This window comes from Aplidium turbinatum, chromosome 15 (genome assembly GCF_918807975.1).
Source record: "Aplidium turbinatum chromosome 15, kaAplTurb1.1, whole genome shotgun sequence".
Taxonomy (NCBI): Eukaryota; Metazoa; Chordata; class Ascidiacea; order Aplousobranchia; family Polyclinidae; genus Aplidium; species Aplidium turbinatum.
Genome location: NC_137486.1, coordinates 6,412,267 through 6,556,445, shown reverse-complemented (window position 1 = coordinate 6,556,445; position 144,179 = coordinate 6,412,267). Strand labels below are relative to the sequence as shown.

At 38.0% G+C, this 144,179-nt stretch overlaps 5 protein-coding genes, 1 non-coding gene and 1 pseudogene across 7 annotated transcripts in view; 4 read left to right on the top strand and 3 right to left on the bottom strand.

Annotated features, from left to right (window-relative positions):
* Positions 1-7,529, bottom strand: part of LOC145784415 (isoleucine--tRNA ligase, mitochondrial-like) — a 12,097-nt gene extending 4,568 nt beyond the window's left edge. The window contains exons 1-10 of the mRNA XM_082596228.1: positions 7,365-7,529; positions 7,138-7,263; positions 5,606-6,018; positions 5,036-5,173; positions 3,823-4,132; positions 2,841-3,040; positions 1,847-2,023; positions 1,201-1,425; positions 572-797; positions 228-353 (exon numbers count right to left, since the gene is read on the bottom strand). Coding sequence (XP_082452354.1) covers positions 228-353; positions 572-797; positions 1,201-1,425; positions 1,847-2,023; positions 2,841-3,040; positions 3,823-4,132; positions 5,036-5,173; positions 5,606-6,018; positions 7,138-7,263; positions 7,365-7,523 — 2,100 coding nt within the window. The 5' untranslated portion in view covers positions 7,524-7,529. The remainder of the gene's footprint in view (positions 1-227; positions 354-571; positions 798-1,200; positions 1,426-1,846; positions 2,024-2,840; positions 3,041-3,822; positions 4,133-5,035; positions 5,174-5,605; positions 6,019-7,137; positions 7,264-7,364) is intronic.
* A 10,051-nt stretch (positions 7,530-17,580) lies between these two features.
* LOC145784750 (uncharacterized) lies at positions 17,581-21,864 on the bottom strand. The gene has a single exon (XM_082596601.1). It carries the CDS (start codon positions 21,862-21,864, stop codon positions 17,581-17,583), a length of 4,284 nt encoding a protein of 1,427 aa, XP_082452727.1.
* Positions 21,865-77,068: 55,204 nt separating this feature from the next.
* LOC145784288 (carboxylesterase 4A-like) lies at positions 77,069-91,897 on the top strand. Its single transcript, XM_082596079.1, has 9 exons — positions 77,069-77,266; positions 77,799-77,988; positions 78,434-78,630; positions 79,274-79,437; positions 85,240-85,385; positions 86,248-86,469; positions 86,868-87,024; positions 87,770-88,016; positions 89,914-91,897. Exons 1-9 carry the CDS (start codon positions 77,115-77,117, stop codon positions 90,065-90,067), a joined length of 1,629 nt encoding a protein of 542 aa, XP_082452205.1. The 5' UTR covers positions 77,069-77,114; the 3' UTR covers positions 90,068-91,897.
* LOC145784647 (uncharacterized) lies at positions 79,450-84,987 on the top strand. Its single transcript, XM_082596515.1, has 3 exons — positions 79,450-79,474; positions 82,600-83,229; positions 83,710-84,987. Exons 1-3 carry the CDS (start codon positions 79,450-79,452, stop codon positions 84,381-84,383), a joined length of 1,329 nt encoding a protein of 442 aa, XP_082452641.1. The 3' UTR covers positions 84,384-84,987.
* A 6,074-nt stretch (positions 91,898-97,971) lies between the features above and the next one.
* On the top strand, positions 97,972-136,162 carry LOC145784745 (uncharacterized; annotated as a pseudogene). Its single transcript, XR_014291036.1, has 20 exons — positions 97,972-98,376; positions 99,857-100,018; positions 101,664-101,891; positions 102,497-102,666; positions 104,542-104,725; positions 107,415-107,593; positions 108,206-108,322; positions 109,571-109,664; positions 109,957-110,091; positions 120,537-120,704; positions 120,895-120,964; positions 121,365-121,523; positions 126,651-126,768; positions 127,918-128,133; positions 128,713-128,961; positions 130,896-130,982; positions 131,615-131,724; positions 132,217-132,490; positions 134,846-134,949; positions 135,627-136,162. The product of XR_014291036.1 is annotated as an uncharacterized LOC145784745 (transcript).
* Positions 110,229-117,471, bottom strand: LOC145784259 (choline transporter-like protein 1). Its single transcript, XM_082596047.1, has 3 exons — positions 116,805-117,471; positions 113,179-115,204; positions 110,229-112,196 (listed from the first exon to the last, which is right to left on the bottom strand). The coding sequence occupies exons 1-3, from the start codon at positions 117,351-117,353 to the stop codon at positions 111,952-111,954; spliced, it is 2,820 nt and encodes a 939-aa protein (XP_082452173.1). The 5' UTR covers positions 117,354-117,471; the 3' UTR covers positions 110,229-111,951.
* Positions 121,801-121,882, top strand: Trnas-aga (transfer RNA serine (anticodon AGA)). The gene has a single exon. It is a non-coding gene; the product is annotated as a tRNA-Ser (tRNA).
* Positions 136,163-144,179: the final 8,017 nt, after the last annotated feature.

Sequence of the window (144,179 nt, the reverse complement as noted above, 5' to 3'; positions counted from 1 at the left end):
AAAAATAAAAATATTGCTTCACCAAGTAATGAAATATATCGCACTGCTTAGCTAGTCATCAAAACAACACAACAAGTAGGTTAATAAACAACCGCTTAATTAAAAATAACTACAAACCTGACAAAAAGTTTGTAAAAGCTCAAATACTCAGATATATACTGCATCTCTTCCAACATCAGTCTTAAAAAAGTTTATTGTTTTATCATCAACAAGTGATATTGCTGTACCTTTTGAATTGATATTGTAGCGTCATCCATTAACTTTTTGCTCATTTGGACTTCGGTGTAGACGCTGGACTGCGCCACCCACCAGCGCAGAGCATCAGCCCCATAAGCTGGGTTTTTGTGTTTGTTCTGGAAAGAAATTACGTAGTGACAGAGTTAGGCTAATGTATTTCTCAGACAGCATCAACAATGGTACCCATCTTCGAACCCTAACCACATCAAACCCCAAGGATTTAGAAAATAAAATATAGTGAAAGAATGAAACACCCTACTAAACATACCAATGTACAGTCAACATACGATTCACTGTGGTCTTACTTGGTGTTTATTGCTTAGTAGTTACACACCTTCCCACCATCCACAATGACCATTGGGTCAATGACATTTCCAAGAGACTTTGACATTTTCTGTCCATCCCCAGCCACCGTGAAGCCATGGACCAATAAGTTTTTATAGGGCGACTTATCCCTCAAAGCTACACTGGTCAATAGAGATGATTGAAACCATCCATTATATTGGTCCTTCCCTTCAACGTAAAAGTCAGCTACGGTTGATGGGATATGACTGCCGTCTCTGAAAATATATTCCACTTGAAAAATGGACCAGTTAGACTGAAAAGTGCATTTTTGTGAGAAATCCTTAAAGATTTGTTAAGTGTGCAACTGTGCATATCATTATATTTAACATTATTAATATTATACTTATACATACCGCACTATTATTACATTTAAGAAAGTTTTTAGAATTTCTTGCAAAAATGCATTGTGGATGGTCATTAGTCGGTCTCTTCTTGAAATTGGTCGCTCATATTAAAATAACACACAAACAAGCTGAAAAGAACAAAGAAAAGCTTTCACAAATTTAAAAGAGAAAGTGGTAAATAGTTAGCCTTTATGGAATATCTGTCATTAATATCAGTATTTGACAATATATTAATTCAAAAAAGATCAAGTAAAATTGTAGTAAGCGTCTTCACCCAAGCACAGCCGCCCAAGAAATGCCACTGTCAAACCAGATATCAAGTATATCGGCACCCTTTTCAAAGTCACTGGGTGATCCATTGTAACCGGCTTCTTGTAGAGCATCATTCGGAAGAAGTTCCTCTACTGAGGAAGAGAACCATATGTCTGCTCCATGACGCTTAATCAGCGTCTGAAGATGCTTCATGGAAGCATCATTGATCAATGCGGCACCTGTTTGCCTGTAAGCAAAATTAACTTGAAGACGACTTTAAAATATATTTTTAGGCCAAGCGTTCTCATAGTACAAGAACGATGGAAGAATCTTATACCAAACTGAAATTAACGTTAAATAATAATTAGGCTTTCAGAAGACGAGCTGCTCCACTTGGTGATGTACTGTTAAGTAGCCTATAGTATGATATATACAGTATGATATAAGACTGTAAGATTTAGACTATTACTGTTAAGTAATATTACTTTAAAATTTGCCTTCACACCTGGTTCACCGAGACAAAACAAGTACAGAAAATATTGCTTTAGTAGATTGGGTAAGCACCAGAAACAAGACACAAAAATGCTTTGCCACTAGATCAATAGCATAAATATTTGTTACAGAATTTTATCAAACAGTAAACTACAAAAAATGTTTCAATAGTTTACTTGTGAAAGAATACTGGAATCGGCAAACCCCATGCACGCTGTCGAGAGATGCACCAGTACGATCTCTTTTTCAGCATTGCTTTCATACTGTCTTCGCCTGAATGTGGGTATGCCTTCACGTCAGATAATGCATCTAGCGATCTTTTTTGAAGTTCTTGAGTATCAATAAACCATTGTCTAAATAGAGATTTTTTTGGGATGCTGAAGCACACCGTACACAATCATCGCCAGCGTTTTAATTGAAGTTTGTTGCAAATGGTTATGAAATATATTTTATTAAAGTTGCAGAGTGATCTATGTCACCCATTTGAAACATCACCCATTTGCCCACCCCGTCTAACTGAAAGTTGAAAGCACAGAAGACAAATGCCGATGATACAAAAAAAACTATGCAGTCGAGCATGGCCATCTGGAAATGCGGCCTGATTTGTCACATTTTGATTACCGCTACTGCTAGTGTTCGACTGACATTTTCTGAGATGTTTTTACTTTTTGCTGTCTCTTGAGTCTTAATGATATGATATAAAAGCTTTTTGTTGGCTTGAGGAAGCAGTAGCAAATGAGAAAAAATAAGTTGAAGAAACCGATCAATCAGACTGTGATTGAAAAATTAACAGTCTGACTAAAATCTTCGAAATCAAATTGTCTTTGTTCTTCAACATCTGGAGATGTTAAAACCTATTGTGTCACCTGAGGAAAACAGTAATGATGGCGAAAAAATATAATTTTTAGAAAAATTCATTTAAACAGTCGTCCAAAGTTGGCAAAATCTGGAAATTTCTGCAAAATGTGACAAATCAGGCAGTATCTTTAGGTAGCCATGAGTTGAGTAAAGTTAATATGGAGAATGGAGATCTGTGTATAACATCACCAAGATACATGATCAGTACCGGTAACAAAAGTAATGTAAATGCAAAAAAAGAGTAACAGTTTTTATTAACAAATAATCTTCAACTATATATAACTTAAACGAAAGCATTTCTAAATAAGTAACCTGCTTGTTTTAACAAAAATTGCTTGTTTAGTTCTCCAGTCATACGGATATCGGTGAACAAAGTCATGTGAAAAAAGTAAATTTCCTTGTTCCTGAAGCATTGATATGACTGCTTCGTTGCCTTCAGTGAAAATAAATTTTCCTTTCATGTTGAATCCAGTTTGATCAGTAAAGCACCCCTTGTTATCAACGTGACTTTCCTGAAAAAAAAAAAGATTACAACCTTATCGTAATAGTAATGTGCTATTCACCTCAAGACAACAGCACCATATGATTTAGATTCTTTTCTCTTTTCGATACACCGCCATATTTAACTTGCCTACAAGTACAACTTAGTTTATTATAGCCAATGATGTTCAGAATGGTGCAATGGCGGATTAACAGAGCGGACAAGGAAGCAACAAAAAAACGCTAGAACGAAGACAAAACCAGCCAATGAAACACGGTCAATTTTTTTGATTCTACTTCTCTATTTCAAAAAAATTATGCCACCCCATAATAAATATTTTTAATAAGTATGGTTACCCTACCAGAGATCTACTTTCAATATATTTCGTAACTCCAAAATTACAACTTCCAACCCCCACTAGGAGTCATGCACCATAGTTTGAGGAAGGACAAGACATCAGCTATGGTTATACACTACAGTTATACAACTTCAGCCGAACTGGCACAAACGCTGCAGACAAACGCATGAAATAGCGTATATATATACTTGTGTAGATAGTAAAGGTGGTTGTTATGTACGTATTTGTAACATTTTAAAAACGTAAATTCATAGACATAGAATGACGAATTCACTACGCTACATCTAGACCTAATTGTCAGAACTTCGGCGACTCCTCACATCTATTTAAGAGAATCCTCTCCAACTGCATTTTACTTTTTTGTTTTGACTCAGAGATAATTGAGACAACTAGCTATATGGCAAAGCAACGCAGGTCGGATGTACGACTCGGTCTTATTGTGTCTAACAACTTACATTGGGGAGGTTGTGCAACTGAGCAACTTGAAAGTCATCAACCCCATGCGCTGGTGCAGTGTGCACAATGCCACTCCCCTTTTCTGTTGTGGTGTGTGAACCACTTAGCAGCTTGCATGGGCGGTTGGCGTCCATAGGGTGAGTGCAGAGGAGTCCTTCTAAATTAGAAGCAGGAAATGTTTCTATGACATGAAACTTTACACCGAATGTAGATGAAAGGTGAGGAACGGTATCTGTTGCTAACAGATATAGGACATCTTGCTTAAGTTGGGTTGATCCATTTGATTCATTCAACCGAACAAAGCTATACCTGTTTGAAACACAAATAACATTACAATGTGACAAGTTTTAAATAGGCTAAGTAACGTAACCAGTAACCACGAAATAGTAACTGCACAGTTGCAGACTCCCAGCAAAATTTATTGAAATAAAACATCTCTTGCTCCAAACAAGTAATTTTAGTACAATACATACCGTTACAGGGAAAGGTGGTATATAAAGTATTTAAATTAAGGTGTTGCGACCGTGCCATATTTCAAACTGGTTGTTCTGCTGTGGTATCATGCACGTTATAACGTCCGCATTTTGTCGCTTCTACCTTTTTCTAAACCTCTGCTAAGTTTGGCATATTTTGTGTTTTTGTTGTGATGGTCAGAAATAAAACAAAACCTAGAGCAATACATTTCATTTGCTCCTCTTAACTTTTCTGTTAAAGGACGATCAGACACCGAAGTCTACTGTCATATGTGGAAGCATACCAACAAATCACCAGAGTAGTGTCGTCATGATATGAAAGAACTTCTCCACAGAAATGTCAAACGATTCGGAACTCAAAGTTATCACACATATCAAAAATTTTCTTTGAAGTTTGAACAAATAAGCGCTGCCTTTGTTGTTGTATCTAGATTTATACAAAGTGGTTGAAGTTTAAGTGAACGGGAAGATAAAGAAACCCATCTACGTGTTCACACCATGTATATATGTCTTGTGTATGTCCACATTCATGAAATGTCTTGTCAGAACACAGCTGTATACTTTTAACAGGTGTGGAATGGATGTCCTTTCGAACGCCATATAAAGTTTCTCACCGCTCAGAGGCACATCTGAACGTCGTTGTGCTGTATAAGGCTTTACAGTTTTGAAATCCTTTCAGAAAAACATCGATCGGTTCTAAACAGTTAAACTAAAGAAACAACAATTCAAAACAGCTCACAATATGTCAGGATTGTAGCATAATGCTCGGTTAGCAGGCAAAGTCCATGGTTGAGTTGTCCATACAATAGCAGCTTTGTCACCAACCGAGTTTGATTGACATGATGAAGTAACAATAGGAAAAGAAACAAAGGCCGATCTAAATGAAATAGTCATTGTAACAAACGATGCAAGAACTACACACAAATTTTTTTTTAATCTTCATCATCAGAACAAAACGTAAAATACAAAACGTAACTAGCATTCAAAAAACGTTTCAAAACTGAAGTGTTTTGACCCACAGTGCTAGGCTGTTATTGAATGGCATGCTAGGAATGAAGATGGATGGATTATTCAAGCTACATTTTGAAATCTGTTTTTGTCAACATAATCTCATGTTAGTGGTTATGAAAAGAATGCATGGAATACGATTCGAAATCAGTAAAACATTTATAATACTGTATATAAACTTCTTATGGAAACATTTACAACTGCTGTTTCATTTTGCAAAACGTTTTAGCATAAAAAATTGAAGATTCTGAAAGTAACAACAGAACATTGAACACGAAAAAAAAAAATGATTAAGACCTACCTGCTAACATGATTATCGCTGTATTCTAATTCAGATTCTGCTAAAGCAGTTTGACTGCTGGGAGACCAATAAACAGGTTTTAAATCTCGATAGATTAAGTTTTTTTTGTACATGTCATAAAATGCTTTCAATTCCAGAGATTGATATTCTTTGTCAAAAGTAAAATAGCAATTTTCAGAATTATTCCAATCTGCCATGACACCCCATCTTTTAAATGCACGCCTTTGATTAGCTATTGCACTTAAAGCAAATGTTTTTGCCTTTTGCCGTATTTCAAGTGGACTCAAAGATTCCACATTTCTGGATTGAATAGCTTTGATTTCAATGGGCAGCCCATGACAATCCCACCCTGGTTTATAGTTGATTTGGCATCCTTGTAGTAACTGGTAGCGATTTGTAATGTCTTTCAAGATCTGAAACAAGCAAATTCCTTTATCTTGGTACATATCATGAACAGTTATTACTACATGACTGCTACAACCTCATATGCAATAAGAAGAAGCATTAGGCCTAAGTCTTTAGTAATAATCTTAAATGTGTATATGCTGTAAGTTTGACACAATTTGACAAAATTTGTGAATCGCAATAAACAAATGCATTGCCAATCACTAAATTCATCATCATGATCATAATCCATCGTCGGTTTGTTCCCCACTAGTGGGGGTGGCCGATTGTTTCCGCGCAGCAATTGTTTTAATCCTTTTTCTCCATTTCACCCTGTCCCTTGCATCTTCCTCCTTCAGTCAAACTTTTTTAAATTCATCCTTCACTTGTTGTTTCCACGTTCTTCTTGGACGACCGCGTTTCCTCTTCCCATCCACCTTTAGATCTAGTGCCTTTCTAAGAAAACTTCCTTCCTCCCTCCTTATCACATGTCCATACCATCTTACTCCATTTGCCCTTGCCAGTTGGTCTATGGTCTCTCTCATCTCTAGCATATCCAACAATTCTTCAGTCCTTTTTTCCCTTCTCGTTTTCACCCCACACATTGCTCTCACCATTGACCTTTCCGTTCTTCTCAGGATTGCCAGTTCACTCTCTCTCAATACCCATGTCTCGCTACCATATAGCATTGCAGGCCGCACACAGCTCCGATATACTTTTCCTTTCATCCTTAGTGAAAATTTTCTGCCATGCAACATTTCCCCACATTCCCTGAACTTTGCCCAGCCCAATCTTGCCCTTGTTGTCACCGCTGCTTCACATTCACCACTTCCATTTATCCGATCACCCAGATAACAGAAGTCTGTCACTGTTTCAATGCCATGGCAGAACTCATCATCATGGTCTTCCACTTCCAAATTGCCAATGCATTTTTTCCCAAACATAATTACCGAGTCATTTTATTCTAAAAAATGATCTTAATCTCAACTCTTGATGTTCCTATTTGTTGCTTCAAAATGTATAAAATAAATGTAACAAACAAATAGAGTATCCACATTAAGCCAACAAAAATCAATTTGAAAACAAACTGAATGGTTTAAAATTTAAATATTTTCCTTATTCAATGCATCATTGTATCTGTAACTTACTTTATTTAAGGCATGTCCCACATGTACATCACCATTAGCATATGGAGGACCATCATGTAATACAAAAGGTTGGTTTTTTCTGTTTGCATCCCACTGCCACTCATACAAGCCATCAAAAGCACATATCTATAAAATGCATAGAAATCACATGTAAAAACATTTCTAATTTGGATCCACGTCTTGTAGGCACATGAAAAAATCACTCAAATAAAAAAAATGTACTGTACCTCTTGAAGTTCAGTTTCATGATTAGATTTATCTTTAACATTTAATGGAAATGTCGTCTGAGGCAAATGAACAGTTGATTTAAACTGTGAGCTTTTTCTTGAATATAATTGTGAAAAATATTTCTTCTTAAATTGTGAAACAATTTGTCTTTTCAACATTTCTCCATAAATAGTGAGCACCAAATGTAATTAGAAATATCTACACAGTGTACTACAGTATTTATACATATAAAAGTAAACAAAAAATAAGCTACATACAACAAATCTGAAAAAAAGTAATTCTATTCAGTTTTAATACACAGTAGGTGTATAACTGTAGATATTTAAAGTCTAAACGTTTAACAGACACGACTTTGCCAAAATTCTTCAAGCTAGACAGAAGTCATTATCTGATCTAGCCCCTGAAGGAGTCAGTCGTGTCTGATTGATGAAATGTCGGAATAAAAGCACATTATCACCTTGTACATTTTGTGATAGTTCAGCTTAGTCTGCACAAGAACTTAGGCTATCTTGTTATTTATTTGATTTATATGAATCTACTTTAGGACCAGTTATGGCTTAAAAAGGCCAGATGGTATTATATAGAAATATCTACTCCTCAAGAGTCATAATCCTTGGCAAGCGCTTCTCGGAATCAAACAAATGACAAAAATTAAGACAGGAATTGTAGGTGCCAGAGCAACCAAAGATAGTCAACTGTATCTATATAGACATTCTACAACATGTGGTACATACCGTAACTAACTTGCTAACATGAGTGGGCCTAGAAGAATAAACAATAACTTGCAAATTGCAAGACAGAAATGAAACATTTTCTTTCATTATTCTGGTGAATAGCTTTATTTCCGATGTTTTATGTGTCAGCCATCACAACTGACTTTATCAAAGGACTAAAATAATCTGCTTTTTGAAAACATTTAACTACTTTAGACCACAGAACTGGTTAGACCAACATGACAAATTTCCTTAAAGCAGAAAAGGACTACACTAAAAGATTGTTTTGAGAAGTTTGCTCATAAACCAAAAGACATGTGTTCATAAGTGGAGGGATGTTCAAACCTTTCCCTCTGTTTATGAAAAATTGCTTCGTCATCACAACAAACTGATTCTTAATTGCTCACACATTTTCCTACAAATATTTTTTTTGCTTTTAACTTAATGTTGTAAAAAAACTGTTTTGATGTGTTACTGAAAAAGTTAGTGGTGATGACTGACAAAGTATTTAAAATTAAGATAGTTATCATTTTAATTCATGGTAGCTAGAGATGTACTGATACCAATATTTTGGCCAATACCGATATCACTTTTTTAGCCGATACCGATATTTTGGCCGATACTTTTGTGTTACAAAAATAAGTAATTTTGGTATTTGCAAGGAATTATATCAAATGCTAAGTTTTACCTTATTTGCATAAAACTATTAAAAAAAGCTTTCAATTGACATAATTTATTAAAGATTCAAGAATCCAATCTCAACCGCATGTTGTGTCATAATAGTAGGTTTTAGTAATGAAAGGCCACCGTAATTGAGGACTGGGGTATAAGGGAAGAAACATTACATTATAATTGGGGTTTTTGAAAAATTAATAAAGTGTATGCGCAAACTCTCCAAATAGGCTATCATAATTGATAATAAGATGTAAACCAAGTGATTTGTGTAGTCATACAAAAACTATTCGGCAAGTAATGTGCAACCTAAGGGTTTTGTCGTTGGTTGAGAAGCTTTTGCTAGGCCAAGACTACCCAGGTAGCAAAAATGTATAATTTTGCATTGTTTTTACGTTGTTAAACGTTTAAAAAACCCATGTAACTTGGTTGTTTTTAGTAAGCTGGTTCTATCAGTTTGTGATTTAATTTCCACTTTTCGTCGTAATAAACTCATCAAGCTTAAACAATGTCATGGCAGAATAAGTACTCGTAGGCTCAAAATGAAAGCAATGGGACTACGAATCCTCACTAAACTAATCAAAATGGTCTTGTTGCGCCTAAGATGACAACCTCATTGTGAAGAAAGGAGCGTTCTTCCCGTCTATCAGCACAAGGTTGAGCACTCACTAGTACAGCGAGCAGTTGCGATTCGCTAACCACAATGGTGTAGCTTCCACACTAGCCATTTCAATTCTTATCGATGTGAATTCTTGCTACAAAACGGCTGCCGAGAAACATATAGTTGATTGGATGGTCTAAATGGCTAGTGTGGAAGCTACACCATTATGCTTAGCGAATCGCAACAGATCGCTGTACAAGTGAGTGCTCAACCTTGTGCTGATAGATGGGAAGAACGCTCCTTTCTGCACAATGAGGTTGTCATCTTAGGCGCAACAAGACCATTTATTCATTAGTTTAGTAAGGATTCATAGTCCCATTGCTTTCCTTTTGAGCCTACTTACTCTGCCATGACATTGTTTAAGCTTGATGAGTTTATTACAACGAACGGTGGAAATTAAATCACAAACTGATAGAACCAGCTTACTAAAAACAATCAAGTTACATGGGGTTTTTAAACATTTAGCAACGTAAAACGATGCAAAATTATACATTTTTGCTACCTGGGTAGTCTTGGCCTGGTTTTATCCTGTTGAGAGTACAAAAGAAACACAAATAATAAATATTGGGGAAATTGAGTCTCCTGACACAACTTAAGAATCAAACAACGTAAAACTGCTGAAACAAAACGTTTTGTTTGAGTGAAAGAATCACTGTACGCAAACAATGCCAAAAGGTGCGCGGCTGCGCGCATGAAGTCATGGGAGTGTGAGGTATCAAGAATTTGAACAGGTTGTTATTTTTCTACATCAATGTGACGTTAGTTGGGTGCAACCTAGTTTGCACCCTGAACAGTTCGTACCCTCAGTTTGTACCCTGAAAAGATCAAGAGAAAAAAATGGTTATGAGTTAGGGTAAAGTTTAGCGGAAACTGCGGAAAAATGTTTGCGGAAACTGCAATCAGCGAGGGTTAGAGCATAGATTACTCCATGGTTAGAGTTAGGGTAAAGGTTAGCGGAAACTGCAGAAAAATATTTACAGAAACTGCGAGAGTTACGGTTAGCGGAAACTGCGATCAGCGACTTCGTGCTATCTTTCTCTCGATATTTTCAGGAAGAAAATTTTAAAATGTTTGTGGAAACTGCGATCAGCGACTTCCGCCTTTTTTAATTTTTTCTTTCAATCTTCTTAGGGTACGAACTGTTCAGGGTACGAACTTGGTTGTATCCACGTTAGTTTGGTGGCCGTGCTATCAGGTTTGGTGGCCGTGCTCAACTATATTTATTGATGCATATACCGCAATATTAGATCCTTTCATGCACGTCTTAAACCATTAAGGTTTTGCCACCTTTTCCTTTTGTTAGTTTTGTTACTGTATTTCTTTTTCACAATATCATTTCTTTTGCATTCTGACAAAGAAAAATAAATTCAGGGTTCGATCTTAGCGGTAGTCCGCTAGCCAATGGCTAGTGAAAATTTGCGCGGACTAGTAGAAATGTTGCAGTACTAGTCCGATTGGCTAGTGAAAATATTCGCTGGTGAAAAGTGTTGGTTTACAAAATGGCGATTGGCGACGTCACTGAGGTCACTCTCACTCTGAAATACTGCAGAAATTTGCTTGCCAGAGGCGAAATTGCACAAAGAAGGCTGCAAAGTAGGTCAACTGAGCAGTGAGCACGTGACTACTTTTTTCTCGCATTTTCGCTAGACACGACACGTGGTAGTAATGAGCACGCCAGGTCGGCGGTCGCCACATTACAACTGATACTTCCTACAACTGTTTACAATTCTGGTTAAATTTTAAAGAGTTTACTAGTTCTGTGTTACATAGCACTATGCTGTATTTTCCAACCAGCAAAACTGGTCCCTTTTACATTGTTTCAACGTCTGCAGATGATAAATCAATGTAAAAAATACCAGCTTTGCTGACTGGGAGAGCATTTACGATCAAAGCATTTTTCTGCAAACTGTGGCAATCGGACTTCTTTTAATCTCACCGATACCTGTGATGTCACAATGCGAACTTTGACGTTGATGTTTTTGATTCAATCGTGCTATTTTTAGCTCCGTACCAGCTGTGTAGTTTTGAGTATGGAACGTGGCCTACGAAAATAGTCGTATGGTAGAAAAACACGGCTCACACTCATTGTTTGTTTTGAAATTGCAAATTTTTTTTTCCAAGTCTTTTGCGCTGTCTGGTAAAATAATTAATTTGCAATGTTCTTCAACTGAACGAAACTGCACAAATGAAATTATGCACTGCATTTCACAACAGTAGGCTGCTTTTTTTTCAGCAATTAAAAAAAAAATTCTCCAACGTTTTCTGGTTTAAACTTTTGGACATGCTTTGCAACACCTCCCTCTAGCCGAAATAATTTGTCCGTGTCCATTTCTTGGAAAGCCAGTCGCCCACGGATGACATCAAAAGCATTTAAACTTCTTTATTGGGAAGTGTGATTATTCCTTTTGTGTGCTCTTCTGTTTTAATGAAGCCCAGCTGTGCGAAAATTGTTTTTTTTTGTAGTGCGATGTCTATTACCTTATGGCCTGGGATTACAGACACTTGTCTTTGTTTTGATCGCATGCGTATGTCTCCCTCTGCTTCATTTCACCTTTGAACATTGAAGACAATTATGCGAAGCAAAAAAGAGACATTCTCTTTTCGCTAACAGGCACAATTATACGATTAAATGAATGAAGTATGCAAACTAGAAGCAAATCCTGATGCTTTTATCCGATTCAAATAAACGATTGATATGTTTAAGCAGTATACTATTAACCGATTTCGTCTGTATAATATATCGTGATTAAATGCTGATTCAACGTTACTACAAGGTGTCTAACGCTGAGTGTTAGCTGGGTAGTTATTGCTATTGTTAATACGTCATCAGACAAGTAAAAAGTCAGTAAACTGGTCGGACTAGTAAAAAATCGTGCGGGCTAGTGAAAACGGGGAGCAACTAGTCCGGTGGGCTAGTGAAAAAAATAGTTAAGATCGACCCATGAAATTGAATTGAATACTACTTTAAAAATTCTATATCTTTGCTCCTGCAGAAAACCTGCAGCAAACGCCTTTTTTTACATGTTTAATATCGGCTACAGTATCGGCCAAATTTTGCCGATACCGATACTAAAAAAATGGCCGATATCACCAATACCGATATATCGGTACATCTCTAATGATAGCCAAGCCTACAGTCACCGAAAGTATTTTTAATGAGAACCTGGTCAACACTGAGTGTTTTCACAAAGGCAGTGGCTATTTGACCGGCTCCGGTCTTTGAATCTGAAACACTATTTGACCGGTCATGACGTCACTACATAAGCACTTTTTTCTTTCAAAGCAAAAGACGATAAGCGCGTTAAGTTTTAAATTCAACACGTTTACTTCAACTGAGTCCGTGGCGCATACGTAACGTCTCGGGCTGCCATTTTAGAGGGAATGAGTTCGATACGGTACTATCCGGAAATGTTCTTTTTTTTTTTTTTTTTTTTAACTACAAAAGGATACAAACTGATATGAATGAATCAACAAGTGAATAAAAAAGTTTCAAAACGAATTAAAAAAGTTTTTTCTAGTCTTTATTTTTAACAAATTCCTTTCATTTCTTAGCACAAATTCTCTGAAAAAATCACACCTTCTAATAGGCTGTAAGATTACGTTTCGCTAAAGTCCGAAGTTAAAAATTAAATCCAGTCTCATTGTCGCACAACAATCAGTCAAGTTTCAAATCATCATCTCAACCAACCCTTCAAGACAACTTTCCACTTTCAAAAATTTAGTTTAAAAAAAAAAAAAAAGAACGCTTCCGGATAGAATCGAATTCATTCCCTCTAGAATGGCAGCCCGAGACGTTACGTATGCGCCATGGATTCAGTTGAAAAAAACGTGTTGAATTTAAAACTTAAGGCGCTTATCGTCTTTTGCTTTGAAAGAGAAAAAGAAAAAAGTGCTTATGTAGTGACGTCATGACCGGTCAAATAGTGTTTCAGATTCAAAGACCGGAGCCGGTCAAATAGCCACTGCCTTTCACAAATGCAAATGTAAAATTTTCTTAATCTTTGTTAAAAACTCTAAATTCCTTCTGGCTTCATTCCCATTTTAAGTGGAGTTGCCAAATGCAGATTGCCATCCTCCACATAAGGTAACTCTGTCAACAGCATCTTCCTTAGGCTATAATAATATTCATGTTTTTATTTGCGTTCATTGCGATAACATACAGTACATTGCAATATAACAGAACGACAGGAAACAGAAAAGTGACATATAGTCTTCGAGTCAGCTCCTTGCCTGCTCCCCTTATTTTGGCTTGCCATTAAGTGTCTTTGCCGAGACACAGCCACATGCTCTGGAGCGGTGTCGAACTCACGTCCTTTCGAACATCGCGCAGACGTTCTCACCACTCGGCTACGCAGCTGACATATTTTACTCCCATTGTTTTCATATCTTCTACTACACAGTAATAATAATATAATAATAATAACACACGATGATGAATAAAATTAAAACGATTGATTGATTATTAGGGTTATCCACTTACCTGTCTACTATAATAGCAGTATTTTTAATAACTATTATTAAATTACGTATAAAAAATGACCATTTTACCTTAACTTGACTAAAAATCACTAGATTGCACCGAAAACAGCAAAAAGTAACTGGGTCACTAGGTCAGTCTTGAAATCACTAGATCTAGTGAAAAATCACTAGCTGTGGCACCACTGGCAGTGACAACTGACAAATTGTCAAATTCCAAAAATGAAATGAAAACACTGCTGTTTGACTATTCTTGAAAACGGGAAATACCCTAAGAAATGATTTCCTGTCGTCAAAACTATAAGGTCCTTTCCAAATAAAATAAGCAATATCTAACTTTTGAAGAAACTTATACAAAACGTTATATTTTAAATTAAAAAAACCCAATTAATTGGAAGCTAAGCAGGCTACTACATTGCGATACTGTACCGTAGCTAAAAAGATTATTTTAAAACTTTGTAAATGATAAACATTAGAACATGATCATAGATTTAAAAAAAAGGAAGCATAAGCTGTTAGGAATACTGTGGCATACGAAAATGAAAAATAAAATAGGGCTAACATTTTGGAAAGAGAAGAATTGAATTTGCAGCAATGAAAATTTAACACTATTTTTCCTTTCGCACCGTCATTCTGGCAGAATAATTTTGCGCGATCCGCCTAAACAAATGATCCGTAAAAAATTGCGCGGTAAGCAATGCGATGAAAGCAGCAACATTCCGAAGCTGATAAAATCACTTCTCCTTACCACATCAAAGCAAATGTTATATTTTTTCCATAGCCAAATGAACAGTGAACACAGAAATTTAAATAAAAAACTCGCTTTGTCAAAGATAAAGCAACTGCAATTAAGAAAAGTTAGACAAAAAATCGTATCTATTAAGACTGCTATATGTGATACTGACATGGCAAGAAAAGTAAGCATCACAAAAACGACTATAAAAATACTTTCCCGAAATACTTTTCGGAATTTTATTTTTGAATCATGTTCAGAATTAAATTTCCTATCCAGGGGTGCCAATTTTGTGGTGGGGCAGACGAAGAAAACGCGAGCAGAATAGTTTAAAAATGGGGTAAATGTCTTACGTATTTAAAAATAAATAGAGATTTTAACGTTTATAGACGCCTTCAATTAGGCGTCTATAAAAATATTTTTCCGAAATATTTTTCGGAATTTTATTTTTGAATCGTGTTCAGAATTAAATTTCCTTACCAGGGATGGCAAGCTCGTGGTGGGGCAGACGAAGGAAACGCGAGCAGAATGGTTTAAAAATGGGGTAAATGTCTTACGTATTTAAAAATAAATAGAGATTTTAACGTTTATAGACGCCTTCAATTAAGCGTCTATAAAAATATTTTTCGGAATTTTATTTTTGAATTGTGTTCAGAATTAAATTTCCTTTCCAGGGATGGCAAGCTCGGGGTGGGGCAGACGAAGGAAACGCGAGCAGAATGGTAAGGAAATTTAATTCTGAACACGATTCAAAAATAAAATTCCGAAAAATAATTTGCGAAAATATTTTTATAGACGCTTAATTGAAGGCGTCTATAAACGTTAAATTCTCTATTTATTTTTAAAAACGTAAGACATTTACCCCATTTTTAAACCAGTCTGCTCGCGTTTTCTTCGTCTGCCCCACCACGAAATTGACACCCCTGGATAGGAAATTTAATTCTGAACACGATTCAAAAATAAAATTCCGAAAAGTATTTCGGGAAAGTATTTTTATAGTCGCTTTTGTGATGCTTACTTTTCTTGCCATATCAGTATCACATATAACAGTCTTAATAGATACGACTTTTTGTCTAACTTTTCGCAATTGCAGTTGCTTTATCTTTGACAAGGCGAGTTTTTTATTTAAATTTCTGTGTTCACTGTTCATTTGGCTATGGAAAAAATATAACATTTGCTTTGATGTGGTAAGGAGAAGTGATTTTATCAGCTTCGGAATGTTGCTGCTTTCATCGCATTGTTTACCGCGCAATTTTTTACGGATCATTTTTTTAGGCGGATCGCGCAAAATTATTCTGCCAGAATGACGGTGGTCTTATACTTTTAATTCCTCTTTGTTAAATCGATGGTCACGTTGTAATGTTTACCTGAGCATGCTTCAACTTGTTTCATCCCTACCTTCCACCATTGCTTCCACCCTTTTCCAGATTTTTTTTCTGACTTAAAAATTGATAAAAGAGGAGATTTGTGAAGAAATGAAAAAAATCAGTCAAGAAGAAATTTAGAATAGAATTCGCAAACGGCTAAATTCCTGCTCTTTATCAAGCTAGAAACATAGGAATACGCTCCCGTGTCCCGGTGTAGCAGTCCAAGAGTTAATGCATGCCAAAAGTTACAAGAGTTGCCAAATATTTCATTTAAATTTTATTTAATTTTGTTTCAAAAAAATAATTAAATTTTTAACCTCTCAAAAGGTCAGATTAATAATTACAAGTATTTTGTAATGTTAACTGAAAAGCTTGCATTAGTTTGAGAGCAATGAATTCATTACACTTAGTGTTGTGTGCGACGCGAACACAACAGGTGCGGTAGTTAATTGCGCCGGTGACGTCACGATTTTCCTAATCCACCCGGCAGGACTGAGCAACTGTTAAAGCACGCCAACTTGAAGAAATCACTCGGTTTCCAATGACTGCTTCGCAGCAATGAAGTTTATACGGTTTTTCTGTCAAGAAATAACACAACATAAGACACTAGTCACAATTCAGCAAGCACAACAGTCGAACTGATAAACGTACCAAATTTGTTGACAAACAGTTCTCAATCCACTGTACGGTACACAAGTTCCACAGGTTGGCCAATGACGCACTGAATAAATAAATTCGCGATGTTACCTTACACAATTATTACGTAGGCTACCGTACCGTACAACCATAACGCTAGGTCAATAATCATTAAAAAACAAAGAAACGTGGCAATTCACTTGGCCTAGTTAAGATCGGTTTACGAGAATTAATTTCCATTAGGCTGACAAATTATTGGTCAATAATTCAGTAGTAAACATAAATCCACAATTCACGACACAAATCAATCAACCATACAATTCAGAATAATGAACGTACCGGTAGTATGACCGGATCAGTAATGCCAAATGATGCACTTGTACGCGAAGGATTCTATAGTGATTGACTCTGCAATATTTAAGTTTGAAGTATTAGCCTAACAACAATTTACGCACATCAGAGATACGTTACGTTTGTTTACGGTAGACAGTCAACATTCAGCTACAAAAAACATTATTACATCACAAGTACGCTCACCAGTAAGTTGAACTTTGAGATAGCAAGCTGCAAATATGGAATTCAGCCTACACGCAAATAAGTATTACCATAGCAGTTGTCAAACTTAAGTCCTGTAGAAGTACATAACAGAGAAGCAGCTAACAAAGCATAAACATCAATCAATCAACTTTCAGTCACAAACTACAGTAACTAACAAGTTCGGCTAGCTGGCAAACTAGCAGCAAAAACGAAAACGTCTCGAAAGTTCCATAGACAATCTCGTGGTGAGTGTTGCCATTTGCAAAGAGCGATAACATAACAATGAAGGGGAAACGACGCTAGGTGGCGAATACACAAATTAACGGGAGTAATGCGGTAAAACGAAAGGCAGGCCTATCAAGGACCTGTTGAAAATCTAACACTCCCGGGCCAAAGAAGGGCCAAACTGGCTCGTTCTTTTCATGAATAAAAGTTTTTCAACAGTCTATTGTCATGTAACAGTTCAGTCTCTTCCTCATCGCTCTGATCTTCCAGCAAAATCTCAACGGTGTCTATTGGTGTCTCATCTTCATCTGGATCATCTTCTTCTCTTTGGACAATTACACAAAGTTTGGATATTGGTCTCTTCAGAGATCCGGTTGCAGTCTTCACTTCTACGGAACGAACAACGCCGTGACGATCAGGAAATGTTTCAATTACTCTGCCTAGTGGCCATCGTTGTCTGGGAGCAGAGTCATCAATCAAAAGGACGATATCTCCTCTTCGGATATTCTCCTTTCTGTGAAGCCACTTTGCTCTTGACATCACAGATCGTGGGTATTCCTTAACCCACTGCTTCCAAAAGGTGTCTGCCAGAAACTGCACATGGCGGTATCGATCACTTGGTCGGTAGCCATCTCTGTCGCAGCTTAACATTGGCGGTAAATTCGATGAAGAATTCAACTTCAACAAGTGGTTAGGTGTCAGGGGTACGTCGCCATCAACTTCCAGTTTCACATCGGTGAGTGGTCTTGAATTGACGATGTCTTCTACTTCAAGAAGTAATGTGTGCAATGTGTCATCATCGAGTGGTTGTTTTGGTAAGATGTTCATAAGAATTTGACGTACTGTGCGAATCATTCTCTCCCAGGCTCCGCCCATATGGCTGGCTGTTGGGGGGTTGAATGACCATTCTATTCCTTGTTGTCGAAGGCTCTGGTGGATCTGGTTCTGATTCCACTCATCGATGGCTTGCTTCAAGATTCTTTCACAACCCACAAAGTTGGTTCCATTGTCAAAGAAGATTTTCTTGATGGGGCCTCTGCGAGCTATGAAACGCCGTAGGGCATTTATGAATGCGCCAGTTGTCAGGTCTGGTGCCACTTCCAAGTGAATGGCTCTAGTTGTGAGACATGTGAAAAGGCAGCCGTATCTCTTAATGTCACTTCGTCTGTTTCGGACATTCAGCGGCCCAAAAAAGTCAACGCCAGTCTGCGAGAATGGTGGCTGTGACATTTGTAACCTTGCTTCTGGCAGTTCTGCCATGAGCTGTTGTCTAGGTTTTGCGGTCCTTCGCCGGCAAGGCAGGCATCTTGCAAGTACCCTTTTAACCGCAACTTTGGCATTAACTATCCAGTATTTTCGGTTAATATTGTTCAGTGTATGGCTTTCACCCATGTGCTTCGATTCGTTGGTATGACAATGTTCAATTATCAAGTCTGTTAAGTGGCGCTCTGGAGCTATGCTAGCAGGATGTCGCGTTTCGAACGGTAAGTCGGATCTGTCGATTCTTCCGCCAACACGTAGAACATCTTTCATTAGGACAGGGCTGAGTTTTTCGAGTGGGATCCTCTTGGCTTTGGGCATGTTTGGATGTTTTCCTTTGGATAGAGATTTGATCCAGGCTGGAAAACTCTGACGCTGCTCGTATTTGATTAACTCAATTTCTGCCTCATCAAGTTCTGGCACACTGATTGGTCCTTTCAGTGTAATCTGGGTTTCGTTCTTCATGCGCATCAGTAAGTATGATTTGAATCTTAGGAACCAGGCTACTGATAGTTTCAGTCGGCGCAGAGATGAGAAGTAGGAGATTAACCTGTTGGTTCCTTGGCTTTCAGTCGTAGAAGCAGTAAAGGTTTCGATTTTCCTCTTTGGTTTGTAAGCAGCAAAGATATCTTCAGATTGTGGTTGCTGAGCGGTTTGATTGGGCCATTCTTCTGAGGGTTTCCTCAGAAAATCTGGGCCATTGAGCCACATCCCAGAATTCAACAAGGCTTTGGCCGTCATGCCCCTTGAAGCTTGGTCAGCAAGGTTCTGCTTCGTGTCACGGACAAGAAAATTTGAAATGTCGGATTCAGCATCGAAATTGCCTACGCCTGTCTCCTTTGGTCGAGTACCTCTAAGCAACCAGCCTAAAGGTGTCCTGACTGCATCAGGTCCTTGTTTCGGATTAGGTGCAAAGCGGCTTTCAATGCATCGGTGGGCGACAGCATGATCATTTCCGATCAACAGTGTAACTGTACCATGGCCCATTTGCTTCAAGTCAATGCCTTGGAGGTGCTTGTGCGTTTGCAGATACTCCGGAGAAGGCGCTGGAGTTGGCTTGGTAGGTATCTTGTCAACGACGATCACATCCGTCAGTTCTTGCACTTCGCCGCCAACTACTGGTAGAACTTTCAACGCTACAGTTGAAGAACTGAAGGAATATGGTCCACTCGAAGACAGTGTTTGCACCTGGAAGTCACCAGATGGCTCAGGTTTCAGTTCAAGCATCTCTACAAGTTTTTGTTCACAAAAGGTGCGGTTTGAACCAGAATCTAGGAGAGCATAAGTATGTATTACCTTTCCTTCTCCTGTCACACGTACGGGAACGATGTCCAAGTAAGTTGCCGAGTTGCTGGTTCTGGAATGGAAGGTTTCTACAACTTCATTTGTGTTCCTTTCTGATGGTCTTCTTCCGGGATCATCTGGCTGGCTATCATTTCTTCTATTAGCAATGGGGTTGAGGTGTCGTCTCTGGATTTGTTCTCCAGTTGTGACCAAGTACCGATGTAACAGAGAATGATGTGATGAGCTTCCGCATTCAGTGCATTTACCTCGGCTTCTGCAGTCGGCACGTATGTGATCTGGTCCAAGACAGTTTAAGCACAATTTGTTCTTCCTTACAAATTGCTCCCGTTCAGTGACGGATTGGGCTTTGAACTCTTTGCAGTGTTGCAAATAATGTGTATTATCGCACAGGATACATTGTATGAGTCGCTTGTTGCCAATTCGGAGCTGTCCAGATCTTTCAGTAGGTTTTGTCACTACGTTAAACAGTGCAGCTTTTTGTTTCCCTTTGGTGTCAGACTTGTTAAGTTTGTCGACATTTGATGAAAAGAGTTTCACGCCATAGATTGAATTGGCAATCCTAGATTCGTTCGTTATGAAGTCAGCAAAGTGTTGGAATCCAGCCACTTTTCCAGTGTCATCATTGATTTTCAGAGCTTCAATTACCCACTTTTCTTTCAAAGACGCTGGCAACTTATTTGCAAGGCAGGTGATAAACTGCACGGTATCCAAGTTCGAAGCTTCGGTGTTTGAACTCAATGATGAACAACATCTTTTCAACAGGACGGACAACTTCTCCAATTGTTCGGGTTCGTGGTGAGAAATTCTGGTAACAGCTCTCAAGCGTTCCTCGCAAGCTTGCGCAATAACGTGTGGTTGGCCATACCTCCGTTTCAATTCTTCCCACGCTTCATCATAGCAGTTGTGACCTTCGCTGCTATCGGCAAGGTGCCTTATTTGTTCACAGACTGCATCACAGCAGTGCTGCATGAGGTAAGACATCTTCCTGTCGGGTGTCAACCAATCAGAAATATGGGACTTAAAACGGTGCCAGAAAGCCCAGAAATCGAGTGGGTCACCAAAGAATTTCTTAACATCTGGTTTAGGTAGAAGTCGTTCTGAAAGATCAGGTTGTCGGCTAGTATAATAACAAGGGTAATTTACCTTTTGGTCTGGCATTCTTGCAGATGTTGCAGTTGGATCTTGTTTGTGCCGCTCATCACCGTGACGCAGAGGTTCCAGGTGTGTGTCTTTGTGAGTGAAGGTTTGCTGTGGCAATCGTACGGGTGTCATTGATCCAACATTGATAATAATCGAAGAAGAATCATCTTGCCAGAGTGCGGCTTCAGTTTCAGCAGCTTTAATTTGACGCAGGTCTTCAGCTTCGGCTCTCTCACGTTCAAAGCGAGCTTTATCCTGCTCCAACTGAGCGAACAAGCGAGCTTTATCCTGTTCCATACGAACTAGTTCTTCTTCCTCTCGTCGCCTGGCATCATTCTGCTCTTTTGTCAAACGAGCTAGTTCCAATTTGGCATGTGCTTCACGTTGACGCAAACTATACATTGTACTCGATGACCGAATACTTCCGGATTTGGAGCGATGGGAATGGGTACGCGAGGACGAGTGATGTGAGCGTAGTGGAGGAGTTTTAGTGTCTGTCCTCTCGCATTCCGTGAACCACTGTTTGGCTCTATCAGCAAATTCTTCTTTACCTTGAATGTAATCCCGTTTGGTTGAAAGACCTCCTGGAATTTGTTCATTGTCAGGGACATCGACACAAAGCGCCATTAAAGAAGCATAATTTTTATCAATTTCTAACAGGATAATCTGTACTTCTGTGAGGTTTTCACGTTTGCTCATCAGCTGTTCACCACGCTTGTAGCTGTCTCTCAAAGTAACAGCTGCTTGTTGAATAGCTTCGGCTTTGGAATCCATAACTGTGTATGCAAATCCGCTTCGTAACAGCATAAGCTAACTTCAGCAAATGAGAGATGTCACGTGACACTGATGGGAACTTGGTAAGTAAACGCAAATTTGATCGTCAGGTTGGTGAAGATCAGCAGTTCGGTACAATTGACGAAATCAGCTTCAGTTCAAAGATGGTTAAGCTTTGATGTCAACAAATTTGAAAAACGATGTTGTGTGCGACGCGAACACAACAGGTGCGGTAGTTAATTGCGCCGGTGACGTCACGATTTTCCTAATCCACCCGGCAGGACTGAGCAACTGTTAAAGCACGCCAACTTGAAGAAATCACTCGGTTTCCAATGACTGCTTCGCAGCAATGAAGTTTATACGGTTTTTCTGTCAAGAAATAACACAACATAAGACACTAGTCACAATTCAGCAAGCACAACAGTCGAACTGATAAACGTACCAAATTTGTTGACAAACAGTTCTCAATCCACTGTACGCAGTGGCGCCGGCAGGGGGGGGGCAGGCGGGGCAGCTGCCCCCCCAATGTTTTGGGCATCATCTTTTTTTTATTTTTTATTAATACATATTAATTTTTTATTTTTTAATATTTGGGTCCCAACCTCAAGTAAGTCAACTCAAGTTGCAAGAGGGGGGGGGGGGGGGGGTAAAAGCTCTCTCTTTAAAAAAAAAGTATGGAAAACCTTGATGACTAAATTGTACAGTAGATAAAAAGATTTTCTACAGAAGCAAAGATATAAACTTTTTTAAGTTTTAACTAACGTCACATTGATGTAGAAAAATAACAACCTGTTAAATTTTTAATACCTCACACTCTTATGACTTCTTCCGCACTCATTTTGGCATTGGTTGCTTGCAGTGATTCTTTCACTTAAACAAAACGTTTTGTTTCAGCAGTTCTGAGTTGTTCAATTCTTAAGTTGTAAAAGAGACTCAATTTCTCCAATATTTATCATTTATGTTTCTTCTTTAATCTCAGCAGAGTATAAAACTTGTAAAAGTTTTTCATCCATACGACGTCATAAATGAAATTATATTTCAAATCGGCGTAATGACGTGACATCATCTAAACATTTAACCGAATAAAAAATTAACAAACTTGATCGTCGAAAGTGGTTTGGTGGTGGTAAATATTACGTAATAAAAAAAATGTGATAAGGTTGGAAGACATTACGTCATGTATTTTCAATACAAATTGATGTTTAAAATTTATTCTTTTGTTCATAGTCGTAACTCGTAATCCACCTTCAAAGCGGTACTACAAAGAACAATTTTCGATAAGGGGGGCATCAAGAATAAGTCGACATGACTTTTAACCCTTAGAAGGTTGGGCTCCTGGAGTCTTGCTCAGTTTGGGGGGGGGGCTGTCGATTCTTCTTATGCTTTAGGAGTGATATCTCTATTATTTTGGCACGCTTTCAAAATTTGGGATTTACTTTGTAAAATTATTCACGCTGAGCATATCCGAAAATTAAAACTATGTGAATTTTATGCTCATATACGTTGTAATGTTGAGGTCACTTATGAATGTAATTTGTAGCGTGAGTTTACACATTATTTTTTGGTAGAGTAATGAAGAACGTGCATTGTAATGTTGTGATTAATTTCTTTTTACATTATTTTACATACAGCCAATTCCCTTCACGCTGTGAAACAGTTAGGATTAACGAGACATGGACCAAATTAATTACTTTCATCCAGCTTGTGGGAAAATTTTAACAATAGAATATGAAATATTTCAGAGGATGTGCTGAGAAATGCCTTATATCTTTCAATCTATAACCTTTATTCGCTCAAAATTTCAGCTCAATAAAGGTGAATAAAAGTTAGGAAAAGTCAAGAAATGTCGTAGTCGCAGCCTCAGTGGTTTTAGAGATACAACTGTTAATACAAAAAAGTTGAATTGACAGCCCCCCCCCCCAACCTGCAAAGGGTTTGCTTTGAGTCAACAGATCTATGTCTTAAGGTTTACGTCAGCTCTGGAGATCAGTAAAATATAAGGTTGTCATCTTCGGTGCAACAAGACCATTGATTGATTGGTTTAGTGAGGATTCGTAGTCCCATTGCTTTCATTTTGAGTGATCATACTGATTTTCAATTTATTCCTACAAGACGTTACGTAATGAAAAAATATATAACTAAGGTTGGAAGACATTACGTCATGTCTTTTCAATTCAAAATGAAGTTTAAAATTTATTCTTTTGTTCATAGTTGTAACTCGTAATCCTCCTTCAAAGCGGCATTACAAAGAACAATTTTTGATAAGGGGGCATCAAGAATATGTCGACATGACTTTTAAGGTTTACGTCAGCCCCCGAAATCAGTAAAATATAAGGTTCTTATTATCGTGATTGTAAGCCGCGGAAAATTTTTTCTCTAAAAAACAGATTCCCGGGAAGCTAAACATTTTTTCCAGCCCTGGTAGAAAACAAAAGAAATTAAATAATATACCACTGTCTTGCACCAGTGGCCTAGCCAAGGGAGAGGGGTTCGGGGGTTTCAACCTTTCAATGAATTTACGGATGTTAATACATTATTTACAAGAAAAGCTTTAGCCTATGATGTAATTTCTCGTCAAACTGTGCAAGGATGCAAGCCATCTGCAACTGCTGAGATCGCTTGTTCGATCTAGATTAACATCTAAACAGCTATTCGTTATACAAAACTTGATTATATCAGAAATAGCCTAAAGTAACTTCGTTGTCTCAAAGCTTTTTGTTTGACACTCATCAAGATGTATGACCTCTATGACGTCACATTTTCTAAACTTTGGGTTGACTTCAGAGCATAAAAGTTAGTGACTTACCGGAATAAGATCGCTTTTTGAATCAACCAAGGAGAAAATTGATAAATAATAAAATTGTAATAATCTCGCAAAAAAAAGCAATCAACCTATGTCTCTAAAACAAAGTTTGCCTAATTTTAAACGAAACTGCATTAAAAGAGCGAGTTTTGCTAATACCAAACATTCATATATCTCAGTCTGGAATTAGCAACAAAAAAACAGAGACTTAGCTTTATTTCCGAAAAATGCCGAAGAAAACATGATCTTATCCTTTTGCTATGCCACCGGACAGCACCATTTTAATGAAATATTCATACCAACAATTTTGTTGAAAATGCTCTCAGAATGCACCAAACTGAAAGTAATTTTTCAAAAATTTCTGGGAGAGGCCCCCAAGACGCCCCGCCGCTAAGTGTCGCCTGCGGCGAACACGCCGTCGGGCTTCGCCCGCCGGCTGTCAACACCTCCCCTTTCAAAATTTTTGACTACGCTACTGTCTTGCACTGTCAATACTTTGCCCCCCCATTGTTGAAGATCTGGCGGCGCCACTGACTGTACGGTACACAAGTTCCACAGGTTGGCCAATGACGCACTGAATAAATAAATTCGCGATGTTACCTTACACAATTATTACGTAGGCTACCGTACCGTACAACCATAACGCTAGGTCAATAATCATTAAAAAACAAAGAAACGTGGCAATTCACTTGGCCTAGTTAAGATCGGTTTACGAGAATTAATTTCCATTAGGCTGACAAATTATTGGTCAATAATTCAGTAGTAAACATAAATCCACAATTCACGACACAAATCAATCAACCATACAATTCAGAATAATGAACGTACCGGTAGTATGACCGGATCAGTAATGCCAAATGATGCACTTGTACGCGAAGGATTCTATAGTGATTGACTCTGCAATATTTAAGTTTGAAGTATTAGCCTAACAACAATTTACGCACATCAGAGATACGTTACGTTTGTTTACGGTAGACAGTCAACATTCAGCTACAAAAAACATTATTACATCACAAGTACGCTCACCAGTAAGTTGAACTTTGAGATAGCAAGCTGCAAATATGGAATTCAGCCTACACGCAAATAAGTATTACCATAGCAGTTGTCAAACTTAAGTCCTGTAGAAGTACATAACAGAGAAGCAGCTAACAAAGCATAAACATCAATCAATCAACTTTCAGTCACAAACTACAGTAACTAACAAGTTCGGCTAGCTGGCAAACTAGCAGCAAAAACGAAAACGTCTCGAAAGTTCCATAGACAATCTCGTGGTGAGTGTTGCCATTTGCAAAGAGCGATAACATAACAATGAAGGGGAAACGACGCTAGGTGGCGAATACACAAATTAACGGGAGTAATGCGGTAAAACGAAAGGCAGGCCTATCAAGGACCTGTTGAAAATCTAACACTTAGTTAAAACAATTTTCGCTTTTCTATCGATTGTGAAAACGCCTGGCACCGCTGGTAACTTTTGGACTGACAGTAACTTCCAGACTGCAACGCCGCAGAAGCAGTCCAAAAGTTACTGCTATTGTAAGTGGGTGTGCTTTTTCGAAATTCTTTTGGGAAAACTTGTGAATGGACTGAAACTTCACTTGGTCAGTAGATTAAACCCTCTGCAAGTGTGCGAAAGATGAATCCCAAGGATAAATATTCTCACCACGAAACCATAATTCTAGACTTTTAAGTTTCCTGCCACGTGTTTTCGATGGGAGTCCAACGGAAATTCATTGGTATCTCAAAGTGTTCAACACTTTCGTAAAAGCTAAAGCCTTCCCCGTGTGTGAGACTGTGATAGCCTACTCACTGAAGGTTGATGGCGTTTTGACTACTGGTTGGCCTACATGTAGCCTAAGTTACTTTATATTTCTTTAAAACGGTAATTATGAGAAACCAGACCAAAAATAGGCTCAGTGCTTCATTCACTAGAAAACTTTGGTTTTAACTTTCATAAAATATAGTCAAAGACTATGTTCGTCAACTACAACTCAAGACCAGCGGCTAACAAGTCAGCCTTCAAATGCAAACTTTGTACGATATATTAAGGCCTGTTGCTGTATAGCTTATTAAATGCCACCGATTCGCGTATAGCCCGATTTAAACTTTGAAATGTTTGGAGCGATGATCAATTAAATTATTTGTTTCAACAGAGCCATATAGCCTACAATGAGTCAATAAAACACTCATAATACTACATTGTGAATCGTAGGTTGCATTATAGCACAATCAGGATGACAGCAAAAGACTATAAGCTAAGTGGTAATCTAGTCAATCACCTCCCCATGCAAATTTATTTGCCAACGCACGTAAGGCACGGACACAACTTCAAATGGTATGATACAAACAAATCAGGTTAAAATGATAGCCTACGTAAATTGTTAGGTTACAAATTCAAATTTCATTCCAAAACAGCAACAATTTGTGGTACAAAACTCATCTTATTTTCGCTTCATTCCCAATAATACGTTTCTGCTGTAAATCATGTTGTTAAGATGCAATGGTGGATAAGTCTTCAAGTTCAACATGTTTCCAATGTTGAAATCATTTATACAAATCTGCTCCAAGCGTCAAATCTGAAAACCCTGTTTTAGTAACTTCTGGACTGGCAGTAACTTTCAGACTGCGTATACGCGGTCCTGAAGTTACGGTAACTTTCAGACCGCAGTAACTCCTGGACCGTTACACCGGTACTAGCCTAGTTTTAGACAAATATTTCTTTTTTTGCAAACATCATATAAATTTTTTTTACGGATTATCCAATGCAAGCAAGACTGCCTATCAAGTTAGTTTTTAAACTAACAGTAGAACTCGGTTAATCCGGATTCGGTTAATCCGGATCTTCGCCTAATCCGGATGAAGCTGGAAGTACAAATGAGTCAGGTTTGATAGAACCGTCATCGGTTAATCCGGATCTTCGCCTAATCCGGATGGAATCGCCGGTCAAATCGAATCCGGATTAACCGAGTTCTACTGTTAGTTTGTTGCTCAGATGGCTGGAGATTTTAACCAGTATGATAAGCAGAAATAAGTACGGAGAAACCAAGCAAAAAGCATCTATTGTCAGCTCATCCTTTTTTCTATGTAGGCTAATTAAAGGCAGAATTTTTGGAATTTGGAGAGATCTGAACTGTTCGGCTCAATAATCAATTATCTAGGCTGAGTTTATTCTTTATTTACTATTGATTAAATCTTTATCCTCAGACTAGGAAAGCTTCTTGAAGAGCGTAATCCAGGCAGTTTCGCATACCGGTGCTTGTAAAGGCTTTGAATCACTGACACAGGCCCGGTCACTGAGATTGACAGAGTGAAGTTTCCGATTGTTGAAGTCTTGTTACCGGGGAATTATTCTATCCATTTGATGCCTCTGAATGAAGAGCAATCCTTTTTGTGCGTTGCTCAAGCGCACACCCCGAGAGTCGAACCAGCGCCGCTTGATCTTGAAGCTTCTGCAATGCATCCCAGAAGTCACGTGCTAATCAACTGAGCTATCGGGGCGGACTCTAGTTTACTGCACCCTACGTTTGTATGTTTGGTACTTTGAAAGTTTTGTCATTATCATCAACCAGTTTGATTATATACAGACTTCGAATTAATCTTCACGTTTAGGCTATGGCCTGTCTGTCAAAAGTGAAGTCTTCCTCACCACACCTTGCAGTTCATTGGGTTGGTTGAGTTCGTGACCACAAGGTCATGCTTTATGAGTTTTTTCTGGTCCCACAAATTACTCATTAGCACCATCAGTAGCCTATGCCTACCAATAAGCACCTTAAGTAACCAATAAGCACCTTAAGTAACCATTAGCCACGTCGAATTACCCAGAAGTATTCATAAGTGACGTCAAATAACTCATAAGCCCGTAGGATTACTCATCAGTCACGTCGAATTAGGCTACCAATTAGTCCAGCCGAATTATTTATAAGTCACGTTGAATTACCCATTAGCACCTTAAGCCACATCAAATTACCCATAATTAAGTCACAGCAAATTACCCATAAGTTTGTAAATTAAGGCTACCAATAAGTCCGGCCAAATTACCCATAAATCATGTCGGATTACCCATAAGCCAAGTTGGATAATTCAGACGGACTTGTGGTTAATTCGACTCGACTTATCAGTAATTTGACATGACTTATAGGTAATTCGGACGGATTTTTGGTTCATTCGACGCGAATTATGTGTATTTTGATGTAACTTATGTGTAATTTGGACAAACCTATGGGAAATTCGACGGACATTTGGGTAATTTGATGTACTGTATCGTAACTTATGGGTAATTTGGCCGGACTTATGGGTGATTCGACCGTTCAACGTGACTTATTGGTAATTCGGGTGTTCATTCGACGCGACATGTATATTTCAACCCAACTTATAGGTAATTCGGTCGGACTTATGGGTAATTTGACTCGAATTATGGGTAAGTTGAACGGACTTTATATTGTGAATTCAACCCCACTTGTGGTTCGTCTTTGTGTGAGCCTCTGGGGCTGAGGGTCTATCCTTTCATCACCCCAGATTCACGATGTTCCCGGACTACACTGGAAACCGGTGGAAGGCTATTGGAGAGAAGCCAGTCTTTAATTTCATCTTCCATGAAGCGCAGACCTTCCACTCCGTTAGGTGGCTTGAAGATGGTACAGTCGTTGATGAGGTGGTGTGCGGTCGGTTCCTCGGCATTCACAGGAGGGGGAAGAGGCCATTCCCCAATCCCCATTGGCAGGGCCGTTGACATGATTTCTCTGTCCCGGTACCAATTTATTTTCAGGCCCCCTTCATCGACAATGTTATGAATTATAAAGGTTGTGTATTAGGGTGGTACTCAAATGTATGCAAAAATTTAAAACTTAAAAAATTGTAGTGCACACACTTCTATTTGGTTCCTTTTTATATAAAAACATTTCCCTGAAAGTTTGAAAGAATTTGATAAAGGTTTAGAGGTGCCAGATTACAGGTGAAAATTTAATAAAATGAGCAATTTTCGAAACCTTCCCAAGATAACGTAACATTTGCAATTGTACTTTAAAAGGACATAACATATCATGGCAGAACGAACAATAAACATGAGAAAAATGATATGTAAGAATAGTGTACTCTCATCCAACTCTGCAGTAGGTAACACGGATATAATTTTCTAGTACTATGCTTCGTGCAAAATTATATAATAACTCCAAAGTATAGTACTGAACTATTTTTGTACTAGTACTATTTTGAATAATTCTAAACTGAAAATGCAGGAATACCTAGATGCTTTGTCAAAAAATGCTGCTAAATTCGGCCTCCAAATAAATGTGTCCAAAACCAAATGTATGACAACCGACAAAACTAACAACACACTCAATCTCACTCTCTATGGAAAACAAATAGAACAAGTACCAGAATTCATATATCTTGGCCACCGACTATCCGCAACCAACAATGGAAAGACTGCAGTGCAGCACCGAATTGGCTTAGGCTGGGCAGCATTTGAAAAGAACAAAAAGATTCTAACATCCAATAGACTCCCAATCAAACTGAAAGCAAAAATTTTCAACACCTACGTTTTACCAGTCGTGCTGTACGGTCTAGAATGCGTAAATTGGACATCATCAACAATGAAAAAACTCACTACCTTCCAAAATCACATCATGAGAAGCATGACCAACAAAAGGTTACTTGATCACACAAAAATAGAAGATCTTCTAACTATGACAAAACTACATCCAATTGCAGCAATAATAAAATCAAAAGTTTTAAAACTGTTCGGCCACACTAAAAGATCACAATTCGGAATCAGCAAAGTTTGCACAGAAGGCAAAGTAGAAGGAAAAAGAAAACGTGGCAGACAACCAAAACGATGGCAAGACAACATTCAATCATGGACCGGACTCCACTTGACGACACTGGGCGAGTTGGCTCAAAATCGCCACTCTTGGAAGCAAATAAGCCATGTTGATGCGCAATCTGCCGCAGGCGGAGATAACGACTGATGATGATAGTACTGAAAAACTAGAAGTTTAACTCACAAGATTAACTAGTGCATTCTAAAGATAAATACATATATAATACAATTCAGTCTGTAAACCGATACACTTTCTGAAGATTTGTTTGCTGCAAGTTGGAAGATCATGCCGGTGCTGTTCCACAACTTGTAGAATGTATTGAATTTGCTCTTCATCTTTTGTTAATATACATTATACATTGTTAAAATTTTGCATCAAAGCAACACTTTTTTCGACAAAGTCATTGATTACATGGAGCCCACCAACAATGGCTTGCGCTTTCTTATAATTGTCATCAACATTCCATGATGTGATTTCCACCTTCACAAAGTCACATGGTAAGTTGGGGAATCTGGAAAAATCTGATGGTGTTTGATGTGACAAAGTGCGACAGATCTTTTGATGAAATATCATCTGTTACTCAAGAAAGGCGCTGTGAAGGTGTACTGCTTTGATGAGTTAATGCGGAAACCATGGCTTTTTGTTGAGTAACAGAAACAGCATCATTAAAAAATGCCAGGCCCACACGTTCTTCACTTATATACCACAAGTGCCTCGAAAATGTTTTCATGGCTTCTTGCGATAAACCTGCATCGTGTTGAATACTCATTTACCCTAAGTTTCAAGAGCTCCAGGTCATGTCGTGGTGCACATTTACCTAAAGGTGTTGTGAACCATGATTTTACATACACCTTCAAAACAAACAAACAAATCGCTTTAAACCACGTTGCTCCTGACTTGACAAATCAAACTGCATTCGAAATAACCAGATTTTGAGTGCATATACACTCAGTAGTCACTAGTCAGTACTACTACCATACACTATAGCCTACAGCAGTTGCCATCCATCTGGTGCGATGAAGGGCACCAGGATGACAGAATCGAATTTCATGTCGTGTTCCATTGAGGATTATGACCGATACTTCTAGAAATTCTTGGTAGTCATCTCTTGGCTGATAATTGTTACGCAGATGTAGTGTAGTCATATTAGGGTTTGACCCGGAAAAAATTCGTAACTTAACAAATTTGGTACCAAAAGAAGCGCAATTTTATGTAGATCATCATATCCAAAATCCTCTTCAATCGGCTTTGAGCAAATGGAATGAGGGGCATTTGAAATTTGCGTCTAGCGCCCTCTAACGGAAATTAACTATAATCATCTTTTCTAATACTTCCATACTGATTTCTGATGTGTTTTTTCAAATATCGCAATCTGTAGCTTTGTGAGAACATTTTGGTAAAAAATTCTGGATGTGACGTCATCATGACGTCACAAGAATAATTGGAATATCGTAATTACTCTTCAATACTAGGGGATGAATGGAATGCAAGAATACTCCCAGTAAAGCCACTTTTTCTTTTCGTTTTTTACTTTGTTGAATACAATAAGTTTAATGGGGAGTGATGGGCTACTTAAAACACATGTTGCGCCATCTAGTGCAGAACATGTAAATGTTGACAATCGAGAATTTCCAGTGAATGCAATCGTTGGTTTGTGCATATTGTTTTGTGTTCACTTACTTGAGTAAACCTTTCAGAGCGTTTAGAAAATCAATGAAAAATTGTAATACTTGCAGTAGCAATGGCGTCATAATGCACTGGTTAAAAGGAATGTTTTTTGGACGATCACGAATATCACTGTTATAAGGTAAATAGTAAAATTCAATATCAATCTTTGCAACATGTCAAACCAAACATATCATATCAGTAGAAGCCGTTTGAAATTAATTAAAATTGTTTCAAAAGTTTTGTTTTCATGATTTCTTTTCCTGACTTGTAAATCGCTTTTTTTTTGCAACCAACACTTCAAAAAAGCTAGAATTTGAATAAGTTTGACCAAATTTGAATTTGATATTTATTTTTCAACATTAAATATGTTTCTATCCGCTTCCTGTTTCTATCCACTGTGATTTATTCTGCTCGTTCTTCGAAAATACTTCTTGGTTGAATGTTGGGATCATTTCTAAGTTATCCAAACTTACAAAGGCACTCATTTTCCCTGTTCTTCGTTTGTGTTCATGATCTTTACGTAGGGACCATTATCATATCCATCAAAAACTAAACACGATCGTCCATATTTCTTGTTTACATACTTTGTGTATTGATCCAAAATTGATCGATATGGACGATTTTTGAGCCACTTTACTTTATGCAGCAGAGCACCTCCATCCAGTATATGAAATGATTGATCCCATATGTAGGCGGAGGATGTGACATCTTTCTTTAAAGCCTGTCCCAGTTTTGCTTTGCTTGATTTTCGCATCATCGAATTCTGAAACAGCGAGGTAGGAACGGCTGTCAGCTCATATTGGAAATAGCTTTGTATATCCTCTTTTCTCTCAATCAACACAAGCAACCTGGAAAATAGGAGCAATGAGTCGACATGCACTTTCTCCTTGTCGATTCTTACACCAATCTCTTGTGCTTCCAGCGTCTTGATCTGATCTCTCTTCTTAATTTTTGCTTCTGAATACGAAACACCGTCTAGTTGATGCTGGATTGCTTCACCAACACTTTCTGCATCATCACAATTGATTCCATCTCCTTCTGTTGCTGTAACTCCTGTTGCAATATTTCTTAGTAGGCCTACAGGCTCACTTTCATAGAAGGGGTTATGGCTTTCAATCCAAGATCGAATCTTCACCAAATCATCATTGTCTCGCTTCATACGGCTTGTTCCTAATTCTGCATGTTGATTGCTTGTTTTATGTGTGTTCCCATCAGTTAATGTTGTCATAGCGTCATGTATTGAAGCGCAAACATGGATCGTGTGTACCCAGGATCAGCATTACATTTTCTGTCATCCCTCTTCCACGGATTAAGCCACCACGTGTCTTCACTCTTCAGTGAGCGCATCAACACCTGTTCAATTGACAGATCAGTCCAAATTCCGTTCCAAAAGCGAGCGCTTCGTCGGACAACATGATATCCGTTGAGCGTGAACTGTTCATGCAAATCTGGGAATGTTGATGGGAGGTCATTCATCATTTGCAGATAAAGTCTGGCACTCTTTGCGTAGTTGATATGACCTGTTGCAGCAAATAAATTCAACATTTGTACAGTAGAAGCTACTGTAGATGATTTTTCCAGTTACCAGTCCTTTCCGCAGCAATGAATAATTTAACGGTGTTGATACAGCGGATATATTGTACCCAAAGCTTGGCTGTACGGGAAAGAGCACCAAGTCTACTCATCATCCGTTCCATAGCACTGTTTAACTTCTCCAATACTTCACAGTTGTTGATTTCATCAGGTGGGATCTCATCATTGATAAGATTGTGGTAGGCCTTCAGTTTTTTCAAATCGTCTTCCGATATGATCTCTTCTTGTAGGAGTCTGCCAATGATTGTTAATCGAAGAGCACTTTGTAAGAGAAAATGGCCTCTTGCTGCTCTCGCTATCGCCTTGCCTGAAATCATGTGTTGAACCGCATTTTCACCATAAACCACTTGCAAGCATTCTACAATACCGGATCCTTTCATTGTATTACCGATGCTTCCTAAGTAACTTATCAAAGTGTGGAACCCTCCAAGACGGCAAAGAATCTTCAGGAACTTTTTTGTTATTATTTCTACAGCTTTCAACCACAACGGCTGGTCGAAGGTGATGCATGGTGTTCCCGTGTTGGCTTTCCTCGACTGGTCAATCACAAATGATAATGTTGAGTAAATACAGCTGTGATCATTTGGATTTAAATAGATAGTAGGTAGAAGGGTAACGCTACACTTTCCTGGGTAGGTACCTTTGCGATACGTCTGCATAAATCCCGACCAGTTTGGTCTGGTAACATCAGAAAAAGTAAACGACATTTCCCAAAGAAGGTCAATGTTCTTTTCTAGAGTTATACATAAGTGAAACTTAAGTTCTCTGAGAGCACAGAATATTGAAGAGTAATTACGATATTCCAATTATTCTTGTGACGTCATCATGACGTCACATCCAGAATTTTTTACCAAAATGTTCTCACAAAGCTACAGATTGCGATATTTGAAAAAACAAATCAGAAAGCAGTATGGAAGTATTAGAAAAGATGATTATAGTTCATTTCCGTTAGGGGGCGCTAGACGCAAATTTCAAATGCCCCTCATTCCATTTGCTCAAAGCCGATTGAAGAGGATTTTGGATATGATGATCTACATAAAATTGCGCTTCTTTTGGTACCAAATTTGTTAAGTTACGAATTTTTTCCGGGTTGGCCCTGTTTTTGAGCTTAGATGACTACACTAATGGTGGATACAGAACTGTATGATTTCATCAGAAAAGCTGCTGTCATCTTTTTCCAATGTCACGTACCCATCTTTATTCAATGTACTCCATTTTGATTTAAATTGCTTAAAAAGGAGAATGTCTGGTCCAGATGATGGCCCAAGGCATGTCAAGAAGGCTTTTTGTAATATTAGTTCCAGAATATGGTGACGACAAGCCAGATGAAATATGTCCTTGTTGAATTCTTTTGAAATTAGGACACACGCACCAGACTTCTGACCTGTATTGCTGAATTGAACTAGCTTTAGCTGAATCTAGAATATTTGCTCAACTACAGACAACGCTTTGCAGGATTTGATCTTAGCACTGGTCCTCTGGCCATTGTCTAGTGCGAGTTCCCCGCGGTCCAGTACGAATCGTTTCGCACTGGTCCGACTGTCCAGTGCGGAAATATCATTGTATTATGTCGTTTAATCGTTTAGAGTGCGTGTTTCTCGTTTGCGCTTCTCTTCAAACAACAAAACACGTGATCCGTGAGTGTTAAACCGTAAGAAAAAGGCAGTGGCTTTTTGAAAATTGTCAAGACGAAGCTGAGGTCAAGGCTCCAGGCTAACCATGTAACAGATCTTCTGACCATCCAGCTATAGTCAGCAGAAATAAAATACTTCTACCCCAAACCTGCCATACATCTATGATGGCTGGCAAACGATTCATCTGTGAGGTCAAGAAGGCCCGACACTGGCTATGTGTTTACAAGGCCAGACGAACACACATCGGATTCTGATTATGACCTCGTGATCATCCAGTCATCAGATTCCGATTATGACCCATCATTGGATTTAGAAATTGAAGAAGTGCCCCAAGTAGATTGAAGACTCAACGTAGATTGAATGTCTTGCCTCAGAGATAAACTGTTGTTAGTGTTATTGCCATTGTATATTTCCATGTTATTGCCACCATTTATTATTGTCCTTTTAAGGTGGTTTTCCCTGGGTTGGCCTCGTGCTTCCCACAACAATCTTGTTTTTATCAGTAAATGGGACGGACCAGTGCAATCTCGTGCGAACCAGTACAAATGGTGAGCCACTGGTCTGGTTGGCCAGTGCGAAAAAAAGTTAAGGTCGAACCCTGTTTTGGTAGCTGGTGTGACATACTTTTATCTACGGTACTGTTAAGACTATCAACATGGCAGCCAAGTAATGGTGGTCAGTGAAATGGAACAACATCATGCTGAATGCTGATAAAAAGACATTAACCCAGTTTGAAAAAGGACATTGCCTACAACTATATCAACAGTTCGATAATTACAAATTCAGTGTGTCAAGTATGGTTTTACAGACTGTAGCTTCCCAATTCCCATATGTTCGCATCGGGAAAAAATCTGAATTTTCAAGGTAAATCTGGTACCTCTAAACAAAGTTCAATCTCTCTGAAATTTTTACAGGCTTCATTTTTGGTCATTTGGAGATGTTTTGGGTAGTGTCACATTGCATTTTCTAAAATTCGGTTTTCGAGACCACCCTATTGTGTATATATTAACTTTAATTGATGTCGTTTAAGCATGGTCACTTAACAAATCTTCCTCAATCTTTAAAATTTCCCGAACCATAAAACTTACTATCTCTATCTAGCGGTTGCTTTTTTGAACTTTTATTTGTCACATGATGCTAGAGTATTCCTTGATTCCATTGATGTTTCCCTGGTCATTCTAAGCTCACTAGAGAGAATTTTGCTGTAAACAGCATAAAGTTAGTGCAGACGGTTAGAAGGTTTTCAATTTGATTTGGGAGAGATTTTTGGGCCTCCTAGGTCAAACAGTTGCCGATTGCTTAAATCTGATTTAAGCGGTTTTGGTTTAATTTTTAGTGCAAAAATTGGGATAGCAATCTTCTTACTTACGTGCCATTTTAGTTTTTGAGTTTAAACAAACATTAGCCTGTTTATTTTGAAATTTGAGTTTCGGGTTATTTCACTAAATATTTGTGGTTAGAGAAAATACTATGTATATTATATATGTATTTTTATTTTAGTTCACTCTTGTGTTTTCTTTTTGATAAATAGACTATTGATTGATGTTTTTTTTCCTAGGTTATGCAGATTGTACTTTTCAAAACTAGAACATTTATTTCCAAAATTACAGATATTAATATGCATATCATAAAAAATAGTAAAAAATCATAATAAGCTAAGTACTTATGTGTACCTATTAAACTGTTTCAGACGTGGTGGAAAATGCAGCCATGTTTCTGCTTTGTTATATAAACTACATCATCTCCATGTCCAAGGCATCAAAGAAATTCCTTCTGCTACATCATTCACCAGCCAAGAACAGAAATGGCATAAATCAAGAGATGAAGTGATTACCGCAGAACCACTAATGTAGTGTATTTTTGCGTGAGCAGATACTGATCATGGAGTGGAGAGCAGCGACCCAAAAGCCCAATCAAAACCCAACTGTATGATGCTAGAGGTACTGCTATTAGAGAACCTCTTAGTTAAAGCAAAATTGCAAAATCAAGTCTTCCTCATCATCCAATGTTCCGTTCAGTTACTTACAATACAGGCTTTCTAATCAAAAAAATACTTTTGTTGAAACGCTTTTTAGTGCAGTTGAGGCAAATAGCCCTTTGAGCTATCAAGTATCAATCACAAGACTTTGGAAGGACTAGGAGCAGTACTGTATGTCATTTCAGTTTATTTCCAGCAATATAGTAAAGTTTTTATTTCAAATTACAATTGACAAAGCTGCAATGCCCCCATTTTTGCCATTGAATATCGACTTTGAAAGTTTTACCACCGACTTACCAACTTATTTGAGTAACTTTTTGCAAAAGCTAAGTATTAACTTGGAGCAAGCACATATTGTTGAGAAACAGACAACTACTCAAAATGATGCACCGCAATGGCATGTGCAACACGGATTTCGGTTAACCTCTTCCAATTATGGAAAAGTTCTCAACAGAAAATCTGAGCCATCATCTTCATTTCTACAAAACATTTTTATGCACTTAATCTTGATCATGTCAAAAGTATACGAAATGGACATGTTACAGAAAAAAAAACAACCTTAAAGGCTGATGCCAAGCACATGAAAGTGGAGCTGTGTACGGATGTTGATGTCTTTCCTTGTGGTTTAGTGCTGAATCCTGGCATTAGCTTTTTAGGTTCAACTCCAGATGGAAAAGTTGTGGACAAGTTGGAAAGTCGTGATATATTATATTTGGATAACTGGAATTAAAATATCCTTATATATACAAAATGCAGGTTTAATGTTATCTCCATTTTGACAATGATGTTTTAAAATTAAAAAGTAACCACGAGTACTATTATCAAATTCTGGGGTAGCTTGTATAAGTGTACTGCAATGATGCGATTTTATTGTTTTAACTTCACAATCCATGTTTGTGCAACTTTTTCCAGGGATATTTAAAGTAGGGGATATGAAGACTTTTATTACGCTTTACCAGGCCTCGAAATTCGTTTTTGTTGACGGCGGACAAACGTGTCCGGTCTGAGCAGCTATCTCGGCGGACAAATTAAGTCTCACGGCGGACACACCAGTTTTTGCGTCGATCGTCATGCTTAATCACTTTATCTTGAAAATTCTTCGCCATTTGAGAACTATAGCTACGGTTTAGAATGCATTTTAAAATTTCAGCGAAGTCACTCTGAAAGACGTGCGCTTGAAGAGTCAAAGCGCCGTGTACCTGCTCAAAACGCCGCATAACTGATTAACTTCTACTGAACGAGGTCGTGTGGCTTCTTGCGTCACAATGCTCTAGGCACGAGTCAGAAAACTTCTACACTAACGCTACTATTTTCTGCTGTGCAACGTTTCACAGGCTTTTATTTAAGTTTATTTTTGCGTGTCATGTGAGCGAAAGTGAATTTTCCCTGGGTCTTTTCTTATTGTAATACCAAAACTTAACAAATTTTGCTGTAATAGCCTACCGAACTCGTATAATCTAATTTTGTAACCAACCTTGCCTTATCAATATTACTCGGAGATCAAAGCCAGACATTGTGAGGTAAAACTTGAACAAAGTTGCGCTGCTTAGTGTGGAAGTACCGGTACTCCCATCGATTGTTAGCGAAGAATTCACCTTTGTTACGATGATTCAATGTCATCAATCGTTGAAGCAACCTATGAATCGAAAGTTTTCCTGCTTGAATGGAAGCGACCCAGTCAACAAATTTATCCTTTTTACATTGATTCAACGTCTGCGTCTACATTGAATTAATATAAGAATGATAGATTTTGTTGTCTGGGTGAGAGATACAGTATTCACATTTTCTGGATGCGCGCTAGAATGCGCGGGAAATTATATTCTCGCAGCAATTGTTAGTACTATGCAATGACGATTTGTATCGCTAGTTTCCGTGTTATTTCTCGGCGGACAAATATGACCGATCTAGATGGTGCTTCCCGCGGACATCACATGCTGTGACGGCGGACATGACCGCCGTGTCCGCCGTGAATTTCGAGGCCTGCTTTACAATAGAAGGGCTTTTTTCTAGAGCTCCAAATTTTGGTGCTGTTTAAGTGGGATATATAAATGAACAACACATGGCACATGCAAAAAGCATGCTTAACTATGTTTTGCACTGGCATTGCTATTACCCCTTTGCGGCAGGGTTGATCGGTTTAGACCGGTTAAAACCTGGTTTAAACCGGGCAGTTTTGACCACCTATTACTGGTCAAAACCCCTTTAGTGTATGAATCAAGTTGCTTTTCAATTGAATTAAAAATATTACCCTCCATGTTTAGTAATGATGTTCAACTATATATATTTTGTTTTGATCAACAATAACCTAAATGCTGGATTTGGAACAAAAAATATTCAATTTCTCTGTTTGATTTTGATATTTCAATCAGTTGGTTACTGTATTTTACGGACCATAAAGCACATCCGATTATAAGGCGCACTGTCAATAAATTGCTTTGATTAGTTTTTTGTTCTGACATAAGGCGCACCGGGCTATATAACGCAACTTATTTTAAGGAGTATGGGTTACCGTATCAAGCTCATTAAACAAAAATGCATAATAAATGTAAGCCAGTCACAATAGTACAATGAGCAAAAGAAAAATGGGCCTAGTGAATATCACAGTTGCTAATTGCTTTTACCGCCGTTTATGGGTCTGCTACTATTCGGTGAGTCCGATTCGGTGAGTTCCAAACCCCTAACCCTAAAACGACAATGATAATTAGGCTACGGTACCCAATAATTTAAAAAAAAAATTGAAAAAATTCCCCGTTAAGGGATCGGACTCACCAAAACGGGCCATTCCGGCCGTTTATTGTGTAAGACGGTGGTTTATTTATATAATAATAGTATCGGTACTGGTTTTGAGTGGAGGCAATAAAGCACTACTTGATCCATACATTAGGCGCACCGGCTTATAAGGCGCACGATCAATTTATGAGGAAAAAAAAGGATTTAAATTGCGCCTTATGGTCCGTAAAATACGGGTATTTTAATTATTGAGAAAATTCAAATTCTAAAAATAAGTTTCTGATGAACCAAAAAATGCTTGGTAGAACGATGAATAATTTGCACAGCCAACTGAAGTACAAGAATTTATTCCAACAAATTTTTTTTTTATGAAAAACATTTGCCATCAAATTTTGCCTGACAGGTCGGTATTGGCCGCCATTAATGAAAGTTCAGGCGGCCATAGCCGCCAGCTATTTCAAGACCTGCATATAAAAATGGTCACAACTCACAACTGCTTTTATATTTCCTACATAGCCCAGGTAGCCGACCATTCACTACATAAAAATATTTTTCTGGATTTTGACCAGTTTTGACCGGTTTAAACCTAGTTTTGACCGGTTAAAACTAGGTTTAAACCGCTTAGTGGTCAAAACCAGTTTTAACCACTTAGAGATCAACCCTGCTTTGCGGTCGTCTGCAAATTTCCCTATGCCTGTTTGTTAGTTGTTTACGAAATAACTTGCAAATAACTCAATTATTTCATATTTGAAGTACAAAACTACATAAAGATTAAAGATTGTAAGCAAATGATATCAGCCAGGTTTGGAAACCTGTGTAATTTATTGATCAAGTTTTCACCACAATAAAAGCGGCTTCTTCAGTTTCTTATTCAAATGGGAATTTATTGATTCCAAAATTAGTCATTTATATTTTTTTCTGTGTGGTATTTCTTGAAACAGTTTTCTGGATTTAGCCCAGCTTGTCTTGAACATGTTTCACTGTAGTAGACGGTCTGAATTCGCTTCGTCTTTCTATCACTGCACAATCCTTTGCTCTTCAATTGGGAATTTTTGCAATAAAATGCTGCCAAAAAGTTGTTAAGTTTCATGCTCATTTCAGACACTTCCCACCAGCTATATAACAAGGTTTTTACTGAAAGTCTTGTGTCTTGCAGCATTCAAACCTTGCTGCTCCCTGTTGATGCTGTACAACAAAAAGCTATTGACAATACCCACTTCAAGTAACCAAAAAAAAAACATCTTACGCCACCACTTTTGATTTTCTCAAAAACGCATAATTTCCACAGTAGTGGTCGGCTCTGTCCACTCCACCCATGCCATTTGTGTATTGTGATATTACCACCGGTTTTGAAATTGTTGCTGAATTTTCATTGCCCAAGATTCGTTGCACATTTTCACATTCCGTATTATATTCATATACGGATGATAACATTGTTACCACCTGTTTGTCTTTCCATTGTAGAGCCATTACGTTGTGATTTTTTCTGAGTGCTACAACTTAATGCACTTTTGGTTTGCTTTTCTTTTTGGAAAAATCAGTAGGCATACCTTTTCTGCTTGCAATGACAGTTCCAGTGAGATAAAAAGACAATTTTCTCAGCTCTTTGCCTAAAATGGGGCTTGTGTAGAAGCTGTCTGTAAATATGTGGTATCCTGTTACACTCGCAGAAGAAGATAGCATGTTGCACAATTCTAACACAATTCTACTTGTGAAAGACAAGTCAGGCCTAACCAAACCATCTGTTCTGCATTTGCCATAATAAGGAACAAATGCAACAATATTAGCAGAAGTGCTGTCACACATGCTGTATATATACCCTGAGTCCCCATTTTCTAGGCTTGTTAGGGTTGTAGCATTTCCAATTTCCATAGGACCCGCCCTTTGAATCCAATTGTGCTTTCATCCACAGAAATGTGTTTATCTGGCACAAAGTATTCATGGCATTTGAAGTTTATGTTGTTCACCAGATTTTGAACCTTGGCCAACTGGTTGCTGCATGTGCACTATGCTGCACCCAATATTCAATGCTTCACAGTTCACTTTCAATAACTTACATTCTCGGTTTTCTGACAACTAGATTTGCTTGACTGACTAACCACAACTACTTTTATGTTGCATGCTTTGATCCTCTGAGAGAAGAAATAACACCATATTTTCATAGCAATTATGCTTATTTGCCGAAAATTTACGTTTGGCAAGATACGATTGCCTTACCAGATTGTGCAAAATAGAATTTTAGGAAAAGGCGAGCTATACTTGCCTTACGACTAAATCGGCAATTTTGAAAAGGCGAGCCAGACTCGGCTGTTGACCGCAAAGGGTTAAGCTTGTGTGCAGTACGCTGCATTTATACAGGTGGTTCAGTGTTTTTGCAGTTCAACCGTTTTAGTTCATTCTTGGCTAAGCAATTGAGTATGTCAGGGCAATAAGTTCAAAGTTGTCATGCTTTCTGGAACAGTGCTGTCTAAGGTCAGCAATCAATGTTAAAGCAAGGCGCAATAGCGCTTGGGTAAAGATGGCACGTTGGTCTCCAGCTGTTAAAAGTCTCATCTTGATCTCTTTATCAGAGGACACAAGTGTATGACTGAACAGCTAGAGCTGTAATGGCGTAACAAAGTTGTGTTGGAGCTGATAGCCCGCCTCTGTTTGCACCATCATAATGATTCATGAATTTTTGTGGCAAATGCTTTCAATCCAAATTTCACTCTCTTTTTCAACCAACAATAACACTTTGCATTTTGCGCACTTTTTCCACCGACAAGTACTGCAACCGATATATCCACTTACAAAATAGGTCACATTAGCATCGATCAGTGACAGCTCATTCAAATCTCTAACTTGATTTCTCAACAAAAAGGCATGGAGCCATTCAACGTCAACTGTATATATTATTTGTAGTCAACAGCTCAAGTTCTATGCTTTCAAATGAAAATCTGGATGTTTCAATGAGCATTTTTTGCTGAAGCAAGCTCAGTATTTTTGTTTTCTTCTCAGCAGCATCAGTTGTCTCACCGACATATTGAAGTTTCTTCCGTTAGCTTGCCGGTACCATCCAAACTTCCCCTCTTGCAACATGATTGCGCCTTAGATACTTTTAGCATTAGAAAAGCATCAAGAATGAAGATGTTATCAACTATGACATATGTTATGGAAACATAATTCTAAAGTTTCGTGATGCACAAAATATAATTATCACTTTGTGGGCAACTAGATGCACTAATATATACATAGAATTCCTTACAGATAAGGAGAGTATCGACCAGGAATTACTAGATAGTATTTTATAACCACGAAGTCTTCATGGTGTTTATACTGTATCTTCATGCATGTTTTCCCACTTGACACAGCTGCAACTGCTCAATAATAAAAGTAATCAGTTGCACCATACCGCTGTCACAATCCTCACCAATCTGCTGTTGCTCAACATACCGTACTGCTGTAGATATAATATTTAAACCATTTTCAATGAGAATAATTCTGAGCTTGCATTGCCCATACCAGGCAGCGTTGACTTTTGAAGTGCCAGAATATTGAGTAGAGCGGATGCCGAATATACTTGTGACATATATATCCTGTTGGTGCAAAATCTTTAAAGGCGTTGCATGGTACAGGGCTCTTATGTACAAAAGAATGTAGCTTTAAGTTGCTTGTGATTATAGTTGATGGGTCAATGACCCATCAATTCTGGTCATTTTTGCAGATAATCTTAGTAACTTCATAAACAAAATCAACATCATGAATTAGGTCATCAGAAAAAATGCAGATTGATTTTTCTTGAATTCCATTACCATCATTCCAGTATATGGCTACAGGATGGAGTGTGCATTGACTTTTTTGCACTTCGTCTTGCACCACAAAACCGTAATTTTCCGAAAAATCCAAAATGGCAATTGCCTGATTTGTTTGTAAATTTCTTTTATTGGTTGAAGATAGTTGTTTTAGGCTTTGGTAATGAATGAATGGCTTTTCAATGCATTTAATTTAAATGTTAATTTATTAATGAATTCTTCTAAATTGCATGACTGCTCCATAAGCTGTGTGTGATCAGCTGTTACCCATTGCAGATATTTCACTTCGGTTTCTTGAAAGTACGAGCCAACATCTTCATCACTAAATTCCCCATCTGAACCGATGCTATTGTCTTGGTCTGCAAAAAACTGATAAAGATAGGTTTCAAGAGCATCAATTCCTGGGCAAGCTTCGCAAGAGTGAAGCATGCAGTCTTTGTTGTGTCTGTCACAGGCCATCAAGTCAGTTAGTTCATGAATGTCTTTCCTCACATCCAAACCATTCACTATCAATTGAGCATTTTGGTGTATTGTGCAAACACAAGCTGAATGAGTTCCTGATGCCCCAACTGTAACGCATTGTTTTTGTCGTAAAGATGCAAATGAAGAAAAACCAATATTTATGTTGGGATATTTTTCTACAAACGCAGCATACAGTTCCACAAGATTGCAAAGAACTAAACGTTTTTGTTCGTGTAGTTTGTATGCCACACTCACAAAAAAATTTTACCAGGCAAAATCCTTGTAAAGCTATTCTTGTGATCTAGATAAAAAGATTTCACAGCATCAATTGTAGCTGGTGGCAAATGGCGTCTTTTTTTGAGTTTTGGTTCAGCTAAAATTCCATCAGATTCTCTAAGTTTAATTGCAGTTCTAGCCATGTAATCCGAAACTTCAAAATTTTTGCTTATTTCTGTGCGAGACCATGAAACAGGACTAACTGTTAAAACTTTTATTTTCTCTCTTCTTGTGGAGCCCTTTGCCAGTTTATCCTTAATTAGATTGATTAAACTATGGACCTTCACAATTTCTTTCCTCTTTTGATTTGATGTTTTTTTCAAGTTTTGTTCAAGGTTATGTATAGATGAGTTCAAAACTTTTTTGAAGATTTTGTTTCTTTGCTTTCATGTGTTTATCAACTTAACTTAATTTTCTTTTGGCTGCTTGAATACCAGACGATGACCTGGTTTGAGAAACACTACGCAATTTTATGGGAGAAATGTCAGTCAGGAAATTCATGTGAAATTTGATCATTGGCTTTCTTAAAAGCTACATTTCTCGCAAACCTGCTTAATAAAGCAGAAATTTCATCTGATGAACAGGATGCTTCTGAATGGTCACTACTCTCAAGTGAAGCTGATTTTATTTTCATGGTTTTAATGTAGCAGGTCCCACATAACAAGTTTCCAGGAATAACTGTGATTATCAGTAATTTTCTTTATTTTTTTGGTTTTCTTTTAGCTGTGCTTATCTAATTGAAAAGGGTTGCAGCAAAATCCTGTTTTTTACTCATTTATCTCACGAAATTATTACAATCTAACACAGGGGTGGGCACACTTTTTGAATTAGGGGCCAAAATTATTTTGTTCTTAGACTGGCGGGCCAAGTGATCGAGCCGCCACTTACATATAGTTTGTCACACGAATAACAAAGGGACAAAAAAAACGGAAGATTAAATTAACAAATAACTGAAAAATACAACCAAAAAACAAAATCGAATTTAAATACGACGTCTGACAGGATTGTCAAGCTTTATTTTTTGCCAAAGCATCGAAATTTGGCATCATTTTGGTTGTGGCGATAGTCAGGATAGATTTGAGGTGCGCATCACTCAGCTGAGACCTGTGGCTAGATTTGTTAAAATTCATCAAGCTGAACGTCTGTTCACAAATATATGTGGAACCAAACAATACCAGCATTTTTTGTGCCACCTTTCGAATTTCTGGAAATCTGGTGTTGCTTAGCGATGCGTAAAACTCATTTAGCTTCAGGGCTTCGAATTTCTCCTTTAAAACGTAGTCACTCTGAAGATCGATCAATTCCAACTGCAGTTCTTGTGGTGCTGTTGCAGCGACTTGTGAAAGTGGAGCCGAAATAATCTGAAATGGTTTTTGGAGTTTTTCGAAATCAAGAAATCTACGGCAAAATTCGTGGTGCAAATCATTTAGTGATTTGCTGTATTTATTTGCATGTTTAGGGGCTTCTTTCATCGTCAGTAATGTGGGGAAATGAACAAAAGAATTGTTGGACATTTGTGCTGAGAATAAAGCCAATTTTGATTTGAAAGCCGTAACGCTTGTGTACATATCGTGAGCGAAGAGTTCTTTCCCTTGCAGCTTTGCATTCAGCTCATTCATATGTGTTAATATATCGACAGAAAAAGCAAAATCACAGAGCCAATCTCTGTCCTCCAGCTCAGGAAATTCATCAGCTTTCCCGATTGACTTCAAAAATGAGGTAATTGCCTCTTTAAGGTTCCAGACTCGTTCACATGCTTTACCCAAGCTTAACCAGCGCACATGAGAATGATAAAGCAAGTCCTGGTGATCAGAATCAATTTCCTCAAGAAACTTGATAAATTGGCGATGGTGAAGTCCTCTCCCTTTTATGTAGTTGATCAGTTTTACTACTGCCTTCACTACATGATTGAGCTGCAGTACAGATTTACACAGGGCTTCCTGATGGATAATGCAGTGCAAAAAAGTTATATCCACCCCAGCATTTTCCTCATTCATCTTATCTTGAAGTCTTTTTAGCAGTCCAACATTTTTTCCTGTCAAATTTGGTGATCCATCAGTGGTGACATTCGTAAGTTTGTTCCATGGTAATTTAAACCTGTCGATCACACTAGTGACTTTAAGAAAAAGGTCCTCTCCTCGAGTAGTCCCTTTTAACGACTCCATTGCTAAAAGTTCTTCTATTATCTCAAACTTGTCATTAATTCCTCTGACGAAAATCAAAAGCTGTGCCGTGTCTCTTACGTCATTACTTTCGTCCAGCGCTAACGAATAAAATACAAAAGAATCTGCTTTTCCTTTCAACTCGTTAGCTAAGTGCTCATCAATTTGTTCTATACGGCGAGTTACAGTTCTGCGTGATAAACTGATTTGTTCATATTTGCTTTTTGCATCTGGACACAAGAGACTTGCTGTCTCTACCATGCACTGCTTGATAAATTCTCCATCGGAAAATGGTTTGCTTGCTTGTGCTATTTTGAAAGCCAGTAAAAACTTGCCTTGGTGATTGACTCAGAAACTGCACTCTGCTGAAAAAGAGTGCTTTGCTGAATCCGAAAATTTGCCACTAATCTCTGAGAAATGTCCTTTCTTTGCTGAGTTGACAGGCTGCTATGATGGTTTGCATGATTGGTGTCAAAATGGCGGCGGATGTTGTATTCTTTCAAAACAGCAACGTTTTTTTGGCAAATAAGGCATACCGCAGTTGATCCCACTTCGGTAAAAAAGTATTTCGTCGTCCACTCCTTTTTGAACACTCTGCGCTCACTATCGACTTTACGCTTCTTCGCTGCACTCATTTTAACAATATAATTTATTAACAACTTAGCAATGTCTATTTCGCTTAGCATTCCACACTGACGAAACTGTTGATAAAAACACTAAACTAAGAAATATGGTACATTACTGGTTAAATTGACTAATAAAACTTTCTGTTTTTAGTGAACCTCCCAGCAAACTGTCCACTTGAAGCGGTTGACTGTCTCTTATCTATAGTCTCGTTCTGTTGCTCAACACAACAAACAGTTTACCAGCCTCATTTTTTTAAAAAAATGAGGCTGGTAAACTGTTTGTTGTGTTGAGCAACAGAACGAGACATTACTGGTTAAAAGCAGAAAGCACTGTTGCGTCAAGCGACGCACAAATGTACCTGTGACATCATAATGCTCTACATTCTACATTGTATCGCTATTTAGAGACAAGAGGTATCTAATCCTCCTATTGAAACTTCACAATAATAAAACTTGCAACATGTCGATAACATCCGGCGGGCCAGAATACAAGAGCCGGCGGGCCGGATTTGGCCCGCGGGCCGTAGTTTGCCCATGTCTGATCTAACATATCTGTCCAAACAAATACGGTAATATATTATGGTGTTGTTTTTTTACTCATTTTTCTCACGAAATTATTACTATCTAACATATCTGTCCAAACAAATAATATATTATGGTGTTGTTTGTACAAAACTCTAAATACTATAGGCCTAGACAATTAGACACTGTTAACTCATTTTTCAACACATTCTATAGTGATCTTAAGATAAATAGATCAAGAGATAAGATGGTGACAGCCGAGTCCTCACTCCTCACTATCGTTCATCATTTCGGCTGTGTTACTCCAAATGAGAATTTTCAGCTTGCAGGAACTCCATAACGGCTTCATTCAAGATGAATGTCTGTGTTGGCTTGTCGATTAGTACATGTTTTAGCGGGTTTGCTACTATTCGGTGAGTCCGATTCGGTGAGTCCGATTCGGTGAGTCCGATTCAGTGAGTCTGATTCGGTGAGTTCCTAACTTCTAACCCCTAACCTCTAACCCCTAACCCTAAAACGGCAATGATAATTAGGCTACGGTACCCGATAATTTTAAAAAAAAATTGAAAAAATCCCCCGTTCAGGGATCGGACTAACCGAATCGGACTCACCGAATCGGACTCACCGAAACGGGCCATTCCGTGTTTTAGCACCCTCCTCCTGTCAACTGGAGCAAGTCCACATGCTGCAAAGCCACTTTGCAAGTTTTTACTGATGCCATTTGACATCAGTTGGCTATTCAAACGAGCCAGAAGCCCTGGCACTATTATGTTGGGGATTGCCGAGCAACAGTTTGTTTCCTTGCGCCAGTTCTTCAGCACCGATCGCCAAATCCGCTTTGCTGGGCCAAAGAATGCCACATCGAGAGGCTGCATTTTATCTCACGTTTGGTGGTAAACAAATAAATGAGATATTGAATTCATTGCAAGCTTTGATGACTTCAGCAGAAAAATGCGAACCGAGGTTATCACCGATGATAATTTTCCTTCCTTCTTTATTTCGCACGACTGGCAGATACAGCTCGAAAAACCAGACTTCGAACTTGCTGCCGTCGGACCACCTGGATTCGGTTGCATGGTAAATTGCTTCAGGGGGACCGGCTTGCATCCACTCCTCGTATGCATGCTTTGTCTTGTATATGACCATTATTCATTGGCAGCAACTCGCCATTTGCAATACCGCTGTATATTATCGAAAAGCTTTGTTTCGAATGGTCGCGTTTCTTTTCTACACGTTTTAAGCCGCGCTGACAAATCACTTTAAATATCTTGACCGGGTTTGTTTGTTTCGTCAAAGTTACAAATGTTTTCGTTCAGCACACTATCCGTTTCTTTCTGGAAGTTATCAAAAAAATCATTTATGTCATCCACGCAAACTTCAGCACGCACCGGTTTCACGTTGTCCGTGAGCCGCTTTGTTAGATTCCTACTGGAGATGAAGAGTTTTATCCAGTCATCCCCTGGATAATTTATTGTTCCATCTTGCCTCTTGTCAAAATGACGAACGTCTGTTCGATTGAGATATCCTTTAACAATTGAGATTGAGATATCCTTTGATTTCTTCAGAAACCTCCATTTCGTTGATTGGTTTATGACGTTAAATATGTTTTCTTCCTCGGTACTAGTGTGCCGTTTGTTTCACTTGTTCCATAACGTTCCACAGCAGATTCCAGAGTTTGCCGAAACCTCTTGTACTAATTTATATGTCTGAAGTTGTTTTATCGTATCGTCTAGCACATCATCACTGTAGTCTCTATATTTTCTTGCTGCAGCCTTTTGCTTAAATGTCTTCCCATTTTCTAAGTCAGTAGATAATAGATTTATGTAGGTAGCTACCTGTAGAAATACAAACCAATTGGAATTTTTAAACAATTAATAATTAATGACTACGTAATAATCAAAGCTCGTCAGGATCACATATATATTCATATCATATAACCAGTATGTATATTATATATGTATCATAACCATTAAGTCCATTATACTTTAGTATATACAATACATGTATACTATAGTTGAATTTTTAGTTCCTGTTCCGACCTCCCTTGCAGAACTCTCATGGGGTCCACCACCACAAAAATATGATTTACATATCCATGAAGAATCTATCCAAGTACAAAAAAAAATTCAGGTGATTTTGAGCAATGATCAAAGTTACCCGGGGTATCAAAGTAGCCCCAGTTGATGGTAGCCTACCGTAGAAGGGGGTGACTTGGGACAGTTTTAACTTTGATTGCAAAAATCCAAGCAATGTGTTTTTGTGCTTTGTTTCAGCATAGGTCATTCTATGAGTCAGACTGGAGTGAGTACAAAGAAGTAAGGATCAAAAATATTTCCTTCAATTCCAAAACTTTTCAAAATAAAAAACATGCCTGTGCCACCTCCCAAGTCACTCCGAAGTATTTAAAAACAATAGATTTAGGACATTTACATGGATAGGGTTGCTTAGAAGTACAGTCAATTCTTTTTAAAAAAATTTATTAACACCAGACATAACTGATTAACCCTTTGAGGGCCATAAACTTTTGTGACATGTTTTATTGAAATATTGGTGATTTTTATTACAAGTTTATCACTTTAAAAAAGCATTTGACAAAAGATTAAAAGAAATATATTTCAAATAGAAGTTACCGTACGCTGTAGTGTGTCATTGGTCCTTAAGGGTAATGTTTTAGTATCATTGCTGGTATTGTTTTAGAGACTCTGATGTCTCTACAAACAAAATAGCTTTTGCCCTAAACATGTCAGAAATCTAACAAACACACAACAAAAATAACAATAAACATATCACTGCATTGCAGCAAGCAATAAAGCAAATGTTTTTGAAATCTTTATCAAGGTATAGTTCAGCATGGTACATTTGATGCCGCATCCCGTGCATTTAGTGCTTGTTCAATTTTTAACTTTTTTGAAAGTACAGAACTTGCACCTCTTACTTTTTTGTGCCTTGTCCATTCTGTGGTTTTGGGTACTTCTCTGATTTCTTGTTGAGTGAGAATTGTAGTTGTAGAAACTGCTCGTTTTTGACTTCTGAAGTTGCCAATTAAGCTTAAAGCTACTGCTCGCCAAAATGTTTTTGAATTCATAGGTGGTGTTTCTTCTAATTTGAAATAGATCACAAACGAGTTATTAACAGCAATGTCAATCATGTCAAACACTACCCTTAGATAATATTTATATTTCGATCAGTGATCAAATTGATATTTGACATTATTTTGATCCATCAAATGACACCACCCATGTGATAATTATATTCTTTGACCATATGAGGAGTAGTTACAGCAATCTTCTCATTGGTTCCTTTTATCCTACGTTTTACGATATGCAGTGGAAGGGCCAAAAGAAAATTTGATAATAAATGCACATTGCACAAGCTTGTTATCCACCATTTGAAGAATGTGATTCCGTTTGCTTCAAAGCTTGCCATATCACCACACTTCATCAACTTACCTGAAGGGATCTGTGGTTTTGGCAAGTATTTGCGATTTGTTCATACTGTTCCAGTACTTCAGACGCCTTTTTCCGGAAGAGTACATTACAGTATACAGCAAATGACCAATTGGATGATTTTAGTGACATTGAGAACAGTCCAGCTTGAATCAGGGCGTTGAAGTTGTGCAGATTCCAAAATATCTTGATGTAATACGTTTTCTGGAAAATCATCGAAATCATGCGAGTTTGAAATTAAAGAAGAAATTTACAGTAAAACCCGGTCCGCTCCGTGAGATGGGTGAAAAAATCTCAGACCCCCATAAACACGGTGACATAAAATAAACCCGAAACTATAATTAATTTTAAAAGCAGAGTTTTGTGATTGAAATATTACACGTCGGAATTCGCCTAGAGCTTCGAGATAGCAAATCATTATTATTTAATGCAAAATTAAACTGATCTTGGAATCTTTGGTGGGTGATGTGTTTGGCGTGGATGCTTTCTGAATGTTGCCTCAAAAACTGTCTGTAATACAAACCCTCTTGTAAATGTTTGGCAAAAGACACTTTTAACAGCTAGGACAAGTCAAGCATAGTGTTGGACAGATAAAAATTTGAACAATGACTCACTGAATATTGTGTTCTGCAGGAGATTGTTCAGCATTATTTTGATTGTCCAAATTCTGTGACCATTGTATATCTCAGAAAAAAATTACAAATTTTTTGACTATAATTCTGACCAACGTTTGTTAAAAATTTACGTTTATTTTGTTAAAAAAAGCATTACATAAATCGGTGAAAGAAAAGTTTTTTTTCAACCCAGTCAGACTATATGTATACGTGTAAAATAGAAAATGTTTGAAAGCTTCTATTAAAAAACTTTTGAAATGCTATTCAACCAGCAATATGTTACTTTCTTTTGTTTTCAAGTAAGACAATAACTATGTAAAAGATTTTATGTTTCCATTCAACTTACCCCCATAAATCAGGGTTCTTCAAGTCTTGTTCGACTTCGTGCTGTGCTTCCCAATTAATGTCTTTATAAAAGCAAGAAAAGTTTCAAAAAAAAAATCAATGATGTGTAATCATTTTAACTAACTTCAAGCTAAACAGTTCAGATATAATGACGTTTGGGATTTGTTCATTTTGGCAACACTTTTAATTTATATTTTTAATCAATTTTAAATGAGATTTTATTGCAAAATGCTTACCCCCACAAGTTTGGATTTATCAATTCCTCGATTTCGTTCTCTCTGGGGACTTTTTCCCTTGCATTGTCATTCCCTTCAACCACTCTGAAATTGTAATCAGTCAGACAACTAAAAATAAACAATTTCACAATTATGTGAACAATCAAACTCACTTACGTGAAACCTCTGCTCTTGCCGATTTCTTGACATTACTCGCGAAAACGTCCTTGCACAAAACCTACAAGCAAAACAAACGTTTCTGTGTTTTCGCATATGTTAATATTTTCCATTTCTCGGCTTGAATTGGACATTGCATATTTCACAATTGTACATTGTCTATGTTTCTTTCTATGTTTTTATTATCAACCTGAAAAAAATATTCAGTTCATAACCTAATTAGTAGACAAAATTTCCTGCTAGTTCAAACAATACTTTTCATTACTCCCCTCGATCCTCAAGCATAAATCTCATAAACTATAGTGAGAAATCATACAGTATTGAGGAGACCAAATAAACTATGGTCAGATAGAACCCCCTTTTGTAGATTATCATTTCCTCTCATCACACGCTGAATCTCTTCATAAGACATTCTGTTAAGCTCGTGATAAGACATTTTTGTATTATAATTTAGAACATTTGTACTCCTTTTGTGTTTATATACAAACACCAGAGTAAAAAAAAAGATTCTGCAATCAGGTTATGTAATTCTGTGTAGGTTATGTAAGTGAATCTTATGTGGGCTATGTAAGTAAACCTGAAATAAATTACTTCCTTGACAGCTTTTGCTGTCACGTTGGTGTGACGTCACACCGTTCACACTTTTGTCTAACCACAGCAATTACTCAATATCTATATCTACCCACAACTCAAAATCTACCCACAACTCAAAATTGGCTCTAGCTAGCGTCACCACTTAGCATCACCACTTTTGATGCTTCGATCTTACATATAATACTACTAGTTTTCACCACAATAAAAGCGCCTCCTTCAGTTTGTTATTCAAATAGAGTTTGTTGATTCCAAAGTTAGTCATTTGTATTTTTTTCTGTGTGGTATTTCTTGAAACATTTTTCTGGGTATAGCCCAGGTTGTCTCGAACAAGTTTCGCAGTGGGAGACAGTCTGAATTCGCTTCGTCTTTCTATCACTGCACAATCCTTTGCTCTTCCATTGGGAATTTTGCAATAAAATGCCGTCCAGAAAGTCGTTCAGTTTTGTGCTCGTCACAATGTTTTCCGTGTCTTGAACTTTTTATTCAGACACTTCCCCACCAGCTGTGTAACAAGGTTTTTACAGAAAGTCTTGTGTCTTGCAGCATTTAAACCTTGCTGCTCCCTCTTGATGTTGTACAACAATTAAGCTAATTACAAACTACAAAATAAAACTGTATACATAGTTTTTCCAGCAGTTGGACTAAGCATACGTATGATGTCTTCGATGATCTTTTTGTGAAAACTTTGCCGGCAGTTGGTGTCTGTTCGCAATCCGGTCTCGTCCAAGTTGAAGATTGCATCAGGTCGATTAAGCATCTGGTTCTCTACCAATGTCTTTTCATACATATCAAAGAAGGCAGTGATTGTTGAATGAGAAAATCTGCAGTTCCAGCCTTTGTTAGCTGCAGTTCTGGTTTGCTCTTGCTAAGTTTGTTTGACCATCTTTTCTCGAAGGAAGAAATCCAATCAACACCTGGCGATCATCCTTAAATGGGACTTTTATTCCTTTTTCATGATGCCCAAAAGACTGTACCATGCTTTGAACATCATTTCCATCTTGTGGAAAACCTTTCTTTGCCAGGTACAGTAATGTCTCAACCAGTAGGTGCTCTTCGTTACTGGTTAAAACTGTTCCTTGTCCTGCCCCAATATGATCATTTTCTCGGGTAAACAGCCCACGTGATCACCTATACAATGTACCATAGGGAATTCCTGTTTCCTTTGATATGACATACACATTCTCCCTATCCTGAACTTTCTTGATTGCCTGTTGAAGCCGGTCATGATTGTATTCTCATTTTGTCTTTTATAGTTTTGTGGCATATTTTTAAAATCAGAATGGTCTTGTCTAGTAACTCCTTATATTAAAAAACCTGAAACATTTATTTATTTGACGATAGGCATACGAAGCCGAGCAATGTGATCGAGTTTAACATCTTCAAGTTTATTGCATTTACATAAACATAAAACTACGCAACAAATTAAGTATCGAATGTTTTCGACATCACAAGATGTCCTCTTCAGGAATAATATACATACAACTCAGGGATATCTAGAACAACGGGATTGCTGACTCTGTTTTGAAGTGGACAATAGGAGGGTTATTGCATCATTACTGCACAAACTAAAATGTGGATTTCTCAACATACAACCCATTTCTTGTTTTTAAAATGATCCTTGCAGATGAAATAATTTAAAAAAAGCAAAAAAAAAATTTGAAAATGTGGCCGTTTTTCCCCAAACCGCCACCAAGTGGTGAAAAATACACAAATTTTAAACACAAATAATTTTTAATACCACTTACTGGATTTGAATCAAATTTTAACAGAATGTTTATAAGTATCAAGACTGAAGCTCTATGGAAGCAAATGAAAATATTTTAAGAAAATAAAAAGTTATTCGAATTGTTGCATTTTTTCAAAAATTTTTGATCCTCGGACATGAAACAAATGGGTGCCGACAGCATCATGGACAAAACTTCCAAAATTCTTTGATCTGAGGCTTTGTATGTTTACTCTGTCTGATAGTGTTAAAAGTTTGAAAGCGATTGGCAAATAAATGAAACAGATATTTGGGATTAAAATTTGGTACTTGGTCAAAAATCACATTTTCTGAAAAACAACAATAAACATTTTCAACACCTTAAAGCCTTCTTTATCATAAGTAGACCCTTTTTTTGCCTCTGCTTGGGTTTGTAATTTTTTCTTAAGTGTTTTTAATGTTTTTCTCCTGACCTTGGATGTCTCAAAGCTTCTTTTTCTTGATTTGTCAAGTCAAAACTTGTCGAGTATTTGGCAGATTTCTGAATATGCAGAGATTTTGCTACTGTCTTGTTTTCCTAATTTTTTTTGCTAAAGTAGAAGGTTGGCAAAAAGGGCTTTGATCTTCTGTTGTTGGATGGCTTTCTGGTGTTACAGGAAAGGTTACACTTGTGTTACAGTAACAGTTCATCAAGTCTACCACCATTGTTAGACTTACAACCAACCTTATGCAACTTTCTTTGTTTAGCAATACCACGAAATTGAATTTTCTTACTTCTTTTCATGTTTTTTTTATTTCCTATTTTCGATGACTAAAACTTACCCAAAAGTGATGCAATAATCAATTAAATATGAAAACTAAAGCTGTGTTCAATACTCAATACTATAGTCTTGGATGACTAACAGCAAAAGTTTGCTTTAAAATGATGATTTTAGGTTATAGACAAGGCCAGCCATTAGTTGTTGCTATGGGCGTTGCTAGGGAAGATGCCTAGAAGTGCCCACTTTCAAGACCTTATTTTAGCTTCACAGCAGAGATATCTAGAAAAGGCGACTTCTCAACAGCGTAATTGTGACGCCCTTTCGACTTTTTCATTTTCCGGCGTTAACAACGCTGACCCTTCTAGTGTCCATCGCTTTATCGAAATTTGCAAAGTCAGCAATCCCGTTGTTCTAGATATCCCTGATACAACTTAACTACATTTGAAAAATACAATGGTTAACTAAATCTATAAACAGAAAAAGACAAAAACTGCACAGTACTTCTGACTAGCTCAAACTCCAACGATATAGGCTACACGAGAATCAAAGGTAACTGCATCAAAAGGTGTTAAACAGATCACATGATATGGTAGAAAGGCAAGGTGCGAAAAACTAATTTTAAAATACAGAGAGCAAGAAAGACGAGTCGCAAGCATACAATTGTCTGTTCAAAAGTGGATTGTGACGTTTTATGTAGAAGAAAAATTTGAAGTAGAGAGTTGAAAAGTTCCTGATAGTTACCGTAGTCAATATAACCCATTAGTGATCTTAAGATTATTTTATATTATTGCATAACAAAAAAGTTATTTACTTTAATGGTTGGTGAAGCCAAATTACCCCACCTTACCCTAGCGTACCATAAACTTGAGAACCAAGTAGCCTACCGTAAAAATACAGTAAGAACATTCGGGTTTTGTACTAGGGAAATCCCGCCAGAGTTTCCAGTTTTCTTTTTAAATTTGAAGAACCAACACAAAGTGATCTTGTGAGAAAATTTTGCCCGGAAACCGTGATCGTGATTTCGCCGGGAAACGACTAGATAATTGGCAGTTCTTGACAAATAATGAAAGGAACTCAAAATATGTGAAAGTGAGATGAAAAGACATTTTTCCCAGCTCTTTACATAAAATCTGACTTGTGTAGAAGCGGTCTGTAAATATGTGGTATCCTGTTCCACTCGCAGAAGAAGATAGCATGTTGCACAATTCCAACACAATTCTACTTGTAAAAGGCAAGTCAGGCCTAACCAAACCATCTGTTGTGCATTTGCCATAATAAGGAACAAATGCAACAATATAAGCAGAATTGCTGTCACACATGGTGTATACCCTGAGTCCCCATTTTGTAAGCTTGTTGAGGTTGTAGCATTTCCATAGGACCCGTCCCTTGAATCCAATTGTGCTCTTATCCACAGAAATGTGTTCATCTGGCACAAAGTATTCACGGCATTTGAAGTTTATGTGGTTCACCAGATTTTGAACCTTGTCCCCGCAAAATCCTTGGCTAACTGGTTGCTGAATGTGCAGCACCCAATAAATTCGGAAAAATCGTTGACGAAAAAATACATCTACAAAAACGGTGTTCTGTCTATCCATTTTTTGAAAAATAATCTTTCATCTCACATCTGGGTCATTCCATGTCAAAATCACCCAATGGGTTTAACTCCTACCTCTTCGATTTTGGTTCGTTGTCATAAAGACAGCAGACATGTGATGGCTACTACAATAGGAGGATCCACTTGTGTTATCAATTTATATACTGAAAGATGCATTTGCGAAAGTGGTACAAATCTGTGAAACTGAAGAGTTCCTTTAATAGTTGTAGCAATATCGAATCGATTTCCCAAGTCTGTGTCAACGTTTGTCACTTCTTCGGGTGGGACATTGAAGAATTTGATTCCTGGGATTCTTTTAACACAGAATATTGTCAGAATCCGATCCGTGTAAGGTAGGGTCACTGGAGACTAGCTTTGGTCAGGAGTCTCTTCACAGTTCCGCCAATACCATCACAAGCACTTTTGCCAAGTGATGTGGCAAAGAAGTTCCATTCGGCTTCCAGGCCAAACTCCTTCTCGTGGTTGCAAAGATTGATGAAGTTATGTTTGTTCTTATATTGTCCAGCACAGCCATCCGTGAAGTAGTGGACTTTCTTCTGGGAACTCCTTCTTTTGTACTCAATCACCACTTGCTGGAAAGCATACACAGTCGAGGTTGAATGTTCACGTACTACACAATTGTTTCGGTGTTCTAGCGTACTATCTTCATCATCGAGCTTGCGGTAGGCAATGAATGGACGTAGTGTGGCTTGTTTATTTTCCCAATGAAAACTTTGGATCTCATCTTGAACAACTTGAGTATTTTTTGCGAAATCCCCCTGTAGAACAATCTTTTCCAATGGTTTCATTGATGATTTAAGGTCCTTTATGTATGCACTTTGAGATTTTGCGGTGAAACTGTGGCGGGTGAGTTTTAATAGCTGCGAGAAAAAGTTGTCTATGAAGTGTTCTTTTGATTCAGTAATTGTGGTAGGTTTCGTGCGATCGGTGCTGATCCATTGCTGGTATGTCACGTCCTCAACATCGTTCAGTTCTTCACAGTTTTTAAGGTGATCAACGAGCCCTTCACAACCAGGGCAGTCCTTACAATGACCCATCATACACATTTCGTTCTACGTAGAGCACACACAGAATTTTATAAGGTCACGAACAGAAGATACCCTTCAGCCATCAACTTCTGGTGGTACTTGCAGACACAGACGGAGTGAGTTCCTGATGATCCAGCAAGTACACACCACTTGGGATGCAAAGCCGCTAAAGACGAGAATCCAATCTTCTTTTCGGGATAAGTTTCTTTCGAGAAAGAATGCAGTTCCTTAAGATTGGATAATACCAGTCGCTTCTGATGTTGAACTTTCTCACCATCCTTATTTTGAACACTAACCGAATATTTCATTCCAGGACACATTCGACTATTTTCATCACATTCATAAAAAACCACAGACATCATTTTTAAGTTCTTCTGACAGCATTTTGCCCTTGTTCTTATCACATATTCCCAAAATCCCCCTCTGCTTCTTCATGACTTTTCTTCACTAGGTAGTTAGTGGCTCAAAATTCCTTCATAGTCCTATTTATTGTAAATGGTAACAATATTAGTATCTGCACACGTTCTTGGTAGCTCTAAGACTGTGCAAACTTTTCTTTTAACGTTGTCATTACCCTTTGGTAACGTTGGCAATCCTTTGCACATTGTTCATCATCGGAATCCGAACTGTATAACATAACTTTGTACGAAAGTTCTAGTTTTCTCTTCAATGTTCTGATTGGGGTCTGTTTGTCTCTTTGCATTTCGACAACTTGCCCAGACAGAAGGTCTACTACACAGCGCAATATTGAATTCTGAGGTCACAACAAAATAACATTCGAGATTTTCCGATTCTGAGACAGTTGAGCCAACATTTTAAGCAAAAAGCCACCAAATTCAGTTCACAATGGCATTTACTTCGCAACGAAATCTACTGTTCTGTTAAAAGGCAGTTTGTCAAATCAAAAATTGTTTCAATAGTTTCATGTTGCGTTTAAATGGTCTTTGGGAAGCAATACTGACAGACAAAACATGAACTGTCGTCTAAACACTGAACGTGAACCCACACTTGACATACAGTCCTATTCTTCCACTCTTTTTCTTCAGAGCAGTGCTTGTATTGAACTGACAACATTTAGAGCATCCACAGCATCGACACTTTACCCACTTTTCACTTGAAGCACTGTTCTGCAGATGCAACAAATGTATTCCTTCGTTTTGCTTTCATTGGATGTGTCATAAAGACTAATTGCATAGTCTGACATTGAAGATTCTGAAAGGACTTCTGAAGATCTGACTTTTGTTAAGTTTTCTGGAGATATTTGTTTTCTTTTGTCTAAGGTTATTTTTCTGGCTGCAGACACTTTTTTTCCGTTTGGTGGCTTGTCTTTTGCTCGTCGACATGATTCTAACTCAACTAGCAATCTTTGTTTTACAGGAGTGCTCGTCAACACTGATGAAACAACTCGTTTTCTCTTTGTTACTTTGGCTCTGGCGGTAGCTTTTTTGATAGGTCTGATTTGCTCTGGTGATACAGTTTTTTTTCCCACTATCATCTTGCTTGCCCTTGATAGGATTGCGCCTGCTTTGCAGCTGAAATGTAATCATTAACACGATTGCTCGGACCTGCTGCATCAGAACAAGGCTGCAGCTGTTCCAATGAATCCACCGAGATTTCCAATGAAGGTATGGTTATGTCTCCTGTCTGAGATTGATGTGGGGTTTTGGAAACTTCTTTTATTTCACCTTCATAATTCACTTTAACCCAATCTCCTTCTTTTACTTGTGAATAAGGCAAGGGCTTTAAATTTGGATTAAAATTTTCATCAATTTCATCAGCACTACTTTCAGTACAGTACCAGTACTGATTTCTTCTTGACCTGATGACCTGCACTCTTCATTTGCCATGGCCTCCCCTCGGTCATTAAAAGTCAGCAGATGTGACACTTTTTCTAGCCACCACTTGTATTCTCTTTCGTCTTGTTTTGGTCGTGTCTCCTGGTTTCTCATGTTTTGTAATTGCCGCAGCACCTCTTGAAAAACATTAAGCTGTATTTCTTCAGGAGCCTCTTCTGGAAGTTTTCTTGAAGTTTATTTGGGTTCAAAGGACATATCCCACAAGCGTTGAATTTTGATTTTAAATTTTGCAAATTCAATGACTCTATCAGCTGCTTCAGAAGTTTAGAAATGAGTCCTTGGGAAGGATGGTCAAACTGTGGCACTTTATTTTCCAATCCTTCAGGATTTTTCGCCATTTTCTTTTCAGGGGACCATAAAAATCAACATCGAGGGATTGAAATAAGTGGGTACTATTAGGCACAAGACAAATAAAGCGAATATTATTTTCCTCACACAGTCTTATTATATCTGGAGAGAAATGGCTTGATAGATTGTCTCCTATTACAACTTTGGACCCTTCATTTCTTCTGCACCAAGGAAGCATAACTGTTATAAACCAGTCATTGAAGCAAACGCTGTCAAACCAACCACTTTTTGAGTGGTTGTAGTGTGCTCTTGGTGATCTACCAATTTTCCAGCTATTCCACATGTTGGTAGCCTTGTATACGGCACCACATAATGGCTCAAGCAAATTACCTGAAGCTGTGCCACAAAACATGACAGATGTGCTCCCTTTTGTATAATTTTGGATGCGCTCCAGGTATTTTACTCCTCGTTTAAAGATTAGTTTTTCATTGCCAGGGTCATCTGTTAAATTTATCTCGTCAAAATTGAGAATATTCAATGGTAGAATATCTTTCAGCACTTTTTTTAAATTTTCAAAATATTCAACAAAATCTTTTTTTGTTATTCCTGCTCCAGACGTTTTGATATTCTGTGAAGTTTGGCGTACTAGGAAAGTGCAGTGACGCTTCAAACAGCTTTTTGCCCAGTTTTCTCCAGGAGTGTTGTTTTTAAAACACTTCACCTTGCGACACATTCTTTCTAGGTAACCCTTTACAAGTAAGCGAAGGTCCAAGTTGGATCAGTTTCTAAGTGAGTAGCTGTCCCAAGTCACCCCATGATCATGTGGGTGAAGTTTGGGGGTAAAAATTGCACCTTCAAAATTTTTTCTAAACATTTTGTATATCAGTCATGGTTTCATAACTATACGATTTACAAAAACAATACACACTCTTCCAAGTTCATGCAAGGCAATATGGCAAACTTGGTAAAAAATTTTCAGGTACCTTCAAAAGCTAAAAAATAAAAAAAATGAAATGTTAGCACAAATGCATGGAAACTTAGTTTTTAAACGTGAATATTAATCTCACTTGCTCGCAAATAGAACCTGCACAAAATGTTCAAAACTAAAAACTAGTTGCCGTGGTTTCTATTCAAGAAAATATGGTAGTCATTTCACAGTGTTTGTTGATTTGTAGTTTGAATATATTTGGGACTGTCACAGGAGGATGACATGACCAAATGTAGCTCGGTGCAGTCAATGATTATAACGGTGTTGGAATAGTCTTGCTTAAACTGAGGTTGCATGATAGAAAAAATGATGTCTCGATGAGGAAAAATGTTCACACTTCCTAGCCTAATGTATAGATCTAGGAGTAAAAGATGCATTGGACAGAGGATACGGAGATTCCGAACCTTATAGCTATATCTACATAAAACAGGCATAATTGAAGCTTCATCATCGTTAAGAAAAACTCATCCTCAGGTGAAAGTTTGTGAGATGTTTGAGTAATTTCTGGAGATTTGGATGTGTTTGGCATCATTTTAAAATGTGCATTTTTATCAAAGATTTCATCTGCATTTGCATAAGTAGATTTATGTCTCACTGGGTAGAGGCCTGGCCATTTACTGGGTAGAGGCCACTTCCAGGAAAACCTCCCATTGCCCATTCTGGTTTTATCCTTCCACTTCCACAAAGAAATCTCAGAAGAAAGGGAAACCCTGGCTTGTCAACGTTTTGCAGGATGTTTCTCGAGACCATTGCTTTAAGACCTCTCTCCACTCAAGCTTCAGTGGCTGAAAGATTCCAACATCCAATGGCTGCAAAGCATGGCTGGTGTTTGGAGGAAGGTACTATCAGGATGATTTCATTGTCCAACCAAATTTTTGCGGACAAGTAATTGATATGACTTCCATGGCCATCCATTATCAGTAGACATGGTTTAGGTCTATCCTTGATATTTTCTGCGAAAGACTTCAGCCATGAATGGAAGACGATGTTTTGCATCCAACCACTTGGTGTCAACCGTACAACGTACCATATGGCCCAATTTTTGTCCAAGAGTCGTAAAGATGCAATCCTTTAAAAACAACAAATGGAGGAAAAAACTCCCCTGAAGCAGAACATTACGGAGTATGTAGATTTTCTACATGCGGAAGACATCACATAACTCGTTTTTCTTTTTCTGGTAATGTGGGTCTGTGTTCAGCCCAGTTTTGTCAATGTTAGAAATTTACGAGGTTGATCTCTTAGTCTTAGATTGTGCGTACCGTATCCAAAATCCCTTCATACGTATCGAAAAACATTGCAATCACATTGCATGTCAGCCTTTCAGCACGTGCTTTAGTCAGCAACTCCGTTTTTTTACGAGAAACGAATGACACAATGACACATTGCCCTGCTGAAATGCCTACATCCAATCGTCTCCAGGCATGTTTTCTTTGAAACGTGTTGTGATGCCTTTGTTGTTCAAACAACCTTTCACCATGTTTTTTAGGTCTTTGCGATCCATTGGGAAACCACTTGCAGACAGTTGTATTAGTATTTCAACTATGAGTTTTTCTTCTTCCTCTGTAAGAACTGTTGAAGTTTGAAATTTGAAGTGCCACATTTTGCACTTTAAATTTTGTGTTGCAACGAAGAGTTTCTTATGGGATTCTTGGGTTTGTTTCTTGGGCAACAGAATAGCATGATTGTCCAGACTTTACGAGATCGAAAGCTTGTTGTAAATCTTCTTTAGCTAGGTTTTTTTTTTGCTTAGACTTTTCGGTCATTTGTCTGAAATGACTTGAAAAAATTCGGTCAATTTTATTAAATTCGGTCATTTTTAGTCATTTTTGGTCATATGTAGTCAATTGACCATATATTTTTTCGGACATTTTGACCAAATTAACTATATTTTTTTCGGACATTTTGCTAAAAAATCAGTCAATGACCGATCTTCAGTATATGATGGCAGGCGTTTTTTAACATACGGTACTTTCTTGGCATTTTATTTGCAGCCAACAAGCTAAAATACCCTTAGTAACCCTGATAAAAATGATAAATATCACAATTTAGAGGTCGTTAAACTTTTAACATTTAACAACTAAACCAATGTAGCACTGCACTCATTAAACAGTAAAAATTTATGAAAATGGTTTGAATTCATGTGTACCCACTTTACCCCGGCACAAAAATCCAAGTACCTAATTTCTCCCGCTTTTTTATAATCTCTGTCAATTAAAATTGGTTAATGTTATCATAACTCAAGTTTTCTCATGTAAGAACATGCCAGTGTAGAACAAAATTAGATACCTGGAATTTTTGTAACAATTTTTTTTTTATAATGAAGATTCTAAGAGTGCTTTTTTTTACCACAGACTAAAAAGATAAAACAAAGTCCAATCAATATCAAAAATGGTTTTCCCACTCGGCGCCCTTCTATTCAAATAGTGGTCCGGTCGGTTCAAAGCGAGCAACCGCCGGTTCTTACCGATTTAAAGTTTGAGAATAGGTCGAGGCCGTTTCGGCCCCGGATCCCTCTAGTCATTTGCTTTACCAGATAAAACTCTTAGACGGGCGCCGGCTCTCCTGAGGGAAACTTCGGAGGGAACCAGCTACTAGACGGTTCGATTAGTTGGACCACCCTACCCTAACAAGTATAAAATTATGGGTAAATGTGTCTTGACTAAGGTAGAAAAACTATTAAGCTGTACATAGCATAGAGCACTCTTTGAGAAGGCCCTTCACTAAGCACTTTATTTGTGGTAGGCTACCAGTAATCTGTTATCACAGTTGTTAAGGTACCATGCTCCACAATCTCATTGAGCAGGCCTGCCATTAAATCTGGGATTTTTCTAAAAATAGATAACTGAATTGTTATCCTCAGTCTTCAAAGTATTTTTAGTACAAAATGTAGGGCTAGGAGCAGCGATTATTTGATCATAGCAACAACCAAACGTTCTATAACTGTGCTTTACTACTATGAACTTAGCTAGTGAAATGCTTTGTTTTCCATGCTCAATGCTTCATTAATTGGCTGCGGGAAATGTCTATTTGTATTGTTTTGTTGTGGGTTGTCGACAAAAATGTATAAGAAATTTCGATTTAATTCCATATGCGTTTGTTGTAATTGCTCATTAGGAAGCCGATGACAAATCTATTTTTGTTGTGAAATTGTGTTATTATTGCGTACTGTTATTGCTCTTGTGTTTCTCGTACTGTGCTTGTGGCTGCATAATTGCAGCATCAGTCTGCCTTACATTCTAGTGAGAAATTGTTGCATGCTGTTGCAGTGTTGCTGTGTAGTGTAAGCACATACATGGTCATCAATAATTAACGTTATAACTTCAAATTACTGTATTTAATGGTAGACAATTTTTGAGCAATAAACATAAAATATTATTGTCAAATAAATAAACTGTATTCAGTTACTGTATTTTATGTATTGTGCCCAAGGTTTTGCTGTAATTCGATATTCAGTGACCAGTGACCACACTTTGGTAGTTTGGTTTTTTGAACAATTAGCTTATTTAAAGCCTGGAGTTTTTAATAAAAATATCAACCACCAGTCACTAATATTGGCTTGTAAGTTGTAGCCTACATTGGCAGGACTTGAGTATATAGATTGCTACGCTTATTAAATGTGAAATGTGCTAAGCTTAACAACAAGCAATTCGTGTTAATGGTTTTATGTTTTTATAGGTTGTTTCCTAGACTCAGCTTATTTGATTAATGTGCTCTAATTCAAACCAAGGTCATGGAGTTTGTCAGTGATACTGGATTCTGTCCTCATTGTGGTTCAATTCTTCCTTTGCCTGTCACAGCAGCCAAGACCATTGATTGCTCGTGCGGATACAATTTTAACAGTGTAGATTGTAATAACATGGTTGTGACAAAAGCTGAAGTGTTATTTAATGAAATCAAGCAGAAGAGAGAGAAAAAGACCAAAGCAAACAAAGACATGATTGGACCAACAATTGAGAGAGTGTGTTTGCATTGTGGCCACAATAAAATGACCTATAAAACCCAACAAATGCGTTCTGCAGATGAAGGGATGTCTATATTTTATTATTGTTTGAATTGTGGTAGTTTGGAAAAAGAAGACTCATAAACTTAATGCATAATAGAAAAACTTATCTTACTGTAAAAATTAGCAGTGATTGTTAAAAAAAACAGAGCTTCAGTCATGGAGTACGTAGCGTGATTACTGATTATATTAAGTGACTTGGAATTGATGCGAAATTCACCATGTGGGTACTGGGTAGGTTATAGACTTATCTTTCTACTACCACCCAATTTTTTCTTAACAAAGATACACCATCATTTTTTTATAATCTTGTTTGCTTTTAAGCATAGGGATTCCAGCCTACAACCATTGATGAATGTTTTATGTATAAACTGTATCCAGTGATGGGCATTATCGGCGATAAATTTTTATCGCTTATCGTTATCGCTCAATTATTTTTTCAGTTATTGTTTATCGTTATTGCCAAAGGCAATATTTGATTATCGCCGATAAATTTTATTTCGGATCAACACACAAGTGGAAAGATCATGAAAAGTAATATTTTTACTAGCCACCTAGTTAATGAAACTAAAATTAAAACCAGTTCTTCTTCAGTGCCTGAAGTGTGTGTGCACAGGTCGTTATCAGGGGAGGGTATACGCCTCCCTGCAGCGACGACCCTGGCAACACAATAATATTTAGAGTTGCAAATTGCAATGCAATGAAATGCATGCAACAAGTCTCTTGTTGTTTTGCTGCAATGGGCAATCGCGAGTGAATTTTACAATCAAAATGTAACCGCACAGGTGGCACAATTGCCTTTAAAGCGAAGCGAAAGAAATTAGCAAGTGGTTTCTGAAAGTGTTGCAATACGAGGCCGCTTTTACATCAGAAACATGGTCTTTTGCGCCACCTCACGATCAACTATTTTATTCTTGTGTTTTCTTTTTTCGTTGGAAGTGTTAGTTTTTAGTAATTGTCGTAAAAAATTAAATCTCTCTCGTCAAAACATGAAACTTACTGTTTTAAGCGCATTAAATCTTTAGATGAGTAGATTAACTAAAATTGCAAGAACTTGCCTTGAGACGTGCGGTTACGTCACAAACTCAGATTAAAAGACAAAATTCACACACAATAACAACACAAGATCGGTTATAGACTGTAAGATCGATTTTTTTCTAGCTTGGCGATATAACTTTAATCCAAAAATAATAACCGAATGCATAAGTTCCATTTAACTTAAAAAGTTAACCCATTTCAAGCCTTAAAGCAGCCGGCGGCCATCGCGGCCATGGCCGCTAAGTAGTGTTTGAATGACCGCCGGTGTTACCTTCTCAGTCGGCCAAGTTTGGCCGCCGGTTTCTTCTAGCCAATTATTTAATTTCACAACAGAATGAGCGTGGATTAACTGTCGAAAATATGTAGTATCAAAGAGTGACGCAGAATTAGGTCAGCGCGTCATAATCATCACTGTTGTATTGTGCGGGAACATTTGCTATTGTATAATATGGAATATATCCAGTTGCGATCATCAGCTGTAACCGCGCATTCGCAAATGCGTGAGCGCATTATGCCAACGCGCGACTTGCATTCACATCCATTGTGCGCGAATGCTCAAGTAATAGCGTTAATTACCATGACGTGAAACCACAAGTCGCAGGTTTGCGATTTCTTTGCATGATTATAGACCAGTACTAGACGAATATAATTGAACAAAAACAAGACGAATTTTCCGCTTATTAAATGACCTAGATCTAGAGTAAAGTTTTTAAAAAAACCTTCCCGCATTTGCCTGTTTGACCAAGTCTTGTTTGTAATTCCCGACGTTTATTTTAACAAAGTTTTAATCCAAAGTGCTAATTTACATCGGCTGGCAAATTGTCGTTTTTAAATCGATGCGATGTTGGCGGACATTGAATCCTTGTTAACAAGGAGAACTAGACTAGTTGACATCCGAGGAGAAAACACGTGTCTTCATAGTTGAGAAATGTTCCCGCTATGGGTTAGTGACTTCACACCATAGGCGCCTAACCCGTGGGGGCCCGGCCCCCACGCATATTTCTCCGTGGGGGCAACTTTTATGCTGTATTGGTACATAAAACAATAGATAAACTAGCGATCGGCAGCAGGAAAACATTTTTTAAATGCACACCACAACAGCTTCGCGATAAATAATCACCAGAACGAGCAGCGATGCTACAATCCCACACCAGACAACAAAATCTGTCATTTTACATTGATTTAACGTCTGCAGACGCACCCAAAAACAACACAATTTGCTACGTAGACACGGAGCGTGCGTTTAGCTTTATGCACTTGCAAACAGACTCGATGTCGCTTTCGAAAGTCGAAACCTCTGCAGTGAATCGCTCGCTGTGAAAATGAACTCGAAGTCTCGGCCCGAGGTAACCACTAACATTAACCAACGCAACAAGGGCTGGTACAAACCGCATTGCGCACACACGACCGTTGCCATAGAAACCCGATCAAAGGCGGGAATATGTGCATCTTTTGTTTCATCTACAACACGAAAACCGGCGTTTGACAGCGAATTGAAAGCAGGTCAGTCATAAGTTGCGACATTGTAGTGAAAAGAGAGAAATGTCAAGCGGAAAACTTAATCAAACGTCTCTCCGTAACTATTTTCAAGGGCTGTTTACGGATGTCAGCCACTTCTAAATTTATTCAAGGTGACGTGCTGTTGAATTGATGTAAACATGAATGATTTTACTTTCAACAGGTATATTTTCAAGCGTATGATCAAGTTAGTATTTGCATTCCATTTTCAAAACATTGTCATTCCATTAATACAGTATACCTTTTAGTAAACCTTTCAGGCCTCGAAACAACTTTTTTTTCCGGCAGCCAAACGTGTCCGACTGAAGCAAGCTGTTCGGCGGCCAATCACAAGCACATGGCGGCCATCGGAACTTCGACACGCATCAACATACAGTCTTCGAAATTAGCACATTTTTAATTTGGCAGAAGCGAAAAATATACTAGAGTAGTCTATCACGACCGCACTGTTTGATTTGTTGTGATGTAATAATGCCAAAACTAGCGATAAAGCGAGCAACAAGATACGCACATCGCACGCTGTTACAGTCATTCACGATAACTCACGGGCGGAAAAGTAAGTTAATTTCGGGATGATTCAACGTTTGAGTCAGCACAAATCGATTTAATTTTCCCGGCGGGTTATATTGCGTAACAACAATGCCCAATAAGAAAGTTACGTTTGTTTTGCATTAATTCGACATCTAGCAACGTTGAATTATCATAAAATAACGTCAATTGCTCAACCAGGTACCAGTAACAAATTAATAGCTCCCTGCGAGAAGATTGCCTAGATTTACGTATACACTAACATAATTTCGGCACAATTGGGATACTGCGAACAACACAAAGTCTGTTTGATAAAGAACTAGCTGTCAGAATCGGAATCATCAGATGCTGTATCGGAGCACGAGGTTGTCGCGTCATCACGTCTTTGCCGTTCGCAATGAAGCGTCCACGTTTTGCGGCTTTCGTGCTTTGATACCAATCCACACGCCTCTTCCTTTTTCATAGAGATCCATCAGGGTGTTGACTAAGGAACAAATCTATGGCTGTGCCATAACGACTCGGAGGAATGTCTAATCCTAACCTTACAAGCGCTCGTGTAACCTTGGCATTTTTATTGCCGACGCTAATTTCGAAGACTGAATAGTCGCATCAATAAAGTGTATTGTGATGTCACTTGCATCCTGCGGATGTCAGACATCAGCTGCTTGGTCAATCAATAATGTTAACAACTCAAGCATAGACAGTGTGTATTGTGATTTATCGGGTACTTTGACTGCTTTCTAATCCTTTGTGATTATAAGTGGCAAGGTACTTTATTCACAAGGCTGCTTGCGTAAAATCGTCTCGGAACGTCATGGCGGACAAATGCGGCCGACTGAAGGGTGAGACCCGCTGGACAAAATGTCGATTTTTGTAGGTTAATCGCGGCCATGGCCACGATGGCCGCCTTCAGTTTCGAGGCTTGCCTTTTCGTCTCGTGTTTCATGCTAATAAATCTAGTTCGTTGCTGAACTTTATGTTGTGCTTAGCTTAAAGAGTCGCAGTCCATCAACCTCTAGCAGACGCATGGCATGTGTTTGCTTAACCGAAGTGATCGAGTTTTGTTTATAATAAATTAACGATAGGTCGAACGTAGCGATAACTCCGAGTGTGGCAATAAAAGCAATCTTAGTGTGACGGCATAATTACGTCATCGATCTGCGTGACATTTTGCTGAATTTACGTTGCTGCTGATGAAACACGCTTTCGCCCCCACGGTCAAAAAAATAGTTAGGCGCCTATGCTTCACACCCTCAATTGTGACATCATAACGGTACAATTGGTCAGATTTTATGAAAGGCGGTATTCGGTAATGCAGTTGAAACAATTTACTGAGCAGCTGAAACAATTTAGTGTCGTTAGGTGGTCCTGCAATACCGGATTAATCCCGATAACGATAAGGCCAGTTATAGCATGGTACAAGTCAACGATTCTATTGTAGAATGTTGCCCAGACTGCAACAACGCTAAGTGATCATTTTAGCATTGTAGCAAGTTTAATTCTATTTACTTGTGCTTTCGTTATTTGTATTTTGGCCTCCAAGCGCACAGATTTGGCCGCCGAGAAGGAGCTCTCGGTAGGCCACAATGGCTGCCGGAAAAAATTACGAGTTTTAAGGCCTGCCATTTGTGCCGAAAGTAAAAGTACTTAAAAAAATTTCGGAAAATTTAAATATTGCATAATTATGACCTAAAAACATATCACAATTATATTTTTACTAATTGTGTTTGTACTTTTTGAGAAAAAAGCCGTCCTATATATAAGACGCTAGGCAAATCCGTTATCAAATTTCACAAGTTTCTTGTGCGTAATGCTTAAGCGTTATTACATTTTACTTATCGCTCAAAGTGATAAATGGGAAATGTCTTGTTCATGTCTTGTCATATCATTATTGTCATCAAGCATTTTATTGAAATGAAAGTTCAAAAAATATGAAGATGAAAATTAGCAAAGTAACACAACATCACTGAAACAAGTCATTGCGGAATATGATATTGCTTGAAGCATTTAACATGCAGACCGACATCACATTTTTTGCATCTTGTAGTAGTTTTTGCATGACAATAGGCGGATCGAGTTGCGTGGTAAAATTATGCTAAATACAGTATGATATAACCTTTCTCATTTACTGTAGCCTACCTATGCGACATAGCCTACCTCAATCAAATACTTTTATTCCCACTAATACAGTGCCTACATTGTAATTCTTATCTCAACAACTCAGCGTTCTGCCATTGCTTTAATGATGGTGTTCACAAAGAAAACAAAAAAAAATTATCAGTAAATTACGATAATTATGTTATTGTTCTAAAACAAACACGACTAATTTGACAAGCTTGATGGATTTCACAGTATGCACATTTTTACTACCAATAACGCTTAAGATAACTGATAAATTTTCAAGCATTTTGCGTTTTTGGAAATTTTTTCAATTATTGCTGACCTTGCTGTAAACAGCCCTTTAAGCAGAAAGCAAAATACAAAGTTTGGAATTTTTTATGGTATTTTCATTTGATTTAATTATTTTGCCTACTGCACGTAAGCGGCAGTGTAACTCAATTGATAAAAGCATCCAACTGGTATCTGAAGGTATAATTATAAGCACGGCGGTTACCTCAGTGGTTTGATTCTGGATCAAGAGGTTGAAGATTCGAATCTTGAAAAAACAAAAGTGATGGTGAGTGGAGCAGAAGGAACAGTTGTTGAGAGCAAAGTAGATCCCTGTGGAATATGTGGCAAGAGAGTGAAGAGAAATTCAATGCAATGCAAGGAATGTGGAAAGTGGGTACATGCAAGATGTGCTAATGTCAAGAGAGCCGCAACAAGATTGGCGAAGTGTTTTGTTTGTGGGAAATGCAGTAAAGGAAGGAATGAAGTGGAAGGCCATGATGATGAGTTCTGCCATGGCATCGAAACAGTGACAGACTTCTGTTATCTGGGTGATCGGATAAATGGAAGTGGTGGATGTGAAGCAGCGGTGACAACAAGGGCAAGATTGGGCTGGGCAAAGTTCAGGGAATGTGGGGAAATGTTGTATGGCAGAAAATTCTCACTAAGGATGAAAGGGAAAGTATATCGGAGCTGTGTGCGGCCTGCAATGCTATATGGTAGCGAGACATGGATATTGAGAGAGAGTGAACTGGCAATCCTGAGAAGAACGGAAAGGTCAATGGTGAGAGCAATGTGTGGGGTGAAAACGAGAAGGGAAAAAAGGACTGAAGAATTGTTGGATATGCTAGAGATGAGAGAGACCATAGACCAACTGGCAAGGGCAAATGGAGTAAGATGGTATGGACATGTAATAAGGAGGGAGGAAGGAAGTTTTCTTAGAAAGGCACTAGATCTAAAGGTGGATGGGAAGAGGAAACGCGGTCGTCCAAGAAGAACGTGGAAACAACAAGTGAAGGATGAATTTAAAAAAGTCGGACTGAAGGAGGAAGATGCAAGGGACAGGGTGAAATGGAGAAAAGGGATTAAAACAATTGCTGCGCGGAAACAATCGGCCACCCCCACTAGTGGGGAACAAACCGACGATGGATTATGATGATGATGATACCCACTGCCGCTATTGCGATTCTATTCATGCATAACTTACAAAAAGTTTTGTCCCTTTACAGTATATTATGTTCGATTTTTCGTCATGTTGATGAAAACAGTTTGTGCTGCATGGGATGGGGCAGCGCTAATCAAGAAAAAAAAATTATCGTTATCGGACATTATCGGCGATAATTTATCGTTATTGCTTAACTTTTTTTTTATTTATCGTTATCGCTTTAGGCATTTTTCGTTTATCGATTATCGTTATCGCTTAACTGAAAAATGAGTTATCGCGCCCAACACTGACTGTATCTTGTTTGAAGGAAGTGCTTATGCTTGATTTCAAACAAAAACTTTTCACGTCAGCCAATTAACCAAATAAGTTGTCTTGCTTAGCCAGCATAAATTAGTGATGCCCGTGGTACTTATTATCATGCAATTTTGCAAGTATGGAATGGATCGGTATTGTCTTGTTGGCAAATGTTAACGTGTTGTATGCTAGTGATTGTTTTGAAATAATAATATCTTACCTCCATTGAAAATTATCCACAATTTGTAAAATATCATGACCGTATTTCATTTTTGAAAATGTTTAATGAGTGTCTTGTTTTTTACAATTGTATATAATTAGGGGTGGGCAAATAAAGGCATTTTGATAATAGTATTTCCAGGACCCAATTTTTTTATGGCCATTTTTCTCTCTGAATAAGAATCCGATGAGTTCTTTTGTCTATGACGTCATTTTAGGTTGGTTCAGCGGCCATTTTTCAAAATGGCCGCTGAAAAATTGATATTTTCTATCAATCAGATGAAGATTTGATCATATGGGTCATGTAATATGTCTAAATATAGGTTGTTTGGGGCGTAGATTCTAAAAATTAACTCAGTTTTGCGATTCACTGCATTGCTGTGGCGATATCATCTGAAAGTACGAAAAAAAACGCTTTTTACATGAAAAATTAAAATTTTTTAGTGTGTTTCACCATCTAACCGAAAGCGATCATACGAATATCTCATTGACAATCATTCTCGCATAATTACACATGCCAGTTCACATAATTCTGCTCAAAAGAGAGTCCACAGTCGTCGTAATGTTGGATACTGGCTTTAGTACATTTTTAATGGAGGACTTCAGTTCTTCCGCACCAAATTTTTCAACCCGGTATCGTCCGTCAGCCGCCTTAACTCGTCTCATTTGTCGAATTTCGGGTGCTATAGTTAGTCAAAGATGGCTAACTTCGGCTAAAAGTTGTTTTCCACTCAAACATTCCAATAAATCAAGCGATGTACTTGTAACTGGACCGCCATGCAACTTGCACAAGTCGATCTGACGTAAGGTCTTCTGTGTCTTCTTGTTCTTTAGATCTGCTTTTTTAATCAGTGAAAGTTTTTTTGTTGCCTCGACAGTAGCCAGAAAGTCCGATTCCGGTTTTTTGACGCTGTTGACTTCTTCTGAGCATCTTGCCCATTTCCAGCGTGCTTTCTTTTCCAATACAGATTTTTGTTCAAAGCTGGAGTCCACCAGTAAGCAATTTGTGAAAACCACATTTTTCCGCGAGTGTGTAGTAACAGACGTACTCCCACCTGTAACTCTTACACGATTGTCAAATTTTGCAAACTGTGACTCGCAGCCCAAATTTGTCAGTGGTGCCTGCTTCAGTGCTTCTCTATTTACGCCCACGTTTACATCTTGCCACAGGAATTCGACTGCCGAAAGTTGCCTCTCCACAGAATCAATAACTTCCCCCATCACTGCAGCTTCCAACTTATCCAGACCACTTGGTTCGCCTTCTCGCTTGGCCTCCATCACTTCTTTCATCACATTCAATTTTTGATAAAAAAAAACCTTCACTCCATTGCAATTTCTGTCGTCATGCCGCACCTTGTTGTCAGTCTCATCAATGCCCAAAAATTGCATCAGAGGGAATATGATTACATTTCCCATTTTGGTGTAGATTTCTGAGCATCGAGTGAACCATTCATTCTGAACGTATGCGGCAACTGCAAGCACCAACTTATTGCTGTTGATGTCTACCACTTGGTTAAAGAACGCATCTATGTGCACACGATGTTGTAAATACAACCGCGCTAAATCTGCAATACGCCCAAATCGGTTAGATACAAATCCTCTGAATCCTCGGTGATCAATTTTATTATCTTCCATCCACTGTGTATAGTCATTGTAAAGCGAAACACTGTGAGACGCATGACTTGGCGAAAACAACTTAGCGAGTGCTATGAGTCCTAAGGTATGAACTGATGTGCCATGGGAGCCGAAGACTTTCTCACCAACAGTTAGTGGTAAGAGATTTTGCAATCCAATTTTCTGCTCAGCATTTTTGTACACTTTATCTATGCCGTGGTCAACACACAGTATTATGTGAGCACAACATTTTAATCGCTTGTTGGTGTCTATGTCCAGTTTGTCCAGTAAAGCATTACAATCAGCTGCCCGGTCAGACATCCAAAAGTCAATTTGACTCTTGATATCCTCCACAGTGCAGTTCGCGAGGACAGCTAAGGTTTTCAATTTGAAACTGTACGCTTTCGTTCCGTCTTTACCGGAATGACTCAAATTTTCCACGTAACCAGTATTAAATGACCTTTTATCCCCAGCATTTCCAACGATTGTAATGTGATCTCTTTTAACATCGTAATGACGGTGACCGGCAGCTTTCTGTGTGTCATCAAGGCCTGTAGTGATAACTTTATCATCTTTGTGCAGCAGCTGTCGCGCGACGTACTCGAGATTCAAATACGATGCGTCTTCCAGATAACGCGATATCGTACGTCGACTTGGGAGTACGTAAGTCAGATCACGTACTGTTTGGTCAGGTTCATCATCATTATCGTCATCGCTATTCATTCCATCATCATATTTGTTCCCGGCATTGCAGTTTTCCTCGTTCTCGGTTCGCCATTGTTGACCAAATATCATATTAGCTACGTTGACGATTAGTTTGCATATTTCATTGGGCGATGCGGCCGTTTCTGAGAAACACTGGACCAAGCAACGTATGACTGTCTCATTGAAAGATTTTCGGCCAGTCCTCACCTTCACTGACGGGAACTTTATTTCTTCTGATGTTACGGTTTGTTTCTCAGCTGACTCTTTTGACGAACGAAGCTTTCTGTTGGGAAATGTTATTTGGGATGTCGATGGTTCAGAAGCCTCGTAGCTGACATCCTTGTTTGTGTCGACTGCACAATTCATTGCTTCTATGCTCTCTAGATTATCCAGTTCTCGCTGTTCTCTCTTCCTTTCCTCAATCGCAAGATGCTTCCTTTTCAGCGAAATTTCTCTATTTTCCTTCCTCTTTTTTGATCTAAGCCAATCTTTTGGCGCAGTATTACTACACACAGCTCTGTATGGGCCAACACAGTTATCTTCATAAAACTTCTGATCTTCTGCTGTCATTTTTACTTGATATTTATTTTCTAACTTTTTCTGGTAGTCTATGTTTCTGCAGCGGATGTCATATCCATAATTAGTAAGCCTGTCATTGAATTCAGATGCTTTTTTGAACCAAGCATCACTTTTAGGTTTGCTTGTACATTTCTCGGCCTTTCGCAACTCATTGAATTTTTCATAATCTTCCTTAATTTTGGCAGCAACAAACTTTTTCTTCATAGGATACACATTTTTTGTATGTATCCAATCACATCTCATTTCTCTAGCTACAACTTTACTCGCTTCAGTCCTGCTTAAGGCTTGCTTCCCCTTCTGTCGTTTGCATAGCTGTAGCATTCGTCCAATTACAACAGTCCCATTAGCTAGTTTTCCTGTGGGTTTATATTCCTGTATTTCAGTGTAGTTGAATCCAAAAAGTTCTTTCCTGCTTTCACTTCTTACTCGTCGTTCAGTTTTCATAATTGATTAACTATATTGCATTAGTTAGTGCAACAACTAGTCAACCTGGATGTAGACAAAGGAGCCTAAGGTCAGTAAATATGCATATAACAAGAAGCTCAAACGATCATTGGCGTAATAAATACACAAATAATAACCTAAAAATGATCTTTTCTGCAGAAAAATACAAGAAGGTGTCATGCCAGGTAGCTAAAAGTGCTTTTATTGGAATCTTTGACCCTCAAAACATATTTTTAGACATATTGCACAGGTATATTCGTCTCACTCGTATGTCCTGAGAGCAAAATAGCCATTTTTGGCCGCCATTTTGAAAATTGCCACTGAACCAACCTATTATGACGTCATAGAGCAAAAAAATCAACGGATTCATATTTACCAGCCCAAATGGCATTAGAAACAATGGGTCCTGAAAAATCGACCTGGATTTGCCCACCCCTAATATAATGCTGTATTATATATCAAGTAATTTCGACAATTGGAACTTCAGACAAAGCATTTGTTGCAATCACTAAAAAAAAAATTTAGGTTTGATCACAAATTAGTAGACCCTTTCATACTTTTTGAGCAATGTTTTTTTAAGATGGTTGGTTTGGTTTTAATTGCATTTTTTTCTAATTTTTGGTTAGCTGCGCATACTGTAATTGTAAAGGTGAAAGAGGCAAACAAATATTGCAAACATATTTATCCAGAAATTGAGTCCGTTACTCTTGGTTTTAACTGTTTCCTCTATAATGCACCTGTTCAGAAAAGGATGCATCAAATTTTTCCAGATTTTGTTTTGCAATGCATCAAACCAGCACTAGAGTTCTTTTGAGTCTTTAATGGAGACAAATTTTACCTGTGGCCACCTAGACAACAGACATAAACGCAATATCATCCCAAATGTTTGTATAATAAATGTAGGATAATAAATATTTTAATTAACACTGTTGGTTAATGTGGCTGTAACAAAATGTTACAACTTTGTTAGACTCTTCTTATGGATATTTGCTTCTTTATCCTTTTTGTATTTTGAAGGTGGTGCTGCTCGTTCATGAAGTAGGCCTAATTCATGAATTGTTATTAACTATGAGTAGAATTATACAACTCAAGTATGGCAAAGTTGCTTGTGGAAAAGTGAGCAAAGCTAGTCATCCGAAGGCAAAATCAGTCTTCCAATATATTGGAATTCCTTTTGCCCAACCCCCAGTTGGAAAGCTGCGTTTCATGCCTCCAAAAAGGTTTTGATGTTGTTTTTACATGATTTCTAAACAATAAGTACTATTACTACTTCAAAAAGTGCTCAGTGCCAAGCAAAAATGCCAAGCAGAGCAAATTACACCAAATTAATAACTATATATATTTGGTGTACGTAATTTCTATGTCTATTTAATCAACTTGTAACTAGAAAGATTCTTAGCAATAAGCTAGATGTGTGTTTCCTTTATAGTTTTTAATGTAACGCTGCATCATTAACTATTAACATTTCGTAACTATTAACATAACTATTAACATTTCTATTATTAACTATATAACATTTCATTAACTATTAACATTTCGTATATAGAAATTTTTGTCGTTTGTGGTCATTTTTGAAGAATATGTATCTGTCAAGATGTTTTAATCCGAAAAGTTTGTTTGTCAAAACTGTAGAAGAGTTTGATGTACAGGCTAAGTTCGCTGTCTGTGATAGGTGGCGATTGCAATAAATTACTTAGAATTTATTTTTATGTTACTTGAGTGGTGAGTTCAAGAGCTTTTTGTGGTTTTCAGAGCGTTGCCATGGCAAGGGGTTTTAGCTCACAAAGATCAGCAAGCAATACCCGTTCAAATGATGGAATCAATGGACACTTTCTTTAACTTCAGCCCACAGAAACGAACCTTTTTTGAAAGACACTGTTCCGAAGATTGTTTATACCTCAATGTGTTTGTACCTAATGTGGAAAACATAAAGAAGCTTCCAGTAAGCATATTTCTTGATTATGGGATCGAACTGCGAACTGAGAAAGCTTTTTAAGAAGCTTGACCTTGGTAGTTTTGCTTGTAAAGGGTGTATACTGTACATATGTCACTGGCACAGGTGCAACTGGGATCATTTTTTTTAATTTTATTTTTTTGAAAAACTGACACATGTCACGATACTCAACATAGTTTATGTTTATTGCATATATGGTACCACAGCTGGATGAGTGGGTGTATCTAAACCAAAGTGACATTACAGGAGAAAATTGACGAAATATCATATTATGAAGTTATTCTGCTTTTGCTCCCTCCCGCGCGTTTCATTCAAAGCTATTTAACCCAGTGTGATTGTTTGATTGTCTCTCCTAGGGTATCATATGGCATTTGAACAGTCTCCAACTCTTGATAGTCGTCGTTTAGATACATTTTATGTTGTACTTTTACAGGTTATGGTGTGGTTTTATGGTGGTGCCTTCCAACTAGGCCCAAATGTATTTTTTGATGCCACTGCTTTATCAGGAATGAATAATGTCATTGTAGTTGTTCCAAACTACAGAGTTAACACTTTTGGGTTCATGTCCTTAGGCAAAGACAGTGAGTGCAAAGGAAATCTTGGGTTGCTCGATCAGCTACAAGCTCTTAAGTAAGTTCTGCCAATAATCGCATGCGAGTGTACCGTACATTTGGGCTTTGTCACATCATCACATGTTTGCACTGTATGATTTCATTGGTTAGCGGTTCAAGTTCAATGTCAGGCTAGTTAGATAGAGTCGATTTTCCAACAACTAGTTCAAATCACTTCATTTGCGTGGTGAGACGCATCCTTTACAGTTGCTAATTGCAATATCGTGCTGCAGCTTCATATAACTGAGATTCCATGCAGTGTAATTCACTAATTACTGCATTTGAAGTTTTCTATCATAAAACATACTTTTGTATAAAATTGCTGTGTATCATGCAACATACGCACAATCGCACATTATATATATATGTACGATTGTACGGTCTTGCTCACATTTACAATTTAAATAATGTTAAACAGAATCCCAAAACTTTGCTGTAGTCAAGGTTTCTTCAAAAGCTTTGTAATCACTTTTTTATCTCAATAAACTGTAGAAATTAGTTTTTGGCAACTTTGATATAGATCTACCACATAAAAATAATGTACCTCCATTATTCTTAATAGTTAGTTTTTGCATTTTTGATATTTGAAATATATTATAAAGATTGTCAATGACTAAAATTGAGATAATTACTGAACTAAGTTGTATATCCGGTTTATTCAGATGGGTGAAAGAATCAATCGAATCATTTGGTGGCGACAGAAACAATGTCACCATATTCGGCCAGAGTGCAGGGGGGATATCAGTCAGCATGCACATGCTTTCTCCACTTTCACAGGGATATTTTAATAAAGCTATAAGTTTTAGTGGCACTGCAGCAATGGCAAGTAAGTGCAACTATGAAATATCCAGAACTCGGTGTCGGTAGTGTAGAAGAATAGGCTACTTATACTTGATCATAATCGTTTTGTTATAGTCGTCATCTACGTTGAATATATGTAACTCGTGACCAGCGTCACTACATAATCACCGTTCAGCGTTTTCTGGTACAGACGTTGGAATTGATTACCACCGCACTGCGCGTGTAATCAATTGAGCGTTCTGTACCACGTTCCTTAGTTGATTGTTTTGCGTTTCTTTCTTACTATATATTGCGTTGATTTTATGCACTGAATCAGTAAGTAACAAGAGGTAAATGGTTTTCTCACTTGGTTGGCTATCGCTACAATTATTATTGTTTATTTTATATTAAACGTCTGGAAATACAACAGACATTTAACTGGCGTCGTCGGCAGGATCTTTACAGAATTTCTACAGGTTTTTAGAAACATGGAGAAACTGATCGAAGTCCTGCAACAACAAATTGCCAACCAAGAACGCCAGACGAAGGAGCAAATTGCCAGACAAGAAGAACGTCACCGAGAACAAGAACAACGTCACCAAGAACAAGAACAACGTCACCAAGATCAGACGAAACTACTCATGGAGCAACTACGAGAAATGCGAGCCCAAACTTCAAGACCACAACCAACAACAATACAACAGACATTTAACTGGCGTCGTCGGCAGGATCTTTACAGAATTTCTACAGGATTTTAGAAACATGGAGAAACTGATCGAAGTCCTGCAACAACAAATTGCCAACCAAGAACGCCAGACGAAGGAGCAAATTGCCAGACAAGAAGAACGTCACCAAGAACAAGTACAACGTCACCAAGAACAAGTACAACGTCACCAAGAACAAGAACAACGTCATCAAGATCAAATTGCCAACCAAGAAAAGCGCCACCTTGAACAACTACGAGAAATACGAGCCCAAACTTCAAGACCACAACCAACAACAATACAACAACAGGTATCTTTACCTAAGTTCGTAACGTTTGATGCCACCACTGAACTGTGGGCAGACTATTGGAAGAGGTTTAACTCCTTTGTAGCAGCACATTCAGTCGCACAAGACAAAATGCCGCAGGTTTTTCTCACCAATCAATCACCTACAATCTACAAAATGTTAACAAATTTGGCTGCGCAGGAAACAAACCCAAAAGAAGTCAACGATCTCACCATGACGGAAATTACAAATTACATGGCTCAACAATTCGACCCAAAACGCTTCATCGTGAGGGAGCGATTCCGTTTCTGGAGCGAAATGAAGCGCAAGCCCGGTGAAACAGCTCAAGAACTAGCCATCCGCATACGCCAGGCAACTGCCACCTGTGACTTCTCGTCCATTTCAAATCCATTGGACGAAGCTTTACGTACTCGTTTTATTTGTTCAATAGGTAACGAGGCGGTGCTTAAGGCGTTATTCAAAATCAGAGCTGATGAACTTACTTTCAAACGTGCGGTGGAGGTTGCATCAGAAACCGAAGAGGCAGCCAAGGTGGCCAAAGAAACTGTTTACGGCACTCCACCAGTACCAGTTGCGAAAGTAAGGACCATCAGCAAACCTCCAAAAACTAGGCAACTTACAGGTACTTTCTTTTCTTCTAAAAATAAAGAATGCTATCGCTGTGGTAATTCCAACCACAACGCCAATGACTGTAGGTTTAAGAAAGCCACTTGCCATTTCTGCAATATTACGGGACACTTACAGAGTGTTTGTCGAAAGAAAGCTAGACAGTTCAAACCTTCTAAGGTAGATTGTATTAAGGAAATTAACATGCTTTCTAGTTCTTGCAGAAAACCTCGAAATTCAAAGTTGGAAGTACCGATCTCCATTAATTCGGTAACCACACACTTAGAACTGGACACTGCTACAAATGGAAATTTCCTTTCCAACGACGTCTGGACTCGGGTAGGCGCACCTCAATTGCAAGCACCAGTGTCGCAGTTCCAATCTGCTACCAAGCATCTAGTACCAATCACGGGTTCTTTCACGGCCCAGGTAACTTGTCCTTCCACGGGAAGGTCAGATAATATTTCTTTTGTAGTCACGACAGTCAAAGGACTAAACTTGCTAGGTCGTGATGCAATCTCGTCTTTAGGAATTTCTATCGATAAATTCCTTCTGTCTAACTGTTCTACTTTACAGAGCATCCAGTCATACGACAAGCCTGATAAGAGTCTGGAGAAAGCATGCTCCCTCTTATGTGACGAGTTCAAAGATGTTTTTAAGCCTGAACTCGGGTGCTTACGAGATTATGAACTAGACATAGATTTTAAGTCTGATGCTAAACCTGTTTTTCTCAAACCTAGGCCTGTACCTTTCGCGCTAAAGGAGGACTTAGCACAAGCCTATGATTCGGGCATTGCACGTGGTGTATGGACACCAGTTCAGTTTTGCGATTGGGGCACACCGGTTGTTCCAGTTCGTAAGCGTTCAAATTCTTCAGAAGCGAAGGCCAAGTTACGCATTTGTGGCGATTATTCAGTCACGGTGAACCCTTCCCTGGAAACCCATCGTCACCCGTTACCCTTACCAGAAGACTTAATGCAAAAGTTGGGTGGTGGGTACGGTTTCAGCAAGATAGACTTGGCTGATGCCTACAATCAGATTCGACTTGGTCCTGACAGTCGAAAACGACTCGCATTAAGCACTCACCGTGGCGTACTTTTACAAAATGTTTTACCTTTTGGCATATCTTCTGCTCCAGGTTATTTTCAGAAGATCATGGACGACCTTACAGCCGACCTTCCAGGGGTCGCAGTCTACCTAGACGACATTCTTGTCAGTGGCACTACTGCTGAGGAGCATCTCCAGAATCTTAGACGGCTCCTCGATCGACTTCACTCAAAAGGCCTGAGGTGTAGGAAAGACAAGTGTAAGTTTGCACAACCTCAGGTAGAGTATCTCGGACACATTTTGTCCAGGCAGGGCATCTCCAAAGGTCCCAAGGTAAACGCCGTACTGGAGATGTCTGCCCCCACTGACGTATCTTCTCTTCGTTCGTTTTTAGGTTCCTTACAATTTTATTCGAAGTTTCTACCGTTGAACGCTTCTACTGTAGCAGAACCACTATACCATCTCACGAAAAAGGACATTCCTTGGAGATGGGGAAAACAAGAGGAAAACTCTTTTGCTCAGCTGAAGCATCATCTATCTACAGATGAGGTTCTTACACATTTCAATGCGTCACTTCCGGTAGGTATCGCATGTGATGCTTCTAGTGTGGGCATCGGTGCTACTTTGTTTCACCGTTACCCAGATGGCACAGAACGGCCTATAGCAAACGTTTCAAAGATATTAACAGCTTCGCAGAGAAACTATAGTCAAATTCAGAAAGAGGCTTTGTCGATAATTTTTGCGCTAAAGAAATTCTATCAATATCTTTTTGGTAGATCATTCATTTTGGTCACAGATCATAAACCATTGCTTAGTCTTTTTGGCCCGACTAAATCGACACCTTCTTTGGCAGCAAATCGTTTGGCTCGTTGGGCACTCTTTTTGTCACAATTTACATACACTATTGAGTACAGGAAGACGAAGGATCATCAAAACGCTGATGCTTTGAGTCGCTTACCAGCAGGAGGGGATAAAGTCTTCGATGAAGAGGAAAGTGCGGATGACATTGATATCGTCTGCGCTATCGATGCTTTGGATTTACAGGTCCAGACCCCAAATGCTGCCTCACTGCGTAAAGAATCTTCTAAAGATCCTACCATTTCCACGGTAATGCGTTTCATTCATGAAGGATGGCCGGCCAAGTCTTCTCCACAAGACCCGGTCGAACCGTTTCGTAAGTACGCAGACTCTCTTTCTACTTGTTACGGATGTCTACTTTACGGTTCCAGAGTGGTCATCCCGTCCAAACTTCGTCCTTCCGTCCTTCAATTGCTTCATGAAGGACATTTCGGCATTGAGAGAATGAAGCAGTTGGCAAGAACGTCCGTCTACTGGCCAAACATTGACCGAGACATAGCGGAACTTTGTCACAAGTGCAGTACCTGTGGCGAATATCAACCGCAATCTAAAACCCAGGTCCAATCATGGACGGTTCCAGAAGCACCGTGGAGTCGCTTGCACATAGATCATGCGGTAGAATTCATGGGTTACCATTGGTTACTCAGCATTGATGCTTTTTCTAAATACCCTTGTATTCATGCTACTACTTCTTTATCTTCAACAGCTACTATCAACCTGCTAGAAGAAGATTTTGCTCATTTCGGCTATCCCCATACTATAGTTACCGATAATGCTACTACTTTTAAATCCACAGAATTTCAAACTTTCTGTAAGGAGAGGGGTATGGTACACATCACGGGTGCACCTTACCATCCGGAAACCAATGGAGCGGCGGAGCGCCTCGTACGTACGTTCAAGCAAGCACTTCGCAAATCTTCCCTACCCCCGAAGCAGGCCGTCTTGGAATTCCTACAGCAATATCGACGCACGCCCACTCCGAGTGGCTACTCTCCAAGCCAATTACTCAACAATCGTCAGATTCGAACCAAGATCGACACGCTTCTCCCTACACCGTCTCAAGTGGTACCCCGACAAAACCCTCACAACACCGACGCCTCCGAAGGTACCAAACGACATTTCAAACCGGGAGATCCCTGTTACGCGCTATCATTCACTCCACGACGGAGCCAGGATCCTCGTTGGGTTCCAGCCGAGGTGATCAAGCGACAGGGTAGCCGAATCTTCCTGGTACGTCTGCTGCCACATGGTCCGACGTGGAGGCGCCATATGGACCAACTGCAACCTCGCTATGCATCATCGGAGGACCAGGAGCCGGGAGATACTCCTGCACCAACAATCGACTCTTCCGCTGTCTCCACCTCAGCCCGAACGAATTCGGACGACACACCGACTGTACCGGAATTCGGGCCACACAACCCACGAAGGTCGAGCCGTCGCCGCAGACCTCCGGCTCGTTTCGGACTTTGAGTTTTATTGTTAATTCGGTGTCTTGTTCATTTTTTATGTTTGTGTATAAAAATTATCGGGGAGGTGTTATAGTCGTCATCTACGTTGAATATATGTAACTCGTGACCAGCGTCACTACATAATCACCGTTCAGCGTTTTCTGGTACAGACGTTGGAATTGATTACCACCGCACTGCGCGTGTAATCAATTGAGCGTTCTGTACCACGTTCCTTAGTTGATTGTTTTGCGTTTCTTTCTTACTATATATTGCGTTGATTTTATGCACTGAATCAGTAAGTAACAAGAGGTAAATGGTTTTCTCACTTGGTTGGCTATCGCTACAATTATTATTGTTTATTTTATATTAAACGTCTGGAAATACAACACGTTTGATGTACACGGTCTTATATCAAGGGTGTTATCTTCTACCGGACTGAATTTATCTCCAAGAGATAAATTTCCTCTTGTATGATGGGGGTAAGTTGATCAAAGCAGGAAATATAAAGCACATGTTATCCACATACTCGTTCAAAAGTAGTAGATAGAGTAAATTTATCCTTAAATCACCAGAAAGAGGTACATGCTCATGAGAGTTAGAATCACTAGTTTATAATATTATATATATGAAGCGCATTGCAACCGTATAATGTTGACCCGTGTGCTAGCTTCAAGTCACGCCGATTTGAAGAAGTATTAATCCAATTATACAGTACCGTAACGTTGTTAACAATAATGGTATCGTTTGATATTTTTTTAACGCAAAGATAACTTTTCTATTTCCCAAGTTTTTTAATTACCAAAGCGAATAATTTTTTCACTCCCAGGTTGATAGATATTTAGTTATTTTACGTTCCTTAATTTGTATTCTGTTTCAAGGAGTTTTTATTAAGGACCAAGAAAGAGCCGGTAAAAAGCTTCTCAAACTTTTGGGCATAAATGATTCTGACCCCAAACTGGTACTGAAGAAACTACAATCTTTATCCACCGAAGAAATTCGTCGTGCAGATTTTCAATTGCTCATGGTTGGTAGAATTAGTATAAAAATGTTTTCATATCCGTAGTTATCTCTTCAATATGAATATGGGCTTTCATGTATCAGGGATATCTAAAGATGGGGATACGAAGGCTCGCAGCGATTGCCTTATTCTCACAACACTACCAGGGCGGTAGCTTGTAGCGCGTTAAACATGCGGTTCTTTTTTAAAATGCAGAAGTTTTTTTTTTGTGCAGCTGGTTGGCTACAGTCAGCTATTGAAAACAATTAGAAAATGTTACGTAGAACATATCATATTTAAAGAATACTTGTTTTGAAAGACAGTTGAAAAGTTACCAGCAAGCTATTTTCTTAACAAAGCCTTTGTAGTAGGCTGGATGTAAAGCAAGTATAAGGGTAGTTGAATTAACAAGTAACCATGATTATTGATTATGCATTGAATATCCAGGCCTGGTGCTAATTGCGCAATTCAGGTTATTATAGCATTTATTAAACTACTAGGCCTATCGGTGCCCATTGTCATTTTACCATAAACAAAAGCCCTTCCTTGTCAGACGTAATGAAAGCCTATGTATCTCCTTCTTTAGTACCCTTTTCATGTGTTGTCTAGATTTCTTGTTTTTGTTCCATGATACCTGGACTTTGAGATCAACAATCGAATGATAGCCTATTCTTGTAAGAGTGGGACCTGTTGCATGCGCGTTAGCAACGATCTAAGATAGATAGACTTACATCCTGGTCTGGAAAATACAGTATACTAAACACACCACTGCTTTTTCGAATATTATTACTACAACACTAAATTTTTTATTGATTCCTGTTTCTTTATAACAACTAGTTTTTGTCAAACATTACTATGCACTCAACATTTAAGCAATCTTATGTCTCAGGCCAGGTATGCTTGGTTTCCCACCATAGACGATCATTTCTTTCACGATACACCAATCGATCTCCTCTCTCAAAGCCGAATGTCGAAGATTCCTTACCTGTTGGGTTGCAACAGCAGTGAAGGTGGCTGGATGATGAACATGACTGTCCCTTCATACTTGGAAGGCGCCAGTGAAAGAGACTACACTTCGTATTGCACTTCATTGTTGAAGTGGTACGACAGGGTAAGTCGTATTTCAATTGAACTTTATTAGTTTTTGCGCACTTGCAACTCTTTCTGATTGAATTGAGAGATGACAAATAAAGCCAGCACAGCATTGTGTCGACGTCGTGGTCAGGAAAAAGATTTTGATTTCTTCTGAACAAAGACTGGCAAAATTAAATGTCCCTAAAACTGTAAGGAATAAACTACACCCTTCAAATGTTTGCAATATTGCAAAGTGAATTTTGCATGTTTTTGTCTATTTTAATGCGGCTTCAGGTTCAGCCGACTTTCTTTACTCTAAATATTCATCTTTTTACTCGATTTTATAAACAGTGCTTGGCCAAAAGTTCAAGTCAGTCATTTCAATTCTCATACTGTGCTACGCTTGTTTAAAGGTTATTGCTTTTCTTTTCGCAGTCAATTAATTCTAAAAAAGCTCTTCCTCTGCTGGTGAAGACATACAGTGATAAAGAGCCATCGGAAGATGGGCTATATTACACGAAGGGAATTGGAGGGGTGATGGGAGATGCATATTTTGTGTCAGGGATCGCACAAACTGTTAAAATGCACGCAGGTAGCTAACGGTTATTATTTTATGTCGTGGAAGTAGTCATGAAGTATGGGTACCATAATTGTATTGTATAAGTATATGCAGTATGCACCTTACAAAACTACTAGGGAATAAAGAAGTATTGAATGCTAGGATCCATATACTGTAATAAGCTAAATACCGTCGAGGTGCGTTTGGGCGTGCACCAACCTTTGGCAAAGCGCATGCCATAAGTTATTAGCGTATTGGTATTCGAAAGCTGTGTTTGTGTGTTGTGTGTATGCCTCTAGGTGTCGCTGGTGATTTAATTCTTAAGTTGTTCGGCTGTGACCTCAGCTCAGTTTCGGACTCTTTGCTTCCCGTCTATAAAACTGTTGAAAAATACTGTTTCTAAACTGTTTTTAAGGGAATTACATTCACATTTTGGAGTCCTTAGACATCTTCAGTGACAACTCTTACTTTATGAGAATCGTACAAACATTATTTTTAAGCAACGGACGTGCGTTTGCTAGCTTGTTTTTTATAGGATTATTAATATGTTACTTCACACCAAACATTTTCAAATTGGAAGGTTTATGCCAGAGCCCTCACATTGCTTTGTCGGGGCTGGCAAAAAATATATTGGTAACATATGAAATATTTTGAAGTGAAGAATGGCAAGAAAACGATGCCAAATGATTGATATTTGAAGTTTGAACACCCGACGTAGGCCTACCCTTAGTTCAAGCCACCTGTCACGTGACTTTCATCGATCGCGTCTTTATTACAGATTCAGGTTCACCTACATACTTCTACCACTTGACGAAGCAGCCTCGTTTCAACCATGATGATCGCTTCGGACCTCCAGAAGGTCGGAAACCCGATCATGTGGGAGCTGATCATGGTGATGATATCTATTTCTCATGGGGTCTTCCATTTCTTCCTCAATCCTGCAATGATAGGTTCCGCTTCACTAAAGACGAGGAGGAATTGAGCAAGGCCATGATGACCTACGTGACTAACTTTGCCAAAACTGGGTAGGGATTTTTTCCGAAGTATTGTTAAAACTAACGTTTGTGTGCTTACAGAAAGAGACTGTTCACCAGGCAACGATTAATTATAAAATGACTTGCGCGCAGCATCAGGCTAAAATAAGTCGTTTGTATCTACATTTGTGAAGTAAACATTAAACAACGATCATGCTGCTAAAAGCGAAACTCTATCTGTTGCGTAACATTTGTGTGTTTGCGTTATGAGTGCTCCTATTAGGGGGAAGAGGGGGCTAATGAAAAAGATGTTATTTCCGATCATATGTATTGTTACTTGTGGTAGTCCAGTTTTAATTGTGGTAGTCCAGTTTTAATCATATGCATTGTTACTTTTGGTAGTCCAGTAGTAGTCCAGTTTTAATCCGGTGATGTCCCCGTTACCCAGGGTGGCCGGATTCACCTCCAAGTGCCGTAATTGCCTTCACGTCGATCTTAACGCGCCCTCTCTTGTTAATCCCACCTTGCTGCCTTCCTCCTCAACTTGCCTTTTCCACGCCTTTTCCATTACCAACGGGAAACACCATACCTGGAGTTCTCGCCATCCTCTTCATGGACACCCTTGAAAAGCAGACATTGCGGAACCAGATAAACCTCACTCTATACAGACGATACGTTGACGACACATTCTTGCTGACAGTCAACAATAAGGAAGCCTTAGCCATCCAAAATGCTCTCAACCAAGTGCACCCAGCCATCAACTTTGAAATAGATTTACCAACAGCAGACCACACCATCTCACTACTGGACTTTACTATAAAAATCGACAAAGACGGCACAGTCCACCACGAATTCTATCAGAAAAAAAGCAAAGGCAAAACTACTCCCACACTTCGACTCGGCCTTACCCACAAGCATAAGAAGACCATACTCTTAAACGAAATACAGAGAAGAAGGGATAGATGTTCTTCACCCAATAAAGCAGCACCACACCTGATTGAGTGCGAAAAGACAATCAGGGAAAGCGGATACCCCAAGGACTTTCTTAAGCAACCACCCAGACGACGACGACACCAACAAAGCAGACAACTCCCCCTCAGACACCATACAACCCAATGCATTTCAAATTTCCTTATATGAGCGACGATGCGAACCGTAAAATAAAGAAAGTCTTCAAAGACCTGGACTTGCCAGTCCGCCTCTTTCGACGCTCACGAACCCTCCGAAACGCACTTAAAAAACCACAAAAATCCGAACCTTGCCGGCTGCAAAACCGCCAACTACGGAACGACGACATGTGTACCACCAAGAACTGTATCTACAAAATCATATGCAAAAAATGCAGGCTATATAGGCAGCACGATCCGCCCACTCCACTCCCGCATCAAAGAACACCTTGGCTCAGACAAAAGTTCGGTCTTTGATCATCAACAACAGTGCCACGCCGACATTGAATTTAAAATTATTGCCAGAGAAAATGACACAGTACAATTACGTTTCAAAGAGGCCATATTCATAAGCAGGCAAAATCCAAAAATCAACAACCTTGCCGAAAGGGAAGAATTACGTCACCTAATCTACTAATCAACTGATTCAACAAAATTTCACAGCAATAGCGCCTAACTGCACATAAAGACTCAACAGCCAGCAGTCTCAAGCTAAACCAAAGAGCCACATTTAAGAACCACTCACAGACTGCAACACCATTCGTCATAGCACATGACTAGGGAACTGTGTTCCGAAAGCTCGTTTAATTCGATATTGCCACCACGAACCCGCAGCATCAGGCTAACACAGATCGTTAGAATCTACACTGAAGTAAGCAACGATCATGCTGCTAAAAGCGAAACTCAATCAAGTGCAACTCTTGATAAGTTTCACGTAAAAAATTATTATGTTCAGTTGGAAACGTTTATTGTTTTCAAAAATAATGTTTTTTTTATTTCAGCAATCCCAACAAAGGGGTTCCACTTCCCTTCACTTGGCCGGAGTACTTGCCCAAAGAACGGCGCCATCTTGTCTTAGATACTCCGTTGAGCACCGAATCGAACTTTGGCGCCGAGTGTGTTTATCTGTACAACAAGATCCTGCCAAAACTTTGATTTAACTTTTTCTTTAATCTTTCCATACTTCAATAATCAATATTTGTATCTCATTTTTAACAAATTGTCTTCATGCCTATTACATACAAAGTATGCAATTGTCGTTTAATTTGTTAGTTTAAGTCTATTTTTGTAGTTTTGATTTTAACCGCTGTGTTTCTTTGTTTTCACCTTGTGCAATCACAAGCAATTGATTTGGTGGTTAGCTTCTTTTTCTATTGTGCATCTCTCTACTCTTAATTTTTTGTTATTGCTTTGTAAGTTTATTTTTATAACGTGTTGCTTTTGTTAAGAAATTTAGATTTGTCTATTGCATAATTTTTTTAATTGATTTAATATAATCTACAGACTTTTGGTAGAGGGATGGCTTGGCATTGTTATCATAAGCTTCAGTTAAATGTTGTAAGAATTTCTCTGCTTTTTGTGTAACAGTTGATTTTCATGGATTCAAAACTTGAAAACAACTTGGCCGCAATAGAAACATTGTTTTTTTTTGGAATGCAAAAGGATCTAAAATCATCAACATAACAGAGACTTAGCCACGGAATGGGGGCTTGGTGAGCAATGGCCCCAACCCAAAAAAAATTATCTTCCCCAAAAAAAATGTTCTAATACTACAGTATTACAACATTGTAATACTAATGTGATTCATCTTGTATGACGTTTGCCCCCCCACCCCAACAGTTGCTTTGCTTTCTTAAATTTTTCTTTCTAGTTACGTCACTGCAATATAACCTGAAATACTTTTTTCCAAGTTAGTTTAAAACAGATCAATCGTTCAATTGTGAATGAGACCCGAGAAACGTAGAGGCTTTGATACACGGAGAAGAAGGTTTTGTTTCATTAATAACGGCTTGCATTAGGGTGGTAGCCACCAAAAGGTTTTGGGGAGCATTCACCCCACCAAAAAATGAGTTTTTATTGCAATTACAACGTTTGAATGACATTTTATTACATGTTGAATGGGGATTCATAAATGTTTGGCTGTATTCAGTAACTCTTTCAAACTCTTTACTTTCAAATAATAAAATGTGTGTCCCCCAACAGTTACCTTTGTCCCTCTAAAAATTTATTTCTAACAAAGTAACTGGTTTGCGTCAGACCGGTCTTTGCTGGTGATTAAGTGCCTTGCCTTGAATCAACCATGCATTTCCGATAGTCGTTCAAAAAACTTCCTTATTATGTTATGTTGGACACTTTTTGCGCAGGATAACCTACCTTGGATCCAATTGAGTAAGGAAGCGACTTTAGCTTAATGGCAACATTGTCAACCTGGAGCTGCGCTGCAGTTTGCCAAGAAATCAAACCTAGTGAAATATTTTGTCTACCTAATAGGCTACCTATGCAATCTATAAATATGAAACGGTGTTTATTGTCCCTGTGTGTATTTCGCATTATTTAATATGGCCTCAGTTAATTTGTACTGCGCTTTGCAGTCTACTGCACTTGATTTTTATTAAATTAAGGTTTAGTTTCACATGAACCAGCTTTTTCATTATAAGCTTTTGTCTCTTCAATAAAAAATATGAACAAGCTGAATTACTGCTATTATTTGGTCCAACTCTGTTGTCAGGTCTATTGACTGCGAGAATCTTCATCTTTGGAATGTAAAATGCGCTTTGGAAGGGTAAAGTTGCGTTCTGCAAATGTTTGCCCGCACACTGCACCGCTAAAAATCTGAAAATGTCACACTGCGCCCGCACCGCAATTAATCTGAAAGCAATGCAGTGTGCATGCAAATTTGATAAACTTCATCAATGTAATTGTAATTATTGTATGTAATGTATGTAATTGTAAACTTCGTCAATGTAAAATAAAAGAACTTCTTCTTCTGTACATTTTGGTCGTTTAGGCTAGGTACCCGTACCAGTAGGTACCTGGTACCCGTACCAGTACCTATATGAATAACTTACACAATTTGTTATCCACCCTTGATAGCTAATTTGATTTGCCTTTTATTGAATGCTAGTTCCTGTATTTTAAGTAGACTTGGTGAAATGTTTCTCTTTAACTTGTTTTATTTAGATATATGCATAAGACATGCTTCCCATCTTTGAACACCTTGCATCACAATTCACACTAAAATTGCTGTCATCTGAAACAGTACTAGGCTACACAAACATCACTCTTTTTTACATATTCTTGCCACTAACCCATAATAGTTTACTACACCAGAAACTTTAGTCACTTGATTGCCTTCAAAAAATAATGAAAGCTTTGCCTTTGAATAAAATGACGTTGAATACAGCTGAAAACTGAAGCCTTTCACATTACACTTGCAAACTTTATATTATGACACAAATAACGGCATTGCCAAATTAAAAAAGTGGTGTTGCCAGAATTTGAGGCACTTTGACATAGGACAGTTTTCCTTGCAAATTAGCTGATTTCAGTCATGCGACTCAGCACGTGATATTCTGACCGATCTACTCAAAAGATTTTTGATACAAAGAAAGTTAAGTGAATGTATCGCCACAAGCAGCGTGGCCTAATGGGTTAAGGTTAGGGGAAGGGAATAGTCATTTCGATTGCGTGGATTCGATTCCCACCCTCTGTTAATGTTCTTTTTTTTCTGCAACTAAACTGAGTGCAAGAAGGATCTTAAGGACTGTAATCAATTGAGTTTATAAGGAAAATTATCCTACCTTTCTTAACCAATGGTGGTAGATGGTTCGCACGGAAATCTGTTCTATGTTAAAGTGCCTACCAAACTCTGCACGGTGCCGGTGCGATTACATCACCGCGGCCGCGTACACCGCTCGGTTGCTACTATTTAGTAGGCTACTACTGACGTAGGCCCGGTCATGGACTTCTAAATAGTAGCATCTGGACTGGAAACTCAGTGGGCAACATGAGGCCAAACAGTTGGTACAACAGTGGACCAACAGGGTTAGTTACTTGGCTGTTGGTCCACTGTTGGCCAACTGTTTGGCCTCATGTTGCCCACTGAGTTTCCAGTCCAGATGCTACTATTTAGAAGTCCATGGCCCGGTTGACGAGATTGATAGCAAAGTGCTGTTTGATTTATTCCATTCACCGTAACCCATTTCAAGAATATGCAACTGATACAAAGCAATACGTCCACTAGGTGCTACTGAGAGCTATTCAGAAATGCATTGCTCAAGCCAATATAACACATGGCAGTGGACTACTTTGTGCAGAGATGGAGCCAGGCGCGAATCTAAGAGTTTTTTTCGGGGGGGGCCAGAAAATTTGAAAATCAATTAAAAAGAAAGAAAAAGCTAAACAGATATGAACAATGATACTACGACATATACAATATGCTAGAAAATAGACATTAAAACAACCATTTTCATCAATTGTGATGCCGAGGGACTAATATCAGCTGTTTAAAAGCATATTAAATCATTTGATGCGGAAACATACAATTTTTCACAAAGGTTCGGGGGAGGCCCGGCCCCCCCCCCATAAATCCGCGCCTGGATGGAGCCTACAGTGTGGGAAAATGTTTATAAAATCCTTACTCTAGAGAGCAAACTACGATTGATTCAAACAAAACTGAACCTCAGAGCTAAAGCACCGGCGGTGTTTTCTTTGTTCTTAGGCCCCATCAAAAAATTCCGGGCCCCTAAAATGATACCGGGTTCAAAAGCACCTCCCTGTCAACGCTACTGGGTCATGATATTCAATGACAAACGTGGTGTACTTTTCTGGTCTTTTTTGAGACAAGCGGAGGACATTTTTTGCAAACTGAAATAATGTAACAGCTCTGTATGCTTCATCCGTTATCAACAATGCAAAAGAGCATCTGAGAAGAAGTGCACATTGAAACTGACTAACAGTAATAACGCTAGTCACAACCTCGGCGTTAAATGGTGGATTTTGAGATGAGGAAGTTCACACAACATTTATGCCACGTCCAGGACCGTTGAGAGGATAATTTTGGGCCGGTACCAATGAGATCCTTTGGGCCCCAAGTCAAGACGCAGAAAACCGAACTTTTTCACAAAAATGAGCGATGATTTCTTCAAGCTCCCGGGCCTGTGTAAATATTGCAGGCCCCTAAAATTATCCCGGGTCCAACTGGACCCCCCTGTCAATGCTAATGGCCACACCTATGTGCGTATGTTCAACGTGAGCTGATCATCTGTCTGTTTGCAGCCACTGATAAACAGGGGGGAAGCTCGATGATTTGAAGAAAGCTTCTGGCAATGGTCATAAAGCAACACAACCTAATTATCAATTCCAAAATTTTTGTAGAACCAAACCATCACAACTTTCCATTGTATGCGTAGGCCTATGGGTCACAAGAACAATCGGGAAAGCGGTTTCAAGAGGGAACAATTCATTTACTTTGCCTTTTTTTGCCTGACGTAGGCTATATTGCGTGTGTGTTTTGAGGAACTAGTTTCTGAAAATTCACTGCACAGCTGGTGCATTGTCTGCTGTGCATTTGATGGAACTTTTTTTCACAACAACCAAACGTCGACAACTATCTACCATCACAATTTCACACTTCTCATTGTTGTTGGGAAGCTTAGTTATTAACATCAGCTGTCAGCCTAAGGTTTTCTCTTGTTGTTGCGGCAAAAGCATAGCAAAAACAAGTCAATGTAGCCTACTTAGCCCAGTTGGACTAAAGCCAGCAGAGGAATATAGACAGTTTACAGGACCTGGCCAGACAGGATTGGAACTTCCAATTTGGAAGCTTGTATAGCTAACAAAGAATTTTCAGTAGAAGAGGCGGTAGCTAGATGAAAAGCAATTGAGCGGAGGATCTCCAAATGAGGGTCTAAATCAGGAATGGGTGGGCAGCCTTTTTACACATGCGGCCAAATAAAGTAGGCCTAGTGGTAGCGAGGAGGCGGCACGCAACAATGCATTCCAGTAGACCTAGAACTTGTATTTTGTCAATCTGAAACCTATTCTCTTATTAGACAAATGTGTTTTTGTCCTCTTATATCAGAGGATAACTTAAATTGAAACTTTCTTAACGATTTAGGCCTATAAGGCTATGTAATATAGCGACATGGCTAAAACAAAAACTATCAGAAAAACGTATAGGCTAGGCCTAGCTAATTGCCTGTCACAAAACACACTTACAGTCTGTTCTAAAACACATTACATCCGGGAGACTAGGAAAACAACAACAATTTTTCATGCGGTCACTGGCCAAATACGTGGAGCAGCTTTGAATGATGTCGAGTGATGGCACAAATGCTGCACGTGGGCTGCAGACTACCTGTCTCTGGTCTAAATCGAAGCCAGAGAGGTCTATGGTGTTGCAACAGTGCCGTATTTAAACTGATTGTCCTGCTGTGGTGCCATGCACGTTATAAAGTCTGCTTTTTGTCGCTTCTACCTTTTGTGACTTCTGCTATGTTTGGCATATAAGTTATTGATTTTCGTTGTGATGGTCAGAAATAAAAACATGAACTCAACTGATGAGTTCAATCAGTAGGCTAAAAACTGAATTCAACTTGATTTTATATGAAGTCCTAATTAACTTAGCTCCTTGAAATTTTGGTTGAAAACGTCAATTGAGGTGGCTTAGGTACATTGAGTGCAGCATTAGGTGGATCTCTCATCTCAGATGTGTCAACATTGCAGCACAGCGGCTTCAAAATAGACCCAAAACTTTCTCGGAAAGAACTAGTTAAGCGTGACCTTTTAGCCCTAAACCTGAACTCTGTCTGCCAACCCAACAGATCACGAGGTGTGGAAAAGAAGACTTTGCTTCCAACATACAGGCCACACCTCCATATGAGGATTAATTCATGGTCTGTAGATATAATCAAAAATGGTTGAAGATGATAAATTTACGATATCGTGAATGTAACCAGCTTCATAACCTACAAACTGTTTCCATTTACATCACAACGTTAGACTTACGCATCGTCGTGAGCATAATCTTTGATGGCAACTTGACCAAATTTTACTGCAAAATCTAGATCAGAAATAGAGTTTGCCGTTGCCTTTTAACATGTTGGCGAGTTTTAGTAAAATATAATAGGCTACACCACATATGAACTTTAAATAACGTAAACAATAAGTGATGTAATCACAATATGAGATAGCGTTTACACGTCATAAATATTGTCCTTCTGAAAATGAGTTATAAGAGGGGTAGAAGGAAATTTTAAAAACTTACATCAAAAGTCTAAGAATATCCTGTTGTAGGTCTATCTGAAAAAAGGGTTAGGCTACATTGAATTGAAAACAAATTGCCATACAACCCCTTTACTTACACCGAAAAGTCAAAGCAAACGTTAATTTTTATATTATTGCTCATAGGAAATAGCCTAGTAATCAACAACGTTAGCCTACTGTATGAAGTGAAAGTCTCTTGCACCACACGGGTCCTATGATTTTTTGTGTCTACATACGTTTAAACAGGTTTAATCAGACTCAGCCTACACCAGTGAGTAGCCTACAGCACATGCAATAAGCAAACGTGTATTTCAAGGCTCAGTTCAGTAGTACCTTAGGTAACTTACACATAAAGTTATAAACATAAGCCTATAATCTGTTGCAAACAGGAAATAAATAACTTCCTCTTTTCATTTAGTAGAGTGTTGTGATGACGTGTCATCTCACCTTTTGAAAGCGTCGTGACGTCATCCTATACAACGCGTGTTGCAAGACTTGCGTCAGTTAATGGCTATTGCTGCTGCTTCCACATAAATAGGAGTTTAGTGGTTATGGTAAGTAGGCTAGTTAGAGCTTGAAGTAAACAAGTGCAGGATATCTAATTATTTTTGTTACAAACAAAAATTTACAGCTTAGCCTACGGTTGGTCATTTCTCCTGTCTAAAATAAGTCAAATTGAACTTGTTAAAATGTTGTTGTTTGTACATTTCACATTTTTGTCTGTGAAAACCGCAAGGAAAAGTATGACAGCTTAGTAATTAGTAACTTAGCCTTATATTTTGCTGCCTTAAAAAGCAACACATACACTGCAATAAAGTTACCCGAAAAGCGTGGTCTGCTATTCAATCAACGTCTGCACATGTTGAATTAATGTAAAAAGCAGTTGCTTTGCTGTCTGGGTATGGTCTTTGGTAAAGTCATTTTTACATTCAGCCCGGACTTGATAGAAATGGCCTGAATTGAGCCAAAGTCCGAGTTGGTTCTATCTTTACTGCCGGCTCTATTGGGATTGGGAAGAGCTTAAAGTATTTTTTCAGTCAGTGTTTAGAGTTAAGTGATTTCGATTTCTAATATTTTTTTAGTTTGTATAAGAACGAGAATGCTGTTATTGGTTTATTTCTTCAAACCGTTATGGAAAGAATTTAAGAAAAAGATATAAAATTGCTAGTGGACTCATGGCCACCTGGAGATGCGGCCTGATTTGTCACATTTTGCAGATTTTGATTACAGCTACTGCTGGTGCTTGACTGACATTTTTTGAGATGTTTTTACTTTTTGCGGTTTTCTAATGACATAAAACTTTTTTGTTGCCTTGGGGAAGCAGTAGCAAATGAGAAAAAGTAAGTTGAAAAACGCAAAATCAGACTGTTATTGAAAATTAACAGTCTAATTAAAATCTTCGAAATCAAATTGTCTTTGTTTTTCAACATGTGAGAATGTTAAAACCTATTGTATCATCTGGGGAAAAGAATAAAGAAAGCGTAAAAATCTAATTAAAACATTTTTTTATTTAAACGTTCGCTCAAAGTTAAAAAAAACCTGGAAATTTCTGCAAAATGTGACAAATCAGGCCATATCTTTAGGTGGCCATGGTGGACTATAGAACATTATGATCATTGTCCATTGTTACCCAAATACACACAACTTTAAAGTATAATTTAAATAAATAAAGTAATTTGTTTCACTTTAGTAAAAGGCTGCAGTTTTTACTTGATATACGATGTTGTTGTTTGTTTTTTTTTAATTTGTACTGCATTTTTTGTTTTATCAACAACATGAAACAATAATAATAAGTCTAGTAATGCTCTACCCAAGGGTACGTTTGCTGAGAGTTTGAAACTTCCCAAAGGCGTCACTCGATTTAAGACCATTTACTTAGCATAGCCTTTGTATGGTTTATTGAAATAAAAGCTAGCTTATAGTATTTATGCCGGTGGGTGTCTTGCCTGGATTAAACAATTTTTCGTAACTTATAAGGTGCGAGAAAGGTTTTTTTTTAGATCACCATATGTTTAATCAATTGAGGGCTTAATTTTTCTGCACAGTAGGCTGTAGGAATTCTGAAAAATTATTTGGGAAAGAACAAATGAGCCTGTTTGTCTTTATGGTTTGCGTCACAGCTATTGCGCATGCGACGCAAAACATTAATGCTGAGCTTCTAGCACCAACTTCGTCGTGTGAGCGTCTGCAGCCACCAGGTAAGAAAATTCGTTTGACGTAATGTTTTACATTAGGATAATACTTTGTAGTTTAGAGTTTGGAGTCTTTCGACCAGTGGTTTTCAACCTTTTTTAGCACGGAGGCTAAATTCAAAATTCTAATTTTGTAAAGGACCACAAAAAAAGAAATGCAATTCAATGTGAAATTTGATGTTCGCTAAAAAAAATGATATTGAAAAAATAAAAAATAAATGAAAAAAAATAATATTGAAAGATGCAGTACTCAAAAGCTGGTTAAAATGATTATTTGTCAATCGGTTGTGATATTTGAATTTACTTTCGATTGTTTTTCTGAAAAGTGCTTTACACGTGAAGGCCTAGACTATGTGGAACTGATTGCGGAGGCAATTTTCAGTGCATTGGCTATTTTCCTCTGGGATTCGACCACGGGGTAGATGATTACATTTGAATTCTTGTGTCAGCTTCACATCTGACTGCAAATCTAGCAGCTCCAGCTGAAAATCACTGGAGGTAGTAGTTGCGTGTGTTGTCATAGGTGTTGCAAATACTTTCATCAGGGGCAGGAAAGAATTGATACCGTTAATGCGACTTTCAAGTTTCAAATTCTTCAATTATGGCGCTGAATACTCTTTCAAATGATCCGTTGACTTGGTGCTCTGGCTTAACCACCGAACGGCAGTGAACATGAGCACATATCTATAGTCAGCATCAATAGCCTATCTACCAGAAATTACCTCAACTTGCGATGATCAAGCGCATTTGCACGAATCCAATTTGCTATTGATGTTATGATTTCTATCACATTAGAAATCTTCAGTGACTTAACAACGGTGATTGCTTGGTGTAAAATGTAGTGGTATTACATCACAGGGTAAGATTATCCTCTTCATGTCATTTGTTAACGAGTCTATGAAGACCATGATTCATCCCTAACATACACGGGTCCAAATGTGCTTCTACAGGAGAAGACGAACAAAATTCACGAAATATATTTATCTCTTGTTGTTTGCTCGCAAATGTTGAAGTATGACCATGGTTTGATACACAGCCTAACACTGCGAAACAAAATTCAAAAAACTTTTGTTTGGCTGAAATTTTTTAAGTGCATCTGTTTGATTTTGTAGCTCTGATTTCAAAAATGCTATCAGGTTTTTTCTGTCACCGATCGTTTTCAAGATACAACGATTTTCATATTTTGTGATTTTCCGTAAATTGCATGTTTTTTATGCGGTTATGGTTGCTATGAGCTGTGTCTGTCAGCATTCTCATGTGGTAATCGACGTTTTATTTGTTTGACAAACTGAATGTGCATGTCATGTGCATTACGTTCAAAACTTATAAAAAAGGAGACGCGATATGCTATAAATGTTTTAGGGGCTGCGACCGCTTCGAGAGAACCAAAAGGGGTCCACCAAGACAAAAAGATTAAGAACCACTGGACTATAATAGGGTACTGCTGCTTTATTGTTGCTTCTGGATAATCAATATCTTTTGTCAGGCATTGAAAATCCGTGCGATGTGGGGAAAGAGGTTGATGATGTTGATTCTTGCATTGACAATGGAGTTGAAATAAACGATTTCGACCGTTGTAAACGAATCCCTACTTGCTGCTGGAGAAATGCGAGTTCACCGTTTCTCAAAAGCTGCTTTGCTAAACCAAGTAAGATCGTTCAACTATTTTGTAAAGATGAAAAAAGTATAAACAAGCACTTTGATTTAGTTTTACTATTCTGGAATACAGTTTTCTGTAGCCTACTGCGCTGTAGGCCACTGAAGCACTTTCTTGATGATAACACAGCTATTTGTAAAAATAGTACCAATAATAATTTATAATTATTACTAGCCTACTATGTAACGTTTCTAGCACTAGTTCATCTGACTTTCAATTTCATCAGATGAACGTTGCAACTAGTGCTAGAAACGATAATTGTCCTGATGAACACCCAAACTTTTCAGTATTCACTACTATGTAATGATAGCCCTTCCATTGCGCCATATCCGCACTGTAATATAAATATAATTGTAGGCTGGGCTATAGGGCTAGGCTATTGAGCTCAAGGATTCTGTGCGTCAACTTTTAACAATGGTGAGAAAAAAGTCATTTTATACTAACGCTCGCAAAATGGAATGCTTTCAAGAACACTTTTGATTTATTTAAAGTTTCTTTTTTCTTTATACAAATGAGCAACCAATTCCAGCATAAATCAGCAACAAAGCTGCAAGACTAAATCAGCGATGCTTTTTTAATTTAAAAAGTATTTCAAGGGTTAGGAAATGGTTAGAATAGAGATGATAAGTTAGAATTGTAGATGTGCCCGTTTAAAATTTTAATTTCTTGAAATTTTCACTTTTTTAATGAGAAGCATTATTCTCATTAATGTGATATTAATTGCTTAGACTTTTGCGTAGGTAGACTAACCCATAAAAATACCACACGCGATATGATAAATTAACAACCTTTTGAATAGAGCTGTGAGAAAAATTGTTTCTAATAGCTATGCAAGTTATTACCTAGCACACACAAACTGATTTACAGCAAACAATTTACTAGAATTTAAGAACAAAGTTTTCCTTCTGTTATTCATTAATTTATTTATCTCTGTTGGGATAAATTCTATCTATCGCTTATTTATCTCAATAGGCAATTGTTTGCCGGCGAAGCCTCATCTTTTAACCGTCTTAAATTAATTTATCACGTGTTGTGTTTCATGTATTGTGCTTTGTTTGTGTAATTGTCTCGTGTTGTGCTTCTGTTTATCTTGCGTAATATGTCTATACATTTCCCCTCTGAACAATTTTTTTTTTTTTGTTACAAATACTCGACCCGTTGTGCTGCGTAATCCAGTTTTCATTTCATGTGAACAAGATAAGCGGTTTGTTCAGACCATATTTTTGTTATACTGTATGTTTGTCAAGTACAGTACGTCTTATACAATGTAACATTTTCTTTCAGGCTTGATAAGGGCTATATGTGTAGCCGAAAATGTTTGCTAGATAATATTATTTTTTTGTTATAATGTGAAATGTTGTAGCGTTGCTCAGCTATGTTTATTTATGACTATCCATTAACTTACTTACTATCACTGAGGCATGATTTCAAAACCGTTAAAAGAACAGGTGGCGTCCGGTATCACGCAAAGAAGACAACGAGAAAACCGGGAGCTGTAGCTTAATACAATAGGCTATATTTCTGAAACCCTACTTTGTTTTTGGGCCTTCAAGTTATCCTTGCTCCTAGTTCAGATATATACTTTTCTCTTGATAGCCTATTTCTTGTCAACGCTTTTATTTCTTATTTTGCTCAGGAAAGTGCTATGTCGATCTTCGGTTGGAAAAATGCTATAAACGCCGAGGGTCCGTCGGATACAATGGAATCTTTACGGGCTTTTCAGTCAATGGAAGTTATTGCTTCGTACGCGGCGTTCTGTTTTCTACTCAACTGGGACATGTAGAAAACCATGGATTTCCAATCTTTAACTCTACGTCACGCTGTTTTGCTGAGTGGGAATTTAGCGTAACAAAACTAAATGACGGTATGACAAAGTTATACTATAATTTAGTGAATGTGTAAGTAATCGTGTCTGGTTTAAATCACGTTAAAAAATGGCAGCTTAATTTTTAAAAGATTTTTTTTCTGTTTCACCTAGACTGGATGGTGTAGCTAATTGTTGGATATTGGAAGCATATTCAATGTTGAAATGGTCGTGAGGGGGGCTGTAAAATATAGACTATTGATATTTTTATAAGCTTTCAAACAATCAAAAATTGACTTGAAAGCTGCGTTGTTTACACAGAACATTGTTTTGAACATAACACTTATTTCCTTATCGCCACCACGGTCAATTGCATTATAATTTTGCAAATTTTATGACGTATTAACCCTTTCAGTGCGTGTACCCGGTGTTACCGGGTATAGCAACATGTCGGTGAAATGCGTGTACCCGGTAATACCGGGTAGTCAGTTAAAACCTTGTTAAAGCTAGTTATTGACTTGCACGCGCCAGCTTGGCTTGTTTCTATGCACTAGAAGTTATTTGTAGCTGTTTAAAAACGTCAAACTTTAAAATGTCGGGGAGCAATGTGCGAGGTAGTCGATTCAATACGGAGGAAGTGGTAGGTCAGATTTTTGCTGGCACAGACAGCGGGGACAATTTTGATATTGCTGATAGAGAAGTTTCGTTTCCGCATGTTGACAATGACAGCCCGGGGAGTGATTGGGAATGTGATTTGAATGATTTTTATGATTTACATCTTGACGATAGATCCATAGATGTGTCTCCTGATTATGATGAAGAGGGTGGTCGTCGTGTGAGCCTCTGGGGCCGAGGGTCTATTCTTTTACCACCCCAAATTTACGATGTTCCCGGACTACACTGGAAGGCTACTAGAGAGCAGCCAGTCTTTGGTTTCATCATCCATGACACGCAGACCTTCCACTCCATTAGATGGCTTGAAGATGGAACAGTCATTGATGATGTGGTCTGCGGTTTGTTCCTCAGCACCACAGTCACAGGAGGAGGAAGAGGCCATTCCCCGTTGGTGCATGGTTGAGCGGAAAAGCCCGACGCCAGTTCGAAGACGGTTGAGGCGCACCCATGCCTGTCTTGGTAGCCTTAGGCCGATGGGGCGTGTGTCGGCGTCGGGGCTGAACGAATAGAGTCTGGTGGCGCTTGACTTCCATTCAGAACTCCATTTATGGTCCGCCCAAGTAGCCGCATTTATGGTCCGCCAAAGTTTGCCCTGACTGTCCAAGCCAGCCAGGCCTGCATGCAGATAAAAATTGTTTTAGGGTTTACCACATAAAATTGGATTATTCTGTAGCTGCACCCAGGGCCGGCTTTAGCTGATGGGGAGCCGGAGGCACTTTTAGATCGGGGGGGCCCCGTGCAAAAATTTTTTTAGCTCCGTCGGCGCGAAAAACCACCTCTACGTGTACAGTAGCAGTAATCCAGCACTGCACAGCATTTTGCAGAAACTTCAAAGGCCGAAAAAAAAATAATAACACAAAATTACATTTTTTTCTACGTCGGGGGTCCCTTCAAAAGGGGGGCCCGGGGCACCTACACCCTCTGCCCCCTCCCTAAATCCGGGCCTGGCTGCACCTGATGAAAAAAACAGAGATTCATTAGACGTATAGCCTACGAGTAAATGTCTAAATTTTGCTTTCACCAAACTCAACAGCCTGAAGTTTGTACTGTGAAAGAAAGCAAAAACATTTATTGAAAAGCATTAGCCTATGTGATAGAAGACTACAATCACTATGTAGCCTACAAACTATAACTATTTTTCAATGTAGGCTATCTTTCATTTTTTACATGGTATTCTATGGTTCTTTTTGTCCGTTTTGTTTATTTTTATCCATTTTCAGTAAACAACAAGACATTCCAACAACATTTTACTAGAAAAAAACTTTTTTTTACAGTTTTTCTAAAAATTGAAGCACCTAAAATGGCTGCCACGAAGTCACGTGACAATCTATCTGTGTAAAATTTTAAAATTTTCCTTTTTTTTATTAGTTCAACCTTTTTTAAAATCTAAAACACAAAAAAAATTTTCAAAAAGCTCTAATAAGAGCTTATTTTTTTCACATTCATTATGAAATGCATATTTTTTTCTAAATTTTTTTTTTCTAATTTATTACTTTTTTTACCAGTTTCATTTTTTAAATGTTATTCAGTAATTGATTTTTTTCGTTTTGTGTATCTTTATCCATATTTAGTAAGAAAAAAGACTTTCTAACTACATTTCATTACAAAAAAAAACGCTTTCTTCACAATTTCACAAAAATGAAAAAATCCAAAATGGCTGCCATGACGTCACGTGACAATCTAACTGCGCAAAACTCTAAAATTTTGCCTGTTTTTATTAGTCCAACCTTTTTTAAAAACGAATACACAAAAGAAATTTTCAAAAAAGCTCTTGTAGTACTTTTTGCACATTCATTTGAAAATGCATATTTTTTCCTAAAAAAGGGCTTAGCACAGGAACTAGACAGACCTATAGCAGCGAAAGGGTTAACAAAGACATTTATCGTTCCCCGCCTATTCCGGTCAATGACTGAACTTCATGTCAGTTCAGTAAGACTTGAAAAGTCTGTTTTGTTACAATTGAAAAATTTCATCATAAGCATAAAAATTCAGACCTATGATAACCAACTAAACTTTGACTGGATGTCATTGACAGTTTTGTGTTTTAGAAAAGTGTCAAATCCACATCACGAATCCAAAAACCACCACCCTCCAAGGAGAACTGCATTTCAATAAAGCTTGTCTACATCGGCGAAAATATCCTTTTTATTTCGAAAAGTTTGGTAAAAGTAGATCTGCATGTGTTTGCACTGCGAATGCCTGGTTGCAACCAAAAGATGGTGAGATGATTGAGCGAAATTGTTCTTAAATTCAACACTAGAAAAAAAAGTATACCTCCAACGGCCGCTGGTGTCGAAATCGACACTTTTCAAAAAAAACTTTATTTTTCCGTAAAATTAACAGTAAGAGTTCGTTTTATTTTACAGTGATAAAATTATCTGAAGCACTTATTACTTTTGTCACGTATTTGCACTGCTCATTTTTTGGTTTTAGACGAAAATTATGACGTAGGCTACCAGGTTTTGATCAGTTCGAAGCTTGACTATCTGTATCTTGACTCTGTACGATGATCTAAAAATTCAACAGAGCGAAACCATAATTATCATAAAAATAACACAAAGTTTTCTTATTCAGGAGAAAAAAAATCAAACAAATCAACAAACACTTTACGCAGTGCAGCCTTTGCACTCTGTAACTTTCCAGTCACCATCATCACACTTCCCACAAGTTGGTTTTCGACAGTGGCGGCAAATGGTGACTGTACTTATTGTTTTTGCAATAATGTTCAGCGAATTTTCTGCGTTTTCTAGATGGTTGTCCCTGCTCTTCTTCTCTCTGCAGTGTCGCCTTGCGTTTCAGCACATGAGCAGTTCTCAAGCTCTCAATGAGCTGGAGGATAAAATCACGTCGGCTGATGTTGCTACCGGAACGTTTTCTAAAGATAATCCAAGAGTTCAAAGCTACAATATCTAGCATATTTGTCTAAACTGCAAGAGGCCATCTTTTACCTGCTGCACGTGTGGTGTACTTTCTTGCCATTTGGTCAAACACATCAACTGCTACTTTGTTCTCGCTATAAAAATGGATCACAGAGGGTTTCTTTTTCTCTGTTGCATCAATACTGGGGCTGTCATGCATAGTGGAAAGGACATTTGCATTTTTTTTGCCTAATAGTTTACAAGCATGCAGCTGTTCGTTGCATTGTAAAAGAATTTACTGGAAAATCTTTCTCCTCCACCCTTGGTCATCTCCTTTGTCAGTCCTTTACTGTTAGCTCGAACAGTTCCAACAATTCTTTCCTGTAGCAAACCAGAAAGATTCACCCTAGTAAAAAAGTTAACTGTTGTGACGTTGTACCCGCCTTGCCTGTGTAAATTAGTGGTGATCCTGATCACTACATCCTCGGGGAGAAGCCTTCCATTTTGTTGCTTTCTTTCAATAGCTCCGAGGTACGATAAGTACGGTACGGTATTGCATACGTATTTGGAATGAACCTCAGCTAACACCCAGAATTTCATGTCAAACTTGTCTGGTTTGTTTGGCTTGAACACGATAAAAGGACATCCGTTTTTCATTGGAAATACCTGTTCATCGATTGGCAGGCTCCAATTCGGAGTATAATTGTTGATGCAATTAGCAACAAGTCCTTCCAATGACTCTCGAATATGTATAAACTTATCTGTTGAAAATCGCTGATAGATTTATGGAAGGTATTGTAAACTCAGTAGGATGACCTAAAATCAAGCCGAGCGATGACACACATCAAGTCGAGCGTTGGCAATTACCATGAGAAACGCTTTAAGTAAGTGTGGAAACTATTGAATTAGTTTTTTCACACAGGAAGTCTTTTATACTATACAAATCTTATTAAATTTGTATGAGGTGTCGATTTCGACACCTCGACCGTTGGAGGTACATCCGCACATTGTACAGTAGATAACATAAAAAGATTTTTCAGAAAAATAATACTGGACTATAAAGTGTAAGCATAATTGGGAAGCTATACTGAAAGTTTGAAAACGTTGCGATAACAATTAGGGCCCAAAATAGTGAACTAAATTTGTAAGTCGATTTCGACACCTAGGCCGTTCTAATGTTAATACAAGCAATATAAAAGAAACAATTGAGGAATGAATAAACAATATTAAACAGTAAACTTTGCCTTCGGAACTGATTTACTCTTGTTAATTTCTTGTCAATTAAACACGAAAGAGTTTATCAATGATCCAGGTTTAACTTACAGCCCACTTTAGTTCGAAGTATTTCATTTCCCTAGCAGTTGACTATAACTCTCTGGCAGAGTATTATTTTTGTGTTGCTCTGAAGTAAAGAGACGCGCTAGCGTAGGATTTGATTACTAGCCTACGTCTTAGGCCTATCATAAGTAAATACAGTTTGCCATGTAGTAGCCCACATTCTTTTGTTTTTGCTGATAGTCACATGTTTTGTGTGGATCTAATTTAGTTTGCTAATTCATCAAATAAAGACCGTAGAACCGTTTGTGTGGTTTGCAAGTCATAATAATGTAAAATCAAATTAAATAGTAGGCTATTGCCTAGCTTAACCTTTTTTTATTTTGGTTAAGCAAATTGCGATTTCGATGTTAATACAACTTTTCTAGGTGCTGCAACAATGTGTTGCAACCGCCGAATTGTTTTGACTTTATAATTTATTTCAGTCTCAAGCACGTTTGAACGTTAGAGTTTTGTCGTTTCTACCTTTTCCTCTGCTATGTTGACGTGTAGATTGTTATTCGCTGTGATGGTCAGAAATAAAAACAACTGAACTGACCTAATCTGATCTGAATGAGGAAATGGCAACTCATGCAGCTGGTTACTAGAAACATATATAGGCCTACACCCCTTGTTTACAAACTTTATTGAACAAAAATAACAAACAATTGTTACAGTCTTATCACAACATTACTTGCATGGGAAGATTATTTCCCTTTGTGGTAATTCCTTTCAGAGTACGTTTCTGTATCGGACGAAATCAACGATTACATTCGAACCAATGAGATTCTTTCCACATGCACACAAGTTCTCGGAATGATCACTCGCCGCTCCTGGATGAACCGAATCTCGTTGGTGAATAGGAAAGAAGTAGATGAAGTGATGAAAGCACTGGATAATCTAACTGATTCAAAAGTAAGTTTTTGCAATAGTAGCAGGGGCGTTTCTTGAGCCGGGTAAGGCGGCCACCAGCTCTCTGTTATAAAGTGGCCTACAAAATGAAAAACCAGGCTTCCGCATTGCTTATATTTTGATCAAACCCAGTCATTGAAAGTTATCGTGTTTGAGAAAATACTTAATGTAAAAAGCCAGCAAGCTTCTTCAGGTATTTTTCCCCAGGTAAGCTTACACGATTATAGTTATGATCATTCTGGATGTTTCAAGCTGTTGATTTAATAATAGTGGTTGATTAAGCAATAGGATTGTATCTAAAGAATTGAATTGGAGCCTAATCGATATAGAACAGCTCTGCGTATCGCTACAGCTTATATGTGCTGCTACTGTATATTGCCATTCTACAAAAGTAGCTTGAAATAAAATACCCTATAGGCTATAGGCCTACGCTACAAGTGTGGCCTAGCTAACTTTTGGGATACAAATTAAACCGGGGTAGACTATTTTTAAAATCTTCTTTAAGTGCATCTACTGTATCACTGATTTTTTAATTTGTTTCAGAGTCTTATACTGAATTTTAAAGTTAATCTATGCCTTTTTTCGTTAATAAAACGACTAAAATTATCTGTTTAGAAAGGAAATAGATTGACCACTTTTGACGCCAAATTGCTATTACAAAGTACCCGCAAAGTGACTCAATATCCTTTTTACGAAGTATCGGATGAAAACTCCGCGAAGGATATATTACAGGCAAGTTGGAAATGTCTGTTCTTGATTGTAATTCGGTAGATGACTTTGAGTAGTTTTACATAGAATTTTAGCATCTAAAAAACTCTAGGGAAAGTGAACTTTGAGATATTGATGTATGTGAACTGAAAAAAGCATGGAGGCGACTCAATCCAAGAAGTACCGTACTTTTTATTCGAATCTTTTTGGAAGCTTATCATCAGAATGATGTCGATCAGAATGATATTACCAACGTATTAGCGATGAGGTATAGATTATACAGATATAATAAAAGGAAGGGAGTTTGAGACAGATTATCTCAAACTCCAGAGGCCAACAGAATATAATGACGAAGAAAATGAGGCAGAAATACAACTGCAAAGAAAAACGGTGAAACAAGTTTCAGAATTCAGTATCTTGGTTCGACAGTTCATGAGAATGGAACGAGTGGCAGAGAGGTGACAAAAAGATACCAGGCCGGATGGGGAGCGTGGAAGAAAATAGAATGCAAGGAAGGCCGAACAGAAAATGGAGTTGGAGCGTTGTGTGACAGAGGATATAAAAATAGTGGGAGTGAAGGAGGAAGATGCTGCTGACAGAGTGATATGGAAGACTGCAACCAGCATAGGCGACCTCATTTGAAGTGGGAACAAAGCCAGATGAAGAAGAAGAAAAAGGAAAAGAACCAACCAGAAATAAGAAAAAAATACGAATGTTAGACCAATCAAAGTAGTAATTTAAGATTAAACTAAACGATAAATGAAAGTTACCAATAGGACAAATTTAAGACCTGGTTGAAACAAACATGTTTCAAAACTCTGCATCCAAACTTGTGGCATCAAACAAAAACGTTTATGTCCTAATATTTCTTTGTCAGCAATTTGATTCAACTATGTCTGAAATTTGTTCTATTCGTAACATATTTTTACTGTTTACTTCAGCCTGAAGCTCCACTTTGATTGGTCATCATTTGATTCCTTTCATTGGTTCTTTCTATCCATAAATACCTCATACTTCAAGTCTGACAGCATGGTTTTAGAGTCTATCAGATGAAACTAGCCAGACAGCAAAGTCCGTCGTTTTTGCATTTATTCAAGTCTGCAAACATCTAATAAATAATGAAGAATTTTCTGGTCACTCTTCCACATATCTCCTTTTAACGTTTTGATATCTACAGTACTGTATATAGTTAGATATTTTTCTTCTTCTTAGAAAAAAGTTTACGTTTCAATATAAAGCAAAGTTAAGACAAATTTAATTTGCGTTTTATAGAAAACCACTTCAGTGATGAACAATTTGATTGAAGCATTTGCAAATCCTATTGCTATTCCAAGACTTGGAGCGTCAATTTCAGCCCGAAGTAGAGGTATTTGAACTTGTGTCGTTTTAAAGTCAAATATGCATCAACTAAACTTTTTCATAATCGGTGATTTTCTTAGCATTGTGTTGCCAGAATGTTTATTATTCAAGTCTACTTGGCAAAATTTTTGTGTGTTTTTAAAACTAAGCATCAAAGTATCTTTCTATAATATAAGGTTCAGTTTCGTGAACTAATTGATTTTGTTACATCGACCCGTGCAATAATGTTTAACAGCTTATATGGTTTTCAATGACTTGCAATAGTTCGCAATGTGTCTTTTAACTTTCTAACTCCTCAGTATCCCATTTGAAAGCGGATCAGCAGACTACAAGAACAATAGAACAAGAAGATATTAGACAGGAATTATTTGACACTCTTGACGCCATGTCGGAAACAATAGGGGCTCGCGTCTCTGCTTTGAAGAACCACTCAGGTGAAATCATATCAAATATAGTTACCATTCACCTAAAAACCTTAAGCTAGTGCACCCTTATTGAGATCACCAGATGTTTTGTATTCAAACGGAATCTAAATCAAATAGAATCGTATATTAATAAACGAAAAGCGCCTCTTAAAAGACAACATTCTATAAGATAAGCGATGCTATAGACGACTGTGTAAGTTTCTTTCAATAAAAATTTTCCAAGGAGCGGAAACTTGAAGAAGTTATTCTTTGTATTGGTAGGCTATATGGTATTCTTTGAACACTGCTCGTTTTTCTTAAACGTGTCTTGATTTGGAGCCTGAGGAGATCTAATTGGTACCGGGCCCAAATCACTCTCACTGCGGCCCTGTGCAGCGGCGTTGATAAAGGTGTTTAGGTTTAATTTTTATACTGGGAAACGGGATGATTTTAGGACGCCTGGATCTAGAAGAAAACACTGTAGGCGACATTCTTTGGAAACTTATGATGACGGAATGCATTTTTATTAATTTTGGGTTGTTTCTTTAAGGACAATTTATTTTTGGTGGCCAACTTCCATTTCTCTTGATGAACTATCCTGCAATTTTTTTCTTTCTTGCTGTGCTTTTCAAAATTGTCTTGTTTGAGAGGCTGGGTCTCTCATTGCCACTGGCTTCAAATCGTTCGCTCGACCGAGATTTCTTTTTCACAACAATACAGTTCCTTGATTTCATCTTTTCCTTGCCGCTTATTTTTGGTGAAAAATTATTGTACCTTAAGTGGTATAGCTTGACTTTGTTTTCACTCTATAATGCATTGCATTTATTTATTAATACCATTGACAAGCTATTTTCCGATGTTGTAATCGTTTATGTGCCATTTAGTCATAACTTTTGCTACTTGTCGGTTTTTGCTGCTTGTCGGTATCGAGTCACTCCGTGCCAAGGTTACCTCGCGAAATAACCTCTTGAGAAGCCTAGCAGGAACAGGATGGGGAGCCCGAGCATCAACCTTGCGTACAAGTGCACTAGCCTTGGTCTACAGCTCAGCCGAATATGCCTCAGCTGTATGGAACCGCAGCAGACACACAAAAAAGATGGATGTGTGCATTAACGACACCTTGCGCATCATCACTGGCTGTCTCCGCCCCACACCTACTGATTATCTGCCAACTTTGGCTGGCATTGCTCCTGCTCATGTCCGTAGGGAAGAAGCCTCTCACAAACTGGCTCTACATGCGAGACTCGATCCTCAACACCTTCTCTACAGTCACTCCCAAACAAATGGACCAGTCAGACAACGCCTATCATCAAGGCGCCCATTCCATCGATATGCTACACAACTTGTGGATAAGAACTTCAGCTGCATGGAAACATGGGCCCAAGAATGGAACGAGCTGCCACATATCCCTCCCCAGTTTTCAGTTATGCCAGTACTCTCCATCCCTCCTGGAGCAGACCTCTCAAGAAAGGCATGGGTCACATTGAACAGGATCAGATGTGACGTTGGCTGTACTGGAGCTAATTTGTTTAGGTGGGGGTTGCATAATTCGCCGATATGTGTCTGCGGAGCGGTAGAACAAACAATGCAACACATACTCCACGAATGTTCCATCTTACGACCCCAAAGTGGAATCACTGGTATTCGACAACTGGACCCAACTACCGTATCTTGGCTGCACGAGGAGGCATTGCCAATCTAAGCTACTACAAGTCAAACGAGAGAAGAGAAGAAGTCATAACTTCACTGTGCTTGTTTGTAAATGTAGGCCTACTCCCAGTCAAATTTCAATACTGCGTTCAACAACAAAAAGACCAATGCACATACAATATTTTTGTAATAAGAATGGTAACAAACGATGACAAACGAAATCGCGTTCCAATCAATTTGTTACGTTCTTTGAGAGCGAAACTGCATTCTGTCTGATGACGTAGGGCTAGAAGAATATCTGTCACTTTCTTTAGAAGATATACTACCAGGTAGACTGCTGTTTTCCATGAGAGTAGCAAAGAAACTGTTGTTTATTTTTCGTTTTGATCCGAATTCTGGAGATGAAAAGACAAATCGATACGGATCGTTCTCCACTGACTTGTTTTCTGTTTTCTGTTCGACTGGAAGTGCATCCAATGTTGCACCTAAATAGATGAAATTAAAAAAAATTCTGATTCAATTGACGCTGGTACCAGGAAATAGGATGCCTGGTTCTGTTATGCTTGACAAACAAAAGGTACCGGTAGTCAAAAGTTATCAGTACTTCAAACAGGGATTCATAGAAATAAGGGATCGCCAACTCGGCTGCGATATCTGAGAAGTGGAGGAAAAACTGTTGCCAGGTATTTTTCAAATATTTAGAAAAAATATTATTTTGGCACTTTTAAAGTAGTGGTCGTTCGTCGTTCAAACTTGCCCTTAAATATTCTAAAGCTAATTTGAAGCAATTTTATAATTCACTTATCAAACTATCATCATTTTTGTAAATTTATCCTCTCCTGTGCATAAAACATATTAGGCATAGGCTACCTGAAAAATAATTATAGACTTCAGCACTTAAAACATGAAGCTCTATGCTCCTGAAGTGTACATTATAAGTTTCTTAAGTTTTTTTTTTTTTCTGAATACTTAGTAGCCTAAATATTTTTTATACCTGTTAAGTTTTATTTAATTTAAGTTTTGTACATAAATTCACATTATTATTGCAAAGTAATACAACTACAACTTGGTTAAACTCAATTTGAGCAACTTTGAACTTTACTTTAGTTTTAAACGTACAAGTTTTAGGTGTCCACTACTTTAAAATTCCAAAAAAGTATCTTTTCTAATAATTTTAAAAATATCTGGCACCACTTTTGCTACCACTTGTCAGATACAGTATTGCAGTCGAGTTGGTCATCCCGTTATTCTATAAACCCCTGACTTCGAAGAAAACAGATGTAGTCTACAGGTTGGTTAGTATAACAACTATATTTTCTACTTAAAATACTTCAATTATATCACTTTATCGCATAATGAAGTTTTTAGATGTAAGAGTTCCATTTTTTTAGCAGATTGTGAGATTGTCAAAAACAAACTGCATGCGATATTTTAATTAACCACAGTAGGCTAGGTCTACGCACTCACCAGATATGGGAGTTGAAGGTAAAAACGGAAATCTCAGATGTGAACAATGCGCTGTTTGCGTGTCCAAAGGTAAACCTGTTGTTGTCTGCAATTTTCTGAAACTTTCGCTATTTTCTTGCTGTTTTGAATCTGAGTAGGAACAAATACCATGTTGTGTGACGGTTTGTCCGAAGTTTGACTGAACAGCTTGTGGTAAAATTATGTTAGACCATGTAGAACTCAAATCATCATCATCATCATTTAACATGTGATCTTTCATGAAGAATGTATCAAATTCCTCTGGAAGGTTATGATGAGCGCCTCGAGGGGTTGGTACGGTCTTCAAAATCTGTTTTTTTAATTTCTTTGTTTTTTCATATTGTGTCGGTTCAGCTGTCCAAGCAGATACAGGCGGTGCAGTTTGCTCTTGTGGTTTTTTCTTTTTTTTATGTTGAGATTCAACTTCATTCATGTACTTTTGAAGAGCGACGCTGCTATAATATGGTCTGTCGTCTCCATTGTTACGTTCTTGATCGTCACAGAAACACAAGAAGATTGTGTCAACGGCCATCCCGTAAATATTAAAAAAACAAATTGCTATAATATAACCTGCAACAGAGGCAATTACAGCCGGCACAAGGTACTCCGTCGCTTTCGCATGTTTGCCGAGTTTATATTTAAACCAACCAACGCTGGCAAATCCAGTGATTACGAATACTCCTAATTTACTTAAGAACAAGCAGAAGCCACCAATGCAGTTCAACGCGAAGACATGTGTGGCGTTAGTTATTAGAAGCCTCAGCGCTCGCTTTCCGCTTGCGCAAAAGCTCTCTCCGTACATAGCTGCGCAGATGTACGCGTTTCGATTGATATACTTCAAAACTTTCTGTAAACATACCAAGCAACAAGCCATGCATTTCAAGATCACCTTTGCGGCGCTGGACTCTTTTCCTCTCAAATTTTTCTGAATATAAACTAACATTATTCTGATAAACTGTACGATAGCAATGATAAGCGATCCAACCGCAGCCGTACCCAGTCCGTACAGGATTAAGTCTGTGGTGGGTTGGGTTGCAGGACAAAGAGTCGATTTACAGTCCTTCTTTTTTTGATTCGGTTGTCTAGAGAAGAACCAGTTGCAGATAGCCCCTGCTAGAATCATTTGCTGACAAGCAGAAACAAATTGTAGCATCCATAAACAGCCGAAAATATGAGCAGCCAAAAAAATGAAATTCGATGAGTTTTCTCTTTCAGTAAATGTCACGAAACCATCTTGATCCACTACTGGTACATCAATGGAAAGAAGAAACGCGGCTATACAGAAAAAATATGCTATCACCCCAGTCATGGCAACCAAAGTCTTCACTGGCTCTAGAAGAAGACACGGCATACTTGCCACTGCCTTGCCTGCTTCGTCGTAAATCTTAATTACCAAGCACAAACTTTTTCGGACCCAAACTAAAATAATAAGAAGGATGAGAGTTATAATGGAAACGGTTACTGCACCTGGAAATAGATATGCGGAATGCCGTATAGCAGAGAAAGCAAATGAGTCCAAAAGCCCAGAAACATTACTAGCCATCATATTGAAGGATGAGATATTTAGGGCAATTTGTCCCGAACCACTTGCCGCATTGTTGTCGGAATTAAGTTGTTTTTCAAAGAAATCAAGAATTGATTGATCTGCTGGCACTGCGGATTGTATTATATCGGCTACAGCTTCCTCGTCGATGTACCCTTTGACGACTGCGTAGTTGTACCACAAGTATGCAGTGAAGGCTACGCTTCCTATGCCTCCAAGAACTATGGACAATACAACAACAACACGAGTAAACAGTTGCAGTACTAGTATCATAAAAAAACATGTTCCAAATGCAACTAAAGTCAAGAATATAGAATCTCTCCAGTACTTTGCCATTGAAGTAAAGAAATAATCCGCAAAAGTTATGGCTGCGGACTGCAGTGTGGTGAGTATGCCTGAGTCCGAAGAATTCACGGCTGGAAACAAGGAATTATTGAGAGTAGAAAATGGAATTGACGGTCCAAACTGTTGAAGAAAAAAATTAACTTTAAAACAATTTTTGTTGATTTAGCTTTTAAAAACTATTTTTCTCTTACTCATGCAATTTTATAGTCTATTGGATACACTACCCCGTTTTATCCTTTGGAATTGGAAAAACTTAGTATGTGTGTGACTGTAGGTTACACAAAAGTAGGCGAATAGATTTAACGTCATAAAGAGTTTTGTTTTAAACAAAGTAAGTAAATCTTTTTTGGAAAATTCGAACTCACTTTGTCACAGATTAACTTTAGAGATTTTGAATGCTATTGGATTTTTCAACGGCAATCTTGGCATTTCTCTCATTGAACAATAAATTACTATCTACGACATTTTTTGGAATTACCAAGAATGTGGCTGAAATTTTTTTATTTTGTATCGGCTACTTTTAGTTACACTGCTTTTTTTGCTTTTCATAAATAAATGATCTAAAAATTTTGCTCATCTAAAGCCAGGAATCCCTGATTCGTTACTGAGTTGTTTTAGTAAGCTTACAAACGTGGCAAATAACACCTGTTATCACCAGTAGCAGATCTAGAAAAATCAAATCAAATTGAGAGCAGTAGAGTTTAACAAAGCAAATCTTTTAAAAGTAAAGAATGGATAAGTTGAGGTCTGAAGAAGCAAATAGATTTTTAGGGGTGCGTTGGGTTTGGCTCTATTTGGTTACTTTTGTGTATTTTGTGGAACGATAACGGCTTTTTGAAGACGCACATTTTGTTTATGGCCAAATTTATCAAACTAAAATTAGATTTTTGCCGAGATTGGTTGAAAATCTTGTCTGGTGAATTCAAATTAAATTTCAAATTAAGTTTTCACGATCGTAGAAAGATTTCAATCATTCTTCACTGATGAAATTCTGTGTAAGGTAAGGCGGTAGGCTATGGCAGGGCTCTTCAATCATTTTGTCATCGTTGAACTCCTAGTTTACTCTCGCAATTCTTACAGAACCCTCAACAACAAAAATTTACAAACCACAAATTGCTTGTAAGAAAATAGAATATTTCGTTATTACATTTCAAAAAGTGCTTAGATGCTCAAGGAGGCAGTTATTACAAAAGTTACATTCAGATATTTAATGACTCTGTTGTTCTTGCATTTCTTAACTGTAATGCAGCAATAATGAGCTTTGATTATGATTAATAGCATAACAATTCTTATTAAGTGACGCAACTACTGTTATTGTTTTTTTTCTGTTGTTGACTACACTCAACCTCTTGTTCAACTAACTGACCTACTTAGAGTGTGAATGCGGCAGGGTTTTAAAATTTTAGAATGATACATCAATACAGTGAAGCAAGAAATCCATATCCAAAAAAACGAGGTCTCCACACGGAACACTTTAAGTTTAAACTACGGTTAGGTTAGGATAAGTTTTTGAAAAGCAAACAAGAAAATTTTGAATGAATATTATAGCCTACATACTGTAAATATTTTTTTCTTGAGAGTCATGTGACCAAATGCCCTCTGGATCTGGATTCCCTACTGGTTGTCACAGCAGTCGTAAAATTTCATTCTCTTTAAAAATGTCGGAACGATTTTAAGTTCATGGTGGCAGTTTGCCATACAAAATACAACTAGTTATTACCTGCATTAGCTGGTCAGGTAGGCATCTATTTATCAAAGAAGTATGCGGCAAAATTGCGTCGAAAGGCATAGTACACACTCTTCTGTCTATGATTGATGAAGACATGTTGTAGCCATTTTCTATAAGTACTTCCTCACATGTGGTCATCTGTGTTGGGCATTCAGTGACACAAAGTACTGCAGGTGCGTTCTCTTGACTGAGAAAAGTGAACGGATTTAGAGCAACACGGAAATCACTAAAAGCTAAATGCAATTGAAAACTTCTTGTTCTGTGATCCATTCCGGATAAAGCAACCCCAGAAATTTTGGCAATGTTTCTTTCTCCGCAAGTGTTTCCCCATGAATCGGTACCGAAAGCGTATTTGAAAGGATCGCCTGCGGAGATACTGTGATGAGCAAGGTATCCCATTGCTCCAAGCATGCAAAGAAAAAGCAGAAAAAATGGAACATCCCTCGGTTTCTGAACTCTTACTGGAGTCGTTGAAGTCTTTGCGTCCGGTATTGAGATTACTTCTGTGGTTTCCGCAGGATTCTTTCTACAAAAACACATGTGATATTTTGGAGCGTTTTGATTAAAACGCTTAGACTAATTCAAAACCAGTAGACTTTCATTCATTGGTTTGTTTATAAATTAATTGTTCCCATAAAACTATCTTTTACCTCACCAACTTTTTACATTTGATTTTCAATCACAAATTAAAAATCTGGACATTTTTTCCTTTTGATTTTATTGTTTGTGACGTAATAAGGCTTTGTTGCTGCTTTTAAGCATAGTGGTTTGAATGCTTGGTCAATCTAATTAAAAAACAGAGAGAGACCTTTTATAACAGCAAAATAAACAAACAGCCTAAAATGTAGCCTTGATAATAACTCCCGTTTAGTAACATGAGTTTAATATCTGCATTTTAGGCTCTTTGTTTTTTTAATTACAAAACTGCTTTAAAAGCAACCTTTGTTGTTGAAGGTGTAAAAAACATTTAGAATAATATATAAAATGAAATATCTTCTGACAGGTGTCAAACCCACAACCATGCTTGATATGACCGGCTCGTATTTAGATAGTCATATCTTAGTCGTTCGTATTTACCAGTTAGATCAACGAGAACAGGCAGTATCTATATTGCTATAGTATATGATGCAATCAAAAACAGTTAACTTTAACAGTTAAGAGTATATTGAAAAAGCCACACTTGTGTGGCGAAAGCTCTATAAATAAATTGATTTTGCTGATTTATTGTGATACTGTCTACTTTGTTTCAAATATTTTATCACACCACGCATCCTAATAGGATCATCAGTTAAATCATAAGAAGATTTCATGAAAAGTTTAATAACGAAGTATTATTTTGGAAATTGTATCACAGTATTTATTTCAGTAAAGTTGCAAATAAATCAAAAATAAAATCCTACATATTAAACTTTTTTCAACGTTGGTGCTTAAACTCAATCACCCAGCCAACAAATTATTTCTTTTCACGTTGATTTAACGTCTGCAGGCGTTGAATCAAGGCTAGCTTGCTGACTGGATATGCAATTCTTGTTATTTTAAAACCACCTTAAATGCACTGGCACGCTAGAGAAGTAGACAGGAATTCCAGTGTCCAAATAGACAATGGGAGTGCATGACCAATTAATTATTGTTATTTATGTTGTAGGCTACCATGTTTAAATAAAAAGTATAGTCATTGGTGACCTCTCGTAATGCGCACGGAACATACCTCCCCATCCCCCTTACTGCTACGCCTCCTCTCCTTGTAAATGTCCACTTACCTTTTAGCATCGAATACCAGTCGTTGCAGATTCTTCGAAGCCTCTTATACTTGGGCAAATTTTTAAGCAAAAATTCAACAGGAAAAAAATTATTGTCTTGGGAAAAATTAGCTGGTACCGTATCTATAGGCTGACTATCTATGTGACTATCTATAGGCTATAGGCTGACTGATATCTAAGAACTCTGTAAAATTATGGTTAAAATATTATTTTTAACACAAACTTACCATCAATTTCAAACTAACTTAAATTGATTTCTTATTATTCAACGCTCGGGAAGTACTCATAAAGAATCAACAAGCTGTTCTCAGAGCTTGCAGATTTCATCACCAGAGACCAGCCAGGCGTGGTCGTTGCTATAAATAGAATCTGGACTGAAAGCCAAATGCTAGGCCTTATCTTGCACGGAAAACATGATTGCCATATTGATGATTTTACAGCCAAATATTAGAAGTTTGAGCATTTTTAATGCGTTTGGCAAGCTACTTTGATTTTGATATATTGTTGACGTTTTTTCATTTTTTTTCATCTTTGTAAATAATTTTAAAAAAACTCTGTTTTATCAATGCCCAGTGGCCCAGTTACAAAACATCAGGTTTGAAAAGGCAACTTTTCCCGAATCTTGATGCTTTTCATAATATTGTGTTTTGGGCTGATTTTGTCAACAGCATGAGTACTACCATTGCCTAAGCCCTAAGGTGTTGCGACCGTGCCATATTTTAATCTAAAATTTGGTGTCAAAACCATCAATATGGCAATCCTGTTTGCGATGCAAGATAAGGCCTAGCGTTTGACTTCCAGACCTTACTTGCATGGCGCTTTGGGCATTACCTATTTAAAATGGCAAACAAATGAAAAAAACTATTTAAGCTCAATGTTAAGTTCTCACAAGAATCTATGTGAACTATTTTCCGATTTGGATATAAAAACGTACTGAGCCAAAAGGATAGCCTAAGTCATAGGAAGCGAATTAGATCATTCAATGAATCCTTTACAGTTTTTCAATAACATTTATTGATCATCACTGATGTATGGCGACATTTTATAGATGTTAAAGGCAAGCTGATGCTAATAGTAGCCTAATTATAAGCCAGGGTACTCATGTAACATCAGTCCATTCATCCAAAGCTAAATAAAGTTTCGTTGATCAAAACGTTGTCGGTTGGTTTTGAATCTTTATCCTCGGACTGAAAAAGCCTTGATAGGTTATTGCTGATAGTTTCGCATATGTCAGAACATAGGCGTAGCCAGGGGGGGGGGGGCGAACGGGGCCATGGCCCCCCCCAAATTTTCAAAGTTTGGATTCCGAAGTTGAACCCTTTGTTGAAAATATAATATAATTTGTATAAATTTATATTGTTTTCCAAGACATCTGGCTATTAACACCCCCCAGGACTTGTTTTAGACACACAAAAAGACACCTTGATAAATTTTGCAAATCGTAAATCGCGCAAAGTTTACGCGATTTACGCTTCTTTTAACTAATCTGTGGAAGCAATTTCAGAATCGCTTACTCTGTAGGGTTTTTGTGTAGCTGAGTTTTTTGTGTTCTCTAATTTTAGCCGCAGTTTTTGCCCGTTTGTGCGTAGATAAGAGCTACCTTTAATAAGTTAATAGCTGTTTATCTGCTAATAAGTTTCATACAAATATTACCCTGAAAGTGTTTCCAGAAAGCGTTATAATCCATTATTTAAGTGTAATTTTGCAAAAATTTTCCGGGAGAGCATGCCCCCGGACCCCCCTAGAATACGCATGCCTTCGGCACGCTCTAACCCCCACCAGCTTTATTGCTTCCCTTGCTTAACCCACCAGGATGCGCCACTGCACATCAGGTGGCGATGTCTTAAATCAAACATTTTGTCGTTCTCTTCAATTCATCAAATATTTGGCTCCCCCCAAATTTTTTTCTGGCTACGCCACTGTGTCAGCACCTTTTACAAGCAGGCATCTTCTTCTTCATCAGAAGTTACTCTTCGAGCTGTCGAAGAACGTGTCAACTTCTCAATGGTGGTCACTCGATCGAGTAAGGTTCAAACGTTATTGGAGAAATCACACTTAAGTGATCCCACGAATACACAATCAGATTCTGTTACTGTTCTCGATATCAAAACAATTAAAGAAGAAGACGCAAGTAAGTGTTAACTTCTCTTAAGTGCAAACGTAAAATTTACTTAAAAGAATAGAAGCAGTTCGTCGGTTGCGTGATTGAGTGGTATAAGTCAGAGACGTAGCCACGGGTGGGCTTGCTGGAACAATTTTCCCCAAAAATTGTATCATGACGCCCAAAAAAATAATCTGATGATGTTCATTTGATTTTGTAGATTTCAACGACACCAGTGTTGCCCTCGTATCAATATTTTATGACTATCCTGTCAATCCATTTGAAAGCAGGTACAGTGGGATGTGACAGTAAAAGAATTTAATGAAACACCAAAATGAAATTATAACACATTCGTATGGCAAAAAATAAAAAAAAGATTTCTGTAATGTACAATATTGGTACATTATACTAATATGTACGGATGATCTACAATAAATCAGTTAAAATGAACAACATTACGAATAAAATCTTATTGGATAATTAAGCTATATAGAAACCAAAAAACACTTCATCTAATCGTAACAGCCAGACTTGCTTAGTTGCCTACGGTACTGAAATCTTGACTATGGATCACATGGAATTTCATGCTTAACCTGGAAATTGACTAAACTCTCAAATTATTTTGTCAAAATTTTATGACCAAAAAGTGAGGTAATTTGTCATCCAAGTTCTTTCCCTGTTTTATTTCAGAGTCAGTAAATACCTCTCAGTGAACGTAAACGAATTTATCGAAGGAGAACCAAACAAGCTGTCGGTTCCAGTCAATTTCACTCTGACTCGTGCTTCTGTTCACAGCTGGAACAAATCCATGAAACCTACTTGTTCTTTCTTAGGTCCAAACACCAGCAGGTATAGTATGTTCACCACTTTTAAGAAGGAAAGTGGATGGAATAATTCACAGACAACAATATTAACAACTGGAAACTTTACTTTGTCAAACTCTATAACCGAGCCTGCGTCCGTAGTTTAAAGCCGCTACAATTACGCATAGCTGCCAGGAATACCCTATCAGAGTCTTTCTCAGTCAGAGGACAAAGGTTCAATCAATCAATCGTTTAACAACAATCTGCAGAATCAAATCTTGAATAATTTCATTTTAGAATAAAATATAATTAACTTGTATTAAGTCGTTGTGGCCGAGTGGTTAAGGCGACAGATTAGAAATCTGTTGGGTTCTGCCCGCGCAGGTTCGAATCCTGCCGACGACGCTTGGGATGCATTTTGGTTACGAAAACACATTAACTACACTGTAAATCTAAAAAAAGTCTGTTTGAAGGTGCGATAATAAGATAAAGTGCAATGGAATGTTGCACACTCCCCACAAAATTTAAAATCTAAACAGCTTGACTTTTTTGCATTTGTGTTAATGAATATTGATCATAAATACAAAATTTGAAAAAAAAATGTTATTGTTTACCCCAACTACAGGGGCAGTTTTTGTGACCCATTTCAAAAAAAATCAACGTTTTACATCATTAAAGTAACTTTTAAAACATGTCCTTTGTGTTACTGCACCACTTAAAAGAAAGTGTAGGCTACCTTGATTGTGCCATTAATGGCGAAAATATAATTTTCGTTTTCTTGGCAACCACTCAACTAATTTCAACAGAATTTTGCTTAGCCCCCTTTTATGGTGTGAGGGTTTTGTTTTGGGCACTGGCTTGTTGCAATACTGTCGCTGGAGGGCAGTGAAGTACAAGGTAACCCAAAAAAAAACGGGCCCCGCGTACACTTTATGTCATATCTCCTTTATTTATTCACCGATTGCCCTTATTTTATAAGACATGGCAGAATCGACGACCGTGAGTACACTAAGACTCCAGTGGGAGCTGGGACAAAGAGTACACTGTGTTAAATTGTAGTACAAGACAAGCTCGTTTAAGAAAACCCAGCACAGTTTCATGCATCAGTTCGAATGTGAAAAGGCTCCATCCAAAAGCAGAATTCAGAACTGGGTAAACCACTTCGAGAAGTATGGGACCGTGGAGAACCTCAACGCTGCCAGTGAGAACCGTCCAGGCCACTCAGCTCACTCAGCCGAGCTAGTCGAAAGTTTGAGGGAGTCTTTCCAGCAGAGTTCGAAACGCTCTGTGCATAAACGAAGTTAGTCTCTCGGTATGTCCCGTGAGACTTGCAGGAGAGTGCTGGTGAACGATATCAGGGTTTACCAATACAGAACACAGACGATGCAGACCCTTACAGCCTCAGACAAGAAGCAGAAGAGCGCTGTGGCAGTCAAGATGCTCGAGAAGATCAAGGAGACACCAAGTTTCCTTAACCTCGTTTGGACCTCAGATGAAGCCCACTTCTATCTTGACGGAAAAGCGAACTCCAAGACAAATGTCTTTCGGGGTCCTCCAGACCCACTGAAGTAGCCACCAAGCCACTCTCCTTAAGTGCACGGTGTTGCCTGCAATCTCGGCCAGAGGCACCATCGGACCAATCTTCATCGAAGAATCCGGCGCAGCAGTGACAGTCACCAAGGAGCGGTATGTGGAGGTCCTCAAAACCTTCAAAAGTGAGCTCCAGACCCTCTACCCGTCGCTCATGAGCAATTTCTGGTTCCAGCAAGACGGGGCAAGTTCTCACACCTCAAACCTGTCCCGAGATTGGCTGAAAGAGAACTTCGGAGGCCGAGTGATCAGTCTCAAGACTGATTTTGAGTGGGCACCTCATAGCCCGGACCTAAGCCCCCCAGATTTTTTCCTTTGGGGCTATCTTAAGGACAGAGTGTACGCAGGGAAACCCAGAACCATCACGGAAGCCATCAGGGAGGACATGAGAGCCATTCCCAAGTCAGTCTGTAAGAACGTCATGGACAACTTCGTGCTGCGCCTCAAGCAATGCACGGAGGTAAATGGAAGCTATTCAGAACACATGCTGTATAACGGAGAAAAAAAGGCGGAAGACCCTAGTGTTTTGATGTGATGTTTTGAACATAATAAACTAGTTATAACCAAATTCATTCAGACGAAGCACTAAGAAACGGGGCCTAATTAGAGTTGGGGCCCGTTTTTTTTGGGTCACCCTGTATGACTGTAAGCAATTTGATTGTAGGCTACTGTATCATTTTACCGTAACATAACTAAACTTTCATCAATTCAACGACCAAAAAAGATATACAAATACTTTCTCTGGGGACGTTTTTGCATGTTAGGAATGTTCCTTTTTTATTTTTTTGCAACCTGGACACAATTTTGAAGGTTTTCTTCAGTTTTGGAAAAATATAAAAAATTGGTCTCAAGCTTCACTTCTCTCTCAGTCATTGCTAACTCTCAGAGTGCGTAATCGCTCTGCCAATGGCGTTCTCATTTTCTTCCATTGTACTGCAGGCTATTTTTATGCATACTGCATTGTCTTCCACTGTACTGCATTTAAACTTGAAAAGCATTGAGGATTGCAAAATTTGAAACAACGGTTTGCTAATCAAACAAAATGCTAATCAAAAAGGGGGCTAATCAAACGTGATAAAATGTGTCAAAGAAAGCCCTTGCTTAGTTTTGATGTCAGATGATTTTAGCTTGCCAAATTCAGCACCAAACCTTCCCGTAATTGATTCATTTTTTAGGGACTACTTTTACAAGACTTTTTTTCATAAGGTTATGTCTTCATCCTACACGCTTCATCACACATGAGTTTATCACACGTGATTTTTCCTAACAAATGTCATGTGTTATGTATACTTTGGTAAAGCTTTAATTGCGAAAGCACTTACAATGGGTCAACATCACCGAAGCTCTTGAGATTGTTGACAAAATTGGGATCAACATGTAGTGCTGATGTTGCAAGCGAGCAATTAAACTACCACTTAGGCTTTTGGAGGTTTGAAGCGGTTCTATTTGTTTGTCGTATCCAGGCTTACACCTGGTGGTTGAAGATTTAGATTAAGTGGACGGGAAGGCAAGGAAGCCAATCTTCGTGTCCACCTTCAAGCATGCCTTTATGTGTCCTGCCAAAGACACAGCCGCATGCTCTTGAGCGGTGTCGAACCGGCGCCCTTTCGAATGCCATTCCAGGGCTCTCACCACTCGGCTACGCAGTCGACTACGGTTCTTGGTAAGATGGACTTGTGCAGCACGATCACTTTGTAGCAATAAAATTACTTTCCCATCCATCTTGCTTGAACAACGTCACACTTCAAAAACTTAAATTGGCCTTTAACCTATTGCTTCCAATAATCTAATATAGGCTTCTACCAAAGTCAACAGTCCCTTGTAATCTTTTCTCATGTAAGCCTGAGCTTCCCGGATAGCAGCACCTCAAGTTTTTTGAATGAGCAATGGCAAAATTCCACAGTTCAATTAGGTCTCATCTGCGCAGTGATAATGATGCAAACGAGGCGGCTTGAGAACCTTCATCTCAAAACCTTTGAAATAGCTCAATCTCAGGTGATTTTGACATTTCAATTTTGAGCACTTCCCGCACAAGGTTGAGAAGAACTTTTCTCACATACTTCCTGGAACTCAGTCAAAAAAGTGGTCTGCCGAGCTTGCTTTGAAGTTTAGTTTAGTTTAGCACATGTTCGTGTACCACATATCATAACAGCAGTTGGACGTGACAACAAATATTACAATAAACGGTTGGATATGACCGTGGATTACATCGTAATGACGTTGTTTATTATTGAATGAAAGCAAATTTTCAAAACCCCATAGACCGAACATAATTTACTTTGACTTGTTTTATGGGACAGTAGAAGAAACTCTTCTGCTTCACCAACTCAGCAAACGTCAAAATCTTCGGTCAGCGTTGAAGTTGAGAAACAGAAGTCAGACAGAAGTTCTATTATTAAACCTTAATATGTTCATAATTAAAGCCGTATTTTCTGTTTTTTTGACCACATCTTTTTTTTTCCTTGCAAACCTTTTTTGTTCAATCTGTGAAGTGTTGATTGATGTTGTGGACTGTGGTGAATTATGCACTTCGGCCGTCGGTCATCCTTCAAAAAACATCAAATCATCTTCAATAGTTTTTTTTGTTTTTTTTTACTTGAGTTTTTCGATTTTTACTCGTCTTTTTTTATTGTCCCTGGGTCAAAATGGCATTATGAAACTGAGTTTTGCATTTAATTATTAATGTTTCAACACCCTAAACTCTAAAGTACAGTGTCGTTGAAGAAAAAGCCACGATGTTTCCAAAGAGGCTTTCTCCGTCCAGGATAAAAACTCACATCAACCAAACTCTTGATTCTCAACATTTTCGAACGCACTTTTAGATTGAATAGTTTTTTGATGAGCTTTATTTTAGCCTGCGTTCACTTAATCATAAAACAATTAAACTTATGCTATTGCAGTTTAAATTGCTGACAAACTTGTCTAACTCTACGATTTCTAGTTCTAAATACCAGTAAACACTTTTTTTTAATAAAATACGCTAGAGGCTAGACCAGGGCTACTCTACTGGCGGACCGCGGTCCGAATCCGGACCTTCTGAGTGTTGATAGTAGACCTGGGCTTTCAGAAGAATAACCTCATTGCCACGTTTCTGGGCTTCTTTAAACATATTTCTACTGGGAGAAATCACTTTCTTTTATGATTATCCTAGTAGCTGGGGCGGGGCTCCCCAGGCCCCCCAACACTTTGTCAAAAATCCTAGAGGAGTTACATTTTACCTAAAACAAATGGTTTGTTACTATCATTGATACTTTACCTTTAGTGGTTGCGTATGAAATAATTTATTCACGGGACGGCTAAAAAGCATTCAATTTTTAACACTGGACCTTTATTAACATTAATTGAGTAACCCTGGGCTAGACTATTCTTGGTTTATTGCTATTAATCAATAATCATGTTAACTTTTGGGTTTGTAACAAAAGTAAATAATACTATTAAAGTTACCGGTTCTTAAATAGGACAAACCTTTTAGCCACAAACAATTAATGTTTAAAGAGAATCATTTATTTCATGTCTGGTTGAGAGGGTACAGTGACCTTTGTTGGCTGTGTAAAGTGTTTCTCATTTCAGTTATTTTGTTCAGAGAAAATTGGCAGTTTCATGGTTGCGAAACAACCAACCACCCGAGCAACAACAAAACATCTTGCAGATGTAACCATACCACAAACTTTGCCATCCTCATGAAGTTCACTGAATCTGAGGTAAAGATTTTGGAAGTGTATTTTATAACCCTAAATATGACAACCTATTACGCCTGGCAGGGTCACGCCTTAATTAATTCATTGAAATTTGTGACCAAGCTTTTAATTTAATGTAGGCCTAAACATCAATAACTTAAGTTTGCAAATCCAACGTGTGTAAAGAAAACTTTTGGTTGGTAGGCCAACCCAAATGATAACCAGAGCCGTTGAGAGAATAATTTGGGCTCGGTACCAATGTTCCCGAGGCTCATTTGCTTAATTGTTTCTGCGCACAGCACGCGTAACCTAATTCGTTAGCTCTTTATCTGCGGAAGGAGCCTTCTCAAAGGTAGAGCCTGGATGTATTGTTTCACCGTTTATTTTCAATCACATCAGTTTTTTGTTAATGCCGTCCGGATGGCTGAGACATTTTGGTGTGATTGTTTGGTGCTTGTAAAGAACTATTTTTAATCCTTTAAAAATCAAATCAAATAAGCTTCAAAAAGTTGTGCGTTGAAGGAAGTTTAGAAAAGGAAACTTACAATACAAGCTTCCAAAATTTGAAAGTCTCCTTGGGTAACCTTGAGAGACGATCCAACCAATAAGATTTTCGAACTCTTCGAGCCGCTAGTCAAGACATTTCTAAGAAATACGCACTGTATTTAAAGAATACGCGGAAACTTCACTCTGTCCATCTCTGTGACCGGACCTACGTCAGTAGTTGAAAGTAGTCCGCCCCGTTAGCTCAGTGATTACGCGCCCGGTTCAAGATCACGCGGCGCAAGTTCGGCTCTCGGGGTGTGCGCTTGAGCAACATATTTCAGGACTGCTCTCCTTTCAGCGGCACCTAGTAAATGGAATAATTTCCCGGCAACAACACTTCAACAATCGGAAAACTTTACTCTACCAATCTCGGTAACCGGCCCTGCGTCAAAAGTCTCTACAAGTATGCGAAACTACCAGGAATAACCAATCAAGGCTTTGTCAGTCCGAGGATGAAGATTCAAAACCTACCAACCAATTATCTACAAGCATGCGAAGCTGTTAAAAAAAAGCTTTTCAAAAAATTCACAGTTCGAAGATAAAGAAATCAATCAAAAAATAAAATGGTAGCCTAGTGCTTTCTGTGTTTCCTGTGTGGTATATCCTAAAGTTACGTTCATTTTGCAGTTGCCGGAAGATCACAACAAAGCACTTCAGATAATTTCTTTGATTCTCGGTTCCATTTCCATTGCAAGTTTAAGTGTTACCGTTCTTATTTTTGTACATTACCGCAAGACGCTTATCAACGACCGTATGAAGATTCACTTCCATTTAGTTGTAGCACTACTGTGCGGCTACGTCTCTTTGCTCAGCAGCTCTCTGTTTGTGTCACCAGTTGAGAAGGTAGGTTTACCACTGTTTCGTTGTGTTTTAGCTATTCTAGTCTGCAGAGATAACTTATTTGTAAGATTTACTTTGCTGTGTGTTGCATATTTGCACTGGATGCCTGTAAGATAGAATTGAATTAACGTTAACTTGGTTGATTGATTTGATTTTTTTCCTCCGACTGGAAACGCTTCTTTGAAAGCTTAATCCTGACAGTTTCGCATACTTGTAGAGGCTTTGAACCATTGATGCACGCCCAGTCACCGAGATTGACAAGTTGGAGTTTCCGATAGTTTTTGAAGTGTTTATTATACCGATAAGTGTACCGATAGTTTTTGAAGTGTTTATTGTCCCGATGAGTGTACCGATAGTTTTTGAAGGTGAGGGAATATTCCATTCACTAAGGGCACTTTTGGTGCAAACGTTTAGGTTTGAAATTTTAAGATTTTCTGTGTACCGAGCTAATTTTGAAAGGGGTTTTCCCATTTACTTTCAATGCCTATCAATGGTTGAAGCTTCTTTGTCAGGCTTTCTGCTTCAAAAGCTCACCACAAACTAACCGTTGATTGTTTGACACTATATTTTTAATGATTTCAGACTGTCTCGATCCCTTGTCTTTTGTTTGCAATTCTCACTCACTTCTTTTTTCTTGCTGTTTATTTCTGGTCTTTGGTTGAAGGAATATATCTCTTCTACAAGATTGTTCTTGTATTTAAACAAAAATCAGCTGAATACATTTGCTTGTATTCACCTATCATCGGTTGGCTGCTCCCAGGCATCATCGTTTCTACAACTTTTGGACTATCTCGAACTGTTTTTAAATTGGATTCGGGAAAGGTAAGTTAAGCACGTGGTCATCTTGCTGAAGCGAATGTTTTCTGTTGGGTTGGCTAAGGCATCACATAACATTGTATAGTTTATATAAAATTATAAAGCTTTGGTAGAGAGTTTGCATTTTTGAACTATAGACAAGCAAAGCAGAGTATTAGATATTAATTTCTGATGAGGACACACGTACGTGCCGAAAACGTTTGAGTCATTATGTTATATATTTTGTTTTGTATGTACAGTAGAATTCGCCTATAGTGACTTTGGCTATAGTGACACTTCGCCTATAGTGACACCTGTTGCAAAGTCCCATTTGCATACGCAACAGTTGAGTAGAATTCGGCTATAGTGACACTTCGGTTATGGTGACACTTTTTCCGCGGTCCCTTCAGGTGTCACTATAGGCGAATTCTACTGTAATACATTATGTTAAACCCGCTAAGGTTACTTTGTTTTGCTTGTTTATATAAAATTACTCGCTAAAAATTCCTGTAGTTGTTGAATATACTTGCAATCTTATGAGTTAAGAATGAGACCATGAAGAAATGAATCTTTTGACGCATTTAAATACTTTAAACTCAAACATTTCTTTGTAAGATTTGTTTATTATTATTATTATTATTGTAACTGTCTCCGCCGCCAGTGTAGCCAAATCGTTTGGCATCCGCTGGCTTCGATCAGTCTTTCAACAAGGTTGATAGGATCGCTCCATTCTGTTTTGTCCTTTGCGATGTTTTGCAATCGATGGAGATGTGGCGTGCTGAGCAGGGATCCCAGGCCAGCTTTTCTGATGTCAGATCTCAGCAGTTGTAATAAATTGGTACGGTGACGTCCGGTTCGGCCTTGGTACTTTTTGCTGCCAGTTATTGCAAATTCAAGGGCTTTCTGGGGAGGTGAGTCCTGGTGAAGTCTCAGAATGTGTCCAAACATGTTCCATCTCATGATGGAGATCTTGCAAGACAATGGTTCACTGTTGCATATTTTGTAGAGATTTTTGTTCGAGATAAGACTGTTTGGCCAAGTATGACCAGTTATGACACGTAAATGTCTTCGAGGACAGGCATCCAATCTTTCAAGACTTCCTTTGGTAACAGACCAGCTATTACAGTTGTAGATCATAATTGGGATGCAGTACGCGTTATACAATCTTAGTCGCAACTGTAATGGGATTCTCGATCTCTTGCTCCATAGTTTCCAGTGTGATCTGAAAGCGACATTGCCTAAATTGCAGCGGGATTTGACATCGGCAGTGCTGCACAATAATGATCCCAAAAGTTTGTGTATACGCCATTTTTCGTTTCCTCGAATCGGTAGGCTATCAGTATCAGTTTCATTTGTGTCTGCAAGATATATGTGAGTGAATTCAGTTTTAGTCTCATTCATGAAAAGATTGTAGTTGTTCAGGTTCTTTGTAGCAATAGATTGTAGCATATCAAGTGGCTGTCTTTCCTCATCCAGAAACTCAACATCGTCTGCATACTCCATTTCCAAAAGCATGCATGTGTCAGATATAGGGGGGTTTGGTCTGGAGGACTGCTCTCGCACTGAGCTCAATGCTGCAGATAGGTAGCAGGTGAAGAGTATTGGGGAGAGGCTGTCTCCTTGAGGGGAACCGATGGTAGTCTCAAAGTTTGCGGACATTTCGTTGTTAATGCGCACATACAGTTTCGTGCCAGCTAGCAGGGTGCGGGTTAATCGCAATTCATCTTCATCACAGCCAGCTTGGTCTAAAATTTGTAAGATTTGTTTACTTTTGTAAACTTGAACTTTTTACGTAAACTCGGCTATTAATAGAAAGAATTATCAAGGTTTCTTTTCCTCAATTGATAGGCTACCTCTTAGAGTTGACATGCCAAATACCTATAAAAACTAGGAGAAATGTTAACTTGTGACGTTGGTGCTGATAGTTCATTAGTCTGAAAAAACCACCTAACAGGGTAAAATTTTGACAGGAGGTTTATGCCGAGCCATCGACTTGTTTCCTCTCAACGAATAAAACAATATGGACTTTCGGCGGCCCTGTTCTGTTTGTATTATCGGTAAGTGTTTCCACTAAGTGTTTCTACATCGAGTTGATAAAAAACCACAAAAACTATTTGCATGCGTATGTTCTTTATGCTTCAACTTGATCTGCTCTATAACAGTCATGGAGTAAACAAGGAAAAATTCACTGCAATAAATGATGATTGTAATTAATCAAATAAAATTAGATGCGTTTGTTCTAATGTCTGAGATGTTTTAAGAATGCTTCGTGTCTCTGAGATTTTGACGCATTTCGACATTTACATAGATTAGGCACCTATAAATTAGTTCCAGTTGAGCTTACACTCAACAGAACAATGGTTTAACTCAGGGCTGGAGCAATCCCGGGGCCAGGAAGTAGTGTTCCCGAAGAATCATGTCTATAATACTAAAATATGTCTATAATTTTTGATTGCCGGTAAGCTATTTTTTTATTTTCGGCTATGTTTACCCTCTCTTGTCGAGAGCTTGCACTTTTGACAAGTGCAAAAATAAATAGAAAGATTGGCCTCCTTGCTTTCCACTGTCTACTCAACTCCTCAATTACCAATATTTTCTTGGAAATAACAAAATATATCAAAACAATAGATTTTTCAGCGTTTTTGAACTTTTTTTTTTGTATTGCATATAAATTTTCATTTTTTCCAAGGTTAATTTACTGATTCTCTTCAAAGTCATGTACGTCATTTTCAAGTCATCGTTTACTTCTATCAAGTTAAGTGCAGCAAATACTTCTACTCGCGTCAGTGAATCATTGAAGTAAGTCTTATCAAATTGGTGTAGCCTATATAAGTATTATAGTCCTGTGAAAACTCTTAGCTGAAATAAATTCTTCAACTGTTTAAGTTAGATTCTAGAAGCTTGCACCATGCTGATAGCAGATCAAAATTAAGCCCGCTGTCGTTGTTGATGTAATTTTCAAGTAATAAGTTTGAAACCTATACTGCATAAATGAGAATACCGATGTTATAGGCTATTAAGACTTCAGTGTTAAATGTAGTGATAATAATTTACATACAACTGGGCCAAACGAAACTATGCCAAAAAGAACCAATGCTTGTTGGCCTTGTTTCATTTTCGGCGTGTACTTGAACATCGCATTTTTAAAACAGTTTTCATTCAGAGGGTCCAAGTTCATGAGACTGGAATAGTTTAATAGCTGGTAACCACCATACATCCATTACCGATAGAACTGTAAACACCTTTACTCAAGCAACCTTTTGGGAAAGATGGTTATTTTTTTAATTTCAGGCAGTCTACCAGAGGTGCACTCATTCTCATGCCTATATTAGGCATTCCAACTATCATATCTCTGTTTTACAATCTTTATACTGGTGATGTGGACAATGCTAGCACAACAGAAGGCAAAATCCGTGTTGTGGTGGGAACAATGGGAGCTTACCTACAAGTTATTCTGGCTGGGATTCAAGGATTTCTCATATTTTTGTTTTATTGCGTCTACAACGCTGAAGTCAAAGCTGCGTACAACCTGGCAACAAGGCGAAGAAAATCAGTTGGAATGCTGGTATGAAAAGCAATGTTGTTACATATAAAATTGTCTCTGTTCAAAATTGGGACAACTGATTCTAAAGAGGCCCAAGTTAACTTGGGCCAAAAATAAGTTTTTGATTAAATCTTGCAGAAAACGATATAAGCTTGCTGCTGACAAAGTTTGGAGTCTTTAGATGAAAGACTTTTTTTAGTAAGTAAACCAAATTAACTTGGTTTCTTGAAAAAACAGTTTATTATTGCAAGAGTGGCCCTAGTTTACTTGGGCCTTTCTTGCATTTACGATATTGCAATTTCCATCAAATTGATAGAACCAAGTTAAATAGCTTCTAATTGATTGTTTGGTAATACTGCGTATTTTTTAGTCCTTTGTTTTTTTTCCACTCCTTTGTTATCGAATATGACGACAACAAGCTGAAACAATGCCCTGGAATAGTTTATTGTAATATAGAATTGTCTTTAATTTGCTTTTGCAACAATTAAAGTCAGTGACTTTTGCAACCATTACGATCGTGTAGTAGGCCCAGTGTTTTCAACCTTTTTTTGAGCCGCGCAAAACTGTAGGCTATGCATTAAAATAATCTTGCGGAACACCAAACAAAATTTTATAATGATGCAATGAAATAAACAACGCAACAAAAATTTATCCACTTTCAGTTTTTCTCAATACGATATCTGGCCTGTTTGGATGAGTATAAAGTTGATACTTGGGCAGGAATTGCAGAAAGACAAACGCGATTGATTGTGGTTTCAATTTTTAACTACCGGTAATAAAATACTAAATAAATGCAGAAGAGCCAAAACTAGTTTAATTCAATTCAATTTAATTCATTTTATTTTTCATTGCTGGCGCGAACATGTACAGAACGGTAAAGTAAACACACGAATTTGGCACCAACAAAAGGGAAAGAGGGCAAAACCAAAAGGTTTAAAATATGCATAAACAGTGTTTGGATGTCACTGCTTTTAATTTGCACAGCCACTAAACCTAGAAAAGAAGATAAACATTTTTATGTGAAATATAGTACAGAAATAGGGCTACAATTACAATCAATCAATCATCACTTGCCAGTGCAACAAGGGCGATTTTAAACACGAGCTGAAGTTAAACAAAACAAGCCCAATCCCTCTCCTCAACAAAAGAAAACATAGGCCGAAAATTACTGTACAATGAACACTTGCAACAAGGGCGATTTAAACTTTACAGAACTGCACACAGAAAAAAAAATAGTGACAAGTTTCCAAAGCTTTAAAGAAATTATGATGTCACAAAATAAAGACTCAGCAAAGTTAAAAGTTCAGGAAACCGGCTTAGTGTGAGTGTGTGACTAAAATGAATGAATAAATTTAATTAATTTTAGAGGAAAATGTGTGGTGAAAAATGATGATGTGGGAGCAGAAGATGAGGAAAATTGTGTGGTTTCAGTGTTTTGTTGTACAAGCTTTGTTTCTAGTTTGAGGTCAAAACAAGCAAGAAATCTTTTTTAAAAATGCAAAAATTTTAACTTGTGCCACTTTTCTGTGGTGAGAAAAGTTTTTATCATCTGTACCAAGTTTACTTGGGTCACTAGTTTTGACTTATTTTATTATAGAAAAATGGCCCAAGTTAAAACTTACGTAATAAACGGTGATGACGTCATCATCCAGTTAAACCAAGTATTACAAACTGTTTCTTGCTCACCCAAGTTTTCTCACATGCAAGATGGAGATTGCAAACCTTTAGTGACAATTTTTATCATTACGTGAACCTTTAAACTCGATTATCTCAAAACCACTTTTTTTGATTTGGGCCACTTTAAAATCAGATGTCCCAAATACCCTATTTGCTCCTTTGTAAAAGCTTTTATATAGCCAACATATCAGATAAAAATGATAAATGATGCTGTTCACCAGGCATTTGGTTAAATAACAACATATGTTCTTCTGGTTCAAACTAAGCTAAACTATCACAAGATGTGTAAGGTGATAATCTACTTTTATTCCGACGTTTTGTCAACTAAACACGACGGACTTCTTTAGGAGGCTAGACAAGGTAATTAGGCTACTACCTATCTAGCATGGCAAAACACAGGACCATGTTGCTGCAAATCAAATCAATATGCAAAATGAAATTCAACTTCCAAAGAAAATGATCGAGTAACGGTATGAACCATGAAGAATCAAATTCTATACGCACCTCTGCACAGTATGCAAGCATGCTGATTGTGGATGGGATTGCAGAGTGGCAAGTCTTGTAAAGACTTGATTTACCAGCCAAACCCAAACTCACAAATCTTTGTGTTGTCAGGAATGAAATAATCACAAAAAATCCATAGAGCCCTTTAGCTTACAAAGCTGCTTTAAAATTACAGCCCTAGTTAAATTTTTATAGGAAGCTTCTCAAAGCAAAACCAGAAAGCAAAGCCGACTACCACTGCTCACCGGCTCTGATAAAACGAATGAATGTGATTTTAAAGCATCTCAAAGTATGACCAAGTAAGTTGTAAATGCTAATTGATATGTCATGCCGTAACCCGTGAACGTGTAATGCCGTAACCCGTGAATAGTGAACTCTAAATTAATTTAACATTTGTGTAATAATGATTCTATTACTGTACCGGTAGCCTAGAAATATAGCCTACAAAGATATAGGCTGCCTACTTTTCTGATTGTCACTTTTTATCATTAGCGAAGTCAGATCATTATCGTCGCTTAAAAGATCTCGTTCAGCAATGATTAGGGTGTTAACTTAAGACAAAGCCACTGAGAAGCTAAATATTGAGACTGGGCGAAACGTTGCTGGTAGTACACTCCTACACTCTTTTTACAAACTACACTTTACTACGTAAATTAAGCTTTGAAGATTTCTGCAATACAGCCTTAACATTGATGATAGGGCCTATCTTAATCTAATGTCCGATTATGAACCTAACAATATTTTTTTGGGTTGACCTGTTGCTTTCGATGAAATTGAGAATGAAGCTCCATCAGTCCCCATATTAATCTGGTAGCTACTTTTATAAGGTTACAAAAAAAGTTGTAATAGCAAAGACTTGACGATTTGTTTTGCATGCAAAAAAGCATAATTTTCTTTTGTAGTCCAATGCTTTACAGTTTAAAACCTTTTCTTCAATTTAGTATTTATTTGATCAGTTATCTCACTCATTTTTCAGAACCTTTGAGGTCAAAAAAGAAGATGCCTCGCCCACTAATTCTCTAGTTCTTGCTGGAAGTCAAACGGGAGCTCCTGAGAATACCAAGTTATAAAAAGAGTTTGTAGTAGAACTTTTATTGCTGAACTTTTCAACCTCGATAATACAAGTTGTGAAAGCTGCGCTCACATAGTTAGCTGTTGATGGATTGCCGCTCTCAAAATCTGATCATTTTTGTATTTGATTATAGCCTGCTTACTGCTTAGTGCTTAGTAGACTTAGGTTATACGCCATTATAGTAAAATATGAAATTGAACTGATTCAAAACATGTCCAGATGTGACGGAGTCTCAGTAACATGAACTTTAAACCGAAACTTAAGAATTTCATCATTAGTAATTTGCTATTCTTTAATGTATTCAACATATTTTATGTTTCATTTGTATTTATGTTTGTAGCGTTTGTGATATTCAAAATGATTGTTTTGTAGCTTATATCTACATTGTTTGAAGAAATACATAAATGGATCAGCTCCACAGTTTGCTTCTCTTGCACGAGACATTTTTGCACTTCAAGGAAAACATGGTTAATCTTCTGCATTTTCTTAATTTAAAAGTTAAATTTATTACTTATTTTGGCGTAAAGTGCTTTTATTTTGACATTAGCTCCATTCGTACTTGTGACACAATGTCTGCTTCCGAATTCTTTCGAGTACAGAATGTCAAGTCAATTTATTTTGTTTCAATAGCGTCACATGTAGGCTAAACAAACAAGTAAAGTACCGGTATAGCCTAAATGGAGAGTAAAAACACTCAGTGGCGGCTCGTCCTTAAGGACTGCAGTTGCTGCAGCCCCCAAACTGTTTTTATAGAAGACGTTGAAGTAATATATTCTACCTAAATTATTAAATTGGTTTACTCATTATGTTTCCCCCTTTTACTATTCAAAAGTGCGTTGTTTTTATGAAATAGGCTACTGGACTACATTGCATCACAGGTTACTCCAACAATGTTCTCTACTGCAGGGCTTCCCAAACTTTTTTGCTCGCAACCCCTTTTAATCTCCTAAAACTTTTCGCGACCCTTCACGGTTAAAATGATAAATAGTGCGAAATATAGCCTACTTTTGTGATATTGATGGAAAGGTTTTCAAATGAAAACTTAAAACAAGCTAACGGTACTCAATGACTGTTACTTTACAGTTTACACGCAGCCTACTGGAAACAAAACAAAGAACCAAACACATTTATTCAGATGGATATGAATGTGATGGATTTTTTGCTACAAATCAAGTCCAGCCGTGGCTCAATTGGCTAATGCTGGTCCCAAGGCGGTTTCAAAGTTGTTTAGTTTTGATGGTGTCTGTTCATCAACGAAACGCTGACTCGCACAAATTGTCGTCGTAGGCTCCAGCTCTTGTCCGAGCATTGGTTTTATTTCCAGTCGGATGTGGCTTTGGAAGCCTACTCTACAGTGGAACAGACGTGGCCAAAAGTCACATTGTATGGAGAGTTGGGAACGTGGTTGTATTATATTTTTTTCTAATGTTTTATTATTTCTGAACCTTTTGTATCCTGCTTCTTTTTCGAAAAATTCCGTGCCATCCCTCGTTCTCTTCTTCCAGATTGACTTATCACTAGCAAGTTGTTCCTACTATTCTAGATCAATGTTTGCTGGGTCGAGGGAGACTTTAACTGATCTTTGTAATTGCGTCATTGGTGAGACGATCCTCTCAACGAGTAGGTACCCAGCATTTGCCTCAGTTTCCTCTGTTGGAAATTTTCAAGACAAATACGTCAAAACAAACGACTGGAGCGCGGTTAGGCCTACTCGCTACTGCTGAATCAGGTCATGGTAAATATTCCGCTCTAACGTTAAGCCAAAAAGTGTGAAGGTTTTTTTGCATAATGTTTATAAATTTTCACAAAATTTAAACTTTAAGTGAAAAGATAGATCAGTAATTTCTTTCTGAGAGAAGTGCTCGGTAGGTTAGCTACTTTGTTTTTGCGTTGCAAATAGGTTTTGGATTCAATATAATCTGGTATCGTCCAATTGTGGAAAAAAATACTTCTGAAACTGTCAACAGATTTACAACAAACGTTTAATAACCAAAAGCTTAATAGCCTAACATTTGATTTCACATCATTGTTAACCAAAAACTTTTCAGTAATTGAGAACATTTGAAATGAATCATTTTCAACTTCTTGTTTCCAGACGTTTAATGTGTTTATAAACGCTTTAATTTTAGATTGCAAGGTAAAACAAACGCAAAAACATAGATCTTTTCTCTATGGAGGGACAAATTAAGTTTGTTCTGTTTTTTAAGCAAATCTGATAAATAGCTTAATTTCAAGAACTAGGTGTCATTGCGAAAATGATGGGCAAAGTCTGCATTTTTTTTCATCAGAAAAATCACAACTTCAATTTTCAACACTAATAACCTTTTTAGCTTCAACTTTTGAAAGCTATCTTACTTCACATTGCAATAAAAGGGTTTTGAATTCCGATTCCGTTTTACCACACCAATTTGCGAAAATACGCGTAGCCTACTGGGTGCGTTACTCTCAACGTGTTTGGTTACAGTAATTAACTTGCACAGAAGTGTTAATATGCAGTACTTTGAGTAAAATTGACACACTCTCTGCGACCCCTGAAATTCGTTACGCGACCCCCAGTTTGGGAAGCCCTGCTCTACTGTACTGTTTTCAGACAAATCTCATTACTATGCCACCCGTCGGGACCCAGAAATAGTGGCATAGTATCGAATAGCATAGGAATCTCCTTGCAGTGCCGGTCTTAGGGTATTTCGGGCCCTGCGCGGAATATGTTTTGCGGGCCCCAATGACAATGATCCAATTCAGTAGCGTAGATAGGTATTTTGAAAGAGGAGAGGGGGTTTTGACGGCCGGCAGGCGAAGCCTGACGGCGTGTTCGCCGAAGGCGACACCCAGCGTCGGGGGTCTGGGGGGTCTCCCCCAGAAAATTTTGAAAAATTACTTTGATTTTGGTGCATTCTGAGATCATGTTCCACAAAAATTTGGGTATGAATATTACTGTAAAATGGTGTTGTCCAGTGGCATAGCAAAAGGATAAGATCATGTTTTCTTTGGCATTTTTCGGAAATAAAGCTGAGTCTCTATGTTTTCTTGTTGCGAATTCCTGGCTGAGATATTTAAATGTTTGGTATTGGCAAAACTCGCTCTTTTAATGTTAGTTTCGTTTAAAATTAGGAAAACTTTGTTAAGAGACATAGGTTGATTGCTGTTTTTGCCAGATTATTACTGTTTTATTATTGATTAATTTTGTCCTTGGTTGATAAAAAAAACGATCTTATTCCGGTAAGTCACCAACTTTTATGCTTTAAAGTTTAGAAAATGTAATGTTATAGACGTCATACATCTTGATGAGTCTCAGACAAAAAGCTTTAAGACAGTGAGCTTACTTCATTTCTGATATTTTCAAGTTTTGTATAACGAATCACTGGAATCAGCTAGGCTATATAAGTTATAAAAGATGAAGGTAAGTGCAATTTTTCACAGCCGTGGATATTGCGGTGTTTCCATGGACTGCACGAGTTAGCTGCAGACTACTATGGATATTAAACAGTTGTAGAGCATTATAGATCCTATGTCTTATACCATACTAATTAGTAATTTAGTGTTGATTTGAAAATTAGAAAGCACAAAACACTGAAAGCATCATTTTTCAATATCGTGACATCACACGCCTTCCAAATGGATGGGGGGGGAGTTGTAACACCCAAACCCCCACTTGGCTACGCTACTGATCCAATTTGTTTTAAGAAAATCGGTTTACTTTTACTTGGTTGCATAAGTATGGATAGAAAGCATGAATGAAAATACATCAAAAACACAATGCTCAACTTCCAAGAAATGTGTGCATATTGTCTTATGGGAATATTTAAGCATGAACCATAACAATGCAAAAGAAACAAACCCAACCAAATGTACCTGTGCAACAAGGACTCCTTATTATGCTTAAATTGTCGGAATCTATCTGAACTCAGAAGTAGGTAGATTGAACTTGTCTGAAATGCTTGCAAAATGTCCAGCAGGTTCACTTTAGAAAAAGTTTGTACTAAAACTGCTGGCTGTCAAACTCAAAGTAACCCTGCAACTGAAGATGGGCAATATTCTCTGTCAGAGTCATTTACTATATAATACAGTGGCAGAGCAGCATTTATTTAAATTGTTTGCCTCATTCCTGCAAATGCAAGTTAAAACATAATCAAGCAGGCTAGAAATGGATTCGCATATCATGAAACTAAGCCACAACAGGCAACAAGGGGAAATTTTAAAGACGGGTGAAGGTATTATTATTGAAGACATCATGCATCAAGTACGTAAACCATGCATCTTAATACTTTGCGGTGAAATACCTCATGTTATACAAACATTGAAAAATAAATACAGCTACTCAATCCAAGGGAAAAAGCACATTGAAATGTATATCTCAATAAGTTAAATAATAGTTACATTTTGTAAGCAGACTAGCTCTTCGAGCAAAGACTTGGCGTTCAGGTCATTTGGGTAAAAATTAGCCAGCACATCACACTTAGAGGAAATCAAGCATTTCTGCTATTGATTTAACATGATAGGAAGCAGCTGGAGTTTAAATAAGGCAAAGCTGATCTCAGAATTTTGTAGAGTTAATCTGTTACCACCGGTAGTGACATCATTTAAGATGTTGCAAAAGAAGTAGACTCACTGGTGTCATTGCTGCAACTAGTATATTTTAAAAACTTAGAACTTGAAGAATGCTTTGCATAATTGCTCAACAACTCTCATTTTAAATCTTTTTTTTCTTTGCTCCACTTTTACAATGATTAGGTATAAATAATGGATAAATCACTAATGGTACTCTATTGTTGAGCTCAACAACCTTTGCTGGTACAAAAATTACATTGATATATCATCAATCAAACAAAGGATTATATTACTATTCAGTGAAAAAAATCCAAACATTGAATAAGTGTAAAATGTAGCCTACTGCACAAACTGCTGTATCTAAGTACAATAACAAGTGTATTAAGATTTAAAAAATGTTTAGGTTGGGTACTATAGAGTAATCAACTTGAAACAATTTGAAAAGATCCGGGCCCCTTAAATGTTATTTTTGAAGCTATGGGATAACACTGACATTTCAGTACTGGAGGAAGTAACACAATTATGTCTAAATACAGTTGCTACAAGATTGAAATTTTTGGTTTATGTTGTCACTGAGCAATGTTACACATTTGGTACATGGCGTTTCGAAAAAAACTGGGCCCCTCAATAGTAGATTTTAAAAATTACATGTATAGGGCATAATAATGATAGTTTAATACTGGAAGTAACATGCATTTAAATTTTCACAAGAGTGAAGTTTCCTGAATTTATAGAATATTAAGCAATTTGATACATGGCGTTTAAAAAATCCGGGCCCTTTAAATGTTTAGTATTAAAACTACATATATATGGCATCATAGCCATGGTTTTGTATTGAAAGTAACATGTATTCTATTTAAACGCGATTGCCACAAAATGAAATTCTGTTGTCACACTGCAATGTTAACTATTTGGCACATGGTGAAATGTCGTGGGTCGCCTAAAAGCATGTAAGCTTGTAAAGCTGGCCCGACGCGACAATCTCAGTACTTGCCTCACCCTAAAGCCGCAACTGACTCAAGGATACCGGTGCTTGCTTGTGAATCGAATTAAATTTTTTCCATTGGAAATGACAAAAATTACTGCATTTTCTGAGTAAATTTCGGGCCCCCTAATTTGCGGATCCTGTGCGATCGCACGGTTCGCACACCCCAAAGAGCGGCACTGCTCCTTGTTCTTGAAGGCAAAGGGTCTCTTGGAATTTCCAATCGCCATTAGAGTAATTCTTTGCTTACTTTTCTTTCCTCCTGTGTACCGTTCTTTCCTGAAACTCATGATCTTGTTTGGAAGGAACTGCCAAAGAGTCAGCCTCGTCCAGGTTGAAGAAGTCGTATGAGAACTGCTCGGGTACGGGATGGAGAACCTGTTGTTGTAACTCAAGAACTGCGAATCTACCGCTTCAGCTTCGTCCTTCACTGTCTTGAACGTGATGCGGTGGCGCGTCTTGAAATTGTTCAGGCAACTGTCGCTTGCCACGAAGTCTAGGGACAACAAGAAAAACATTAACAAACTGATGAGTGATCCCCCTTCCCCCGGGTGGTACGAGGTGCGGTTAGTACGGCCCTGCTACCCAAGACCACTCTTGAACAATAATATTTTCGCTCTACAGCAGCTAAGTTTTTTTATGGACAGGATTCATTTTTAATTTTATATCAGCTTTAAAGGTGTCATCACATTATCATCCGACTTATTCTCAGTACGTTATGCAAGTTATTGTTAACTAACCAACAAAAGTTCAACAATAAGCGGAAACTTCACTCTGTCAATCTCGGTAATCGAGCCTCCGTCAATGGTTCAAAGCTTCTCCAATAAGCCTATAGTCTATTAAAGAACGAACATGCTCTTGTCTTAATTTAACTTCCAGTTGTATATAATGCGCAACTTCGTCGACACGATTGCTTATTAAATAACAGCCTCCTAATAACTGATAGCTGTCACACAAATGTGACGTCGCACAATCTGAATTTTGTGCAATTATATTAGCAGCAACTTTAGCATTATAGATTGCTTGATCAAATTCTCCAAAACGTACATAGCACTTTGCTATGCAAACATAGGTTTGATATTTGAGAAATAAATTAGAGCATGAATTGGCATTAGGTCTTTTATTAAACCCAATGTGAGCTAAACTTTCCTCGTATAAAATGAGTGTTTCTCTGTGCAACCCCAAGTTGAACCATTTATGATTTCAAAACAAGAACGTTTGTTAATCGAATAAATTCGCCCAAGAGCTGCCATGAATATTGAAATGCTTCAATTTATCACTCCTTTTACATTGCCAATAAATTTTCTGTGTGACATGTATGAGGTTGGTTTCAACCGAGCTTTTTTTGTTTATTTTTTGTTTTGTTAATTCGAATATGGACATTTTTGTCTGCTGTAAATAAATAATAATGAATTTGTCATTCAATGACCAATAAATCTGATAATTTAATCTTGCATTTTCAAGTAAACTGCAGGACAGACTTTTGTATTTGAGTAATAATAAACCATAAAAACTGGCACAAAGTCATGCTGCACTGCACAGCAGAGCATCACACTGATGGCTGTGCACCGAAGTAAACGCAGCTATAGGTCTGAAGGACGTATCATAAGGAATTGACAATAAAGAACTTACATTGGCACATCTTTATCATTGTGTCGTTGGTTATGTGTTAGGTGATGTTTAAGTCAAAGATTAATTTACATTTATAAATAGTGTAAAGCAGGGGTGTCTAACCTTTTTGGCCAAAGGGCCACTTGTAGTTTACGAATGATTGCGCGGGCCACTTGAGTATTTACTGCTAATTTGTAATCTTAATAATGACAGTCTGATAATTTCTAATTAAAACCCTCACACCCAAATTCTAATCTTAGAAATGTGTTTGTACATTTTATGGGTTATATAAAAAGAGTGAAGTTGGTTTTAAAGTGGTTTAAGGTTTTTAGTTGAAAGCAAGCCAGCAGCAAAGCGTAAAAAATGTCAAATTGGCAATTGACACTTCTGATGTTGCCGGAACAGCGGAGTTGCGCGTCCCGTAATGTATTGTCCGGCTGCCCTAGGTTCATCCACGAAAAACTTGCTCGCACAAGTAAGTGCTACCGAATAATGATGTCACGAAAACTGCCAATCTATGAATCCTCTGATCTTTTTCTTAAGAAACAATTTTTTTGTAAAATTTTAGCAATAGAAAGTTTTGAACTTCTCTCGCTAAAAGCAAGAAATATTGCTGATTGACTGACTCTTGAAGCACCAGTAGGCTACTATTGTGTGGAAAAGGGTGGACGTAACAATGTGGAGAATGTGATGCGTAACAATGTGCATTGTGATACAATAAATTAACTTGAACAGTTGCGCACCCCATGCACTAGGGATTATAGAGTAATAAAGAAAGCAAACAATAAATGCCAATTTATCGGAATGTAAGTTCGCCATAAATTACGTTGGCGATTGAGTTGATTATATAATATATGTCATTTCGAAAAATATCACGCGGGCCACTCAGAACCTTCTCGCGGGCCACGGGTTGGACGCCCCTGGTGTAAAGGTTTTTGATTAAGATTAAAATTGCAGTTTACCAATACACAACAACAATCACACCAACGTGAAATTGCGGCATTCGATTTATGACAAGATATCAATAGAAACTTTCACATCATGAAGCGTTGGCTTAAATTTACTCAAATCAAAATAACATCTTGCAATGTTTAAATTGCCAAAATGAATGTAAAATTGATGACTTAAACTGCTTAAAATCCAGTTGTTTCGAAAACATTTTCCAAGCCTTGCTCGAACAAAGTCATTGCGTCTTTTGTATAAGTGAAATTTACGTTTGAATATACAAGAGAAGCTGGCGCTAATGTCAAAGGTCACTTGTTAATTTTTCCAAGCACTGATCCAGTGATAAAGTGGTAATAAGTAAGAAACAA

Coding starts and splice junctions, on each gene's coding strand:
- LOC145784750 (XM_082596601.1), bottom strand. CDS start 21,864: ATGGATTCCAAAGCCGAAGCTATTCAACAAGCAGCTGTTACTTTGAGA.
- LOC145784288 (XM_082596079.1), top strand. CDS start 77,115: ATGAGTAGAATTATACAACTCAAGTATGGCAAAGTTGCTTGTGGAAAA. Junction 86,470..86,867: donor TGTTGAAGTGGTACGACAGG/GTAAGTCGTATT, acceptor TTCTTTTCGCAG/TCAATTAATTCTAAAAAAGC. Junction 87,025..87,769: donor AACTGTTAAAATGCACGCAG/GTAGCTAACGGT, acceptor TCTTTATTACAG/ATTCAGGTTCACCTACATAC.
- LOC145784647 (XM_082596515.1), top strand. CDS start 79,450: ATGAAATATCCAGAACTCGGTGTCG. Junction 79,475..82,599: donor ATATCCAGAACTCGGTGTCG/GTAGTGTAGAAG, acceptor ATCTATCTACAG/ATGAGGTTCTTACACATTTC. Junction 83,230..83,709: donor AGACCCGGTCGAACCGTTTC/GTAAGTACGCAG, acceptor TTAAATCCACAG/AATTTCAAACTTTCTGTAAG.
- LOC145784259 (XM_082596047.1), bottom strand. CDS start 117,353: ATGTGTTTTTGTAGAAAGAATCCTGCGGAAACCACAGAAGTAATCTCA. Junction 115,205..116,804: donor TACCTGACCAGCTAATGCAG/GTAATAACTAGT, acceptor TTTCTTCAACAG/TTTGGACCGTCAATTCCATT. Junction 112,197..113,178: donor ACCTTCAACTCCCATATCTG/GTGAGTGCGTAG, acceptor TCATCTATTTAG/GTGCAACATTGGATGCACTT.